The sequence below is a fragment of the Lepeophtheirus salmonis genome, chromosome 3 (genome assembly GCF_016086655.4).
Source record: "Lepeophtheirus salmonis chromosome 3, UVic_Lsal_1.4, whole genome shotgun sequence".
Classification (NCBI taxonomy): Eukaryota; Metazoa; Arthropoda; class Copepoda; order Siphonostomatoida; family Caligidae; genus Lepeophtheirus; species Lepeophtheirus salmonis.
In genome coordinates, this window is record NC_052133.2 from 3641119 (window position 1) to 3745244 (window position 104126).

Genomic DNA, 104126 nt, shown 5'->3' on the forward strand with positions numbered 1-104126 from the left:
TCACCTCTACGTGTGGAGCGCTTTTTAAAGAGACTCCAACAATGTCGAGTCGTTGAGAGCCACCTCCATTGCGTCAGCAGTGGCCAATATGAGTTGGAAGGCGGAGGTGGTTGTATGAGTGAGCAAGTTAAAAAAGGATGTAGCAACAAAGCTATATGGCAAAGATTTTAATTGTTTAAGCAGTTGTTGAAATATAGTTCTATTAAAAATATGGATGGTAGCCTTGTACCAATTTGTATAGTTATAAAGAAAGTTCGATTGTCTTTAGGTATCGAAAGTTCATATCAATCATATTTAAGTATTAAAAACATTTAGACATACACCTGGAAAAATGGTGGTACAAACTTATTGGTAAATAAATAAATAATCCTTTACTATGTATTTCGAAATTTATTCAATCAACAAAAAAAGAAGACGGATAACAACTAGTGAGAGTATATATTATTTTGTATTTTGTTTTCGACCTTCATTAAATAATAATAAATAAAAGAGAGGCATTCCAAGGCGTTTATGACAAATCAAAGGACTTTCCAATGAATTTATTTGTGGTAGACATTTTTTTTAGTGTATGGATTCTATACTTATTTTACATCCTTACAGGGAAGAACGTCCTATGATTTCATCCTTTCACAAAGAAATATAAACTTATTCGTCATGTATATTATATGTATATCACATATGTAAAATCCATGCAAAAAGTTCATCTTTGAGGTTTCTTAAGAAATGATTGCCTTGAACCTTTTACTCCCTCCTCAATTATGTGTGTGTATAAATTTTTAAAGAAACCAATAAAAAATGCACAACGGTAGACAACTCCACATCTATTTTTGACTCATAGTATAGTTTGGATTGGTGTAGGAGAATCCCTTAAATTGAAGTTGATTTACAGACTGAAGAAAATCATCATCCACTGGTGTAAGTTTTGCAACTTCCTCCGTAAAAGCACAGTCAAAATAGCTCACATCCATGGGATGTCGCTGCAAGAAAGAAAATTGATGTGTTAATAAGTCTATATATTTGAATGAATCAAATATATTCATTTACCAATTTGGGCTTGAATGGTGGAACAACCTCTTTCCTTTCCAATTGTTCGAAGTTGATACTCCTGAAAAATGGTTGCTCACAAATGTCGAGCTGTGTTTCGTTTATTTCACCAAGTCTTTTGGAGGGATCCTTTTCGAAAAGCTACTCATATAGAAGAGATACAAATTATCATTATTCATATAGGTGGGTGGATAGATAATTATTATATTCCTTACCAATTGAAGTATATGCTTTGCCTCACGACTCAGGAAACGAGGAAAATAGGCTTGCTCATTACAAATTGACCAAAAGAGTTCATCTTCATCACATCCGTTGAATGGAGACTGTCCGATGAGCATTTCGTATAAGAGAACACCAAAAGACCACCAATCCACACTATACGTGTATTTGAGTCCCTTTATTATCTAAAATGAAGAAATAGAAAAAAATCAAATCAATTAGTACCTTGATAAAAATAAGCCGGAAATATGCCGGTATGTGTACCTCAGGTGCCATGTAGTCGGGTGTACCACAAAATGTATCCGTTGTACGATCCAAATATATTTGAAGTTTGCACATTCCGAAATCTGCAATTCGTATGTGACCCTCATGATCCAAAAGGAGATTGTCTAACTTTAAGTCCCTAATGGATTAAAGTACATAACATTATAATTAGGTGAGTGCCCAAATGAGGAGGAATCAAAGTTAATTAATTAGGAATTACCTATAGACAATTCCCTTTCTGTGCATAAACTTAAGAGCTAAAACAATTTCTGCAGCGTAGAAACGAGCTCGATCTGTTTCAAAGCGACCAGTTTGTTGAATATGAAACATGAGATCTCCGCCATTAAGGTATTCCATTACAAAGAACAAGTGCGACTGGAGTGAATCAAAGAAGTTGTCAGTAAATATTACATTTACATATCATGTTCTCTCATAAGATGAGAATCACTTACATTTGTTTGAAAAGTGCAAAAGAGATGGCAGAGAAAAGGATGCTTACAGCCAAGAGCAAGCACCTTTCTCTCAATCATGGTGCACTCAATGTCATCATCCTCAAGAACAACGTCCTTCTTAAGACATTTAATGGCGTAGTATGCTCCTGGAGCCTCCTTGAGCTCAGCAAGAATGACTTTTCCAAAAGAACCTTTACCAAGAACTTTACGAAAAGCGTAGTCATCAATACTGTATTTCCGAAATGGAGGCTTGAAGTGTGATAAAGATCCTGCTTTTCGTCGACCAACGATTTGATAGTCTTCTTCATCTTCCATTGGATGAGAAGGAGGAGAACTGGGTAACCGCTCAGGCGTTGAGGATCTTCGATGATCTGAGGCCTCAACTGAGCCTTGGAAAATAAATTATTACTTAATAATCAACATATATATTTTCTTTATCTATTCATGGACATTTGATTATTAATAACAAGAGTCATGCTTGGCCAATATCAATTAACCTTGAAATTTTACGTTACCTGACATAAATTACAAATATCAATTATTAATAATTTTGAGACTCGGTCCAAGACCGAATTTTTATTTCGGTTAGGTCTTAAGTGATTTATTTTTTTGCCCATTTAGTTTAGACCGTTCTAAGATTTTCAAACCGAACCTCAACACTACTTTTATCATGATATATAGATTTCAATAAAGATTAATTAATGAGCTTTGCAAAATACCTTGAACGATGGCTCCTTTGCTTCTCTCCCACTTCAGAGAGTAAAGTGTCTCAGCCAGTTCCTTTTGATCAATCCCACAAAGATTGGGCATGTATTTCTCACATTTTTTATGGCAACTTATATTGCAAGCTATAATAGGAAAAATAAATGATTTTGTGCTTGCTCCCCATTGCATCAAAAAATCTCTCATTTAAAGTTATTAAAAGTTATAATTGAATGAGTATTTCATTATTACGTTACTCTACATAAGTCATGTTTAAACTTAATTAGTTATTATTATTGTTATTTTCTCGGGACGTTGGTTCAATGATAAACTTTCATTTAATTACACTATGTATTGTACAATGTACATTCTGGTATCAAGGTTTACGAGTGTGTGTAATTTATTTCCTATTTTATAAACAGTTAGCCAAATTAGAAAGCATTTAAATGCTACAACTTTATAAGATATTGAGCATCTTAAAAAAGAAGTAAAATGGATAATATTTTAATGATAGATAATGGCCAGTCGTCGACTCGTTATTAATACTACTAACATTCGTTTCAAAAAAGATAAAATAAAAAAAAGGTAAAATAAAATGACTCACTAGAGCTATTTCTCTGACTCTCAATCCCTGAATCCCTCTCAGGTCTCTTTTTAAGCATATTTTTCAAGAGTCTCTTTGGTGTATTCTGAAGGAATCCTCCAGGGAACTGAATGCCCCCAAATAGTTTAATCACAGCCATATTCTCTTCAGGAGTGCGTCTCTGATCCTCAGGTCTATGATGATCAGAAGGCCGAATTTCAAATTCCTTTAATCGATCCTTCATATCCTCGTCTTCGTCGTCATACCAAGGCTCCTCAGGCGCCCCAGCCTGAGAAGAAAGAATGGCTGCTTGTTCTTCTTTGAGCTTGGCAGCTTGTTTTGCAGTCTCAGATTTCATTTGTGACATTTCAAAAAATGCGTTTCGTTCCTCAGGCTGAACAGGCGGGGGCTTATTATCCCAGTATTTGGGCTTTTCTAACGGCATTTCGGGTTTGTACTCTTCTCCTGCAGCCACCTTGGACTTAATTTCAAAAAATTTCCTAATATGAGTTGGAACTCGGTCTAATTGTCCTGTCATCATTGCGTCTCCAGAGCTGATAGAACTGATGGATCCTCTTCTGGTCTCATTGTCTTTTAGTTTATCAACAGCCTTTGAAATGAGTTTTTGTTCCTTTATTTTATCCTTTAACTTTTTCTTCTTGAATTGAGGTTGCTTTTTAGGTTCACCTGAAACAATGAGTTCTGACTTTTTGACGGGTTGAATTTTTTGAGATATTTCGGAGACAGGTTTACGACTCTTTGACTTTCGCACAGAAACGACCTCAAAAGAGGACTTCTTGACTTTTTTCCTTTTTTTCTGTAGGGATTTTTGTGATGTTGTTAGGGGAATGGGAATGGGCAGAGGGGCTGTGCTACATTGAGGTTGACAATGAAGAACTTTTATCACTTTAGCTCTGACGGGTTCTACTATTTCCATTTCTACATCATGTCGCTTGAGTTCAAGTTCGCTCTCTAATTCATGCTGAGGGTTATACGGAGGTAAGAGGAGTTCTCCATGGATTTCCTCAAACTCCACAGGGGGAACCACTTCAATTTCCCCCATACCAGTTATTATTAACTGGATTTCTTTCTTGATGGGCTTCAATTCCGCCACGTGAGTCTCTGGTGGCAATGAAATCTGTGCGACGTCTTTGTACTCTGTAGACACAATTTGAACTTTGGTTAAATTTTCAAAAGGTATTTCCTGTGATGGAAGAGTAGACACTGCAATGTTGTGTTCAATGTTGATATAACTCTCAGATGCTCTTTTAGTTTCACTTAATTGTCTTTGTCGTGCTGGAGGAGGGAGGGAATTCTTTTTGGCGGTTACCGGGAGAGAAATGGGTTTCTCACGAACAGAATACCTTTTCTGCAAGGGTTTCTTACTCACTAATTTAACTATAACATCACTTCGAGGAGGCTGTCCTTTTCTCCAACCATAACTAAAAGTGCTACCATCATCCTCATCACTCTCAGAACCAGAAATAGATTGTTTAACACTAATAATGCTCTTAAATGTTCTTTTTAAATGGGGCGAACAAGAGGATGAAGAAGAGTGAGAATCTTTCCTGGCTAGTAAAGTCGTTCCCGGCGGTAGAGGAGGCTTTTCTTTAAGGAGTTTCCTATTTGGCGTATCCACTTGGAGTGGCAGATCGTCAGGTGTAAATGTTTGAATTCGCTTGGAAGGAATAGAGGGTATCTCAGATACTGAAGGAATGGGTAACTCTCTTGTGTGAATTATTTTTGGAGAGACACTCTGTTTTTTCTGTAAAATACGTGGTAAATTAGAGTTATCAGGAGGAGAGGTAGATGGAGACTTGGAAGAAGATACTTCTAGGGAAACAAAGGAAGAGCTTCTTTTGAAACTAGAACATCCTGTTCTTGTAGCAAATTTATTGATGGTGGTATCAAAGGTTCGCATCCATCGGTTAATTGAACTATTTGAGGAATTAATGGGCGTACGCCGAGAGGATGTAGATAAGGATTTATAGTCCTCTGAAGAGACAAGGGTAGCAGTTTTTGATTTTCCCTTATATGGTATCACTTTCCTAGGAAACTTTGGAGGTGTGGAAGATGACGGAGGGGGTGTGGGTGTTTTTGGAATTCCTAAAGGATCTGAGTCAGAACAGGTCTCCCATGTATAGTCACTGGAATCACTTGATGCAATGCTACTCGTACTACAACTTTCATCCTCACTCTCCTCCTCACTTTGTATGATGTCCTTAAGCTTAGGATCCATGATATAATGCTTCATGGCTAATTTTTGTCCCATCGTGAGTTCTGACTCTTTTTTCCCTCCTTTTTTCTCTCCATTGCGAACAAAATTGAAGGGATTCGACTTGAGTTTTGTTGTAACGAGACGAATGACCTGTTTTCCACCTGGGATATTGGATGACGTTGTATCTCGGGTAATATTACCAGGAGTGGCGATTCGTGAGGGTGAAGTGACTTCCTCCTTACTTTTCTTATCCAACTGAAGGTCTTCAGTCTTGATGGTTTTGAGTTCACGCTTACTTTTGACGCTGATGGGAGGGGGTTCGTAGTAATCAGCGCGAGAGAAATAGCGATAAGCTGCGGGTGGAGACACATTTGAAACTTTGGCTTTATCTTCGTTGGAATTAAGGTAGGATCGACTCGGAGTAGAGGAACGAGAAAAAGGAGAATAGACACTGTTATAGGAGGTGGCGGCTGACGTATAGTAGGAATAGCCACCATAACCTCTTTGAACTGGCATTATATGTAATATATATAAATATAGCTATAACGAATCTTTTTCTTAAATCACTATTTTAAATTATAGCCTAACGTAATAACTTCTTTTTTATCGTATTTTTCACTCTTATGTGATTAAATGGTATTCACACCACATATTCGCACTTAATGTTATTTTTATAGAGTAACTGATTCTCTAGATCATACGAATATGACATCACCTCTGTTACTTTTCGCAGTAAGAAATGCTTCTTACACACACATATAGAAAAAAAGAAGTTTAGAATAATAATAATGGTGAAAGTCATGGGTCTGTACGGACGTACATATGTATATTAAGTACGCGTCTTAAACTACATAGGTGCTCCTCGGTCGTGCGATATGTTTACATTACTCTCACTAACAACAAAAGCTTATAGTAATAATTTTAGCCAAGGGGCTTATTCAAAGTGAAACAGGGGGAAATGAAGAAAGGAGTTGGAATATGGCCTCTTTTCCCTTTTCTCTCCAATCCTCCTAAAAAAGAATGATTTATTCTTCACTTTTGTAGCTTAATAATATGTCAAAAAGACACAACTAAAGTTCAAAATGATGAAAAAAAACATCTTATTAGGCAAAAAAAAAAATAATAAATATATATTTATACGAAACATACGTTTCTCCTTGCCAAGAAAAATTGGCCCTAGAACGAAATCGTTTATTGAGACACTATCAAAGAAATTGTATTTTATTTGCAATTTAGCTATTTAAAATACATATATATTAATATATTTAAAAAATTATGTTTGTTTACTTTTAAAAACGTATAACTATATAGAATGAGTTTGGAGATATAGTTTTTGTTTGCTTATCATTAATTCTTCCTTGTTTGTTCAAACAAACAAACAAAAAAAAAAAAAAAAAGAAGCTCTCCGGAAGAAGCAAAATACACCTACATAGGTAAATAAAACTTTTTATGTACGTTCTATTCACTTATACTCATAATTAACTTTCGTCATTCATAACTACAATGTACATGTGTAGAAAGTGATCATTAAAGTTAATAAAGGCAATTTGAAAAGCCAATTACGTCAAAGGGTGATCGATAGGTAATTAATATGTACCGGGTAGTCTATTAAAATCTCAACACTTTGAATTTTTAAATTTCAACAAGATATAATTTATTAATCAACTATAGAATTTCAACAAAATTAATACTCTAAATATATGTTTGTCTGAGCTCTATTAATAATTAATGTAGCAATCCTTAGCGCCAATGATGGCTTCCAGTGTTGTCTAAAAGTGGCTTTGAGGACCTTAGTGTCTGGATGACAGACACTTCAGGCCTTCCATTCGACATGCACCTGAAAGGTGTAGTCGAGGTGGTTGGCATCAGGGCTGTAGGGGGGCCAAAAGAGGTAAAAAAAAAAAAAAAGAGTTCAAAAGAACTCAAAAGGCGTATTCAAAAAAGTCTTGCAAGGGAGAAGATGGGTCTTCGTTGCTGGTGTCAAAAGTGGCGTCTCCACCCTCACAAAACTCTTTCTACATACTTTTTTGAACACTCTCAAGACAGTAAAGCATGAAACCCCGAATATCTTGCATTGGCCCTCATGTACTTGAGAGGATTGGCCTGGGGTGTTTTCTTTAACTCCTTGGGATCCAGTTTAGCTTTTTTTTAAACAGAGCTCTTCTTCCTCTCCGACGTTTCAGACTTACTGACTAAGTAAACGGTGGTCCTGGAGACGCCTAGCGTCAAGGAGTGCACGAATGGAAAGTCTTCGATCACTTTTAAGAGTCATTTTCTCGACATGTACGTAAACTTGATAACTCCGATTTTTTTTGTGTTTTTAACTAATTGTTTGTGCTTTAATATATCAAATAATGAATAAATTGCAATAACTAAACCTTCTTTTATAATAGCATTTTTAATTCTTCAGATTTCAATGGACCACCCGGTAGGAAACGGAGATTTCAATGAAAGAACAGCATGTGTTAATGATCATAAAAAAAGAAACTTTTTTTAAAGGTGCATTCAAAGGTCAAACTTTTCTTTACTATACAAAAAAAAATATTACAACTATTTCTCAGAACTGCTTGTCTCAAAAGATGTATGTAGTAACTCAGAGCTTGCTACATTGATTTATCCTCATACGATCTTACTTAGATAAAAAAAAGAAGATAGAAACAAGGGATTAAGCGATTTAGGATGCGTCTATCTGTAGAAAATATATTGTATAATAGCTTGCTTTAAAAATATAATAATCGAAAATGGAAAATGAACAAAGAAAGGCAACGCAACAACGACGAATTGGCCTTGAAAACTTCGAAGATAATAGATATTATTCTATAGATACGTATAATATGTATAAAAAGCAGGGAGTCTCTGATATTTAGAAATGAATTACGGCTTTTGAATGTTATAGGTATCAATTCAGTACACACGCAGGTAAGAAAGTTGCGTCAATTTTTGAGTTATGTGAAATGGATCATTTGTATGACGGAGCATAAAAAAAAGAAGAGTTGAATGACCTAATGAAGTTATGATAAATGCCTAATGATATGAAATACATCCACTCCCGTAACTATTATTGTTATTTGGTTAGTATAATTACATTTTTAAGAAAAAAAATCCAAAATACACAGATATTCACAAAAAATCATTTTTTTTATTTTTAAAAAGTCATATTTTTTTAATTTAAATTACAAAAATTTTTGGAAGCAATTTCAAAAATCCACAATAAAAAAATTTAATTTGTATTCACAAGACATTAAATTTTGATGCCCCTGTATATCCAGGGGTTAAAAAAATAAAACAATTTTTAAAATTGCCCTCTTTTTGTAATTTCTACCTGAAAAGAATTTGATATCCAACAAAGTTGTCATCATTATTCTTCAATTCTTGAAGAGAGAACAAGAAGTATGCAATAATTAATAATTCGTGAAAGACGAAGCGTAACTCTGAGGATTTTTTGTAGAGTTATTAGTGGAAGTCTTTGTTGTACTTGGAGTAGAATTGAGGATCAAATTGTCAAAGTATCTTCATTTTTTTTAGAACATACATGCGTTTCATATTATTTGAATCTCTGCCTATATCCAAGGAGGAACACTCCAAAATTTATGAGAGGCCTAGGATAAAAACATTTCTTACGGGGTTGACTAGCGTAAGATGAAATTTTCAATTATTTACTCTTGCAATTTTTGAATTACCCTTTATTTTAATTTTAGAAGAACTCAAAGTTTGAAATTATATTTAAAAAAAATAGTAATAGAATAATGTATTTAATATTTGGTGTGCGTCCCCATAAAAACATTATTGAACAAAAATAAAAAAAAAGGAGAAAATCCCATTTTTTTACTTCATATACATACAGCCATATTTAAGTCAATAATAGGTTTTTTAATCAAACTTCTGGGATGAGTTAAGATCCATAAGAAATATTGCTATATTTTAAAATCTTTATTTGATTTAAGATACTTAATATAACTCTGATATGGCCTTTCAATTAAAATTCGACAATTTTTTTCTTTTATTATGACATTCAATTTTGACTACTTTAAGTGCAATCTGCAGGTCCGCCAAAGCTCTAATAAGAATAATTTGTTCATAGAAATGAAAGATGATTTGTTGAAGAATATAAATGTAGCCCACACCCCATTCTGAGAAAAATCATTCGAGCTTGCCTTTGTATTGACGGGTCACATAAATAATATTATATCTCTTAGTAATCACAGGCTTGAATCAGATATAAAAATATACGATTATTAAGTAAAATAATTTAGAATGAAGTCATAAGTCTTTACATTTCAATTAAGGGAGGCCTCTAATAACCCCGAATGAGCCTCTTTAATTTGAAACGATTCTTGATTCCAGATTTTGAGCTAATTCTACGGCGATTTTAAACTAATGTTTTTAATACAATAATGAAAACTATGTTATAATAGTCTAGATAGGTAGAGTTGAAAAATGTGCCCTCCAAATATGTAAAAAAACCCGAAAGATAACAAGGTAATCCCGACAGTTTGAACAATATATTAAAAGGTGAGGAGATTACCTGTCGTGACCTTTTATTAGATTAGCTGCGAACACCTACAAGAGAAAGGAAAATAACACAAATCCCTCTACGTGTTTAGCAAGTACATAAGCAGGAATCCTCAATTGAACTCTTAGTAGAGGAACACTTATAACTTCCCAACAAATCATTCATGAGCACACACAGTATATGCTTGGATGTTCTCTTCTCAAGAATGAAAGAATAATGATAAGAGCTTAAGAAAATAAAATAAATTGTTCAGGTTGCAAATACAAAAAGTCTTGTGCTTGTCTACGGTCCTATTTTTAACAACTCTGAAGAATAAGAGTATACAACTTACGGTCCTCACTCTACATGTAACTCTTTTTTCTACTAGTATTTGTAAATAGATTAGCTATAGTGTAACCGATCTTTCTCAATATGTAGTATGAAAGTGTACCATATTTCTTAACTTGTGGCCCTTGGGGAAAAAGTTTGCACACACCTGATATATACAAAAATGGCTCTTGTTGATTAATTTCATAGAATGAAAATTTGACTATTTGTTAATTCAGTATAGATTGGTCCCCAAGAAAAATCGCTCTTGATCGATTTACTTTCATATATGAATTGTGGATGATGTCATCTGTGTTTCTAAGTTATGAACATCAGTACAATAATGTCATATAAAGTTTAAAGTGTTTCCTTTACATACACCTCCCAATAACTGTAATGGACAGAAAATCCTTCAATTGATTGAGACCGAAAAAATCGATCCACAATTTGAAAACGGTTAAATATCGATCCACCGTATGTGATCGAAATATCGGTCCAAATCACTCCAGATAAAAAAGACAGAAGTGTAAAAAACTCGTCTCAACCCGAGTCTCAACACTATTTGAAAATGAATAGCCATTTGATAATATTTAAATGTAAAGTAATCTCTTATGTGTGTGCTCATGAAAGGCAGAGAGTAACACAGAGTATTTGAAGGGAAGTTGTAAGTCCTTTTTGGACTCAGAGTAGAATTGAGGATCGACAACAGAGTATGTCCTTACTACATACGTAGTTGGATGGTGTTTATATCCTTCAGTCCAGTGCTAATTTAATGAAACGTCATGACTGCTAAGCTGCTCTCCTCTCAGAAACTCTTCAAATTGTTAGGGTTACCAGTTAATTTTTGTTTTGTTTTACCTTTACGTATTGACAGTTCGTATTTTATGCAACTCTAGCAATTCCCAATTTTCCGGAATTTGCCTTTCTTTCTTTATTTTTCTATCTTTCAGTCACTCACTCATTCCCTACTCAAATTTGAGAGACTGACAAATATATATATAAATGTGAGATTCACCGATCATGAGGATGATAAATCATCATCTAAAACAACAACAACAGTCCTCAAAAAACTCAAAAACAAGGGATAGAAATAGGAACTAGGAAGGGGAATAACATACTATTCATGTGAGTGAATCAGTTTCAACCCCTCTTTTGAGTAGAGTATCCCCCCCTCCCCATTCCTTCCCCTTCCTCAAAAACAAATATTTATTTTTTTTATTGCTCGTTATAGTTTTTGTAGGCTTGAAGACAGGCAGGTGAACAATTTTGACAACTAATTCCCAGGGCACTGACTTTTCAGGTAAAAAGGAAAATCTACATACATACTACTGTTAGTGATATACATATTAGTTTTAGAGATCAGTGGGCAATCGATAGAGTTGTATATATTATGATATGAACGCGTGTGACATTTTTTCTAGCTGACAGTCTGAAAATGTTTTTGTTTCTTTCGAAAGCTGCTATCATTATCCTTTAATTCTTGAAGATAGTGCTGCGGAGGCGGAGTGCTAAAATTTGTACTGAATCCGACTCCGACCACAAAAATTATTATAATTTATGTAATTAAAACTTATTTATAATCTAAGGCTTACACTGACTGTCCGAAAGTGTTTTCTAAATGTTTATACATACCTAATAGATATTAAGTATGATTAATTTATTAAACTTAAAATTTAGCTTATTTATAAGTTTACTTCAAAAATTTCAAATATGCTCTATAGTCTATACAATCAAAATTCTTGAAGATCTTTAAATTCTAAATTATTATGTTAGGTAGAGCATAGGCACTAGTCATACTAATTCATTACTTAGTCTTGTGAATTAGTCAATGTCATGAGAGTAAAGCGTAACGTTGGAGTGATAAGTTGTTTGTATTGTTTTTCTTCGGTTACGAGCGCATAAATTATATTAAGACCTTATAAATGTATTAGCAAAAGATAGATTTGGATCCATTTCATTGTTCTTCAGTCGGGCATTTGATTTACCGACTCCTGCAGCTCCGCTTGAGGAGGAAAAATCGAAGTATAAATTGCTTAATTCATGGATAATTATTAATGGAGAGTAACACTGAGGATGGAATGGGGAGTAATTCCTTGTCGGACTCAGAACAGAATGAAATATCAATATCAGATAAATCCCTAACAATAAGTTCTTTCTATATACAGAGTGTGATTTGTGTTTATTTCCTTACTCTCATAGCTGCTTGCAGCTAATCCAATAAAAGCTCAGGACAGCTAATCTGCTCTTCTTCTAAGGATTAATCCAATTCGCTGTGTTAATTTTCGGTTTTTTTATTTTTGAATACCTGCAGGTCGTATTTTATACATCTCATACCTTAACAAGAGCTAATTTCAATTCAACCAATCAATATTTAGAACGTTACTAAGGAAAAAATAAACAGATAGAAGGGCCACTAACTAGAAAATATAGTGTAAATTGATATGTAATTAAGTTATCGCCGAGGTTAAGATTAATTTTTCCTTGATCTTGTCCAAGTCTCAGCCATGGTGCATTGTGGGAGTTCCGGTGGAGAGGGGAGGGAAAAATTAAATGAATCCTTCCTTGTTCTCATTTCAAACTCCACCTATACAAAAGTTGGTCTTGAATAACATTATTAAGCTTACTACTATTTATATAAATATCGGAATGTTTCCTACATAGTACATAAGGAAAATATACCAATAAAAGGGATGAGTCTTTATTTCCCCATGACAAAAATATTCCAGATATACCCTCCTCATGCCTTCATTTCTTCTTATTATTATTTTCTTCTCTTACATTTTCATGCATGTACAGTATCTGTATCTATGTACGCCACGCTGCATGAATAGTACTTATCTACAGCGTGTGGTGCGGAAAGGCAGTTATGCGCGTATTGATGTAATTAATAGGAAGGGGGTCTAAGGGAAAGAGGAAATGACTTACAGAAATATGCAATATGTTTTTGGGGAAATAATGAAAATTAAAGCGCTGCTGATTCATCGTGTTGAAACGTAAAGCATTATTTACTTTTTTTAAATAGGTTAATTGAAAGAAAAAGTTAAAGGTAGATTGAAAAGTAAAAGAATATTTCAACTCAATTTTGCCCTCAGTACTCAACTTTAGAATCTCTATAAAACAGATATTCAGATTGAGACCTTTTTTTAATAAAAGTCAACTAAAGGGAAATAAAAAGGTCATTATAATTATTATAACTTTTTTTTTTTGGAAAACAATATAAGTCTCTTTTTATTACAAAGATGGCTTCTTATAAAGCGATTCAAATACCCAACAAAGGGGGATCTTTCAGTTAAGACCCACTAATCTAAAGGAACCCTTTCCAAAAAGTACAAAATATTAAGGGACAATTAGAATGTGTCTTTTTCTCGAGCGTCAAAAAAGCTATTCACAGTCACTAGTGATGTGTCGTTCATGAACAATTCATTAAAAATGTCGACTCTTTCAGTTTTTTCCTTCAAAAATTGAAGAAATTTAATGATTTGACGTAAATATTTTATTTGATTTTCTTTATCAAATTAAATTTCGAATTATTAAGTATATTGAATCAATTTCATTATATTCTTGAGTTATAATAGTAGACTTAATATAGTGCTACTGAAAAGTTTGTTACTGACTTATTAAAAAGAAGGATTGAACGAATCATGCTGAGTTATTTTTTTTTTTTTTTTTTTTTTTTATTTGTAAACGAGAGTAAAAGAATAGATTTTGTAAAACAAAGTTGATTTTCCACCACTAGTAGCCAGAAAATTTACAACTTCTATACTGTTTTACTATTAACATTCTGGATGAAAAAATATGGAACTGGAAATCTGGTAGAGATCTTATAAATTTTCACTTTTCCCTCTCAGCCAGATATTTGATGGTTTTGTATAAAATTATTTGCAATTTTAAAAACTTAGATAATTTGAATACAAATTAATCTTTTTTTAATATCCTCTTTTCATGTCATGTCAATTGGTGTTTTTACTTCAAGTATTTAGATACAATAACAACTTTGTAATTTAATGCGGATTATTGAGAAAAAGTGAATAATTTTTGTCACTTTTCATTGAGATATTGGGTAAAAAAAGATCTGGGATTTTTCAAAAATATTGTTAAAAACAATATTTTTGTGATAATGTAGTTTTTACTTTCCATTGTATTCAATGTAACCTATGTAATTTGAGCAATTAATTGTATTGCTATCAGTTGATATAACTAATCAAAATTCAAAACAAGCTAATTGAATATATTTTTGACATATTGTAACATTCGGTAGAAAGGGGTCAGTTTGACCATTTGAAGGTTGCATTTAAACATAGATTGTTTTTATGCCAACTGTTTTCTGACTAATAGTATAATTAAATAATTTAAATACGTTTTTGTACCTCTCAAAGATTTTATATACAACAGTTTTGCAAATTCTAAGGTTTCTGAATATTTCCTTCAAGGTCTTAAGATGGGGATGACATTTCCATTATTTATCCTTGACAGTATACTATAAAAGGCAAAAAAAAAAATATATATTTAATTAAAAGTCAATATGCTGATATGAACGCATGAGAAAACAAAACACCTTCATGTAAAACTTCATTATTTTTTATGCATTCAAATGTAATTTTCGTGGAAAATTCACTCATTGCAAACTACTCTAAATAGATTTAACCAACAAATGTGGCCCGTCAACACAAAAGCAAGCTAGAATGATTTGTATCCAAATTGAGGCAGGATTACATTTGTATTTTACGACGAATTATTCTTATTAATCCTTTGGAGGGTACGCAAATTGAACTTACAGTTATATATTTTAGTTAAAAAACCATATCAGAGCTAAATTAAGTATCATAACTCAAATTCAAATGGTTTTAAACTATAGTTGATGTTTTAGGGTATCTCAACTTGTTACATAAATTTGAGCCCATAGTCTATAATTGGCCAAAATTTGTCTATGTCATAAAGAGAGGTATGTTCACCCTCTTGTCAGATTTATCCCGATCTTATTTTTTGGGCATTTTGACTTATTCCAAATAAAGGGATCGATTGGAAAAAGGAAGCAAGATATAAATACATAATTATGTACAGAGATATTTATATATTCAAGGAATACTTTGGAGTATTCAAAGTTAAGATACTGCATATCAAATTCAAATGTCAGAAAAATCAATTTTAAATTCTCCGATACTTCCCCCGCTTTTAACTATCTATGAAGTAAAAAAATAAACTAGGAATTTCTTTTTTTTTCTGAATTTTTGTTCTTGATTGTTTTTATGTTGACACAAGAAAAATGATAGTTTTTAATATGTAAAATTTTCGTCTTTTTAAGTCAAACGTATTCCAAGTAGTTGAGCAAAACGCAAAAAAGTATTAAAACTATCACAAATCTTCCATACACATAAATAATCACTTCTATATTTATTTATGAAGCTATGTGTGATTCGATAAATGTGGTACGTCAATATAAAAACAATCTTGAGAAGAATCAAGAAAATTAAAAATATTTTTTATTTCATATAAAAATACAGCCCAATATTTCATTGTTATATTTAAATCAAGAGTTGAGTTAAGATACACTATAATTTTAGCCATATTTTAAAACCGTTATTTAATTTAAGAGACTTATGTTGCCCCCGATAAGTCTTTTCAAAGAAAATTTATCATTTTAATTATCTTTTATTGTGATAATTTATTTTGGTTACTTCTATAGGGGCGCCTGCAGGGGCTGGGAAGAAAGGGCTGTAACACCCTCCAAAATTAAGGATTTTTTGCTTTTTATTAGAAACTTTTTCGCCATTCGGTCATATTATCCAGCAGAGCAAGAAAATTTATATTAGAATTTTTTGTTTCAAAAAATTTAATTTTTTGTGAATAGATATGCATTTTTGAATTTTTTTCCTAACAATATAATTTTTTGTGCATAGTTGTGGATTTTGGATTTTTATTTCAGGCAATAACATATTTAAAGTTTCATTTATTTCCAAAAACAACTCTATTTTATACGTATAGCTATGGATTTTTGAAAAATTTTTCTAAAAAATTTAACGTTGAAATTTTCGAATTGTATTTTTTTCAAAAAAGTTAATTTTTGGATTTTTTCCCAAAAAAAAAATCCAAAAACCAATCTCCTCCCCCCCCAAAAAAAAACCCCCAAACAAACTACATATATATAATCCTGTGGACGGGTCTGTTCTAATGCAATTGGCTGTTTTTTTAGATAGTCAAAAATATTAATTTTTTTTAGAGATTGAGGATAATTCGTCGAAGCATATAAATGTAATCCACAGTGTATTTTGAGAAAAATCATTCATGCTGACTTTTGTGTTGAGAGGCTACAAATGTACATTGTATATGGTACGTATTAGAGATCCCTTTCTTCCGAGCCTCCTCTTTCCTTTCATTCTCAAACAATAGTTAGCTCCTTCTCTCCTTTTTCTCACACACAACTACTACTCTCTTATCATCAACCAACAGACATTTTTTTTATCCAATATAAAAAATGAGGTTTTAACTGCCGTTATAATCCTCTAAATATATATTCAATTATATGATCTATCTATCTATATATAGCGTCAACTTACTTACTCTCTCTCATTCAATAATAATCTTTATCCTACCACCACCAAATAATAAAAAGTAGGTGGAATTGATTAATTGGATTTAACCATAGAAAACATAGGAGAGTCGTGAGTCAGTCACACGACTCCCTCTAATTGATAGCTAAAAATTCAATGAATAATTTATAAGGCGATAAAAAATATGAAGAAAAATAATATCAAACTCAATTTACTTCCTATTAAAATCCCAATATTATTCTAATAATAAAATGCGATGAAAACAAAATAAATTTATCTATATGTAGCTTCTCACTAACTAAAGCTTTAAAATATGGTAGCGAAACAAAGACCAGGTGATCTCTATTTATACCATGTATTTGTCTTAGCAACAACTTTTTTTTTGTCCACTAGGAGCGTTGAATATTATTCCAAAACTAGGGATGAACATTTCGCAAAAAACGAGGAAAAGGCGGGATCGATACTTATGTTACTAATCAATTAATACCCTTGCTAATATCTGTTGATTGTTATAAGATCTTGAAGGGAGAAAATGTATTATAGCTATAAAGAGGAGAACCTTTAATATTTAAAATATCACTGGTGCATGGACAATATTGTAAAATTATGTCGTAATATAATCTCAAAGTGGTTATTTTTCTCTACGTTTTGTCCAATTGAACTATCTACACATCCTCCATGAATTTGCCCATTAAACTGAATGAACAAGTTAAATTCTGTAAAGGGCACAAAAGTTACATACAACATGAAGGGAAATGACAAAAAATTATTTACAGCGTGAGCCACCAAAAATGCATCATGTATTAAAACTGAAATTAATTCCAAATAAATTAACGATGGGCAAGGAAGCATTCATTGTTTGAAAGATCAGTCTTGAGACCTTTCTTTTTACGTCATAGATTTTTTTTTTTTTAAACAAAGTCAGCTTCGTGATGTCGAATAAATGTAGAGTGCTTGATTTGCTGCACGAGGGAGTTCCTTTTTATGAGGTGGTCAAGATTTTGGTAGTGAATAGGTCCACTTTTTTGAGGATGACGAAGGCGTTTGAGGGCAACAACTGCTATGAATGGAAGCCTGGGAGTAGGGACCACAACATAAAGGGATCGGAAGAGTTTATGAGTGACTTGGAATACAGTATTGAGGCAAATCCTCAAACTTTGATGCGCATGCCCCTCAAAAAAGTACGTTTGTGAAGGGACGATTAGAAATGTCGTAAAAGACATGGGTGCCAAAAGCTACGTCTAACGATACGCTAGCCCATAACACCAACGGTAAAGGCCACCAGATTGACGAAGTCCAAAAAAACTCATAAATTGGATGAAGGGGGATTTCTGATCATGGACATTGTTGCCTCCTTCCTCACCAGATCTGAACGAAATTGACTATGGAATTTAAGGCACCATTGAGTCCAAGGCCTGTGCTGTCCCATATAAATACTGTTGAACTGAAGGTCCCTATTGAGCGGGAGTGAATGGCTTGTCTGATGAGTATTTCATCAGTGTTCAGGGCCTTCTGACTTTATGTAGAGGCTACAATGGAAGCTATAGGTTGATATTTTGAATTTTAAGGAACGAATATGTTATATTTTCACTAGATAATAAATTTTAAATTGCTAACCATAACCCCGTTTGAGCTCTTGATGATTTTGTTAATGTTGTCAGCAATTATGCATTTTTGCTTACGCGCACTGTATGTAGTAGTTTAATAAAAAACAACATCTTGCATGGGAACAATATATCACTACGATCATGTATCTCCTCAAACTAACAGGCGTGATTCACTACTTTCTTTTCAAGCTTTAATACTCAGTAGTTCGAGTAGTTACTTATTCATGTTCATAATAATTTGTATTATTTATGCTTTGATAGAGCAATGAAATAATGTTTCCGTTTGATGATATATTTACGATTATTTTTCTTTATGCAAGTAAATGAGAGATTTTCAAGCAATGGGTAAATTAGGTATTGTATATGATATCAAAATTAATAGGTAAATGTAAACATTGAATAAGAGGTACCAGGAACTTTGGATTAAAATGTTTTGAGAAAATCATAGGCATTTTTGAAAAGAGGATTTAATTAATTAATCTAATAAATAATTTATACATGAAAAATGCTCTCCTTCCTTCGCCCCCCTTTAAAAAGAAAAAAGACCAACTACAGGCAATTTTTTTTCTATTAGAAGAATAGTTATGAAATGAAAGAGGTAATTGAATTAAAATAATCGTGTAATGAATGTCTTACCCTCCGTTACTTCCCTGGGATGTTAATCCTTTATAAACGTAATTAATTATTAATTCTTCTTTTGATAACATAAAATAAATCTATCAAACAATAAATCCTGCTTGACGTGATTAGAAGCTCTCTTAACTGTCCGAGAGAGCCTCTTTTAATCAATATATGATCAACTCAGAATAAATTTCTCTTTAAGGTAATGAAATTTTGGAATAGTCTTCCCCCTCCATATTAGAAATAATGAAAATGAAAAGTGTTGGAAGGAAGAAATAAAAAAATATATTTAAAAAAATTCGAATTTTAGACCTGCATTTCTATTTTGCTTTAATTATTAGTAGCCCTAACTCTCGATCATTTATTTGATAGCTTTTTATACTTGTTGTAGATAGCTTATATGTTTTATTCAGTTTTTGAATTTTATATGTCGATTTAGCTCACTCTAGCTGTACTTCCCCAAATTTATTTTTATACATTCAAATTTTATTAGTCATAGTCGACAAGCACTGGCATTTATTGCCGCTAGTCGAATAAATTTAGTATAAAATTTTAAATCTTAAGATGCTCAGTACACGATTCTTATATCTTGATTCCATATTTCATTTCATAACTATTCCACTTTCCTCTAAAAATCTTGTTTCATAAAGAAAGAATGAGGCATATTAATTAATCCTATCATGTATTTATTCATAAGATTTGATACAAAAAGATGTAGATTTTAAGTGACTAGATGCATGTTGCATACATATAAGTATAGCCATACAATTCATATCTCATAGGGTTGTATCGGTTATTAATATGAGGGTTAAAATCGTTTCCGTCCCACATATTATCTGTCCTTACAAACATGCCAAATTTTAGAACACCCTATATCAAGCATAATTTTCATTCATACAATATAACTTGGTATGACAATTTAATTAATTTAGTAAAACTTTCGTATACGAGAATATTTTGCTATTCTTCCTAATTAAAGTATTTATTAAAATACTGAAGATTGTTTAATGATGACGTGAATAGATAAATAATTTTCTATAGAACAGCTTTTTGGGTCCGATTCGGACGTGTCCGTAAGACGTCAAAATTTTGGGACCACTACATTTATATGTATAATGAATACGCCCATTAGTTGACGTGACAAAATATATATCTACTATATGTACAAAAAAAAAAAAAAAAAAAATATCTCTCTTTGTTACTAAGATGAGAGGATAAACTCTATTTGTTGTCTTAAAATATCCACAAATATTTCGGAGTTAATAGATGTTTTTTTTTCTTTCTAAAAACAGCTTTATGACTTCATTTTGAAATGCTTGCATTTGATTTGTATATTTATGTATGTATACGTTATACAGTGATGACCTGGCTCAGTTTTAACAAGGTTTGTAAAAATATTAGCTCCACCCCCGTCAGATTGATATTTCTCAAAACATGGACCCCGGAAAATAGTCAGATACTTAACAAAATTGATGGTCATAAATGTAGAGTACAAGTTGCAATACAAAAATGTGATAAAACATTTCATATGACGATTTTTCAGTACTTTTGACTGATAAAGTATAGTGAATGTTCTTTCAATTGATGGTTGATATGTTAAAATAGTAATATTTGACTTTTGATGAAAAATACTATTTGACAAAGAATCTCCTCATATATACATGCTATATAATTACCATAATATGTCAAAAAAAAAATGATACCAAAAAATAATATTTGCTAATTAAATGGCTGATGTAATAACTAAATCAAGATTTTTAGAATAAATTAATTACAACTTGTACAATCGAGGAGTTCAAAATCGCAACTTTTACACTATGTATGTCTAATTTTGTTTCCTTTTTTAGGTCAAATCTTTTTTGGATCGACCTATCGTCCTTTTTTATAAAAGGGATCATGAAAATTCTATAAAATTTCAGGTCTATCATGCTATCTTTTGCACTTAAATCATGAATTTTTAAAAAAATCATATGAGCTTTTTCCAGATATCTTATACCAGCCCTATTTTAGAGCAAGGGGCCAAATATGATGATGATATTGTTACGGGGATATTAATCTAAAAATAAATAAAAAACTATGGAATACAAATACTTTAAACGCTTTTCAAGGTACTATAAAGGGGTTCAAAACTGTCTAACTGCTTATTTAATGGGTCAGTTTTGCCCTAACGATATCATAACCTTATTATATACTTATTGTATATGTCACTTGGTAATATTTTTTTAATCTCTAAAAAGTCAATACGCAAAAGAACGAAAAATAAATGCTTCAGATTTATAAAACTTATAAAGACATCAAATTCACTATAATCATACATTAATTAAGTTATTAGTTAAAATCCCTTCAAAACCCCTAAATAATAGTCTCAAAACGTAAAAATAAGTGAACAAACAATCCAAAGAGGAGCCTAATACTTTTTGTTAGTTTTTATCAGATATATAAAACAAGTGGCGAAACGAAGACCACGTGAACAGTATTTTTACTACGTGATAATTTCTTTTGTCAACAAGGGGCTTTGAGTTTTTTTTAAATATTTCTACATAACTAACTTTGCAACTTCTATGAATTCATCCATCTAATTGAATTAACAAGGTGAATTATATAAAGAGAACAAATAGTTACATATTCTGCATGAAGGAAAATGATAAAGTGACGTTATCGGTGGTATCATAAAAAGCGACATCTAGTGGAGGGGAAAATATATCGCATAGATTATGAATTAACTGAAGTTACAGACGCGTTTTGCCATTTGGTTTATAGCTATGGTTATTATGAATTTAGAAGATATAATAATAAGACTGATATCGATGTAAAATATTACAAAATTGATAGAAGACTTTTATGTGTGTTTTGAATGAAATTTGAGAACGTAATATAAATATATATAAATAAATATTGACTCTTTGACCCTTCATTTTGTTCCTATATAGGAATGTTGCAACTATGCATGAACCTCTCCAGAACTTTTTTTACTGCTGCTCTGTTACTTTAAGTTTCAAATTATTTTTTAAGTCTATCAATTTCTTTGTATTTCTTGAGCGAAATTATAATTGTAAAATAGTTCATATTAAAATAAGAAAATAACTTGTGATCAAAATTGATTATAATGTGTAGAATATAAAATTAGACTGTTTTTGAATTTACCAATATAAGTTTTTAAGGAATCAATAAATGCCAGATTAAAATATTTAGGGACATTATTCAATTGAAAGCTTTTCATCTTTTAATGGACTTTTGAGGCTTTGCCATTAAAGTTAAATTTCATAAAAAATGATGGCAGTTTATCACATCTATCATGCGTGTACAGTATAAACCTATACGTAAAGCTGTAAATTATAAGCATTTTCTGTATGTAAATAAACCCCTGAACATTGATATGGTAACCCTGAAAATTAAATAATATTTGGCGGAGAGTAGATAAGATGTAATGACACTTCCTTTTTTTAGATTGGATGTGAGCAGTTAGGAAGGAAATAAACACAAGTTCTACTCCCCATCAAGCAAGGACATAGGTAGGAATTCCTCCGTTTTCCATCCTCAATTCGACTTTGAGTCCAACAAGGACTTAAACTTATAAGGCTTTACATTATTTTTTTTCTAACCTGTCCTGTAGAACAGGTTAGAAAAATTGTTTACGGGTTTTACAGTTTCAAAAATTGTGTTTTATGCATGCAAGAGAGCTATAAGCAGAAAATAAAACAGAATCCAATGATTGTACGATAATATAACTATGTCACATGTCAAAACGAACTAAGTTTGTATGAGTTGGGAGCTCCTGTCCGTTCCGACAGTATAAACACTGTACTAACCTGTACGACAGAAGAATTTGCATATCCAGGACGGTCGAACAAGTGTTAATATAAAGCCCTGCTTATAACTTATTAATATTACTCGTCGTCATTCATGAGCACACACACTCATGCTAACAGTTTATCCTTAAATGTTCTTTATAGAATGAATGAATAATGACATCTGCTTTAAAAAAATGACAAAACTTTTCAGGTTCACAAAACACAACTAAAAAGTCCTTAGGATGTACAGTCCCACTTATTTTGTGGAAAATAAAAATTTATTTAAAAAAAAAACAAAAAAAAACTTGAAATAATTTTAATTTTTAACCTTTACAACTCTCCCCCCATTGAAATGAAAAGGTTCTGTTATTTAAATTATTCATCGAGTGAAAATACCATTATAAATTATATTTTAGAAGCAAGAAAATTACAAACGTGCCATTTTCTCTCTCCCAGCAAGACACATTATAATTTAAAGAACCCTTTATTTTGAAAGGAAGAGTTGTTTAGGCAGGCTTGAAGATTCTAAAATTCAAAGTTCTTAGAAATAAATAGATTGCAGATGCATGATAGATGTGGTAACTCGCCTTAAAATAGAAGTTTCAAGATCAGAATAAATAACTAGACGTGATTAATGGTCAATTATAGATTAAATCATAACAAAGTATTTGCTCTCATTATGAAGGGGTCATTGTTGAGAGAGAAAAAATGCTTAATTATCACTAATATCCTACAACTTGAAAGGCAAAAAAAAAAAAATTGTTGCATTCACAAATTCTAACAACGCATTTGTTAGAAAGAATTGTAGAGGCCTAAGACTACAGATTTTTTAAATTTCAAATTGAGGTCATTGAAAAGTAAGTTCAAACTGAAATAAAGAATCTAATTTGTTTAGACCTGAACAAAAAATTGTATAATAATAATAACAAATCATCATTTCCAGTCAAATCAGTCTCATTTCAAAAGTAGAACACACATATATATATATATATATAATTACATCTTTTTCAGTCTTACCATTAGTATGAATTCAAATAGAAAAATAGTATGAATAAGGATATGACCTTGACATTGAAGCCCCTCCTGAAAAAATGCGTATATCATTGACCCGCAATGTCCACAAAATGTTGGTGATGAAAAAGATGTTGCTTTAAAAAGATGAGGAACATCCAATTTGAATCTTTCTCGCATTAACTATATTTTAAGGTATAAAAAGAAATATTGTATAGGTTGCGTGAAATAAATTTGAGAATTAGGTTCCGAAATACTTACAATTGTACTTTGTGTTTGCTCAACATTTCCTTCACATTTGACAAGGATTTTACTATGACATCTTTTATGTACAGCGACTGAACAGTCTGAAAATATTGATAGGTACCATTAAAATTCTACATATTTCTGATTATAGATTGCATTAAATTACCTATACATTGAAAGCTCTGTTTACCAAATCCCCTGTAAATATATTTCAAACGTTAATAAATATCTTCTTTATCTTGTCAGTATTGTTAATAATAGATAATTAAATATTTAAAGTAGGCGAGTTAATCAAGATTGATTGTTCTAAATCAATCTGAAAACAAAATTTGGGAATGTGAACAATGGAATCTTTAAAAGTAAATAACATATGTAAATCTCTTTAAATACTATCTAATGGATAATTTTTATAATTCTATTCTATGTATTAAGAGAATGAGATAATAACAATTCTTAAAATTGATTGTCTTTGTATTAAAACCCTAATTCCTATTCCAGAAATCAATAAATTGTAGAATAGTACAAAGAAATATTTTAACGATCTCCTTAAGGAATTTAACAATAATAAATAATTTTATATTAGAGATGTTTTTGAAATAAATACAAGACAATACAAAATTTTAATTAGTTCATAAATTACCAAAGAAACCCCTGACATATAGAACAAAAAGATGGATTCCGAAAAAATTTTGCAACAAATTTGTGCCCTTGAACCTCAGTGTATTTGAACTGTTTGATAGCACCTCTACGTTTGGCTGGTCCTCCTCGAACCAGTTTGAGTTCTTCTTCATCACAGCAAGGTGGTGCTAAGGGAAGAAATAAATATTAATATTTAATAAATTGTATGTATAAGCATCATTAGTTATTCTATGCACTTTCGGTATTTCGGTAAAGAAATCAAAATTGGCATGGCAACCCTGACAGTTTGAACAATGTATTGTTGGGAGAATATCAACAGTTATGACTTATAACATTTTTTTAAATTAGCTGCAAACAGCTATGGGAGCATGTCTTTATCCAGAGGGCCTTTGGTAGGGCAAGGCCTTTAAACTATATAGAAGATAAGAAGGAATCCCGAACAGTTGATCTTCAACTCTTTTCTGACACCTTACAAGGACTTATACTTATATTTCCTACGTCTTACTCTCCGACCATTACGAGTAGACGCACTAGAGATCACTTTATACATGGATACTATCTCCTCAAAAATTAATTCGTAACACAAGTAAACATAAAAAAGTACTTTCAGATTCCATATACAATCATGCTAGTACTTGAATCACGAATATATTAATCATTTTTTCTTTTCAAATCTGGTTTTGAGAATTTTCTATTTGAATTATTAAATTGTTTTAAACCTTTTTTTAGGTTTCAGCCAACTATTGAGGAAGAAAAAAGTCAATAATATTGTTAATAATTAGTTATTTTCTCTGCAAAATGTTATGATTAATTTCAAATATGTGCTTAAACTATAATTTCGATCATCCAATTCTAAGGCAATACAATTTAAAGGCTATAAAGCCACCTTCTTCTAAAGGTTATGTTTGAAAAGGAATATCACTTCATTTTTCAAATTCTTTTTATATCAAAGGAACTTGAATGAATAATTAGGGTTTCATTCACAACCGAGTATTTGGGTCTAGAAAGGCTAATTCAGGAGGAATTTCGATTTGAATTTAATTTTGTTGAGGAAAGATTCAATAAAAATTTGATAACATAATATATAAAGACAACATTTTTTTCCCCTATCTAAATTTATATTTATTTAATTTCTTTTTATATATAACAGTTCATTATCACGGAATTATAATAATTTCAAGAGTTAACCTCTACAAATTTCTACCTAGAAAATCAAATTGATACTGCAGATGAACTAGAATTATTAAAACAATACTCTTTCGTAAATGAAACTTATTTTTTAATGATTAAAATTAGATTTCTTTGGCGTAAAGACAATTTAAAAACCTAGGCGTTGTTCTTTTTCAAACATAAATCTTTTAAATTAGATAATTTTTTGCAACCTTTAAGTTGCATTGCCTTAGGAATGGATAATTGCATATAAAGTCATCCATGCATATCGAAAATTGAGGGGGGATGCAAGATTATATATATATATATATATATATTTTTAGGGGGGGGGCTTCTTTTTTTTAAATCCAAAAATTAAATTTTACCTGGATTCAATATTTATCTTTATATTTATGTCTTTATTTTTATTCTTAGAAATTAGTTCAAACCTATGAAAAGTGTTAAAATACTCAAAAATTCAAATTTAAAATTCTCGAAAACCAGATCTGAAATGATTTTTTTTTTTACAAGATTCGTGATAAACTGGTCAAGTACTATTAATAGGATCGAATACATAATTCAAAAGATTTTTGAAAAAATTATACTTTATTGACTTGTGTATCGAAAGTAGTTTTGGAAAATAAAAAAATACAATGTTCAGATTGCCAAGTCCAAAATGTATCGCACGTGATAAAATACATTGAATGTAAAATTTCCTGAGTTGATCATTAAAAAAATAGCAAATATAATTACAGAGTCTAGATTCCAAATTCGATCCGTTACCATTACTTCCTCTTCGTTTGTCATCCTCACTCCCGAATCCATTATTGTCATGAAAAATTTTAATAGGAGAATTTTCCTTTGAAGGCTTGTTACTTCCGTGATTGTTTCTTTCAGAGGAGGCAAGCTGCTGAATCCTTTGTATTTCTTTGTCTTTTGCTCGTATCTCTTTTTCAAGCTCACGCGTAATTCTGTCATAACCAGAGCGGGAATATTCTCTATAACGATTCTGAGAGAAAAAAAAAAGAAAAAAGAATCAATCTGAGTTAAATTTTTTAATAATGCAATTTCAAGGAAAGACCTCCAAAAAAATTTGGTCATCATATTATGAGCGAATAAAGATTTTCATTCCAAAATGAGATGAATGGAACTCGTAAGAAGTCAATTAAATGGTCCTTGATGGACAGTTTTAGTCACACTAGGTTAGGCCTGATTCGACTAAAAGGTATTTTAGGTCAAATGGGGTTGTAGGCAGTTATTAACGTATTACATTTTGAATCTGTAACTACTAGTTATGGATAGGTATAATATTTTAGAACGCTTCTTTTGAACTTTTTAATCCGACCCGACTCACATCATTTTATCTAATTTAACTTATATAGAGAATTTGACAAAAACTCGTATGTTATAAGCATTTTTTTGCCATACCTTTCTACTATACATTTTAATTCTATGTATTGAAATTGATAAATAGAAATTTATTAACAAAATTGCCCATAAATCTTTTCTCTAGCTTTTTAGGATATTCCATGATAACTATAATTTCAATATTCTTTTTTAACTTATTATGTACGTCAGTTTTTGGCAGATTTTGACTCTCCCATGTTTGTATTTGATATACATATTGTACATACTATATCATAACTTGTATTTGCAATTCCCAAAACCCTCCCCTCCATACCTGCGCACGTACATTGTACATAGTTCCTGACAACTTGTCATAGATATGAATACAAAACCCGCTACCCTCAACCATTACATACATTGTGAAGGGTTCTAGGGCTATTCACTGAAGAACAGTTTGTCAAACAGACATTTTGCTGAAGGACAATTGGGACGTTTGGCGGAAAAATGATATTTAATATATTAATATATACGTTTCCATATTTTAATTTCCTTTTAAAATGATATTATGATAAATTGGGATTGTTGATATGGTAAATACCTACATATGTCAAATAGGTAAATTAACAAGTATTCTTTTGGATAATAATATTTTTATTAATTATTGATCATTATATAAATACAACACTGTAACATGTCGTTAGAATGTAGTTCGAATGCTTTACAGTTGTAGTACTTAATATAGATTTATCTCCACGGCGACCCTATTTATTTTCAATTACTAACCTCTCCTTTTTTAAAGAACAATATTTTATATTTGTGGTGCCAGAACCACGGGGCCATGGGAAGATGGATACCCACCTGTTTAGACTAAGAGACAATTTAATATAATAAAATTGTAAGATTGCGTGACTATGACGTCACTTTTTAATTATTTGTCCCCTGCAACTAGACCCTGATCAAGTTAAGGAGTAAATAAGAGAATGAAAAGTGATAATCCTGGTAGATAACTTTTTTATTCTCCCACCTACCCCAAAAATTACTCAAGTAACCATAGGAATCAAACCCCATACATCTCTTTATTGTGTTTATTTAATAATCTTTAATCAATATAATAAAAAAATATATTATTCTACATAAGAATGCTAATTAATTTACATATTATATAGCATATGAACACTATCTATTTACCACACTATCATTTTAAATTGAATTAAATTATGTAGTATCAATATATATTAAATATTATTTTGACTAAATATCCCAAATCGCCATTCGGCGAAATGTATGTTCACTAAATTGGTGATTCGGCAAATAGTCCACTCACAATTGAGATTCTTTAATACTCCATTATAGATATTATTCCCGAATATTACTTGTTTCCACAAACCAGATATACTAAGGAATTGTTGGTCTCTCAAGTTTTGAAGTTAGTTCAGGATGATTTGAAAACATATTACTAATTGAATGTTGCTTTTCAAATAAAAGGTCATATATTCAAATTCAATATTACAAGTCTTTTTTTCTTTCTAATAATTGCTTCAAATTTAATGTCATATATTTCTTCTATGGAGAGACAGACTTGGCATGAGTTTTCAGCCTAATGTGTAAGACTTAATCAGGATTTTTTTTAAAGTTAAAATTTTTGCCCTACGCCGGAATTTGATCAAATAACCTGGGGCACCCTACAGCCCCCTCAGATTCCCCTGGACTTGAGAGCCATAGAATGATATAATAAATATGCCAATTAGTTTACAACTTAACCATTAAGTGTAAAACGAGATGGTTTTTGTAGGAACTGCGGGATATGTAACTGTAAAATACAAAAACCCATCCGAGTTGAGACTTACTAGTATACATAGAATTATAGATAGGCTTGTTGATAATCCAAAAGTGCTAATTGTTAAAAAAAACCGTTCATGAGCGATAAACTATGAATCATAAAAATATACTTTTTAATTGTTTTAATTGTAAATCCATCAATATCATCTATAATCCAATTGTTTATTATTTTTTTCATTGAGTATTCATGACTTTATTTGAGATGTTTGGGAGTACTTTACACATCTGAATACTTAAATAATTTGTATATTGTACGGATCTGGTGCCAACTATGTATACGAGTAAAAAGAACGCATTTGAATAAAGAAAAGGGAGAACGATGAGAATATATTAATTCGAAATTGCAAGGAATGTCATCTCAATCTTACCTCTGTATAAAAACATAGGTATATTTTATGAGATGAAATAAATTAGCTACACTCATTTGTTCAATACAAAATAAATTTTTATAGTCCATAATTTCCCAAAGGTCTGGTTTATGCAGTAAGAGGTGCTGGACAACCATTAAAAAGGGTATTTTGGGCTGTGTGTGGTCCATTGGCTCTTTATTAAAGGATATTACAAATTTGTTGATTTATTATGATTGCGTTTTATTTTTCTGAAATTGGTTAAAAAGAAACGAAAATTTGTTTAAAAAGTGAATGATGAATGATTAAAAGTAAACAATTTAGTTAACTAAAGGAATTTGAAAAAATAAATCTGATTATAGGTATGTAAATATGAAGTCCACAAGATTATAGAGATAATTTTCCTAAGTATTCAATAAGTTGTTCTTCTGCAAATATACCTACAAAGATAAAATATGTTACCAGGGCTGGGACAAATTGTCATGTTATCTTAAATAAATTAAATATTTATCTGTAATATAGTATCTAAATTATCAGCATTAAGTTGAAGGCACAAATTTCCTCACAAGCACATTTTTAAACCCAGTCTGTGTACATATCACAAATGGGCTGTAAAGTTCCGGCTTTAACAAAGAAAACACTTTTTTCCCCGTTCAAATTTTGTTTTTTTTTAATTATTATTTTTTTATTGGCTTTATAAAGGAGAGTCCCCTTAACACTTTTCAAGACATTTCTTAGCTTAAACGGTATTTTTTCCCATTAAGAAGCGATGTAAAATTAAAACCCAAAAATTGTGTTTTACCCATTGTCTTAGAAATAACAAAAGTAGCGTCACACTTTGCTAAATGACTAATAGACTAAAGAACAGATTGTTATGAATCTTTGGCAACTGTCTTTGGAAGGTTGGTACTAAACGAAATTAGTTGAATTAAAGATAAATAATAGTGCCATCTATATATGAAGCCTAGGAATTTTCAGCTCATGTGTTACATATATTTACTAAGATGTTCCACAAAAATAAATGTACCCAATCTAATTTTTTTTGTTCTATTTGATCTCAGCTGTACAAATATGACTTCCTTCTCTAAAGCAAGTATAAAAGGGGCCAACTTGAGCTTGAATGTACCTATTTAATTGTGCCTTTTGAGCCCAACTCAAGTCAAAAATCTTTAATTTCGAACTCAAATCTAGTGTCAAGTCTTCAAAATACAAAATCGTGTTCGAGTCAGAGACGAGGAGCACTTCTAGCTTATAGGGTCACCATATATCTCATTATTAAATGAAGTATGTCATTTAGTATTTTTTAAACATCTCCTTCATAGGAGATGATGTATAATCCGAGTACATCAAAAATCATAGCGCAATGACATTTACAAATGATCCTATTTATTGCTAAGTTATTTTTTGACGTTTTTTCATTTATTTATTTTTAAAGTATATATTTCATTTGTTTCTTGTTTGTGGAGAACGGCAAGACACATAAAAATGCTTCCTTGCAAAAATATATAAATATGTAATGGCCTAATAATGTATGAGGTAATAACTGAAATGATCAATTACAAATAAATAATCAGAAAGTCAGCTTGGCATGTACGTACACAAAATATTTTATGTACGTATATTAGGATGCTAGTTTATATTTAGTGAGTATATATAATTTTAAATTTTGAAGGTCTTGCAAACCGTACGTGGACACTTTGCCGAACCGACAATTTGTCGAAAAAAAGAAGATAAAAATATTTAATGATGATTCTTGCTGCAATTCATGATAACTATAATCTAAAAATATCGAAATATTTAATTATTTGCCACGAATTTTAATCATTCAGTGTTCAAAAATTAATAATTAGTTGATTTACTTCATTATGAGGACCCTCCAACCCACTATTAGAGCTGTTGTAACAAAACTCGTGATAATCCCTCAATAAATCACGGTGTTACTTTTTTAACATACGAGTATAGAGTGTGTATTTTGTTGTACGTTGTGAATGTTTATATTTTCCGGGTGAATATTTTTCAAATTGTGTTTAGCAGGGACTTGTGCTCTTAGTGTAGTGTAAGTTTATAGACCAATGACGAAACCATCATGAGAATGATAAAGTCAGAGACGATAATATATTAATTAAACCTTATTATTTCAGCAGTTTGTGGTAAATAACAGGGCCGTCCGCTTTTTTTTTGAGCTTTTATTTTCAAAAAAATTCAAAAATCCTATTCACAAAAAAAAAAATTTTGGGGGAAAAAAATTTGAAAAATCCAAAGCTATTCACAGAAAAATAAGTTTTTAGAAAAAACAATTAAAATTAGTTAGCTAAATTGAATTCAAAATATTAATTTTTCTAGAAGATTTCTTGTAAAAAACAAAAATTCCTTAAGGTACAAGCCCTCCAGCCCTCCCCTTGCAGACAACCCTGCGCATTTAAAACAGTAGTATAATAACTTATATTACAACCGATATTTGGAGCTCCACTAGGTTAAACAAAGTCGATGACGTAACCTCTCAAATTTTTGAAAAAATAATTATAAAAATTTAATGACTAAATACCAAATGGAGCATTGATTCATTGATAATGCGCTCAGGAGAAGTTATGTATGTATGTTCGATTCACGGTCACTAATAGAAAAGGAAATATAAATTACGTAGCTAAATGTAAGGATTGGCAAAACTTAAAGAAAAATGACAATTTTTAAGATTAGAATAGGAAACATAGTTGGTGCTATGTTTTTTTTTCTTTTTTGTTCATTCTTTATTAGAATGTCGTGGTTAACATTTCGCTCTGAATGCCTACTTTTGGTTTAATTAAAAAAAACAAAAAACATTTTAAAATAATAGATATAAATTTTAAATACCTTTGCTACAATAATGCCATTTTAAATATTGAATGTTCTCCTCTTTATAGCATTAATAATTTTTATTTCCCTAAAATCATACAACATGCAGCTGATGTTAACAAGGGTCTGAATTCATTATTAGCATAACTCTTGCTCCTGCCTTCTCCCAGCGGTCTTCCTAATGTCCATTCCTAAGTATATGGACTTCAAAGACAACTCGTAGGTGAGAAAGATTTATTTTGATAGTATAATCTTTACTTGTACTTAATCAGTGCAACTCCATCTTAAGAATTAAAAGAACACTAAAAATGACTATTTAGAAAATTCATCAAGTTTCTGAGGTATCCCATCCCAAACAAATGTTGTGCGAACTTAATTGCCCTTAACTATATTTTTTTAAATATTTTTAATTGAAAAAGTACTAAAAAATAGATACCTATATTAGTACCGAAACACTTATGAAAATACTGGTATAGTGATATCACTACAAATAGTTTTTTATGTTTTATAAATTTTTGTTGAACTAAAGTTGAAATTACTTGGTTAAATGAAAACAGTAAGGAGAAAAGAATACACGTTATACATGGGGCATATTAACGTTATATCTTTAAATTATCTTTTCATTTCAATATTAAGATTGCATTTTACAAGAAAATTGTAAAAATAATTTATTAGGTTTGCTTGTTCAACTAAAAAATGTTTGAAGATCCTTTCAAAAAATCCTTAATTTTCTTAACTTTTTTATTTTTTTATTTCTACACTAATTTGCAAAAAAAAAAAAAAAAAAAAAAAAAATTGGGGGGGGGGTACAAACTTTCAAAAAGTTTAAAATTTAATGTTCACAACATATGGACTGTCATTCTAATGTACACTTACATAGGTAATAGGTGTACAACACATAAATATATCAATGACAAAGAAGTGCGTTAAAAAATACGTATATAAAGATGAATGTTGATCAAATTTAAATATGTCGAAATATTATGTTGTTTATTACTTAATATGTTACTTACTAATTGCCAAACATTTGACATTCAAATCAATTTTTAAAGGCGTTTTACTTAGTGTTGTGTTGACTAAGTCGAGTATTTAAGGATTAACTCTAGTATATATATTAGAGTGGTAAAAAAGAAAGATAAATAACTAGTAGCTACAATTTATTTATGACAACTTTGCATACCTTAACAATTCTCTATTTCAAAATATAATAGAGGTTCTGTGATTTAAAATGTGTCTTGTTTGTAGGAGTGAAAATATTGTAATAAATTAAATTTTGGAAGCAAGAAAATTAAAAACATGTCATTTTCTCTCCCACAAACAAAAAAACATTTTAAACCACATAAACTCTTTATTTGAAAGGGAGAACTATAGTATGTAGTAGATAAGTAAGTATACTCCTCAGAAATTAAATAATTCCGAGAGCCGCTTGGCAAACTTAAAATGTTCCTTGCCCACTAAAGATAATTCATATTTGCTCTTATCAATATAAACTTTTTTTAATTTTATGCATAGGCCAATTCATCCAAAATCATTTCTACTGGAAACCCACCTTAAAGGTTAGATAATTGGACGGCAAATAAAATGAAAAGAATTTGTGTCTTGTTTGGAGGAGAAGTTACAATATCTTATAAATGACATCATAGGGTGAATAAAGGAACCCTATAAGCTACAACTTTACCAACACGTTTATTAGTTTGAATCCTTATAAACTGCTACAAAATGTTTTATATATCTTTTATAAAAATATGGCATACAATTTGAGTCTATAAATTGTGATTGATAAGAAAATCACTTAGGAAAAGTAGCAGCACGAAACTCAAAACGTTTGATGAGATTTAGTGATAAAAACAAATAAGCCGACTCAATTAAAATTGAAGTCAACTCAGATTTGTCAAATTTGAAAATTGACTCACCTTTGAGTCAAGTTGAAAATAATGAACTCAAGTCGAGTCTAACCGAGTCAAAAACTATTTGTTAAAGTCGACACAATTCTAGATTCATTTCATTCTTCTAGATAATATGTATATCCTACAGTTAGCGCTCAAAATGGGTATGAAAAAAGTGTTAGAGCCAAATACAACAGCTTTGTAACTTTTATTCCAAACAAGAAACAGAAAAAATGCTAAAAATTGTAGTTAGCCAGTTCTTGTCATTTCTGGAATTCTTATTCAATAATTATTAGGGAATTAATCAATGCACCATAACAAAAGAGAACTCAAAGTCAATCAATCAACTTGCAGACCACTTCTATAGGGGAAAAATAGAGAAAAATCAACAGATGACCACGAAATACAGTTTCAATTTTTCTGTTAGTGAGTTAAGGCAATGGGTAAGATACTACTGACTTGGCAAAAAGATGTTTATTAACATTAGCTAGCTGGTAAATGATTTTGGAAGTAGAATTAGATACACTGAATGGTGGTTCCTTATATGACATGGTTTGAGATTCAACCCCGGTTTCACTGCCAAAATATCAAGTTTCGAATTCTTTTAAGTAGTACATGTTTTTTAAATCTAAAATTTAATGTTAAATTTAAATCTGAAGTCAGAAATACAAAATATGCAATGGCTTTTGAGATGTAATTATTTTTTAAAGTTAAGTCTAATTTGACGGAAATAAAAATATCTCTTCAGCATTTTTACTTTCTACAAATGAATAAATTAGTCAAACATCTGTAGTTTTGAGAACCTGCCGTTGTTTTGTGACAAATTGGAATTTGAGTTAGTCAATATAAAATAGATGCTGGTAATGTGATTGTGCCATATCACGTGTTCTGAAACATGGATCATTTGCTCAAAAATTGAATTTATGTTGCTTCGTAAAAAAAAAATATATATATATTATGTACCTTAACTCAAATGAGTATTATTTTCATCAAGAAGTATATCCTGGGCATACTCGATTAACTTTTCACGAATATCGATCTTTCCATATTTTTGTCACGGCCTCTCGTAATGCGAAATTTTGCATAATATTTTAAATGAGTAGAAAAAAAAATCGAAAATATTACACCTCCTTAGAGAAAATTAAACACACCACCCATAATATTTCAGGTACAAATCAATAAATTTTGAAGATTATAGCTCTCAACGATTTTATTTACCATCCATTTTAAAGACGTACCGTAATTTTTTCACACTTCAATAACATTAGGGAGTAGGGGTAATATTTTGTTAATTTTTAATGTCCATGTACAATAAATACTATAAATTATGTGTCAATTTAAAGCTTATTAAATTACCAATAAAATAATAGGTAAATCAAGCCTGTAGGCCTTTCTTATTAGTAGATATGGCTACCTAAAGCCAGGCATTTATATAAAAGTGTGAACTTTTTATTTCTGTTTGTCCCTTGTTCGGCAATTGTACAAAAATTTATGGGAGAAACAACTGAACAGACAGTTTTTCTTAAAGTCCTGGCCACTATCTATCATTTGAACATAAATAATATAATAATGGTGTCTGAAATGTACATAATAGATTCAATAGGTCTACAAAATTGGGATTTCAAATTCATAAATTATGTTTACTGGCTAAGCGACACAAAGTACAGGATTGAAACTTAAAACATCATAATCTACCGACCTTTTTACCCTTGATAATACCTATTAAGCAATTCTCAATGCTTATTTTCTACTCTAAATATTTTTTTCACACTTTTGGCAGTGAAACTAGCGTCAAATCTTCAACCATGTCATCTGGAAAATGTAAGCAACCGCCAAGGACGGTATTCGTTGAAGGCCAATATGAGCACCAGCAAAAAATAAAGTATGAGATTGCATTCATTCCTCTTGTTTTTCTATTGCTCATTAACGTAATTTTCAAACTTTAAAAATAAGTTAATTTGATTTTTTCTCAAAATTTTATTGATTTCAGGAGGTGAGGCTCACACAGAGCATCATAACAGCTATGATTTATTAACCCTTTGGAGGATCCACAAATTGTACTTAAAGTAGCCAAAATTGATCAACACAATAACATAATTATATTTTATTTGAAAGGCTATACTATGGGCCAAATTAAGTCTCCGAAAACAAATAAAGGTTTTAAACTATAGTTATAATTCTAGAGTATCTTAAATCATTATACAAATTTGTATGCAAAGCACATACTTGACTCAAAAACCCTTGTGAAAAATTGGGATATAAGTATATGTTTAGTAAAAAAAACAAAAGTTTTGTCCTTTTCTTAATTAGTTTTCAGGATTGTTTTTGTGTTGACGCACTACATATACAAGCACATAAATAGAAATACAGCAATACTTAGTTACTTCAATCCGAAGAAAATAATTTGTTCATTGTACTTATATAATATGTACCTATGAATGTGCTCTTTTTTTAATATTCAGAGTCACGTTGCTTTCTATTCGTTTTTTTTTTGTGAATAGAATATTGGGGTTAAACAAATATAAGTGTGTCACAATAGTATGGAAATAATCAGCAGTGATTTAGTTACTACTAGAAGAAGAAAAAGTATTCACCATTTAATAATAATACAGTGTGTCTGCTGACACTCTTATGCCCTAATATTGACTCTCAAATAAATTCGTAATGTTACCATGTGAATTTGCACATCACTTTTCGCTTAGTAATGTATACATAGTATGTACAAGGAACAATCTAAGAAACAAAATATAAACACGCAACTTTTACTTAAATATATTAGGCTAACTACATTTTGATTTGCAAAAAAATAGGATATTTTGGCTCTATAAAGTTTTACTGAGGAGGGCGTTAGTATTTCGAAAATAAAATATTCATTATCCTTCATTTTTTTAAATATTTTATTTTTTCTATTTTAAATTTTGATTTTTGGTCTTTCTTCCTATATTTTTTAAGTCGAGTTTCAATTTTTAAAAAAAATGAAATTTTGTGAATTGATAAAAAAGTAACCGGACAAGGTGGGGTACATTGTATAAGTTTCCGCAGGTCATACTTTCTCTTTCTATCTTGAAATTAAAGAAGGCGACAGCGGATAGTCTTAAATCAATTATTACAGTCTTTTAATAATAAGGAAACAACTTCGCAAAGCGAATAATATATTATTTGAGTAGGAGAAGAAGGATTGTGACTACATCCATCACAATTTCTCGAATAAATTTCGACGTAGGATTAGAAAATCACTGGAGTTTGTACGGTATATTTATTTATGTTTATTGCAATTTGCTGTTTCTGAAATTAATGGATTTGATGGCATAGAAGTTCCTCTGTATGATACCTATTACGTTCATCCTGTAATGGTTCATAGCAGATACCTACAAGAAAAAGTCGTAATGATTTACTTAATTAGATATGATCTCCTCCGCCTTCATCGCCAAGTCCATGGATCGACTCCGAGCCCCTCTCCCTTCCAGAATACTTCATAAGAGAATAACTCACAACCTCTTCCATATAATGAGACCTTCCATTTACTTTCATTTTTCTCAAAAGTGTTAATTGTCAGAATATTTTGACTAAGTAAGTCGAGTTCCCTCTCCTCCTAATTCAGTAATATATTCTTTGCTTATTATTAAAAGGTTGCAATAATTGAAATTCATCTATCCGCTATCGTTGTTCATCCTGTCGTAGTATTAGGATATTCCGATATATGTGTAACTTTATGTCTGGATTAAATATATTTCTTTGTTTAAATAATTGTAGGATTGTATCATTTGTTAGTATAAGATTCAAAATCTACCACTTCCTGTCTAATGCTGTCTCTGTTATTGAGCCTTAAAAAATGTTCCAAATTTTAGAACCCTTCTACAAGGCATCGTTTGAATTAATATTATAATAAAGTAACTCTGTTTACCAATTAAATTAATTATGGAGTTTTGGATAAATTAAAGTCTATCTACGTCTTTTTTTTCTTCCTTTCTTGTCCACTTGAGTCATAGATCCTTTTTTTTATGTATACAGACTGCCCCAGGGAAAGTTTTTCGCGATCAAGAATCAACACCAATACCTTAATAACTTTTTATCAGAAAAGTATAATGAAAAAGGTTAGTGAAAAAACTTTTAGCAATCAATATTGGCAAGAATTAATCAATATGGCCGCCTCTAGCCTCTATCACAGCCTCCACAGGAGCTCGGAACTTGGCAAAGGTTGCCACAATGTGTGTCCCATTTCTTCTTGATGATGGCCATGCCCTCTTGCACATTTCTGCGTGATGTCTTCCCAAACTTTCTATCTAAGACGCCCCGCCCCACACAATGAAGTCAAGAGGATTGGCAGAAGGTATTGTTCCAGAAGTCAGCAAAGTGCTTCTTACAGAAAATCTGTGTCTTAAAGGCTGTATGGCTAGGGCACCTTTCTTGGGTTCACACAGTTGTTCTCAGTATATTTGGTCTTCAGCAAGGCAAGATTTTCTACCTCAGGACCTTATAGTAGGCCTCAGCCCCGATTTTCTCATTAGGCTTGAAAAAGAAGGGATCTATTTTCTTCCCATCAGAGGCCACGACTCCCAAACACATTATTTAGGCCGAATGTTTTGTCCTGAAGGTGTTCTGGACTTCCTCAGGTGATAATGCTATAAATTTGTCGTTTTTATAGTTCGAAACCTGGTCGACTGTGTAAGATCTTTACAATCGACAGATGACTTTTCAAGTCATTCAGGACTTTTTTTGGATCTCTCAAGCCTTAAGGCCTGCATCCTGTCGGTAAAGAGATGTCTTGGAGCCCTGACAAAGCTCTTAAAGACGAGGTCATAAAGAAATTCCCTCCTACTGGTGATCTCGTCCACGTTAAGCTTAACACCCAAGAGGTGCATTGACTCTGTTGGATCTTCCTTGATCGTAGCCTCCAGGACTTGAGAAATGTTTCATTTAGTTTCAAACCATTTCCTTCACTTCCTGCCTTCCTTTTGACTATTTTTCTAATCGCCTTAGCCACCCATATATTCTGGACTGCTCACACGGTCTCGCCAACAATTTGTAAAATTCTTTTTGGATCAACATCCGTGTCGAGAAGATCCGAAATCTTTTGACTTTTTTATTCCTGTTCACACATTTTTCGTCCGATTTTGATCAAATCAAAAAATGCGGGAAGAAAGACAACACGTGTATCGGAGCATTGCTTGAGATGTCACATGAAAACCTAATTATCACAAAAAAAAAAAAAATTGATGACCCGGAAAATTTACCTGATTAACTCTATACTTTGTGCTCATAGTGCCTATTTAGATAGATTTTCGTTTGTAGTAATTCTACGAAAATAAACAAATATCTGTTTATTTTTTATGTAAAATTAAAAAATATATATATATATTTGGTCATAAAGAATTGTTCAAATTCAAATTTGTAATTTAAAAAATGTGAAACAGACCAATCTTTGCCGAGATTGGTAGTTTTGGATTTCAAAAAGGTTAAAAACAATACAAGGGCGTCCGTTAGGTGTGGCCAGGAGGGTCGGTAGCTCCCCCTCCCCAATATTAGTTAAGTTAAGTTAAGTTATAAATATATTTCATATAAAATAATAGTTTACTATTATTCTTAATTTAGGCTTTATTAAAGTATTCATTATTCACTTACAAAATTGGTAAATAGTCATTGATGGTGTCGTACTTGATATATATGATGATGTCATTTATTAAAAATCGTTCTTTGAGACGACTTTAATGTCCAACACGGACGTGTCCCTAAGATTTAGAACAGGTTATATACATCCCCGAATAATAATTGAATTCGACATACCTAAAAATACTCAAATGAAAGAAGTGACAAGAAATTTGAAATAATAATAGAATAAAAACATCTTAATTCACCCATACACGAGGCCTCGCTAAAAATACTACAGCTGTGACTAGAGATGGGAATTTTGAAGAGAGAAAGGATAATATAGTTGTAATTTTTCGGGGCGGGTTTTTCATCCCTAACATTGAGGCGAGGTAAAAGATAACCTTTGTGTAGTTACTCCCCTTTTTTTATAGGAATTACTTCAGTAGAAAGAAAAATAGAATCGACGTTGCTCATGGACAACGAACTCTTGAACTCAATGAGCGTAGGTTAGATCCCCAGTCATTCCTAGAGAAAGAAATATACTCTATGTATATGGACTTCACATAAGATTTCTATGTTCGATGGAGTAAATTTAGTACTATAATGTTTACTTATACTTAATCAGTACAACTGCATCTAACCAATTAAAGAAACATTAAAAAAATCAAGACCAAGCTTTTTGGAGGGAAGTCGTTGAAAGAATCTTAATATGAAAGAAAAAGAAATCAGTCCGAAAACAATTCACGTAAACCTCTTTACTATGTGGTTAAAGAAGAGTTTTCAGTACATGTTGGGCATATCCTCGATATACACCAACAAGTCGAATAATGCGATTTTTGTATGTTTCCCTACAAGGAAGCTGTGGAATCTTCATATCTTTATTCCACTTGTTTTATTACTATGATTGAGTGATACCTCTAATATCAATGGTGGAGAGTATCATAGCCGATAGATTTGGCATAAGTCTCGAGGCGTCGGATTGGCTTGTTTCTCTTACAATGAGGGGAAAAAACGACTTCAAAGTGGGGGAAATATTATCAAAAACGCTCTCGATATACCTGTAGATTAAGAAGGACTCATCTTTCTATACATAGGCATGAATAAAACAATCGTGAGATGCATGGAGTCAATGGATTTTGTATGCAATCACTTGAGAAAATTCCATTTTTTTTTACTTATTTTGTATAATTTTAAGCAAATGTACATTTCAACTAGCTGATTTCAGTATGTGAATGGAAAGTAATGATAACATAGTATCATTCCTCGAAGTCTCTTTAGACATACATAAATCCCTTAACCAAAGTGGCGAGAAGAAAACTACGTGATCTATATTTGTCAAAATATAATAGCCTACGTGACTACTTTTTTGTCTGCTATAGGTGTCGACTATACTTTAATATTACTCTATAAATAACTATGGAGCCATCATGAATTTACTCTATTAAATTAATTAACAATTTCCGTAATAAGGAAAAATGGTAAAATGACGTCATTAGTTGTATCATAAAAAGCTACATCTTACGTAATAATATAGAGACTAATAAGAATGGAATCTACTCAAGCTAACAAGTGCGTGTCGCTCCTTTGTTTGACAGCTTTGGACATACGAGAACCTATATATATATACGAATAAGTCAAGAACGTCCGTAAGGGATGAGCTGGAGGGGCTGCAGCTCCCCCAAATTAATGAATTTTTGAAATAATTGCCAGAATGGAAAAAATTCTAGAATAAAGGTTACTCGGGTTAATTATGCAGCAGAACAAAAAAATTTATAATCGAAAATTAGATTTTCTGTAAATAGCTATTGATTTTTGAAATTTTTGAAAAAATTTAAATATGAAAAAAATAAAATAAATATATATATTATATAAACCTGTGGACAGCCTTGTATATAGATAACATTGTATCTACTCATTACTAAGGAGTTGAACACATTTAATATCTTCATTTACTTTTGTAGGGATAAATATTTAACATTTATTTCGTGAAATGAATATACAAAATAATATGTAAACATTCAAATACTACACGGGAGATGAAAGTAATGGGTGGATGAGCTACGATGATGAAAGATATTCAATACTGCATTTTATCATATGTACGAGTATGTATAAAGTTTACATACTCAAATCATATGATATGCATTTTAAATGTAATAACAATAAAATTGAGTAATGAAGGAATTTGTAAATTCTAAATACATTCATATACCTAGGTAAATCAAATACTAATTTGCAAATACTGCAATTAAATTTAAAGTAATCATTGAAGCATAACTTTTACCTCTTATTTGTTTGGATTAAGACCTTAATCCAGTAAATCATTACTGTTTCAATTCTATGGTTTTTAAATATGGGGATTTTGGAGAGGAAGACATCTGTTACAACTGATAAAGCTCCTTGTTAACATCCACTGCCTTTATAAGATTTTGCTTGAAGGAAATGAATTGCTGACATGTAGAAGATAATCTTTTATAGTTAAATTAGCTTTAGTGCAGGGAAAATATTGTGGTTATATTTAAATACATATATATATATATACAGAGCGAGAGCCTAAAACTTGGAGTAGAATTTAATACGAGTTTCATTACGCAACCAAACGACAGTTGAAATAATAAAAAAAAAACAGTTTTGTTTTTATCCCATATCTCTAAGTGTAAAAATGTCGGAGGAACAAAAAAAAAAAAAAAAAAAAAAAAGGGAACCCGTTTGCGATCTCCTCTCCTCCGGTATCAGTTCCAAAAAGGCTGAAAATACTGTTGGCATCTCCATCCAGGCTGCCTACAATATCTATAAATCCATGACAGCCAAGAAGGACCAAAACTTCTGGAGCAACAATATGGTGACTTCAACTGCCTCCATGAGATCCTCCTCCACCCTTTACATAAGTCCCCTGGACTTTGCAGTTTTAATAGTCTTGGAGAAGAATGTCTACCGCACCTCTCATCCAAATTTGGATTCACTCCGAGGTAACTAAATGAAAACTTGGTAGGCCATGGGCACAACCTTCAACAGCAAGAGCTGCCAATCGGTTCGCCGGTGTGTCATGAATATTTAAAAGGAGGACATATAAAATAACAAATATGTTAGATATAGTATTTAAGTACATATATTAGAAATCAGTTGTATTTTCTTGATTCCTTTAGAAATCACGTTATTCGTAATTTGGAATTCGTTTTGGGTCCCCACTCTGTATTTTTTTAAGTGCATCATAATATTTGCGAAATCTTCCTACAGAAACATATGTCAACACCACGATGATTTATTAAAAAATAAACAAAGAAAAAAAAAAAAGATAAAGAACGAACGCAAAAGACGTTTTTCCTTGTTATAATCTTAATACTGTTATTTTTCTTTATATTTTACCAATCTCTCTCACTCCAATCATTTCAAAAAGACAATAAAAATATATTTAATTTTGAATTATAATAAAACACCAGTGTTTTTACACTCATTTAAAAAAAAATCTATTTTAATTTCCCAAATTGAGTGTCACTCACACCTTAAATCAAAAACCATATTAGAAAGCTTTAGAATATGTAGATTATGTAATTTTGAAATCTATACCAATATTTTTGTGCAAGTTTTTGTTTCCGAAATAGGTAGCAATATTTGTGCACCTCTATACTTTTTAAAATAAAAGTATGAAACTTAAAACCTTCTATAGATACATACTTCCTTGGGGGGTGTTTATTCTGGATTTGAACTGATAATTGAGGACTGCGTCATGATCAAGTCATTTTCTTATCACGTGGGACATCATTTTCCAATTTTTTGATTATAATTAATAACATGATCGTTATAAAATATGGCCTGAAAAGTCCAGTTTACACACATAAATGGCGCTGTTTTTATAAAATTCAATTCATTTTAAATTAGTAACCCCTTCAAAAGATAAAAATGAAACTTTCATGACAATCTGTTCTTTATTTTGTGAGTTATTGTACTAACTATGACGCTAGTTTGATTCTTTACAGGAAAATAAATGAAAAACAATTTCGTCTTTTTATTTTACACTGCTCCTTGATGGGGAAAAAATACCATTTAAGTAAAGCAATGGCTTGAAAAGGGTTATGGTGACTCTACTCTATACTGCAAATAAAATCTAATCTTAAAAAACAATTTTGAATGAAAAAAAGTGTGTTCTTTATGATGGCCGGAACTTTTTACCCCATGTGTTACTCTCATTACCCTTAAAAACTAATGTTATGTTCAAGACTGAGAAAATTATAATACTCCAAATGACTTTAAATATGGATGAGAAGAAACACATACTTCGGAAGAGTGCATGATCGGCTCATGAGAATTCGGAATGTTGTAGAAGGAAGAGGTGGTGGGTGAGGGATGGAGGTAGTTGTGGGAAGAGCTGTTGGATGATGGAGAGAGCTGAAGAGAGGTGATTCCCCTACGTAGAAACCTCCGGGTTGTTCCACTGAGTCCATCCTCTGCAGGACTGGAATAGCTATAATAGGATGAAGGATCACTAGATCGAACTAAATGTCCATTACGGCTTGTAGGCTCGTTGAGACCACGTCGTTGTTGGAGCCGAGCGGTGACTCTGGAATAAATGACAACAAATTTACACGAGTCTTAATATAATATAAATTAAATCTTTTATGAAAATCAAACCCCTCATATGCAAAAGGGTTAGAATTAGCTAAATATGTCAAACAATGTATGTACATTATAATATTTATATATGAAAATTCTGAAAATTTGAGATAATTTGATTGATTATTCCAAAGTTTTGAGTGTTTAAAGAAAGGAAAAAAAAATATTATATTTCCACTTCGTCAAACAGGACACTAAAATTAAACTGCGCTTTTACTTAAACAACCATAGCTCCCTGAATTTAAATTAATTTATTCTCGAAATTCATATAATTCTAGGTTAATTTAAGCATATTAGTTCAAAAAACTTTAACTAAAGTCCCCGTGAATTAGATTTCCCAGCTTTTTTTTTTACCTTGATGTAGCTAACTTATAATTTCTACACTGCTCTATAATAGACATAAAACTGACCTTAACAATTTGTGCAGAAAATGAACTGTTATACCTCTGGACTTGAGGTATTAATCAAAATAAAGAATATTGGAAAACAGAGCTTTCCGTAGATTGGGAATGTTATATTTTGAATAATTTCATATAAAAGGATTCGTGAAAGAAAATTGTTATTTGAAGTTACTGGTGTAATATGAGACATTTTTTAAATATCATCTACATTTTTTAACTATTATGAGAGTACAATTAAATAAAATGCGAAACGAGGTAATTATAATAAAAACATACCTTTTCCACAGAGTTGACACAATTAGCTTGAATGAAATATGGCTGAAAGATTAACTGTCACATATCAAAACAAAGTAACGCTAGAAGAGTATATTTGGGAGTCTCATATTGTCCCAGGTACCCTATTAACACAGTTACCTATTGATATTTCGTAGCGATGCCTCTCAGAAAATTATGGAACGCTCTCAATTGTTTTATTTACAATCCTTCTTCTGCTTCGGATGGCTTCACTAACAAAAAATTTACACTGTATTTTAGGCTTTAGAGGTGTTCTCAGGGGTGGGCTGGAGGCGCTGTAGCCCCTTCCCTCCAAAAACATTAAGAAATTTTTCCTTTTTAATAGAAAATTTAATATATGAATTTTTTTTCCAAGAAATTTAATTTTTTCTTTTAAAAACATTTTTCTGCTATATTTTCTTCAATCAATGTGCTAAACATTGATTTGTTGAATTAGAATTAGCTCTTGGAAAGATATGAACAATCCCCAACATTTGTTGCATAGTAGTTCAATAGTTTGGAAGAATTGGCTAACTATCTACTGATTCTAAGACTTTTTCTATTTCTTTTTGGAGGAAAATTTGCGAGATACAATAAAAGGAATGACGTGGAAGAACTCCATTACGATACTTTTTAATTCTCTTACATTCTGCTGTAAATCAGAAATTAACTTTCATAAGTATTGTAGTCTATAGGTTAGACTGGCCCAATTCGCAATTTTTTTGGAAATATTGAGACGACATAGGCATAAAATATGCATTTGGGTAAAAATAGATGAATGACAAATTTTGAATAATTTAAAAGAAGTTTTAGAGGTCGAGCAACGAACTTAAAGTTTTGAAAATTGACCTTTTTTCGAATATTTTATCTTCTTCTTTTATTATCTTTCAACCATTTGCAGATATGATTAAATCTTTTTTATAATTTGTTTTACATAATGAAATAACCTTTATAAAAAATTTATACTATTTTGTTCTTAAATTAGTTTTTTTTGGATTTTAAACAGAATAGTAGTGAAGGAGTTTTTTTTAACCTATTACTCAGAGCGCGCATTGTCGATCTTTATTTTTTTTTTAACTAAACGGCAATATTGTCAATCATTTGTAACAGAAAGTGTTAAAAATGAACAATATTATCAGCGGGACATTGAACCTTCATTAAAGGTTTGTTCAATAAGCTCTTTTGTTGCAGAAAGTAATCGAGTTCGTTTAAAGTATGCAAAAATGTATTTTCTTAAATAATCTCCTATTTTTTTTGTGAACAATCAAGATAAAAAATTGACAAATCTAAATATTATGTACATACAATGAGTATTGTTGATATTAAAAAAAATTAATAATCCTTCCTACTTAATGTACTTTTTTTTCGAATCGGGAAATCTTGGACAACTTGTAATAAATATTACTTCTGCTCTTCATCAGTAGTTATTAAAGAGTTGAATTCTTTAATGAGAGAAACTCCTCTTTCAGCCAAATCATTAACACCTATTAAGTTGTTAATGATTGAACACGCAGCCTTATAATCTTCTTTGGAATTCCAAGTTTTAGGGTCAGTTTGCAGGAAATTATTTGTTATATCCAAACATGTAAAGAAGTTTATGGTGTTTTTTGAAATAAAATTTGATAAGGATAATTGCCCAATATTTTTCATGTTTATTATTGCTCGCTTTGGTGTATTTCATGAATTAATGGGCCTTTCCGAAAATTATTAATTGCTTTGGCCATATTTTTTTTTTCTTGAGAGGACACTTTTGGGTCAAAAAATGCCAAAGCTATATTATGATCGTTTAAATACCACAGATGCCTTGAAAATGTTTTTGTTGAAGCTTCTGAAATTTCTGGATATTTATTTTAAAAAAATTCAAGCTCAAGATAAATTCAAGATCATGCCGTGGAGCAGATATAACTTCAGGAGCTGTGAACCAAGCTCTGATATATATTTTCACGATAAAAATAGAAATATTGCGAATTTCCCTAATTTCCTTAGCAGTGAGCTTGAATTGATCTCGAAACAAATAAATCTTTTGAGCGTACAATGCCTTGCTCATCCAATGAACATGATGCATAGCTCCTGGTGCAATAAAGTGTATACTTCGAGGAGGAATACCTCCAAGAAAAATGATAGCAAGTTCTAACAACTTTTTATAGTCATTTCTTATTTGAAAACTATGGAGTTGTCTCTTAGCAAAGTCAATTATACTTAAATTACTTTACAATCTTTAGTCATGCCCGTCTTAAAGTCTGTTTTGCCAATTTTTCCCACTCCTTCTGAAACCTTTTAAAAACTTGAATATCAGACCCAGATGAGGGGACCATACAAATGGAGAAAACACTTGCTAAAACCAATTCAAATACATGATGTCGCCAGGTAAGTATACAAGATTTCTTTTCAATTTTGATTCAAGTAATGCACATACACCATTGATTTTCCCAGTGTTGCTTGCTGTTGTATCAAAATATAGAGCTCTCGCCAAATGTTTGACATTCCAATCCTCTAGTAACTGATAAATAGCTTTTGCCTGGGCCTCTCCAGTTCCAGATGTCAACTTAGGAACACCCAGAAGTTGACTAGTACCGAATCCAGATAAAATTACAGGTACACGATCGACCATTTTTCTCTTTGTTAGGTCCTTCAATAATTTGCCATCCCAATGCAAAGTTAAAGGAGATTTAGGACAAAAATTGTCTTTCAAGTTACTGTCTATTTTATCTCTCTCATGTACCTTGCCCTCCGTATCGATGATCTGCTGATATTGATATCCTAAATTATTTTGCCAATACTTTTAACTGTTGATACAAGTAAAAAGGTTGCATTTCGATCAGATAGATTTGCTCTGTCTATCGATCCAGCCAATTCAGGACTTACAATACTTTTGACTTTTTTATGTGATCTGTGATGGACTTCATAATCTTTATCACTATCTACCAATGTACTTTCTTCGTCAATAACATGTTAAACAATAAATTCTTTTTTGAGTAGATTTTATCGTTTTTTTTTAGCCTTTTGGATTCTATATCTCGCCTCTTTGCTGTTTTCAGTACTTTTTTAGAATGGGCTTTATCTTCTACGCCTATATATCTGCGACGCCCTTTCTCTCTCTGCGTCAAAAGAAATTCTTTATTTTCTGGATTCTTGATGAGAATGAGTACATTTTTTGTGCAATGTCAAACCAATCTTCTAGTTTACTCCCAAATGTAATTATATACGATTGATGAGTTTTAAATGTACGATTTTTACCCTTTTTAAGCTTCTGCCACTCTCAATGATGCTTTTTGAGTTGTATAATAGCATGAGGGTTAGGACGAACAGGAATTCCAGCTTTTTCCCAAAAAAATAAAACATCCAACATCACTTTTGAAGCACTATCATAATGATTTTTTTCAATGTTATATGGTGATACAAAAAAAACAAGCAAAACCTGTCTTCTTGAAGGTAACTTTGCACCAGTTATTTGGGCTTCTTCGTGTCCAATTAACCAGAAATCTTTGGTTTGACTTCTTGTTGATTCTGCAATTACTTTAGTATTCTTTATTTAAATTGAATTGCTATTAATATTTTAAGTTGTAATATGCCACATAAAAAATTAAATAGTTGTGTGATTAACAGGATAATATGCAAAAGTACTCTTACAGCCAATTATATAGTTATTTGTTAATAATCCTATGCAAATTTTAATGAAGGCTCAAAGTCCCTCTGGTAATATTGTTCATTTTTAACAGTAAAGATTCGACAATATTGCCGTTTAATTAAAAAAAAAAAGAAGATCGACAATAAGCGCTCTGAGTAATAGGTTTAAAAAAACTCCTTCACTACTATTCTCTTTAAAATCCAAAAAAACTAATTTAAGAACAAAATAGTATAAAAATTTTATAGAGGTTATTTCATTATGTAAAACAAATTATAAAAAAGATTTACAAAGAAGAAGACAAAATATTAAAAAAAAAACGTAAATTCTCAAAACTTTAAAATTCGTTGCGCGACCTCTAAAACTTCTTTTAAATTGTTCAAAATTTGTCATTAATCTATTTTTACCCAAATGCATATTTTAAGCCTATGACGTCTCAACATTTCCATAAAAAGTGCAAATTGAACCAGTCTACTATAGATATTTCACATTAGATACGTTTAGATATTTGTAAGATATGAATCAATAGAGGAAATACATGGAGACATGAGATTTAATGTATGGCACCATTTTCTTCAGCTCAAAGATAAGAGAAAGGCTAAATGTTCTAAATGTAATAAAACTTTACATCGGTGGAAGAACATTTTTTTTGTTGAATTTAAGTTAAAATTTACCTGCTTTGTAAAAGTATTAACATACACAGAGAAATCGAAAATGGTTCGATTATCGATCGTTTCATTTCCCCCCAAGATAGTTAAACATTATTTAATCTGTCTTTGGCTTAAATTTGGCGTAAATATTTTTGTAGCAAATTATTGTAATTTAAATTTTTTGCTCTAAATAACCTTTAAACAGTCTATATACTAATTTTGGGAAGAATTATAAAAAAAAAAAAAAATGAACGAGTTATTAATGTCTAAGTAAGAGAATAGTTTTATTTCATTGGCTTTTTTAGGAGAAAATATATGTCATTTTGATAACTTTTAACGCACATATCTCTACAACTAATGTCAAATTTTCAGAGTTTTTCATACGTAATAGGGAGTCGATTATTTCACTATTTGTGAAAAGTAAAGTTATAGAGGTTTAAATGTATTTTTGTATAAATACAAAAATAGTACTAACATAGTTCAAATCATTTATATAAATATTAATGGCCCTTAAGTTTTTAAAATGTGATTTGGTTTTAATTATGCCTTAATAAGACTTTTTGAATATCGCGAGTTAAAGTGTTTAGAGTTGAAAGGAGATTATGTTGACATATACATATTTTTCTCCCCAAACTTTTTTCCATTTTCTTTGTTGGGACGGATACTTCTGGTACCAACGTCGTATATTTACTCTTCATTTTGCTAAAAATAATTTAAACTCAAATTCATTCCTTTTTGTATGATTTTTTTTAATATGACGCATTGAGCTATAGCTACACAGGCTCGTTGATAAAAAATGAGTCCTGCATAGACAAAAACATACACATTTTGCTCAAACTATATGTGTTGATATATATTTTTTCAAATTTGATGCAAAATGATCCAAAGGCAAATGCCCATTTGTTGATTTAAATTATATTTAAAAAATCCCCTATAGAAAAACAACGTTACCTTAATGTTATAGGATCCACAATATCCGCATATTGCCTCCGATGTGCTGCTCCAGTTGCGAGTGAAGAGGATAAAGAAGATGATGAAGCCTGATTTGGGACACGACGCCGATTGTGACTATTCCCTGTGAACATCATATTGATTTACTCTTTCTTTACTTGAGCTTCAACTCGAAGAGAAGAACAGCTGGTAAAAAAGAGATTTAGAAATTAGGAAATGAATAATTAGTCATATTATTTAGGCTACATTATTTTTTACCCATTTCATAGATAGTTACTTAATGTTTCAATTAAATCCCACTAGTACATAATATTTATGCATTCATTATGCGTATTTAAGACAGAACGATGCTTCTGTTATTTGTATGTGTGAATGTTATATGTCTTGAAATGTTATTATCAAAGATGGAGTTATTTCTTCATCGCTTTTTGTATTTATATTTTTTTCTATTCCTATACTTTGATTGGCGCCTAATTTAACATTACTTTCAAAATGCTACAGGGTAAATCCGTATTTACATTTTTTTTACATAGCTTCAAAGTAACTCATATTGTATAGAGCCTCATCATAAACAAAATCTTGAAAACAATTCAAGAAAAGGAGAAAATCCCCCCATGTATTTTTCTCGATATATACATACACATATTTAAGTGAGTTATAGCCTTTGTATTGTAAATTTGTGTGATGAATTCAGATGCCCAAAAGTTTTATCTATAGTTTAAAACCTTTTTTTGACTTAAAATACTAGCATTGGCTCCGATAGGGCCTTTCAAATAAATCTATTAATTTCTCATTATTTGATTGTGACAATCAATTTTGTCTATTTCAAGTGCAATTTGAGGTGCTTCCAAAGGATAAAATAATTTATCTATAGAACTCGTCAAAGAATACGAATGTATTTTTTCACAATCAATTTGGAGAAAAATTATCATTGTTTGCTTTTTGTGTTGACAAGACAAATAATATTTGATCAATTTGTAATTTTCATCAAAATAGTAAAAAATTACATATTAATTAAAGAAGAATTTTTTTTTTAAATCTCCTCATTACAGATAAACAATAATAGACAGTTTAAGCCGGATCTTAAGGGAACGACAGAATATGTACCCTATAAAAAATATGCTTTATTGCATTAATTATATATTTATATACTAAATTATAACTAATTTAGCACTTCCAAAAATGACACCTGAGTCGGATTCAACACAAAATTATTCATTTCATTTTTTTTGGTTACAACTTGTTCAATTTGCTTTCATAAGTTACTACTTATAAACAACATATTTATACTAAAAAAATTTTTTTTATATACTACGGTAAATGAAGGCCTTTGTACTCAAACTTCTGGAATGCATGCAAGGTTATTTTAGGCGAGTTTATTCTTAGCAACAACCATTTGAGCTTGGATTTATTTGCAAGAGCTTTTTTTCAGTGAGGTAGATTTCAACTATGTTTTCATATAGTAAACATTACAAGATTCATGAACCAAAGGTTTACGTTTATAGCAAGAAAGATCAGAGAATGTGCAACATTTTTTGAAGATTAACTCTGTGGAGATCCATCGATCAAAGCATTTGAACACCCTCTCACTCAATTAGTTTTTTTTAAATCTTACCTTCACAAAAATTAACTGTGTTTATACGAAATCGGACAGGACCCTCAGTTGCTTCTGCTACACTGTTCTCATTTGATTTTAAAAATCAAGACTTCACTCATGTCGTAATCGTTATTTTATGAAAATGTTTCTGAAATTAACCTCGCTCAAATAAGTTGTAGCTCAAATAAATGTCGGTAAGATGAAATTTATGAAAATAACCTCACTCAAATAAGCAGATACGATATAATCAATGTATGTACATACAGGGTTAAGTAAAATCTGGTTAAGCATTTAACGTCTTACTTCCAAAATAGTTGATACTCTACTAATCCAATGGCATCATTGTATTCCTTCGATTTCAAGTTTTGAAAAGAGGTGTGACAGTTGCCCTAAAGATATCGAAGTAACAACACAAAAGACAACAAACTGTTGATCGACTCTACGTCGATGTGGGTTTATCTTACACGAAATCGCATAAATTGTCAGAGTGATTAAAAAGATTGTCCAAGACGTTTTGAGAATGGGTAGTAAAAACCTTGGACAGAGCCATAGTACGGAACAACCTTCTAGATTTAGTAATGGTTTTTTTGGGACATCTCAGGAGATGGTAAAATCATGGAACTCCACCTTTTTCCTCTCAATGAACCAAGGATTGACCCGAATGCCTACATCTATGTGATCCATAACGTCAATGTCAATCTCTGGATTCACAAAAATTATCCAAATGAAGCATATGTTTCGTAACAAGATGACGGATGCTCTTTACCATACCTCCAAAAAATCTAAAAAGCTCTGCTCTGAACAATTAGGAAATTATGAGACAAAGCACTCAATGACTTCATAATCTGGGAATGTGCGTTTATAGACTCAGAATAAATATGTCAGGCATGTTGGAGTTTTGCCCATGTCTCCAAAAATGGATGGCAACTGAGGGCCCAAATTTTGTGCTTTAACTTTCTTATGTATATAATTTAAATTATATTAAAAAATTAAATAAATATTTTTATTTATTCATTAGCTATATTAAATTATTTATTAAATTTCCTAAACCGGATTTTTTTTCCTAACCACCCTGTATCTATAATTATATAATTTATCTTAGATAATAAGATAATATCTATTTTTATTGATTTTATTTAAACTACATAATATTATATTAAATATTTATTTAAAATAAAAATAAAAACATTACACCTTCATTTTTTTCCCCGAATTGAATGATGTACTCAGTATTTGTGTATCCTTGAAAGATGAATATTTCCCTATTATAAACAAATTGAAGTATTATTCAAGTTGTAATCAGATAATGTGAGATGGAATATTTTAGTATTTTATATTTCCAGTATTTGTGACTACAAACACATAATATGTAATCCTTTTAGGCCATTGATTACCAAGTGGGGATCCACTGTGTATTGTCTAGAACTCTGAGAGCTAAAAAAGTAGCCATATAAATTATAAGAAATGTATTTCTTAAAAAAAAAAGTCAATAAAAAAACTATTAAAAAATCTGTACCCAAATGTTGGATAAAATTAGCTACTCTCATAAGTGATGAAAAGGTTAGGAATCATTGCCTTAGACGAAAGAAGCAGAGTGATCACTGACCAGGGTGGGAAATTCGTCCTCCCCGCCCATTTCTTATAAATTGACATGCAATGCAAGTATAAAATTCTTTTTTAAACATAAATCCATTTGAGGGAGTTTAATCAATATTTATCGGAAATGTGTCCATTTATATAGTAAAGATGGTGTTTCACTCAATTATGATGAAATTTATGACGTCAGTGAAATTGCTGTATACAAATAGATATCTCAATCTATCATATTTTTCAAGTTATACGTAAATTAAGAAAAATATCAGTGTAACATATTTAATCATTAGTTTTTTGCGAAGTATAAAAAAAAATTCCTCATAACTCAAGGGAAATATCTTTAAAGTATATTAGACGTAGATATAATCTAATCATGCAATAATTTTGTTAATTTATGAAGATGAAATAATAATTTTTTTTATACAAAATATTGATCAAACTATATAATATTTAGATGAAAAAAATATATAAGCTTTAAGGTTATATTCAAGATATGTGGTTTGTCAACACAAAATCAAGCTAGAATGATTTTTCTCAAAATTGAGTGTGAATTACATTTGTATTCTTCAATGAATTATCGTTAATTTCTATGAATAAATTATTATGAGTATTCCTTTGATGGCACCGCAAATTGCAATTAAAGACGTTTAAATTTATCGTCTATTACTTTCTGTTTGACATTCGTTTGAATCGAGGAAGTTGAGTGATTTAAAAAAAAAAATGGGGAAAAAATATTTTGGTGTGTTGATTAAACATTACTTTAGGGAGGACAAGACGCCCCAGGAGACTAAAATGTAGCTAGATAAACATTATAAAGGACTCTGCACCTTCAATTAGAACAGTTTACGAGTGGTTTTTAAATTTTGCAGTGGCCACCTGGGCACAAGTGACTCTGAACGTTCTGGACGCCCTGTTGAGGTTATTACTCCAGAAATCATGGATAAATCCATGATATGGCAATGGATGACAGAAGAGTGAAGGTGCATGAGATTGCAACTGCTGCAAGCATCTCGAGTTGGAACCCTAATTCCATTAATTTTGCAACCACAAATGCTGAAGTGTTAGCTGATGCATTAACCTGATGGAAAATGACTTTTTTGTATGCCAATCCTGGGCGTTTTTCTTTTGCTCGGTTTTAAAAAGTTTCAAAACGGTGAACAATATGCATTTGTAATAGTTTTCTTCTTTAGACAATGATGATTGTTCCTTGCGAATACAAAAGACAGTGCCCATAATCTTTCCGGCCGATTCCTCGATTCAAACGAATGCCAAACAGAAAAAAATGGACCAATCAGGCTGAAAGTTGGTGTGTTCTCTTGCAAGGGGTGCTACTAACTAAGCTTAACTTTGATACACGCCACTAGTTCCATCTCTTGGACTTTGCAGGACCTTTCAAACAAACTTAGTAATATTGCCCCTGTATATTATATAATATATATTATTATGATTTAAAAAAAAAAGTTGTTATGAACTTCAAATAACATAGAAACATAAATGCATGAAAAAATTTCTCTAGATGAGAGGTCCCTCTTTTATTAAGTGAAAAAATTGTTAAATCGAAATTGACGAAGAAAATTGCAAAATACTTTTTTTGCACTAATTATTCTAAAAAAAGTAGGAAATTGGATTTATCGACATTGTAAGGAGGAAAAAAAGCCTAACAAGATTTTTTTCGTACTTGCTAAGCCAAAAATTCTGGAGAATAATTTCGTACATAAAACCCACGATAACTGGGTCATTTTTGCCATTGTTGCAGAAACTATGTAATTAAATTTGACGAAAATTAAAAATACCCTATTTCTTGTGATGGTTTATATTTTTATCTCCAAAATGCATCGTTTTGTGGAATTTCTTCTTAAAAATTGCAAATTACATTTGTTGAAAAAAAAAAAAAAATTTGAATACATCAATTCTTATATGTCAAATTTGTAGGCAAACAAATCTTCATACAAATTTCAACAAACTGTTCTTATCTAAGAATCCGATATTCTAATGGAAATTGATTTTGTTGAAAAAAAATGAAAGTATAATTTTCACCAATTTCGTTTTTTTTGCACATAACTTTTTTGATTTTGAATAAATTTAAGAAACGTGTTTATTCATATAGTTGTTTTTTGAGACGCTAGTTACTTTTTGATTTAAAACTCAACCCTCTATCTACTCAAAATAAGGTCAAAGCTATGGTCATTGTTTACTTTTTTTTCATAACGAAAATCTCAAAATATATAACCTAAGTTTCATTCAAATTACTAATAGCTTTTTAATGATGTATTATAATTGAATATGATACCTTGGTATAACAAATATCGCTAATCAAATATTCATCAAAATACTAATTTCTTCGTCTTTAAGCCCTCAAAGCTCAAAGTTAGATTAATTTATAGATCCCAAATTTCATTTCCGAGCTGGTTTATTGTTAATAATATGAAATAGTAAATTTGAGTCAAATCTGTCTCCTTCTGAAAATTTATCATGGAATGACCTTATTGGTAAAATAATGTTCTATGGTCATCCAATTAATTTTCTACAAATGAAAAAAAAAAATCAAAAAATCAACAAATTATATTTTTTTAAAAAATCAAGTGACCATCTTTTGGTTCATAATTAAAATAACTTTTTCGCAAATTTGTAATACATTATTTCCTAGGCCTTTTACTGTCCATAATTTCATTTTAAATTGCTCCTCTCTTAAATTATAATCAAGGATGTCAGGATTTTTCTTTGGAGAGGTTAAAAACTTAGCGGGTAGTAGCATTTCTATTATTGCAAGCTTTTGATAATAAGGAAACAACTTCGCAAAGCGAAGAATATATTATTGGAGTAGGAGACGAGGGATTGTGACTACATCCATCACAATTTCTCGAATAAATTTCTACGTAGGATTAGAAAATCACTGGAGTTTGTACGGTATATTTATTTATGTTTATTGCAATTTACTGTTTGAGAAGTTAATGGATTTGATGACATAGAAGTTCCTCTGTATGATACCTATTACGTTCATCCTGTAATGGTTCATAGCAGATACCTACAAGAAAAAGTCGTAATGCTTTACTTAATGAGATATGATCTCCTCCGCCTTCATCGCCAAGTCCATGGATCGACTCCGAGCCCCTCTCCCTTCCAGAATACTTCATAAGAGAATAACTCACAACCTCTTCCATATAATGAGACCTTCCATTTACTTTCATTTTTCTCAAAAGTGTTAATTGTCAGAATATTTTGACTAAGTAAGTCGAGTTCCCGCTCCTCCTAATTCAATAATATATTCTTTGCTTATTATTAAAAGGTTGCAATAATTGAAATTCAACTATCCGCTATCGTTGTTCATCCTGTCGTAGTATTAGGATATTCCGATATATGTGTAATTTTATGTCTGGATTAAATATATTTCTTTGTTTAAATAATTGTAGGATTGTATCATTTGTTAGTATAAGATTCAAAATCTACCACTTCATGTCTAATGCTGTCTCTATTATTGAGCCTTAAAATTTTTTCCAAATTTTAGAACCATTCTAGAAGGCATCGTTTGAATTAATATTATAATAAAGTAACTCTGTTTACCAATTATATTAATTATGGAGTTTTAGATAAATTAAAGTCTATCTACGTCTTTTTTTTCTTCATTTCTTGTCCACTTGAGTCATAGATCCTTTTTCTTATGTATACAGACTGCCCCAGGGAAAGTTTTTCGTGATCAAGAATCAACACCAATACCTTAATAACTTTTTATCAGAAAAGTATAATGAAAAAGGTTAGTGAAAAAACTTTTAGCAGTCAATCTTGGCAAGAATTATTCAATATGGCCGCCTCTAGCCTCTATCACAGCCAACAGTCAATAGTGATAAATATTTGAAAAATACCTGCGTAAAATCATGTACCAACTAAATAAAGATCTAAATACTTATTTAAGATTATACTCACCCTAACATTCAAATCCTCTAATGATTGACTCAATTTGCATTTTACATTTGGTTAGGCGGAAATTCCAAGGCTCAAAAAGAACAAGAATTGCAATGAATGCAGTTTTGATGAATATGGGACTAAATTATGTTTAAATATGCTCATAAATTAGAACAATAAATCTGAATGTCAATCCAAGTGAAGAAATCAATAGCTTTTTTGCCATTTTTTTTTCATATTTTGAGTTTGAAAAGTGATGAGAGACTAACAAGCGAATTAAGAATAAAAATATTCAGAATGATTTATGCCGTGCGAACATAGTTTAACCGAATCATAAGATGGGAAGTAGGACTAAATTTACATTGTGCAGCATATTAGGTATTTATAAAGAACTTATAAATCTTAATATTTGTGTCGAGAAAATTAGGTCAAAAGAGTCAGAATTGAGCAAAAATAAATATCATACTCAAAAGAAAACGACGTTAAAAACTTATGAACTTCTAGAAGGTCGTCGATAGTTTATTTATGTATGTATTAAATAATAATTAGGTGTACAACACAAAAGTAATTCATCAAATAACCTATAATTTGAGCACATTTAAACGCTTGTCTTGCCGCTATTAATATATTTTTGTTCGAGTAAATAACTGAAAATATGTACTATTCAAACAAAGGAAAAGGAGAAAATCCCAATTATAATAATTACAATATAATATTTCATACGAATATTTGAGTGAATTTGTATTCAAATTTGTGGTATATGTCAAGGTTAATGGAAAACCAAGATTTTATCATTATGCATTTACGACTGATGTTTGACTTCCACCACGCTTTTAATATTGACGTCATAGTAGGTGAGTGTTTGCGGGTTTTGTCAAAAGCTGTTTTTCTTGCCCATCAGTCCGTACGATACATTAAATTGAAAATTCTAGCCATAGTGACGTCAAAAACTATGAGCAGTTGCGTGTTTTGTCAAAATCTGCTTGTCTTGCTCAGCAATCGGTACAATACATCAGATTAGATATTCTAACAAGCTCAATTACATGATGGTCTAACCTTGGTATATGTTAATATACCCAAAGGCTTTAACTTAAGTTAAAAACTTTATTTGATTTAATAAACTTATATTGACCCCGATAAGACCTTTTTAAATAAAATCTATAAATTTTTTCCTTTCTACCCCTGCCCGCAACGAATTGGAACAGAGGTTATAGTTTTGCCTCTGTTGGATTATTAGTCATCAGGATTAGTGGCAAATTAAAGATCGATTTTGAGCAGAATTTGTACGAATATTATAAATCACAGATCATACAATTTTGAGAGGTCAAAGTAACACAAAGAGTAAAAAAATCATAATCCACCATAACTTTGGAACAAATTAAGATACATAACTCAATTTGATTTTAGGTGGAGGTTTTGGGGTTTACCAAGAGGCCATTTAGTTTTTATTGTCACAATCAATTTTGGATACTTTAAGTGCAATTTAAGGCCCACACCCTAAGGTTTTATAAAAATATCTTGTTTTATAGACTCATGAAAATTCGTTGAATAATTCAAATGTAATCCACACTCAATTTAAAGAAAACTTGTTCTAGTTTTCTTATGTGTTGACGTGCAGATATATAAAAAAAACATCTTAACATTTTACCAAATTTACGTATGCTATAAACTCTTTATTTTTTATGATGCACTAGTGCAAATGTCCGCAGCTGTTTCATTCAATATGTTACAAAATTACAATATTAATATATTTATACATAGTTATTCAATCGTTTATATACAAAATTGGAGCTTATACGAATTGAAAACATTCAAATAAGGACAAAGTTTTCTACGAATGAGTAATATTAGTTATTTTGGAAAAAAACGTCCCGAATCTACTGTTTGATGTAGTAATAAGAAATGAATTATTTTCCAAATAGACGGCTTTAGTAACGTATATCTCGCATTGTATATGTTCAATCGGTGAACGCTAGATTGCGTTAGAAAGATAAGATTTCGTTCTAAAAACACTGTTTTGTGATTGTTTGAATTAGTATTTTTTTAGTGCACGTCACAGGTGGATAACAACTTGGAAAAAATACGCTAAAAAGTTTTTCATTTTGATGTCAAAGATGAAAAGCTAATCCTCAAAATGTGGAAAAAGTAATGGAAATTGTCGAACCGGACCGTCATGTTAGCACTATTTTGATTCCCAAAGAGATATACGTTAATAGAATAAAAAGAAAAAAACCATTAAAATTCATTTATTTTACTAAACCTAATATTTATGGATGAGCATAGGTATTCATATTTATATGAATATGCAAATTGTAGATTGACTTAGAGATAATGAAACAAAACAAAAATTACAGAGAAGTAAGTTTAAATTGATGAAATCCAAAAATAACCACAAGGTGCCTTACGAATATTTACAAAATAATTTAAACTGTATTTTATTGCTAGTTGTTTTTATTTATCCACCCCATCCCTCTCCTAACACGTTGATTTGCTAAATTATGATTAGGTCTTTTAATTAAGCTGTCAACAATTCCCCACAAATATTGAATAATAGTTATATAGCTGTGAATAATTGGCTAACTACTACCAAATGATTACCAAATGATTTGTTTGTTTGTTTTTGGATGAATGGTTGCAAGATACAATAGAGTTATCGACGTGGATCCCAGCATTTAATGACAAAAGATGCATTAAAAATATTTGTGATTCAGAGAAAAAATCAAACCATCGCAAATATCTACATATAAATTTAAGAAACACATTTCCTTATCTATTGAGTGGATTGAATTATAAATAACCTAACTATAGACTTGGACTCAATTTTGTATTTTGTAAATTTGAAGATTAGCCTGAGCTCTAAATCATAGACTCAACACTTGAAATAGACTAAAAAATCATAAGATTTAAGACTTGACGTGACTTGAGAACATTTTTTAACTAATTTTCTTACAATCTATCACTGTCTTTAAAGTATTTTTCAGAGTATCTGTAAAGGCTAGAGGGAAAAACTCATTTGGTTCAAAATAAGTAGCAACATATATACTTTAACAATTTAGTTATTGATATTTAATTGTGGCCGTTCATTTATCTACATAACTCATCAAAAACCTTCTGATACATCAACAAATAAATAATTATGGATTTGGAATGAGGAAATCTGTGGACTCAAAATGGATATGAAAAGATATTTAAGGCATTGAAGTTGTAACCACATATTTTATACTTGATAATAAAGATTCTTAAATCCATAGGTTTTCATTCATAAGATTTATATAGAATTAAACTCAAATGATTGCCATTATGAACATGTGTTAAATTTCCCATCAGAATCATCAAACTAATGGGATAAATATTTTTTTCAATTTAAAAAATTTAATGACTTTAGAAACAAAAGTGGGTTGCGTGATTATTATATATCAGAATAGTATTGTATCATATATGTATATGTAACTATATAATAAGTTTGTACCATAGATATGAGCATACATAAGTTTGTACTAAATAAACACATATCTTACTCCAAAAGCCCTAATAATTATAGAACAGTTTTTTATTAACCAAAGCTGTCATAATTATTTTTTTATTCTTGAAGAGAGAACAATAAATTTAAAATAATCACCATTGCGTGAAAGACGAAGAGATACTCTGATGATTTGTTGTGGAGTCATATGTGTAAGTCCTTGTTGGACTCGGAGTAAAAATTATGATCGAGATTGTTGTCATTTCTGTCTATATCATTGCTAGAGTTGGGCTTTTGTTTATTCCTTCATCTCATAGCTGCTTGTAGCTAACTTAATCAAACTTAATGACAGCTAAGCTTCTCTCCTCCAAAATATTCTTCAAATTGTATTAGGTTCATTAGGACATCGGAAAGGAAGGATCGTACAAGGATTTGAGTAATTAACTTTTCATTACTTTCCTTTAAAATCAAACAAGGATACCTAGCCACCCCGACATTATTTGCCCTTAGTATTTGATACGTATGACACGTGCAGTAAGTATCAATGAACAAATTGAATACTTTTTTACCATACATCTTATATCTGCAAACTTGTAATCTAAAATAATAGCTGGAGAAAATAGTATTAAGTTTTGTAGACTATAGAGTGTAGAGGATAAATAATTTCTAAATTAATAAGTTATAATAATTTAACAAGACATGTTTTGTACAGAATAGAAGACATTTTCTACTCTCCTTCCATCTCACTTTTTCAAATTCATCTTTGGAGTAGAACAAGGATAAGAACACGTATAAAACATTCTTTGAAACATTGATAATTCATTCCAAAATTTCTTAATTACACCGAAACGAATAAAGTTCAATCGCCAAAAAATGGGATACAGTAAGATTAGGATAAATTAGGAACTTACATATAAGATGGATCAAAAATCAAATATATTACATAGATATTTCAGTCCTTGGGGTGGATAAGCACCCCAGCGAGATAATAAATTGCCTTTATCATAATCTATCAGAAAGGGATTCATAAATACATATATACATCAAGAAAGGAAAAATCAGACAAGTATTTAAAAAATTAATTATACATCATAATTGAGCTTTTTGAACGAATGTTCCAGTGTCCAAGTGTCTCATTGGAATATATTTATAATTATATTGTAATTAACTATAGATTCTGCAAGTGGAATTAAAATAATTTTCTTACATATTTGAAGGATTTTTGCCTGAGTTTACTCTTGCTTCAATTTGTTTCATCTAGAGTATCAATTTAACAATCCATATGGAACCTAGATCCTTTGAATGGAGTGAGTATTAATTCCAAAGTATTAGACTAATGCTGTTGATAATATATTTATTGAACAACACCACAAAACACGAAACTGAGAATCTACTAAATAGTTAAAAGTAAAAAAAAATTATAAAAAAAACGACTCAAAGTAGATATGAATGTATGTATGCAGCCGTCTAAATATTGTTAAAGCAGCAAACATTTGGGATAGGCTTGCTTTTAAAATGAAGATTCAATCTATGTATATGTAAAAATATTAGAAAGCAAAGTTACTTTACAACATTGACTAATTTATTTTAAAATAAAACACTGTCTACATATTGTGTAAAGGTGAATTCCACAGAATTCCAAATGAGTATGACTATATTCATTTCTAGAAAAAAAAACCATTATATTTGAGCTAATACATGAGCAAAATATTTTATTTTTAAAGTACCAAAAAAGAGTAGGTCTTAGGAATGTATTTCCATCAATTTTTGTATGCATAATAATTATTGTATTTCCTTCAAATTCAAACTCTATTCTAGGATAACACATCTCTACAACAATTATAGAAGGGGGAATCCTCGCCCGCAATTTTAGCTATTAGCCAAAAAAGTAACATAAGTGCTGTCAAAAAAATATGTATGTTTCTCTCTCGGGATCCCGGGATTCCTTGGGCTTTTGTACATACGGCAAAATTCCATAAAAATTATGCATTTAATTATTTCATGATATAAGCTTAATTTAATTATAAATATTCCTCCAAATATTAACTAGTTTATCACTTATCATTTTTTTTTTTTGTCGGATTGGGTTACGAAATTCCGAAAAACTGAACCTGATGGCTCTGAAAAACAAAATGCGCAATGTTAGTAATAATTATAAAAATGAAGAACATGACTAGGGATGTGAATATTAGCTAAATTGAGGTGAACATATAAGAAATGTCATAAAAATATGGTAACTTTGAGATTTTTGAGATCACAATGCATTATAGTTCTCCATCCTTGATGGTACGTTATGATTTTCAAAATAGAGAGGGATAATTAAAAAGACTCGTCGTTACCTATATTGTATCCCGCAACTTTTCCTCCGAAAAGAAACAGAAAAAAGACACAAAATCAGTTGGTAGTTCTTCCTAACTCTGGTGTTATTATTCAATACTCGTTGAGAAATGTTCAAAACTTAAAAGGAGTTCATTCTAATTAAACCAACCAAGATTCAAGAATCATGGTTCAGAGTACTGCTTAGAGAAAAGAGGAAAAATAACTCCATAGCTGACAATAAAATACAGAGTAATTTTTTGTATTAGTTAGGTAACGCAGAAAAGAGCATTCATATTTTGATCATACCAACATATTATGTATCTTTTTCTCAATTAACGCTCACCTCAATTTAGCCAATATTCACATCCCCAAACATGAACATTGAGAATATATGGATACATCTAGAAAGGACAATTTCCCGGGAAATGAGAAACCGGAGTATATACAAGCATAATATAAAAGCAAGTTTTTCTTCTATTCATTTTATTTTTATTTTTTTGAGGAAAGTGCTTTTACTTCTCCTAAGACATATACTAACAGAATATTCTCTAAGACGTCGAGTGCGTAATATTTAAGTTACCTGAAAGTTAATATTATTATTACTTGTAGAATAATACTTATAACATATTATTCCTTCAAGTCGAGATGGTGGTAAAAAAAAAGAGAGATAAATCCGTATGATGTAGATTAGATGTTATGCCCACAGGGGGTAAAAAAATGTATCGTGGCTTTTGAATTTAAGTGTAGAGTGCTCAAAATACGAAATTTTGAGAAGTTGATATTATATTTATGTGTCGTTGCATCCCTACAAGTGTAGCTGAAAAAAAAAAAAAATATGCGCGTAAAATAATAATAAAAACTTCAACTACAAACTGAACCGTGACTACATGTGTCTGGAGGGAGAGTTTAACTAAAGATGTATGAACATGCTGCTATACTAAAAAAAATAAACAGAAAAATGACATGATAAACATAGTACTGACAGTATGAAGAACATTTTGGAGGAGAACAGCTAAGCTGTCATGAGATTTTATTATAGCATGGAAGGCGATGAAGAAGAATTAAAGGCGTCTGTAAAATTATATTTTTGGGTTGGGGACTTGGTTTTTTGATTTTTTTTTCACTGCATAATTGACATTTATTTGAGAAAAGATATCCTTAAAAAAAGTTTACCACATTTTCAGATTAAAATTTTTTCTCCCTGAGCAATAATCTTCCAAAAACTTAAATTCCCTCAAGCCCACTCCCTGCTGTCAGCCGCTGTCATTCCGCTCCGTATCTAGCAAGGACATAGGCAGGGATTACTCCGTTTTCGATCTCAATTTTAGTCTGATTCCAAAAAGGACATACAACAATTATTACCCAACAAATCCTTTGTGTTACACTCTGTCGTTCATGAGCACACACCCTCGTGGTCATACTTTATGCTTAGATATTATCTTCTTATGAATAAAGATAAAACCTTAAGGAAATATAGAAAAATACTGTTCAATATCGCTCTTGTTTAATGCAATATTTTCTTCAACTCTATTATAACTACCCCCCCCCCTTTAAATTTTATTTTTTAATTCCAAAATATTTTGGTTAAAAACAATAAATTTGTAATTTATTTATTTTTAATATTAAACAATAGTAAAAAAAACTTTTTTCAAAAACAATAATCCCACTACTTTTATTTAATGCAAAGGTCTTTGTTTGTATGTTGGTGTGTTTGTTCAAGAATTACGGCCAAACAAATAAATGGATTTTGTTGAAATTTTCATGTAGTTTCTTAGGGCTCGAGAAACAGTTCTGGTAACAATTTTTTTTTGTGTATGATGTCATGGCGGCCTTTTTCTAAAAAAAACCAAAACAATTTCTTTACTATCAACCGACTATTTCATATTGAACAATAATGAATTTTTTAGTTATTCTTGCTGCATGTTTGTATGTGCCTGTGCACACTTTTTTTTAAAAGAAATTTATAATTTCCTTTAAGAAGAAAAAAAAAAAAAAAAAAAGAAGAAGAAGACAAAGGATTTTTGAGAATAAAATAAGAAAAACTAAAACTAAACTAAAGAAACTAAAAAAGAAAGAAGAGACAAGATGGTTTTAATAAAAAGTAAACAAAAACTATGTATATGAATTATGTTCAGGATTTACGTAACCTCGATCAAAAAATATAAAATATGAAATACCCTCCGTAGATGATTAGGGTTATGAATTTTTAAAATAACTTATAATTTTTTTAGAGCATAATTATGATTCAGATGCTATGAACTATGGTTTTAATTAATAGTTTATATTTCTGGTTTATTGGACAGAAAAATACAGAATTCTGTCCAAAACGTTGACTTCTATTAAATTAAATTAGGTAAATCTTAGTCAAAAGACGTGATAACAATGAACTGCACTAGAGTTGAATATAATAGCGATGTGTCGTTTACGTAACGGCTCTGTGAGCCGCCTCTTTGAAGGGAATGCCAGGAACCAGCCTTTTGTAGTGAATGACAGGAGCTGGTTCCCAATCAATGCTGGTCAAAACCCCAAATGCTGGATTTGTGATTTTTTTAGGAGGAGACACACACATACAAAAAAAATAAGAATTTATTTTCTAAAAGAAAGGTCATTTGGGAAAATTATACACCAGAGTAACAATGTCAAGTTTTTCTAAAAAAATTTCAAAAACCAAGCCACATCCCCCAAAAAAAAAAATATGATCCTACGTATGCCAAATAAAAAAATCAAAGAACCGTTTGGGAGCAGAAAAAATAGGCACTTTTTAGTGAGTCAAGCCGAAAGAGCCAGTTCTCTTAAAAAAGCCGAAATTCCCATAACTAGAAAATAGTGCATATACAGAATTTTAGACAAATCAGAATTAGGGATAAGAAAACACATTTTTGATTGATAAATATGACGCCTCTTTCCCTTATAACTTCTTTAGAGGAAACGACAATTGAACTTCAATATTTTTTCTGCTCTAAACCTTATAATCTCCTTTAAGAAAAGTGTGCAAAGATACACGCCAAATACACCAAGAATAAAGGATCAACTCTTTATTATATGAAGCAGAGGAGTTCAGAATTAATTTTTAATTTCTTAATGTCCCGGGCAACGCCAGGTAAACTTACTCTAGTAATCATTAAATTATGTTTTTCAAAGAAACACGTCTTTCTGGATTTTTTGCCTATGGAATCCCATTAGAGTGATTCTAAAGAAGTATATTTCCTTTTAAATATATAAAATATGTATCGACGATGCAGCACTTACAATGAATTATATATTTCGGACGAGGAGTTGATCTTAAAGAAATATTTTAATAATTATCCTCCTAAATCAACAACTCAGTATCCATAAGGAATAATACGTTTTGGGGGGTTCTGCAAATAGCGAACTCCCTTTTCGAAATGTTCTGCCAATTAGGAGTATATAATTTTATTTTTGAATTGATATTTATAGTTTAAAAAATATTGATGTATCCTCCGGCCCATTCAACAGTTGGACATGTCCCTCCTTCTTGAAAATTTACAATTATTGTATTGCAGCAAATAAAAAAATCTCTTTTTTATTTAAGTTATTGACCCCCCCACTTTCAAAAATAGTGCACAGACCCTAATCTTATTTAGGGGTATTAAATGTAAATTTTTAAAATATAAGTCTTATTATATGGAAGTATTTTGTTTTTAATATTATAAAAATTTGAAAAATACTGAGTTACAATAAGCAATTAGAAAGAGTTTACATTAAACATTTTTTACTTTATGAATTAAAGGGATAAGTTATTTATTTAACTTCTTTTTTTTTTTTTTTTTTTTTTTTTTGAGGGGAATTACGGTAGCAAGGCCGTTTCATGATACTTCATCAACCACAGGCTGTATTAATAGTAATTATACTAATATATAAATAATGCATAATTTAATTTAATTGATTGCCAAGATAACATTTTAATTTTATCCGAAATTTCATACAAAAAATCCTAATGAGACATTCTTAGACGTTTTCCGGTGCATTGGGAGTTAATAACAAATGTCACATAAGGAACAAGAGCTGATCCGGAATTTTGTCTGTAATAGTAAAAAATATCTATAAGTACTATCTTTTTTGCTCAAAGGACTCTGAAAGAAACGAAAAAGTTGGAACTTTTTATATATAGTTAACAAATTTTACTTGGTGGTAGTCTTTCAAGTGGTATATACTTCAAACGTTCATGAGCAATGCACCATCCAAGAAATTTGATCAAAGGATTATTCTTTTTGGAAACATGGATATTCTGTAGTCAATTTGAGCTTTAAGACAGAAAAAGTAGATTATGAAAAATAACTAAATTCATATAAATAGTTTTAGTAAAATAATAGGTGTAGTAAAAATAAATCAATTATTTTTCCAATCGATGTATTCAGTAATGTGTATCTCGCGTTGTATAAATGTAATCGGTTTACTATATATTTTATACTAAAAACGTTTCAGACAATTTTATGGTTATTTGACTTAATATTGTTTGTCCTGATATTGTAATAGCCAACTACACGCAAAATTGGTTTGGTCGATTCTGCTCTGGTAATTCTGATGACAAATATGCACTACGCTCTGGAAGCCTAATTGTCGAAAATGTGGATAAAATAATCGAAATTGTCAAGTCTGTCCCCCATGTAAGCACTGTATTGATTTGCAGTGTTGGGCAAGTTACTTCTAAAGTGTAATGTATTACTAGTTACTTGTATTGGAAAGTAATACGATTTTTTTACAATATTACCTTCTGTGTAGAGTAATAAGTAATAACTTACTTATTATCAGGCTTCCCACCAGCACATAAATTGCACCTTACTCTGAGGTTCTTGTCTATTTCTCTGATAAATTGAAAATAGTGCGAGTATAACTACTTAGAAAATGTTGAATTGTCCTTCGTTGTTTCCATCTTGAAATGTCCAATCCAAATCATCTCCCTCTTATGTTGATTTAAACCCGTCTTCTTCTCCTCTTTATTTACGGTTTATTTGCGCTTGTGTTGTTTTTTCGAAAACACCTCGCCTGTGAGACAGCTCATGTATATCAGGGGTTCCCAAACTTTTCAGCCTGCGACCCCCAAAATAACGGTGCCAGAGACTGGCGACCCCCAACAACACTGGAGGTGGATTATAATGTTGCGCACAGCCACGCGCACATGCACTATGCGTGCGTGCGTGCTTGTGCGTGTCTGTTCTCCCAGACAGCGCGCGCACACACAGGCCACGGGGCCCCGCTCACTCGACCAGAGAGACGCACACAGTGAGATCAGAGCTCGTTCACGTGAAGCAGCCGATCAGTGACTGACTGCTTCTTAACAGTTGAAACAGTGAAAACACAGAGTCTCTCTGGTCACAGCTGCTCAGAGATCAGCGCCGCAGCTTCTTGAACAGAGCAGAAGCTACTGGTGGTTTGTACCGAGTTTCTGTGTCCGCCTCCAGTCCGACCTGCTCTCACGTTTAGTTCTAATATTTCGTCAGCTAAAATATATCTTTTTAAGCTATTAGGCTGCAGCTATATAATATTATTTATTTCAAAATAGAGTGCTTCTTATTTTATACATTTCATACATATACACACATATATGGGTAGCAATTTATTTCAAAATAGGCCTATACTTGCAGGTGTATTTTTTTCTCCTCTTCAGACGAGTTTGGTATTTTCCTTTGTTGTCACAGGTAAAAATAGCTAAAAAAAATTCAACAGTTGTCGTTCTATACTTTAATCATTGCAACAAACTATAGTTTTAATATATATAGTATAACTATATATAAAACTTTATAAGCTGTGTTATCAAATATGATTTGCGGCTCCAGACAAATTTGATTTGGGGGAAGAGGGGGCAAAACGGCTCTTTCGATAGTAAAGGTTGCTTACCCCTGGCCTATGCAAAACGGGCATTAATACAACACAAAATAACAACAGCCTTACAGAGATGAAATTATTTTATAGTAATTTGCTCCGCTGGCATCTCAAGCTCCGCTGGCCTCTCCTTCTCCGCTAGCTTCTCAAGCTCAGGTAGCCTCTCCTTCTCCGCTAGCCTGTCCTGTTCCTGTGGCCTCCTCGATTTGGTTGGTATTAACCAACGTTTCATTGTGACTGTCAATAATTTTCAGCTGCTTTCCAAAAGAGTTTTGGCCAGCTACCGTGTGACTGGTGCTGCTGTAAATGTAACTGTCGCTAACCTGTGTCATAAGATAAAAAAAGGAAATGTTCTTTTGTGGAGGAAAAAAGGGGAGAAAAAGAAAAAAACTGATGGGAAATGTGTAAGCTATTTTATTTAGTGACTCTTATTTTGAAGAGGGGGTTTACCGGAAGGATGTGCTGTACTAAACGGCTGCTATGTCTCCTGTGTCTTCTTTAGGCTGAGGCCTTATTCAATACAACAACTAAACGCTCGGCTACAATTGCATGGTTTAACTCTAATATCAACTCATATGTATATGTTATACAAAAAAAAAAAATTGTATTTGTTTTTTGGAATGCATTTCGCGACCCCGCATCTGTGTCTCGCGACCCCCACTTTGGGAACCCCTGATGTATATGACGGAATCAGGGGTATGATTACATGATTGAATATGTGAGGGAGTCAGATTCCGACAGTAACTAATGAGAGGAAGGGGAAATTTGTCGTAAAATTACTGTTGAATAATACCCTTTGAATCTTTTAACAAATTAGTAATATTTTTGCGAAAAAATTTTCCTAACTTTGATTGGACGTTGAGCCATATAAGAAATACTCATGTATGATTCTCTGAATATACTTTTTTTAAGCCGAATACAAGATTAAAACAAAATCTTGAAAAAAGGGGAAATCCTTACGAGAAAAATATCTTCTTTCATTCACAGAAATCCTGATCTTCCATTTATACAAAAGATTGAGCCTATTGTCAGTGATGATGATGATGAGATGCCTCCGTCTAACTAGAATCCTGAGGAACTCCTCACTTTTAAATTTGTTCCAACTACTAATGGGGACGTTGAACGGTCTTTAGGTATATTTAAAACTACCAATAATGATTGAATGAAAAAAAAAATCTTTCTAAAATCTTGGTATGTCGATATAATTTTAGCAAAATTGATCAATAATTTTTTTTATATATAAAACAACACTAAATACTTTAAAGTATCCTTTTAAAACTGTATTTTTCTTTAAATACAAATTGCTCAATTTTGATATTTTTGGTGCTTATTTTTAAAATTTTAGCACTCTTTTTTACTCATTTTATCCCAAAAAATCGCTCAAAAACCTTAGTATAGTCATTAGCATCATTTTTTTAATCAGAAAGACACCGAAATGTTAAATAATTTCCTTCCAAAAATATCAATTAATTATTATTATTTGGATGTTATTTTTTAAAATATTATAATAACATTAATTTTTCTTGTGTTATTTTGACCTATTAAATAATAAAATTTTTTATATCAAAATATGTAACTTAAAAATAAAAAAAAACACCAAATTCTAGTTTGAATCCTGCTCTTTTGATCTATTAAATTATTAAAAGTAATACATAAATAATTATATAGCAATAAAAAAAACTTAATAAAAAAATATGCATAGTCTAATTGTTTATTTCATCTTGTGAAATATTTGAAATCACAACATGAGTCAATACTACTCATAAAAAATATGTAATAATATTCATACATAACATTTAGAATGAGTTATGTGCAAAACATAAAAAATAGTCCTTTTAGTCGGAAATAGGTTGTAAACCCCCAATTAAAAAGGATATAAAAAGTGGATAGATCCACTCCTCAAATATCGTGTATTAACCTTTAAAAGAAATATATAGAAAGTGGAATGTACCTAATTAATTTAATTTTCCCTCAACGTTGTATACATTGAGTCTAAGCTTTCATAGTATGTAAATCCTTGACAACAGTTGATATAGTTTATATTATAAAAGCAAGTTGATACAAATTATATTATCGCTAAAAAGTTAAACTAAAAAGAATTAAATATCTCAAATGTTAACTATTGACTCATGGAATCTTTTTTTCTCAAAGTCTTGTAACTTAAATCTCTCTTCTTTAAACCTTTGTTGAATTGTTTTTTCTAAAATTTGATATTACTAAGAAGTACACTTGTACATAATATATTTGTTAGTGCTGAGAGTTGGGACTATGTTAAATACATAATTTCTTTTTTAGTTCGCTCTTATGTAATTTTTTCTAGACTAATATTTCGGCCCAGAACGCGGTCTGAAATTAAATAGTAGACCAAAGTCAAAGTCGTGGACTTGGGGGGACCTCAAAAAATTACTTTTCTATAGTAAAGGTCATTTATAACAATAGATATTTTGTGGTATCGATCAATACCAAACTTGATCCAAATTAGTTCAGTCTAAGAGTTCCTGACTGAAATCCAACGCTAATATTAATCTGCTTTGACAATAGGTTAATTATGAAACCATGTAAGTACGTGTAATGTATTTCCTTCCCCCTTGTTCTTCTTCTTATTGTCTTGTATTTTCTTTTATGTATATATATGTATTAAAGTACTGTCTTTAATACGTAGTATAAATATTCATGTATTTTGTATATTAATTAGAGTAGGTTCTTGTATTATAAAGAATACTGATGTTCCTTTAATAAGTATTGTATTATTTCCTCCACGCCATTCCTTCTTCTCATTTGTCTCTCAGTCATCTTGGATCTATCCACCTATAAATAAGTTTGTGTCTCCTCTCCCTCGTCAAGACACAACAGTACGTCAGTGCTTCTCAAACTTTGGTATTTTCTCATCAATTTCAAATTGATGCTTATGATAGATTTATTGGCTCTACAGGTTTTGAAAATATATGGTTGCCCTATTATTGACGTAGAGTCGCTATATCTATTCACCGTGGAATTGTATAAATGAAATTAGGAATTACTTCATTTGAGTGGAGAAAATATTGTATTCTTTATTTAAAAAAAAAAAGATTAGCTAGATACATATCCTTACAATTCAGTCAATTCTTAAATATTTGTAGTTTCCTCTACATAGATAAGACTATATTATATCATATAATATGATTGATTTTGTTAAATATATTGAAAATATCTTACTATTGAATTTACAATAAAAAATAAGATGATATTAAGATATTTCGACAAATCCTTATCCATTCCTATGAAAAGGTGTCAGAATAATTTATTACAGATATTATCATGTACAAGCATTGGATGAATTCTTATACATATTAGTAAACTGCAAATATGTAATTAGTTATTTGCTACTAATATAATGTATAAGAATTTATGCGTAATAAATTATTCCGACACTACATTTTTGTGATCACCTATCTATGAACACTAAAATTATGCTTCAAACGCCCATTCTTGTTCCATTTATACAAAATGGTTTGGCAAAAGTTGATATTAATTATGCCAATAAGTTGCAGAATGAATCAAATTGCCACCTTAAAATCCAGCAGAGACCCTAAAAAAATACTTATGAAAGACCAACTTAACCATCTTAATAGATTAATATATTCTTATAAAATGTACAAAAACAAATTTAAATAGTCATAATGAGACTTTATCAAAACATAATATGAAAAAAAAATATTAACGCAATTTTAAATCAAACTCAACTCCTTGAATCGAAACTTTCATCATATTTTGTTTATTTTCCCTGAAAGTATCAAGCGCAAGATTACGAGTTTTATCCCATGCAAATAAGTCTCTGTAGAGAGGACGGGTAAATTTCATTCGACCCTGTTCTTTAATCATACCAATAGCCATTTCTATAGCCTTTTCCCAGCGACATTTGAGGCCTAATCTAATCCAAATAAATTTAATTTCAGAATTCCGTGTGTCGTTTAATTTATATATTTTTTTGCATTGTTTCTAATGTTTCCACTGGAAGAGCTGTACTTTCATCCATTAATAAGGATAAAAATCCGATTTTTTGTCCAACATTTAAATTATCAAAGTCATTTGTAACATTCCCTTGAATAATTTTATTTTTCAGTTCTTCGCATGCCTTGGACAATGTTGTGTCATAATTTGGCTTATAAATAGGCATACCAGCCTTATAAAACCAATCATTCCATTCAACCTTGCTCTCTAATTCAGGAAAATGTTTGATAACAAATTTTTTAAATGTATTTGAATCAATAGACTGATGTTTATAGGTTTCTATGTAGTCCTTGAGAAACGGGTCAAAAACGCTCGAACCTCCAACAAGTTCTTCTAAGTACCATAGAAATGCAAACCCTTTCTCATAAGGAACAACTGAAAAAGCATCGTCAGGATCAACACCAGATAAATTGGGTACAAGTCGTGTTTTAGGATTATCTTCACCAAGAACTTCAATTCCATATTCCAGTTTTTTCCAACCACCAATACCTTCAAAATGCCGAAGTGACTCGCTATTAGCCATCTTTGCTTTTATCTTACGCTCAATAAACATTGTAAATCCCTCATTCAACCAAAAGTGTTCAAAATTGCTATTGGTAACTAAATTTCCACTCCAAGAATGGGCAATTTCATGTGCAATGACATCTGTCAATGATTTATCTCCAGTGAGGATTGTGGGCGTTACAAATGTCAAACATGGATTTTCCATCCCACCAAAAGGGAAACTTGGAGGGAGAACCAGTATATCGTATACACCCCATATGTAAGGCCCACAAATGCTTTCAGCTGTTGTGATCATAGTTTCAGTTTCACTGAAGTCTGATGCGGCACATTCGATGTATTCTTTTTCGCACCAAACTTTGGATCTGGGGCCGATATCACGAGACTCCAGCTTTCCTACAACAATAGCGATGAGATAAGACTGAATGGGGATTTTTTGGAGAAATGATGTGACTTTAAGAGTTCCATCCATGATGAGACGCTCCTCTTGTCGAACAGCACTCATGAGAACAGTTAAATCTGCAGGTGCTGTGATTTGAGCAGAATATTTGGACTTGACACTTGGTGTATCCTGACAAGGTACAATGGATCTGCAGTGAATGGCTTGGCACTGCGAAAACATGTAGGGATGCGTTTTACCCGCCGTTTGTTGCGGTGAAAGCCATTGAAGAGCCGAACAATCCTTTTCCGTCTTATATGACACTTTGATCTCGAGTTTGGCCAATTGTCCCCTCTTGGACTTTGGCAACTGAATCTGCAGCATGGAGCCCATTTCGCAAGGATTCCCCAAGCTAAATACAAGCTCACTTCCCTCACAACTTACTTGAGAAATGTCCAAATTTCGAGAGTCCAAGATCAAAGTGGAAGCAAAGGCAAGAACCTTCTCAACCGTCAGGGTTGCAGATCCCTCAAGAACATGATCCTCGAAATTCACATCCAGCTCAAGGAACGTCTCCAAAACCTTGACCTCGTCTGGGCGAGAGTAGGAGCTAGGATCTCCGGGGCTGAGTCGCTTGCCTTCCTCCTTCGTTTCCATCTTCATTGGGATTAAAGTGGAAAGAGAAATTATTGATTTAACGATTATCAATTCCTATTAAAATTAGAATCAATATTTAAAGATCCAGATGAAAATGATAATTGTCAAAAGATAATAAATACAAATACTAAGACACTGACACAAATTTCTTTCTCTACACTAACAAGTAGCAACTTAGAAAGGATAAGTTAGCCCATAGCCTCATAGGCTATTAGCTATTTAGCCTAATGGCTAGTAAATATATAGAAATTATAGCTAGAAGAGAAATGCAAGCATTTATCATTTTCTAGTGAGTTAAATAGCTCAAATCCAGTTCAACAACTGAATATAAATTAATAATTAAGCAATGTTTCTAGTAACATTGAAATTAACTAAGTATATTAATTTTTTATCTTTTTTGGTTTCTTGATCCTTTTAAAGTATGGAGCTCCTTTCGGGGGGCATTAGTGCTTCTACAATGAGTTTTGCTAATATTTGGAGTGGACCAAGGCTCAATCACATATCCTTATTTAGGGGAAAGTGATTATGATTCTATGATTAAAAATCAAATAGCAAAACCTAATTAAGTTTGTACAATATTACTCCTTTTTATTTCATCAGCGTCTATCAGAAAATCTATGTGAAGTCACGTAGTACAACTAATATCTCTTCCACGAAGACAACATTTTTGAACTGAAATAAAAAAGTTTTTAATTTAAAAAAAACTTGCGTAGAATGAGTTATTATATATATTATAAAGTAAATCTTCAATACACAATTAAGAAAGAGAAAAAGTTGAAGGGATGAATGATGATTAAAAATATTAATATTATATTAGACAGTATTGAGTCCGTGTCATTTTCATTTCATCACTGAGTATTATTAATTTATATCCTAATAACATAATTACTATGTATCTTTGAAGGGCTGATTCTAAGTTAGTCCTAATTTCAAGTATTTTTTAGTATACACATCATTACAATATTTTTCATTAGATCAAGGAAGTCTATTTCCTTGATTATGTATATTTTAAGAATAAATGCTTCTGGAAGATATATTAATTGTTGCACGTGGTTTACAAAGATTCTCTTGATGCTGATGTATTAAATAGGTAGTTATATTGTACAAAGTCAATTAGGGTTTGCCATTTGATTTTTAAAACCATAAATAAAAATACACTTCTTCCTACATGAGAAAGTTTAGTGATTGAGCCCTAGTCCACTCCAGATATTACTTGAACTCATTGGATTCTACTACTTTATAGTTTAAATATTTTCACTTAGTAATTATATTTTCTTTGCCCAGGGAAGACTGAAATGATGAATATTGTCGGAACGTCATCTTTCTTTTACAGAGGAATTAAACAGTTCATATCTTACACATTTCTAAAAATAATTATTTTTTTAAAATAGAATGTTAAACCATTAAACAATTATGATTGCAATAACACATAATATATATTATGTACACGCATGATTAATTGAAATAAATGATATAATTTATATTGCTAGCACATATAAATGTAATAAGGAAAAATAAAGTAGGTAGAATTATAATAATGTATTTATAGTTTTACTTTAAAAAAATTATCCAAAATACATTTTAGATTATAGTAATACCTAACATTTGACAAGGATATACAACCGGGGTGAATCATTTTCAAGTATCACAATAAACATTTAAAATTACTAAAAAAAACAAGATAATATTAAAATAATGATTATGCGAAACTAAAAACATGTAAAGTTTATCGATGCTTCAATGAAAGATGCAAATAAAGACACTGTGTACAGTTTATATTGCCATTAATTTAATTTGAACATTCCTGGATTTTGGTCTTATAATGTAATCATTTTCTGTACACTCTAAAGCGACTTTAAACCAATTCTCAATTCTTCTTCTATCCCAGGGAGGAGATTTTTTATCAATCAAGTCTAAATATGAAGCATGCTCTTGAATATGAGTGGCCAAATCTCTGTCTTCTCTATTTTCGTCAAAAGCTTTGAGTCCCGTAATCAATTCAATTAAAATCTGTTATATAAAAAAAAGAATAGATAATTTTTTTGAAGAATTAAAACAAATGAGAACATACAACACCAAAGCTAAACACGTCTAATTTTGCATGGACTATGTTGTATATGACTTCTGGTGCCATATAAGCACTAGTTCCTCTTTGTGCTAGGGTTTGTGAGTTATCATCAGGAGATTCCGAATCCCCATTTCGTGACTTTGAGTACAAAAATCCAAAATCAATTATCTAAAAAATTAGGCGATCATCATCAAATAACAAAAGTCTGTCATAGAAATAAATACCTTCGGACGAAGATTAATATCAATTAAAACATTGGCTGTCTTAATGTCTCGATGAATGAGTTCCTTTTGGGCCCCTTCATGAAGAAACACAATTCCTGAAATGATTCCCTGTGAAATATTGAGTTTTTCTGGCCATGTTAGAGGAGGATTCAGTTCCAATCTACATTCTAAAGACCCATTCTCCATAAAAGGATATATCAAACATAAATGATCCACTGATTCATTACAATAACCCAGAATTTTAATTATATTTGGATGGAATAAATTGGGAATGGTCTCAATTTCGTTATTGAATTGATACTCTTTTCTTTCTGTGTTTTTTAACCTTTTCACGGCCACCACACGCATTTGTCCAGTCAATCCCTTGAAAACTTCGGAATATCCGCCAGAGCCAATTTTGAAAGATGGATCCAAACGGCCAAAGTCCTTAGTTATTTTTAAAATGTATTTGAGGGGGAAACTATGAACTTTCAAATCATTCACGGGTATAAAGGGACCTGAGTTCGATAAATGAACAGATTGTGTAGAGTTGATCTCAAAGAGGGAGGAGGAGTCGGATGACATATCTTCTGATATCAAATTATCCCATCTTATTAAGTCCTCTTGGTTCCCTTCATCTTCCTCATAGCAAACCTCTTCTACAGAATTCAATATTGAGTCATCGCATCCAAAGATTCGTTCTCCACCTAAAACAAAATGATTGAGATAATCTGCAGCACGGATGAAGCCTCCTTTTAAACACAAGTTTCGGACATATCCTATCGTAGCCCTTTTACTCTTTGAACCTATCGACATATCAGCCCATTCATGAATTAAAAGTTCCATTCCTGTGTCAAAGTGTGAGGTTGGAAAAACTCTGTTCAATGTGCTAAAAAAGAAAATTAATGTTACATAACTCATTCAGGATTTATTTACTTACTTAATATTTTCAGTGGTAAATTTTGGGATATCCGGCTCTTGATGACTTTTGGGCACAAGAGACATGAACTTTTGCCAATCTTCATTGATGGCCATGATTTCACCCAGTTTCCTAAGATCCGTCATGGGAAGTAACCGTATTTCCGTATCCTCACTAAGAGCGTTACGATTCATTTCGTAATAAATATATAATTTTAAATCATTTAGAATCTAAATTAATTATAGTAGAAACTTAAACTTCATTTATAAAATATAAATTTTGATATTTTTTACAGTTTGTTTATCATTTGTTAAAGTGACGTAAAAAAAATAAATATTGAATATATAATATATGACTATGGTTTTCTCTTACAATTTTGACATGCAACCTTTTATTCAATATTTTACATATATTGATATGTAACCATTAATTTGAGGACTCGAATAGTTGTAAAATTAAGTTCTTAAATAAATCTAAAAAATCATTGTTTTTGTTTTATCTTTGTATATATATAAATATTATGTATTTATATATGTATATTTTTTTACTGTTGAGGTTGCGTGCTATTAATATAATTCAATCGTTCCTTAGAAATAAGTATTCATGTTGCCTTCATATAATCGAATGAAAACTTTGAATTTATTAATATCAAATAAGCATATTATTATTTCATATTTGATAGAATTTTTTTTAGGTATTACAATTAAATATTTCACGTCCTATTAACAGTGTAACATGTGATGAGTATAGTAATAAAGATAGACCATATTCTGTTTATCCAGATTTTAAGCTCCGGTGTCCGATATTTCTGTCTGTAAACATTTTTTTATTCCCTGGTAAAAACTTTCATTTTTTGAAGAGCGTTTAAGACGACGGTGTACTCGATCCTGCATCATGGCAATGAACTCCTTATAGCTAAGGAGACCGTCTCCATCAGTATCAAATAAAAGAAATATTATTTTAGTAATGTAGTCGCTGATGACTTGTCCTGTGCAAATATATACAGTTCTTGTGAATTCGTCTTCGGTAATCGCTTTGTCTGCCAATGTGTACATTCTCATTGCAATCTGAAATATTATGAAATTCTTATAATCCATTAAAGCTTTTTTTAGTTAGAGTCAAATTACCTGAAAGTCATCCATTTGATTTAAAAACCTACTAAACTCACGGAACTCTTTAAATGTGATTCCTTGCACTTTTAAGTTTTGAAGGCGAAGACAAAAACGCTCGAGTGTTTTTTGATACTCCTCTTGTTCAAGCCTTGTATATCTCAAAAGTGTTCGAGCAAAGTCCAATTCATTTATACATTCAGCGCCTTTAGAATATTCAAAAAAATTCCATTTGAAGTACTTCTGTCTGTATGTTGTCCATAAATAGATTAAAATCATCAAGTCGAAGCTCCCTATCACCAGACTTTCCAAAAAAATATGTTTCAAGAAGTGTGGAAACATCCTCGTGACTTGAAAATATATTGTCCTCAATCTTTTCAGAATTTATTGTCTCCTTTTTATTAACACTTGAGAATACATTTTCCATGATTTTAAACTCTTCTTTATCAATCCTTTTATTTCCGTCTTGATCCAACATCGCAAATGCAAGTTTAAACCCGGACTGGGATTTGAGCAAAATTGTGAGTAGAAATAAGTATTCACTAATAAAATCATAAGATGAACAATAGAATGATGGAAATTGTCATCATAGAGAGCTTTTCTTACCTATATGATATTAAGCCTTTTGTTCCCATAGTTCGAAACAGATTTTCCCTATATTTATTGAGCTTTGGAACTTTTTTTAAATCTTCTTCAACTTCTGCCAAGGTAAAACTGAAAATTACCATTCAAACTATTACAACTGTTAGTCATTAATTCATAATATGTATTACAAAAAGCAAGGAAGGATGAACATCCCAAATTATTTTTTTACTTCAAATATACAAAACATTCAGAACAATGTTTCATAGACATATTTGGCTCAATTATAGTCAAATGTATTCAAATTTGTGGGATGAGTTGAGATAATGAAGAATTTTAAGTATACTATTTGCCACGATATGGCCCATTTCAAATAAAATATGTCACTTTCTCATCTTTTAATTGTGCGATCAAGTTTGATTTCTTAAAGTGCAGTTTACGACACAGCCAAAGTGTTAATGTGAATAATTTGTTGATAGAAATTGACAATAATTCGTCAAAGGGTACAAATATAATACACTCTCAATTTTGAGAAAAATTATTATATCTTGCTTTTGTGCTTAGGAGCCACATATGTAATTGTCTTACTTCTTCCTTTTAAGTCGGGCCCTTGCTTCAGTTTCAACAATGGATTCCAGAAAGTCTTGAGGAGTCATATATATCCTACCACAATATTCAACAGATGAAAATTGCAAAAACCTTTTCTCTCTTGCAGTAAATTTATGACTAAATAATAAAATAGGATTAAATTACGAGTATTATTATGTAATTAATTAATTTACTTTTTGGTGGGAATGGTTCTTGCAGTTGATGCGATTTCAATATTTTCAACGCCGATTTTAGCTCTTCGTTTCTTATCCTGCCACATGAAATACCCAGCTCCACACGATACAATTCCCGCAATTCCCATACTCACCCTTTAAGATTGAATTATATGAAAATTTATAATATGAATCTCAATAAAACAAATATCTCCGGATTTAATCTCTTAAATAACCTTACTTAAGATAATGTAAATATTCTCTTTGTCTTTTTTTCCAATGTTCTCGAAGGATACTTTCCCGGGACGGAAGAATGTACGAGCTTCCATATCGTTGTACGTAATTAGATGTAATTGAGTAAAAACTTTGTAAGGGTTTTTTCAAAGACATGATGATAACTCTTGAGTCTTACTTAGATATCTGCAATACGCTGTTCAAACATTAAGAGAGACATTTTTATAAGGTTGAGCTTTCTCAAACTAAAAGAAACATCAAGGCAGGGAAACCCTCTATAGCGCATACTATATTAAAGGATTTGTTATGATGCATATGGATAAACTAATCATTTAAATATACAAACATGTGTTGATGATTTCGTTTGCATGATCCTATACTACATACTCAACATTCCAATTTTCTTCCGAGGTTTCCCTGCATTTCATTATGAGCTCTGAAGAAACATTTATATTTATAAACCGAAGTTTGTCTGGATGTTTAGATGTTTGTAGATACATCCTTTTTAAGTGTGCGTAAAATATCTTAAAAACTGCGTCACTACTTGATCCAATAAATATCAAAGTAACAAGTAGCGTGTGTAGCAAAGTCTCAGAGCATCATATTAAAAAGAAAAAGTTGAAAAAATACTCATGTATTGAGGCGTTACCTCGCTAACATAAACATCTAATGTTTTTTGTTTTCATCTGACGATATTTCTGCTTCTTTACTCCTAATCTGTGTCCTGAACTCGAATTTTGAATGATATCTTGTCAAGCTGTGAACAATTATTAAATAAAAATGCTATAGTTAGGAAGAATTGGCTCATTACCTAATGATTTCGCCCATTATTGTATCAGACAAAAAAAAAGAAGACCAAAATCAGTTGGTAATTAGCCAATTCTTCCAAACAGTGGAATTATCATTCAATAATTGTTCACAGATTAACTGGAGCTTATCTTTTTATTCAACTAACCAACGTTCAGAACACTGACTAAGGGAAAATAAGCAGAAGCATCGACAGTTGGACAGGAGGTAGCAAGGTATCGCCTTAATCCGTTGAATGCTAAAGTATATTAAACTAAAATGGGCATTCTGTAGAGCGCAAAAACTAAAAATCAAACGGTTTCATTGAGGATGTACCGATTTATCTTGTCCAATTCCAAGTATTCCATATCCCCACACAAATAGCTCATGATTATCATTTAATACATAACAGACAGAGCCCCTGAAGCAACCTCAATAATCCATCCTCAAGTTCCTTATTGAGAGGTAATAAAGTAGGTCTATTAATTTTTGCTCATCCGAAACGAAATTAAACTGTCTGTACTCTGCAATTTCCCCAGCCAAAGACTTCCGCCTTATCATTTAAGGCAAGACAACAGTCAGCTGCATATGCCAACTTAACAATCCTTTCGTTTTTTATATCTCCTTTCACAAGTGAAACAGATCCTTGATTGTTGTAATTATTAAAATTTTTAGAAACTCTTGATATTATTATATTATCTGATACAAGGTGCAGTTTAGAGAATCATTTTTGCTTGCTAGAATGCTACTCTTCATTTTCCACATTTGATAGGTCCCTCTTACATCCAAAAAGGGGGTGTTTCACTATTGATTAAAAAAACTACAACCAAAAATCGTATACCGTTGTTCTGATGGAAATCTAATCAAGGTCCGATGTAGGGTATTATGCTCTCTGTTTGATGTTATGGGGGTATACGGGCCAAATTGTGACGATCCAATTTTTTTTTAACGAAAAACTTTCACTGTTATTTCACGAGTACCAACCATGATGAGTGGAGATTTTAATAGATTATAGTCATACTTTTTTTTCTGTGGATAGATTTTCCAGATCTGCGTCCTCGACAATATATCTTTTTCTCTTTAAAGGCTATCCAACAGACACATTAAAGTCGTACAAAGTGATATATACTAAAATATCTGACCATCGTGGTTTATTTATTGAAATGAGCCCCGTCTCAAGGAAAGCAAGAATTAGAGGTCTTTGTAAGCTTAATTCTTTACTACTGGAGGAGATTGATGTGAATGATGGAATAATTGATAAAATTGAAAATGCAAAATCAAGTGTTAAGCATGGTAGTGATGTTTTCACTGCATTGGAAGAAATGTTTATCAAATAATAGGTGTTTGTCGACAAGTAGGTGCAAGACATGCCGAGAAAATAAGCAGACAACTGAATGAAGTAGAAAATGTAAACAAAAAATGAATATCTAAAAATGTTAAAAAATATGTGCTTGGCCAACTTGCTTCAGAAGCAAACCTTTTTCATAGAGTTAAATTAAAAATAACGAGCATCGATGATTTAAAAATCAAGATTACAATTTTTAAAGATTGAAAAGAAAAATAACCTTTACAATAACTTATCAATCAGACTTTAAAATGTCATTGAATTGAATGATCCTGAATTAGTTTGCAAGGAGATGTGGTCTTTTTACTCCAATATGTATAATTATATCGACTGCCAACATACATCAAAATGTGTGAGATGCAATTTAAAAAATGCTTTATTCTGTGAAGACCTCAAATGCAGGTCTCATAAAGAACTTTAACTATCCAATAAAGATAACAACATGGTTGAGGGTCACCTTTCAATAGAAGAAATTATATGTGCTATTAATAAAAATGCCAAATTATATAAAGGTCTTGGTCCTTTGGATTTTACCTTTGAATTTTATGAGAAATGTATCTCCTATTTACTCTTGTATTATGAAAAGGTTCTTAGTGTTGGTTTTTCCCTGACTTCACTTCAGACCTCTTGTCATGCAAAATTGCTTGAACAAATTTTTTCATTCAATATCTCTAATCGTATCAAAAAAGTTTTAATCAAATTCTTACATGGATGACAATTTGGTTTTCTAAAAAACAAGATCATGGATTGTATCCCTTTTACACTACAGACTCTTGTCGAACATAACAGTGATGGCAGTGGATTTTACCGAGGCTTTTGATACTTTTTCTCATGAGTACGTAATAAAAGCCCTGTACAGAAAACGATTTGGTGATTTTATTGTTCATATGGTTACAATTACCTTAGCGTGTACTCGTACAATGATTAAGTGTAAAAACAAATTCGAATATTTTTCGAAAAACAGAAGTGTTGGTCAGGGAAATCCTCTTTCACCAATACTTTTATTATATGCCTTGATTAGCTAATACAAGAAATTTATTATAGAGATGGAATAAAAGTTTTTCAGTTGCCACACTCAAATTTAAAATGTCTATGTTATGCAGACGTCTTAACAATGGTATTTTGCGGGAGCCCTTATAAGACAATAAAATCAAACAAAAACACGTTGGGTGGTCTTATTTTCATTCTCTAGATTATCTGGTCTGTTGTTGAATGAAGAGAAAACTGAAATCATCAGTCCTTATAACGGGCTACATGGAAAGGCTTGACCTCATTTTCAATTGAAATTGAACTCTTGGAATCTTGGATGGGCAAAGGAAGTTGCAACATGAATGGGAAAGAGATTTGTATGAGAAGTAGGAAGACGGCTTCTGATTTCTCTTCTTTCAATTGAAAAGTATTGGATAGGGTCAGGGCATGGAATATTTATATTATTCCTAAAGTAGTGCACCTCTTCCGTGTTACGCCTTTCAACAACAGTATCGTTTGGGAAACATTATGTATAGAAGATTCGTACTTGAAATTATTGACAAAAAAACCAAAAAAAAAAAAAAAAACACCAAAGAGTCCATAACCCACTGAACTTTTGGGGGCCTGGGTGTTGTGGATTTCGTTTTTCTATGAAAATATCTGAACTATTGTATTAAAAAGTTATATGAACATAACGACTATTGGAAAATTCTTTTAAATGACGTGAAATGAAGTTAAATCACGTTGTATTTCAGTTGAGCCCACATTTAGGACTTTTGGATGTTTTTAAAGTATTAACATTATACTCAAGCATTTTTAAATTTTTTTTTGTAATCATGCTACTGAAATAGTAAAAATGTTTGACCTATCTTTACAATGGGGAATGTCAACTCGAGGCTGCATTAAGAAAAATGTTGTGCGTACCATAAACTCCGATATTGCTGCGGATGTTAACGTGATAGATTGTCTAATGAATAGAATGGTTTTTCTCTTTTATTCATCTATTTTTGGAGCAAACATTTCATAAACCTCCACATGTCCCTTATAGAATGAAATCATGATCAACATGTACTTCCTATTTGAGAAAACGTATGTACACACCACACCAACTTTAACAACATTCAACGCATATTTGGAAAAACGCAACATTAAAAGACGTAGCCAAGAAACCTTTAAGGCAATCACGAATAATTTTTTTAGTTCGAATGAAAGATGATTTAAATATAGAATATTATTCTGGACTCTCGAGGTTACTGCCAAGTATTTTAATGACGAAAGGGGAATTTGCTTCTTCTATTAATGTTTAAAAGAAACAACCGATCATATTTTATAGGAATGTAAATTTTTACCTAAAGTTTATGGGGACTTTATTAAAATGGTTACCAAATTATTCGATAAACAACAGGATAAAGAAGATTTCCTATCTAATTCAAATAATGAGAGAGTTGATGCAATTATTATTAAAACGCAAGATATAGTCTATAAATTACGGACAGTATAATAAAAAAACCTCGATGGAATTTTACATATTGCTAATCTTTATTCATTTATCTTTATCTGTAAGTTTTATTGAAGATTTAAACTCTTTTATTTTATTTCTCCATCGTTTAATTGATGTTATTTCTAAATTATTTATTTTAAATTACTCTTGATAGTGCCATATTTTATAATGGTCTTTTTAATTTTCGAGTATATTGTGTTATATTATAATAAGATTGTAAATGTTTAAATGCAAGCCAATAATAATAATAAATATGCTCTTCCTTCTTTTGACAAGGATAGACTATGATCCTGTCTTGCAACTATATTCTGAATGTGATCACCATTAAAAGGATCGAGGGTATGAACGTTTCTAGTTAAAATAATCCTCGTCTTCTATAATATGTTGACTACATTGTCCATACGCATTATTTCCCAAAGTAAAGACCCGTCCATCTTTGGACAATATCAAAGAATGCGTTCTACCACAGGATCCTTTGAAAATCCTTGTATCGTCAGGGAGTTGAATTTTTGTAGGTTGAATCAAGATATCAAGTGGTTTATTTTTTTCATTTAAATGATCCCCAATTTGCCAATCCTTATTGAAACCGCATCCTAGTAATTGATATTCCTTACTTTTTGTAACAAAATGAATAAGGTGAAAAGAAAAAATCGATCCTTGCGGATACCGATGCATCGGCACACCCCTAGGAGTTATTTATCTCAATTCGTTCCAAAGGTATGGTCGATTATGCTTTTTTTTAACGATTTTTTGCTATTGTTATCTTGACCTCTCAAATATCAATATCAAATCCTAACTTTTGCCCTAATCCTGGTGACTAACAAACAAACAAGGGCAAAAACATAATATCCGTTCAACTTCATTGGCGAAGGTAAAAAGATCGAGAAAAGGGGAGAACATATCTTTATAAATAAAGGAAAGTGTGTAGTATGTCTGTCTGTTATCCACACCACATAACTCCCGCTAGTACTTCTAGTTGTATAAGTTATAAATTTATAGTTGATATTATTGTAGAGAAAAACGCGTGCAAGGAGGAGGGGGAAAAAATACATATGGTATCAATGTTTAAAATACTGATGTGATTATCATCTGCCTGCTTTATTATGATTTTTGAGGGTATAACGAATGTATTTATTAGCAAAATATTTAATGAAGATATACTACGTATAATTGACTTCGACGTTTTTTATCCGTTACAGTAGATTTGAAAAGGTCACACTCCATGAAATTGTAATTCATTATGAACCTTATTCTCAGAATAATAGCTAATGAAACGACAAAGTAGAGTATTTGAAATATATTTGAAGCTCAAAGTTTAAAAAAGAAGGCTTTAATTAAATATAATCTACATACTAAAAAATAAACAATTAAACATTTAAGTTAAATATACAAAATTAAACAATTAAAATCATATAACTATTAATAATAATAAATTATAAATACAGAATATTGAAATAATAGATTGATCCAGATAATTTTTTCTTGTTCTGACATCGGAATTCAGTTAAATATGTCATAACTTTAGGTTGCAATACACAAGCAAGACGTGGAGTTTAATCAAAAAGATAATCACCCCTCTTCTTCATGTGGAAGTTGCTATATACAATTGTGCACAGGATAGATATATCTCTATTGATGAGATCTAACTAATTATTAATAATAAAGTAAATGTCAAAATCATAAAATTAGACAATAAATATATTAATAAAAAAATGTTACAAGTAAATTTATCGTAAAGATTTAGAGCAAAAGCTAATTATGTAGTAATGTTCGGCGATATTACTCCCTATTAAGAGCATCAAAAAAGATTTCCCCCCGTTATTTAGGTATGCTTATATAACAACATACTATTATCATGAAGGATATACACAATTGTTAATTATAATGCAACACCCAATGTAACTACCCTCGTTGTTGTGACCATTTAAACAGTTGTTTTTGCCTTTTATGAGTTTTCTGAACACCATTTCTTGGAGCCCATCAACCATAGCTAAGCCTTAAGTGATAAAAAAGTAATATTTATTGACTATGTAATATTGGAAAACCTAATTATCATACCCAAGTCTTAAAGCGAAGTATGTAGTCTCAGACAAACTAGTTGCAAACCATCCAAAGCTACTCCCCCCCATTGTTGTGACCATTTAAGCAGTTGTTTTTGCCCTTTACTGAGTTGTGTATCATAATTCTTGATATGTTTAGCTAAAATAGAATCATATTTTATGGCTAGTTTAAAAAAAAAATTGAATACTTACTGTTAGATAGTACAAAATTCAGAGTTTCATTTCGAAATTAGTAAATACTTTGTACTTTTTACTGATAACTTGATCGTCATTTGGTGTGGATGACTCAAAATATTTTTATATGTATTTCTATAAATGACATCAGTACCAACATCCTCCATTAATTTAATGATGGTTCCTTGGGAAGGGATAGGTTTACCCGTGTATTTTTTCCATAAACTTTTCGAACGTAGATGATTAGCAATGGATAAGGGTATATTATATGTAATAAGCATCTTTGTGAGATCAAAGTTAAAGTCTGACTTGATGTATTCATCGTTAACTTGATTTTATAGATGAATCTTGTTATGAGATGAAGATATTGAGTGGCGTGTAATTCTAGACAGGGGACTAAAGACACATTTATATCGACAAATCCGACAAACCATCTGTTTCTCATCCGGTAAGTATTTTCCAAATTCCTAGGCCTCCATTTTCAGAAATCCAGACAGAAGGCGACGTTATTTTTTGCATTTTATTCAGTTTTATATCGACTATCCCCATCTAAAATTATTATATTAATATTGAATAATAAAGGCGGGAATGATAACGTTCATGATTGATAGAAGAAGATGTATATTATTTAATCAATGATGCCATAAGTATTTCTTCTCTTCTCCTCGCACGCTTTTCTATTCTTACCAAAATTATCACCCTTAGACTTATAATAGCACAACGCAAGAAATAGTAATATTTCAGGAGATACTACAGGGTGTGGGCCGGACCGGCTATAGCCCCCAAAAAAAAAAAAGAATTTTTGTTTTATAAAAGGAAAATATAATATTTCCATTTTTTTTTCAAATTTTTTTTCTGTGAATAGCTCTAGATTATTGAAATTTTTCCCTAAATTATTCAATATTTGAAATTTCTTATAAATTTTTTTATTTTTTGTGAAAAGCTGTGAGTTTTTGAATTTTTTTTCTAAAAATTTTATTTTTTTAAAAAGTAGTTATAGAGTTTTGAATTTTTTTTTCCAAAATATTTTTGTGAATAGCTTTAGATTTTTTAAGTTTTTTTTCCAGAAAAATTAATTTTTCAGTGAAAAGCAATAGATTTTGAGAATTTTTATTCCGAATTTTTTTTTGTTTTTAATAGCTCTAGATTTTTGAATTTTTGTTTTTGAATATAATTTTTGTGAATAGCTATGTATATTTAGAACTTTTATTCCGGAAAATTTAATTTTGTGTCAATAGCTATGGATTGTCAGAATCTTTATTACAAAAAATTCAATTTTTTGTGAATTGCTTTAGATTGTTGATTTTTTTTGTGAATAGCTATGGGTTTTTGAAATTTGTAACTAAAATTTTTGGATTTTTTAAAAGTATAAATTTTTAAATTCTTTACTTAAATACATAAATTTAACACATATTAACGTATATAAATTTCATCAAATTTATTTAAATCGTTCTACGTTTATTTTTGTAACAAATTTGTGATTAAAAATATGAATAGGAAAAATCAAACAAATGAAATTTCCTGAAACTCAAAGAAACATATAGAATGAACTTTTTATGTAGGCTCATTCAATAAAATAGTTTCATAAATAATAAAAAAATTTCCTATAAATAATAAATTACCTAATAAATCATTTTTTTGTTCGTGGGATGAAATGGGTCTAATATAAATAAAATAAATTTATAATAATTTTTATAAGCATTTACAACAAAGGATAAGTTAAATATAATTGACTTTTATAACAAAATGAAGTCCAGAGATGAATGTAAGAATATATTTTTTTGTTGTGCAAGTGCCCCATTTTCACTGGGGGGTCCCGTTTTTGTATCTTGTTGTCTTTTTTTTTTTTTTTTTTTTTTGAAAGGAAAATTTTCTGTCGATGATTTTTTGCTATTGTCACAATTGTCAAATTCATAATTTTTGGTACTCCAAATGTTGTTTCACTTTGAAAATCTTTTTTTGTCAAATTGCTCCAAAACCATTTTTCAAATTTATCATCAAAAAACTGAATATAAAAAATAATTTTTTAAAAAGAAAGTTGTCTGGGCAAAATTTTACTTGTTCTTTAGAATGTTTACCGTAAAAGTAAAGTTGTGCTATGATGAGAGTTTGGGGATTACCTTACTTTACCGGATTGATATAGTGTAATTAGTATATGTAGAACAAAATATAGTCAATTTCCCGGTCCATCGTTATTATCATAGCAAGATAATTATAATCAAGATCTTTCTCGACAACAACGAAACATTTATATTATAATTATTAGTATAATATAATAATTATGTTTATAAAATTATTTTCTGTCGAATATTTTTACTTTTGTCAATGTGATGGCCCGCTTCCTTCTTGGCCGAGCAACGCCGTTTAACCCTTTGCTAGTATATATATAATACCCAGCCCACTCATGGGACCAATTGGTTGTACTTGATTTGCTTCTGTAGGTGCAATTTTATTTCTTAACAAATTAATACTTCCTACTCAGAATTGATAGCTAAGATAAGAAAACGTGATATATTTAAAAATTTGTCCCAATTTCTTAGAAAAGCTTGTAAACACAAAATATAGTGTGACCCATAAGTCTTAGGACAACCTAAACAGTCATTAAAGTATACAGATATTTATTTCTCGAAAAAACTTTTACACCATTATAACCAACGTGAAATTTTCTTCAAAATGAGTGGCAGTTTATTCCACATGGCCACCATTTGCAGTATCTACAGTTTCCAGACGCTTTGGAACTGCTTTACACACTAATCGGATTGTCACCTCCATTCCATCGACTACATCCCGACCTAACACCCGGTAGTTGTAGCTGTTGTAAACAATCTTCACGGTAAAGACCTTCTCGTCAATCTAAATGATTGAAAAGTATTTGAGTTTGAGCAATAGCTTAAAGCTTAATTTATTTTGTCTGATATGAAGTTTCAAATAAAATTTCATTCTTTTATTGTGACGGTCAATTTAAGCTACTTAAAGTGCAATTTGCAACGTACCTAAAGGGTTCATAAGAATAATTTGATACTAGAAATTCTGGAAAATTCGTCGAAGGGTACAAATGTAATTCACGCTAAATTTTGTAAAAAATTATCCTACCTTGCTTCTGCATTGACAGCCCACATTTGTTTTTTAAATGATTAATGTTTTTTTTCTTTTCTTTTCTTTGTAAAAAAAAAGACAATATCAATGACTGATGTTCCTTCGGAAAAAAATACTATTTTTTAAGGTTTGAGACTAGTGTTGTGTCAGTCCTTATTTATTTGGTCAATTCCAGTCTTAGAACCATTAGTCTTTGGGACTGGCCATTAAGACCATCAGTCCTTGGGACCAGTACTTAACAGTCGGTCCTTGGAATTTGTTATAAAATATCGATGGTTTATTGAGCCAAATAAGAGATATGAAAAATGTATTCAGTTAAATATGAATTAAATTTAAATATGATAAACTAGTTAAGTTGCATGAATATAGATTGCAATAATGTTATGGGAATTTTTTTTGAATCGCTTAGTAATTTTTTTACTATAATAATTAAGAGGGAGGGGGGATAAAAACAAATTAATAAATGCCTTGTATTCAAAATAATTGATTAATTATACTCATTTTCCACGGATATATATGTAATTTATACTCACGTAACCTAATAAGCTTATTATATATAAATTTCAAAATAAATATTTTAAACTAAATTGACCACAAATAAATCAAAACACACCTTTTTAAAGGAAATTAATTTTTTTTTGAAATTTAAGGTTTATTCTATATTTTCAGTTAGGATATGTAGCACTTTAAGCAAAAATAAAAAAAGATATTAGATTCTAAGTAAGGTCCATCATTTTACTCGATTTTTTATGGTTATATGCATTTTTTATTAATTATAATCAAGATAAAGTAATTAATAATTCACTTTTCAAATGCAAATATGTTTGTACCAATTTATATTTACTTTTATTCTCATTTATATAGTTCTCTTCTGTCGAAACATAGCACCGAATCATAGTTATACCCTAAACACTTGACCAAAAAAAAAGCTTTAAAGGCCAAACCTGTAGCGGTTAAAAGTTTTAATGGTCATTTACGTGTTTTACTCCTGAAATAACAATAATAAATATGGGTTTCAGCCTGCATACAAACATGTTATGGATGCCATGAAAAGAAATATAAGCAGGCCCTTGATAACAAGACTGTGTTATCCTATTTTTTTTGCCAAATTTGTCTCGTATAAAAAAAATATTATTTGGCATTCATAAAAAAACATTATCTCCATATTGTCTAAGATTTCTCAAAAAAAAAGTTAAAATAAAATAAATAGGGTTCTAAATCGTAAGTAATTTAACTATGTAAAAATATATATATATCATGGTAATCTTTACAATTTGAAAAATATTTGAGAGGGAAGCAGCTTAGCTGTTATAATGTTTCATGAAATTAGTCGTGAGAAGCAGTGGAATAAAATAAATTTTTATCCAAGATCCCATTCCGTATCAAGCATGAACTACTCCATTTTCGATCTTAAATTCTAGTTATGAGTCCTAGAGGGAATTAACCATATAACTCGCGTAGAAGGCGGGAGAAAGATGTAAGGTGCATATGAATTAAGATTCTTGTTTATATCAGCTGGTTGTTTTATGATTTTGGAGGGAGAAAATGAATTACTGATAAGAAGAGGAGAACCTTCTATAATCAAAATAGCATTTGTAGAGAGAAAATATTATAATTATACTTAAATTCATAATTATATATTTTAAAATCCATTTACACCAAAGATAACCAAGTATTATTAGTGCAGAGATGGAAATTAACACAACATGAATGATTAAATAATGAACAAAAAATAATAAAGATCATAGGCAACAACCGTTTTTCCTTTTCTAATCGCTATACTAAGTTTTTTCTCAACACACATCCCCTCTTTATGTATAAGTAAACGGCGTTAACAGATTCTTCAACTCTAAGAGCTGTTTTCAAAAAATATCGTTTTAGGTGACTGGGAACGCAAGTTTCATGTCAATATAAGGCCAAAAGGAATATGTACTTTGAGCTTTTCTCGGAAAACGCTTCCGTGTGGACAGGATAAAAGTACTTTCAAAAATACACTGTTAATCTTGTCATGGTTTTCTTTAATTTGTATTATAATATATATTATAAAAGGAAAGTTTGTCAGTCTGATTTTCTGTTTGTGTGGCCGTAAACTCATTTTTCAGTGTATTTATTGTGCAAACATATCTTTTTGTTAGTACTATTACACTCTATTTCAAAGAAAATTTAGCTGAATAAGAATAATAATAGTTTTAATAACATAAAGGATGAAGATACAAGGTCAAAATTCGTATGTAAACACATCACTACATCAGTTAACCCACTTTTAGAACTGCATGACTATTTGAACTAAGAAATACAAATGTACTAATGAGCATGTAAAGCCATATCGGCCTAGTATAAGACTCTTAAATCAAATAAATCTTCTAAAATATAACTAAAATTCCTGGATATCTTGAATCATCACGGAAATTTGAATACAAGGTTTAAAAATTGTCTCAAATATGTCTATGGAATATCGGGCTATAAATATCTAACGGGTCTAACGAAAAAATTGCAACCCTTTTGTTAGCTCTAATATAAGTAGACTTCGTGATTATAAAATAAAAATTGAGACATCCGCTGAACGCTGACATCTTATACTTTGCTTAAAAAAAAAAAAAAAAGCTTATGAGATTAAAATGGACAGCAAGAGATACAATCGTGTAAAAGTAACCGCTTTAACCGACGTAGGATTGACACTAGCAGAAATTTCCATGCAGCTTTGGAATGCAAGGTTTTCGGTCTACGGGATCAAGTAGCGTGTTGATTGTGGTAACAGTCTTGATGGAAAATCCCAATACGGTGCAAGCCCAAGGACATAGAGGCCAATACAAAGAAGTCCATGCAACGCCATGCTGAATTTTCTGGCATCTCGGCCATGGCAGTTTCCAGGAACATCAAGAAGGAAGGTGGGAAGAACCTCATTATGATTGAAAAGTCAGAATGTTTATCCCGCGAGAAGTTTTGCTCTGGCTGACCTAGACGAGTAAAAGTTGGCCAGACAAAGTCGGCCGAGAGGAGAGAAGACAATAGAGTGAGAGAAAGAGAATGATTAAAAGAAACTATCTTTACCGGTGTGAAGGCTGGGTTTCTAGAATTTATTTACCAAGTTTCGGATTAAAAAAACTGGCTCATCTCATCTCCCCTTCTTCGTTCTCTTCTCTTATGAGACAGCTGATTACAGCTGAGACGTATAGAATAACCAAACATGTTCTGATAATACTTGTTGTGGGTTTGAAGTTCTTAAGAGATTGTATTTGATCGAAATAAAACCTCATTTTCCTTCTCTTATCCCTCTGTATCTTACTAAATCCCTCTCTCCGTCTCTTTTCTTCTACGATCATTCTTTGTTTCTATTCTCTTTTGCAACATAGTCACCCTCTACTAGTATACATATATCAATGTCGATAATTTTTGGGGCTAAGCAAGTAAAGGCTAAGTAAATTCAATACTTTTTTACCATTATATTTTAGTCTAAAATAGAAACTGAAATATAGGATATTAAACTTAGCAGACTCTAAATAATAGATTATTTCTAAAATAAATGTTATAATCAAAGAAGGGATGTCCTGAATAAACAACAATACTGGAAAAATTGGATACAGAAAGGACATAATAAATTAAGAATTTATAGTGATGTTGGAGAAGACATGATGATACAAACAAGGTACAAAAAGAATATCTGAGTCTCTGGGGTGGATGAAAACACCAGGAAAGTAAGAGAATGTTAATGACTCCGGTGTGTTTTAACTCACCTCATACAGTAGGATCTCACACTAACAATACAATGATGTTTTTACTCTGTTACAGAAACATACATAAAAATGAAATAACTTTTTTTTAATATATTCCCAAGAGCAATTTTCATTTAAGGACTTTTAGAACAAACACAATACAATGCAAACTTAGTCAAACAAATATAAAATATTTGTTTTTTTTTTTTTTTTTTTTTTTTTTTTTATAATTCAAAAGTTTTGTATTTTACAAATTCATAAACATTTATTCATTTTCTTTTTCAAAGAGCTTCAGGCTTCCATCTTAGTGAGTTCTTGCGTGGTCGATATACTGGTATATTGTGGTAGTAGGGTACTGACGCATTTAAAACTGGACTATACTAAACTGATACTGAAACCAGTACTTGTAGCTCCACTAAGTTATTAAAAAATTGCCCCACCGATGACTTAACGCTTTCAAATCTCGGAAGGAACAAAAATGATAGTTATCACTTATCATAAAAAAGTTATCAAATTTCTGAGCTTGCCTCCACCCCAAACAGAAGGTTAATGCAGACGGTTCAATATCATTTACCTAAATGACAATTTTGTTTTATATTTTTGTTTTAAAAAGTCTCAAATACCGACACCAATCTATACTTGTACCAGAATCTCTACTGGAACGAAGATATTAGTATTAAGGTAACACTAGTGAGTTCCCTCATCAAAGTCAAGGATTCACGTAGAAATAATAATAAATAATGTTAGATTCACTTAAAGCAGGGATTATCAATCTTGTAAAATCAAACAAGTACCCCTAACCAGCACAAAATATAGCTAGTAAAAAAACGTAAAACACTGTCTTAATACTTTCTGTTTTATTAAACTTTGTAACTGAATATAAATTGACTTTTTTATTGCGAAACGTGAGATTTTGCTTCACTAAGGATCTTGTTCAATCTTGGTGGCAGGAAGATAACTGCAGTAATCAGGCTCTTCTCCAGAGTGAGTTTGTTTCTCTGCTTTTTCTTTATCACAGTCATTGCCAAGAAGGATGCCTCACGTAAATATGTGGAGGCAAAACTGTGTGAGTGTGGAGTAGACTGCTATGACAAGAGTTCTTCTGATCTGCTAGGTAGCTGATAGGTAGCCTGTTTATGTTTTGCCTCAGACAAGAGAAATGGGTATCTGACCCATATGCAGATTTCTTCTCTAAGTCAGGAAAGTAAGAATGGAAAGAATCAAATAATGCCCCACTATAACTCTTGACTGAGCTCTGAAAGCATAAGGTGAAAAAATTCATGAGGAAAGCAGGTGAAAATTCCTTACGCACATACCCTTCTCCACAGCTCTGCTTTCTTCAGGAAGCCTCTCACCTTCCCATACAGGTTTAAAATACTGGTGTTCTTGCCCTGCAGATATGTATTCAGTTCGTTCAGTTTTCTAAATACATCTTCCAGGTAGTACAGCTTTACCAGCTAGTCTGTATCCAGGGAAAAGGTGGTATGGGATGATTTGTGCTTGGTCAGAAAAGTGGTTACACGGGTCGTAATTCCAACAACCGGGTGAGTATTTTTCCTCGAGAAAGCTAGGACACTTCTGTATGGAGCAGCAGTTGTGTGTGTTAGCTCCCATATTTTCTCAAAGGTGGCAAAAAAGGCGTGCATTAAATGGCTTCGACTTGAAAAAGTGGATCACTTTGATGGTGTTATTTAAGACGTCATGTAGCTCAAGGGTAATTTTCTTAGACGCCAATGCCTCACTGTGTATCGCACAGTCAGTCCACTTCACGTCCGGATTTTACTCTTTAATGAGCGCGATGAGTCCTCTCGTGCGGCCCGTCATTGACGCTGCTGCGTCCGTTCAGATGCTACAGCAGGATTTCCAGCTGAGACCTTTAGAAAAAGTTATTAGTAACATTAAAAATATCCTCTTCTGTTGTTCTCCCATCGAGAGTTTTGCAGAAAACAGTATCGACGTATCTGCCAGAAGCAACAAGTTGTGCGTTTCCACTGACATCTGTAGACTCATCCAGCTGGAGGGAAAAAGAGTTGCTTAGTTTTTCTAAAACTTGATTGACAGTATCTGTTCCCATATTTTCTACTCGGCGGCAAACAGAGTCATTTGACAGAGGCACAGTCTTGAATTTTTCTGCGGTGATTTGGTCAAGGATTGTCTCAGCCAGTCAAACAGCACCTGGAATTAACAGCTCCTCGCCTATAGTAAACGATTTCTTCGCTTTAACAATTAGTAAAGACATGGCATAAGCGGCATCCATTGCTTTGTCTGATATTGTGGAGGCTTTTCGGAATTGTGTCTTGAGATAACCTGAATTCTGACAGCTTTCTTTTGCAAAGCTCTGGTTCCCTACAAACATGAGATGGATGTTTTATCTTGAGATGACACAGGAGATGAGCTGGCTTCATCTCACTGTTATCCAACTTCTCCCCACAGAAAAAAAACAACACCATGGGAGGACTAGAACTTGTGGACGCAAATCCCATTAGGATGTATTCTTCCGAATACTTACAAAAAATTTGCGGAGCCTGTGTTTTTATTTTCTTGGTCAAGTGTCCCTCTTTGTTCTCAGCAGCACCACTGCCAGTTGAATCAGGACTACATTGTTTCAGTTGTCAAGGCGACAGTGATTGACACATGATACCATGCTGGGTAAAACAATTCTTGTACGAGGTCAGGGAAGACTCGTGTATTTCTTTGAACAATGAAACTGAATTGCCCACTGAATATAAAATTCAGCAAAAATATATTATGCATATTAAAACATTTTTGAGAATGACTTGATAGTAATTTGGTAGCAATAACACTTATTATGTCTAGGTTACAAGATTTTTCCCCCTATATCTCTATTTCTGTACATATATGATTCCCTCTCTCTCTCTTTTTGCGCCATCCTGGGGTCTGGAAAGTTTGAAAAATTGTATTGGGTAAGTTTTCCTTGGGATTATTTTCATTGGGAAAATTTGTTCAAACACATTAGTAACTACATAACTAAGTGAGATTATTATTTACTTCAAATAAATGAAGGCGAACCTTTTGCCCGGCTTGCTTTTTCCTATACGAATTTTCCCACTGCAAGTAACCCCAGAAGAAACTTTCCCAATACAAATTTTTGTAGGTGAGGTTTCCTAGATCCCGCCATCCTCACTCTCTCCTCTCTCATAATAATAAAACCAAGGAAGGCGATATAACTGGAATAGTTACTATTTTTCGTTTTTTCCTCTACTCTTTCTGTTTAGTAGGAGTAGAGGAAATATTCCTTCTTCTCTTCAAAAGTTGATTACATTTTAGGTTGTGTTAAAAGGTCTCAATTTAAGGGAATATTTAAAAAATACTGCTCAAATATATAATATTTGGTTATTTATAAATTTTTGATGATATTTCAGCACTATTGACTTAATTAATATTTTTGTTTTTGATACAACACTTGAACAAGAACAAAATCGGTGGCTATCCCAGTCTATAGCTACCCTTGAATAAAACAATGTTCATATAGCCTGCAATGAGCACCCTCCACTTGTAATAAATATAATTAAATTACACAAAAGTAGTGTATGATATTATTTATAAATTGCACCCTCTGATTTGTTTACGTACATACTTATTATAAATATCCATTAATTAAAATTTCAGGAAAATATGACTCTTGAATTGATACTTATGCATACATATTTTTTTGAACATTTCAAGTACCCCCTTGAGTACTTTCAAGTACCCAAAAGGGGTACGCCTACCCCCATTTGAAAACCACTGACTCAAGATAAAGAACGGCCACTAATAAGAAGGATAAGATGTTTTTCCTTCACGTTCCTTACTGTCATAAAATTGTCAGCTACCATATATTCTCATTGAAAAAGTCGTGGAGGCTTTTTATTTTGTGAGCATAACCTTTAATTTAATTAGCCATAATTTTTGAATCAATGCCATCAAACGTGGGATTAAGACTCCCATTAACTTGATTAATGATGTCATTTAGTTATAATTTATTATTAAATGTATTCTATTTATTATTTCCTAACAAACTTACTTAAGTTTATCCTACAAAATTGTGACCTAAGTGTGTATTATTTAAAAATTAATTATTTTCTTCTTTAACTTTGAATGTATTCTTAAATATTAACTTTAAGGGAATTCTTAAATAAATATAATTTAAGAGCAATTGTTTAATAAGAAAATAATAATTTAAAGTAATTAATCAAGAAAGAACGTCTTTCCGTTTGTGCAATAGGTTGCACATGAGAAACATATTTACTGCCCGTTTATTTGTGTGGTTGACGTTAATTTTTTGTCTGTTCAATCTTTCCCTTGATTCTTTTATAACCGCTTACAAATTATACAACAAAAATTTAGTTATAATATGAAATTTCCTTCCATTAGATACGCAAAAGATCAAAAACGGCGTTACCTAGCTAACACAAAAATACCCTATTTATTTTGTTGTCAACTGTCGATTCGCTCTTCTCCCTTGATACGTCCTCCTCATGGCTATTTCATAATTTATTATTTTTGATACGTACACAATTTAATAAGTTATTCAATATTTATACTCCGTTTCCAAAAGAACAGGAATACAATTTCTGCTGATCCCTTGTCGTATTTATAATATATATATTAGCCATTAATTCTATGAAGAAATTTTGTAGAAATAATAAAATAAATATTCTTTTAATCAAATATTCCTCAGCAACATTATTATACAGTATCGAATAAAATACTAGATTTTAATAATATGTAATATATTTTCAAAATGGTGAATAAATAATATAACAATGATAGTCTTCAAGTATATAAGATATAAATAGCGGTTGGTATGATTTATTTATTTGGGTAACTACCAGATGATTTCGAGCCTTTTTTTTTTGTTTCTTTTTGGAGGAAAGTTTTCATAATGTAATAAAGATAACGACGTGCAAAATGCTCCGATGCACAAAACATTTTGAAGATTTCTATAAATTGTATAAAGTCAAAAAACCATTGTTAGAAGTCAAAGTTGCTTTGAATAAGGAAGGATAAAGTATTTTAAAAACTCCATCATTTTTCAATAGAAATGGCATTGGATCATTACTTTCCCAGGAACAATGTTTGCTACTGTTCATACACCTTATAGTTTCTAGAAATCGTTGTCAGCATAGGACCTCCATTTTCTCATACCAACATTCTTCAAAATGTCTTCTTTTTTTTAACTAATCCACATAGCTTTAGGTTTACAACATCTTTAATCATAACTCCAGCTTTCTCCCCACACCCCACAAAAGCCCCATCTATATTAACGAGATTGTTGTATACACAGTTAAATATATTTATTAGAAACTTTAAAGTAGTCCGTAATTATGTGAAATATTTTAACCCGGAATTTATAGTTCTTTCTTAACTACCCCTAAGGGTACATAGTTGTAAACCAGCCTATCAGAGGCGTCTGCATGGGAGGGGCTGGAAAGATTTTAGCTCTCCTCCCCCAAAAAAAAAAAAAAAATCAAGAATAAGAATTTTCCAATTTACTGGAATTTTTTTTGGTCAGGATGAAACATTTTTGCGTGTAATAAGGGGTAAAAAATTTAAATTAAATATTTATTTTCTAAAAATAAAGTTTATTCGGACAAATAAAGCAGCAAAGTAAAAAATTATAAAATTTGAAGTAAATCCCAACCTTGTACATATCATTATTATTAATTCACTAACGGATATACACAATTTATGTACAATGTATATAATACGAGTATAAAATACAGATTATTACAACATTCTATGTAGGAAAATTGATGTTGTTACCTCAATTTTCTTTTATTGTGAAATACACCTCTCAGGAAAATAATATTGTTTCTTCCTCCCTCTAAATGCATTTTCATTGTAATCATGCATCTATTGATATAAATAATATATATTAACTTCCAGGTACCAACGTAATTGGATATCCTTATTTTTTCTTATATACTTTATTAAGTTCTATCTATATGTACATTAGAGTGATAGATAGTGTCATTGAATGCATTAAATGTGACATGTCTAAGAATATAAAAAGTAATAATATGTATAAATAAAACGGCTTTGTTTACGAGTAGAGTATTCACAGTCCAATTAGAATTAAAGCCAATGTTTCATAAGAGTGTCCCACACACTCTTCACCTCATTTTGGCAAACACTAAAACACTCTAGAAAATACCAGCTCTAATGTATATTTTATTCATTAATAAATACATATCCGATAATTTATAAGTATAATATATTCCATTTATTAATTAAAATAGATTTTCAATAAAAATAATTCTATGAGTAGATGTGTTTTTGAGCTCACTTAATCATTAATGTAGCCGCCCTAAGCAGTAATGAGGCTTCTAGGCAGTGGTTAGAGACCTGTCACCCAATGCAGATGAAGTCCTCTGCCATGACGTCCTAGTACTGGATGACTTATGTGTTTAAGTTGAGTAGCAAGTCTAGTCGAGTCTTGAGTCCAGATGTTCTGGATGTTCTGATTCTTAATACGGGAATTAAAATTGGCGGCCCTGTCCCAGTCCATTGCTTCCCTGTTGTCTGTCCTTGAAAAACGTACTAAATTTTAGAGCACCATTTATGACGCATCATTTTTATTAATATTATATTAAAATATCTCAATTTATCAATTGAATTTGTTTAGTAGTACTTAATGTACCTTTTTTGCACGAGCATAGTTTGACATTATTCTTAATTTAGACATAATTAAAGTGTTTATTATTATGATAAACACTGGTGGAAATTGATTAAGGATGTCTAGCTGATATCTATGGCGATGCCATTTACTAAAGATTGTTCTTTGGAAAATCATGGTATTTGGACTTACCTTTAACATTTCAGATGGGATGTTTTAAACTTTTTGGATCACTTTGTTCAGACTTTGTTATAACCATTTCTGATCTTTTTTTTCTATAAAACAACTTTATAATCTAAATTCATTTTATATATACAAAACCTTCGTAGTATTCGTAATTAAGAAGAATTATGGGATAGTTTTAATTGAAAATTATTACTTTAGATGAAGATTATTATGAGATAGGCAAAACAAATATCACAACGTAAACAAAAAAAAAAATTTTTTTCAATGATATCCTTTCAAATATTTTTCTAATAGCTTATATTCAAAATTTTCAATATAACATAATAAAGTTCTTTTAATTTATATTGCACAATACATATGTTTTAAATTAATAATTAAAAGAGTCTTTTTCAGGAATTGGGAAAAGGAGAAATTGGATCTGCGACTCATCAGAAGGTAGAAGACCACTATATTCTTTAATGAGACCAACTTCACGCTTAGTAAGATCATTAAGAACTTTTAAATGAATGATAGTATCACTAGCTTGTCGGTAGTCATCTTGATCCTTCCATAAGTCAGGATACTTTTGTGCAATTGAGAGTAACCGCAAGTTTAAGTATCATTATTGTTTTCTTCCTCCTGTTTTGTCTGATTTTTTTTTTCTTCATCAACATCATTATCCTCTTTAGAGTTGAATGATTGATAGTTGTTCAAGGGGCTCCTTCATGATAGATCTTGCTTCAATTTATTTAGCCTGGCCATAATTTTGTCGTTTCTGTCGGATGCTCTTTGTTCCTTAATGGAAAGATTTCTATCAATACCAGCAATAGTTCCCTTCCTTCCTTTTTCTCGCTGAGATAACAAGAAAATTTTATCCTCTTGTAATACATGGTTTCTATTAACACCATTAGCATGATATATATCAAAAAAGTTTTCGAGGGAGGAAACAAAGTAGGGTTCTTTATCGAGTTGAGTTTTTGATGTACGTGATTTGTGATCTTGTTCAAGAGTCTCCATTGTTGAAAGATCTGTTGAAGTTTGCTTTGACAGTCTTGATGATGTTTAATTGGAATCCAGGATGGTAATATTCGACGAATGTCAAATTGTCTTTTGCAAATCGATTTGATAATATAAAAATAGTCCAAGAACCATTCGTAGCGAAGATAATGTGTTGCCAGTCAATTCAGTAATAGTATCACCAATTAAATATGAATTTGTTTTAGATCTAGTGTTGCATCCATTGCTTTTGTTTTAAAATTGCAATAACTAAAACGATACTTAACAATTTAGGACAAAAAGAGAAAATGAAAATAATTTGAAAAATTATTTGTTTTAACTAGGTATATTCCAAACAGATTGGATGTCTTTTTTCCAATGTTCACGCAGATCGAAGAAATAAAAGAGTGTTGTATACGTGTGTTTTAAGCATTAAAATATTAGTTCTAAAAATGCATTAGGTAAAACAATCTTTGTTATGAACAATGGATCTACAAAAAAATTAAAAATTTGAACTAATTAGTAATGCTCAGAAATATGATTAAATATAACTTAAATATGAATACTTTTTGTATCAAATAAAGACCAGAAAAAGGCCAATGTCTTCACAATCAGTATTTCTTAAAACCTCAATTACGATTTATTAAATGGATTTAGCTTATTAAGTCTCTTTATTCGAAAAAAAGGTCAAATTTATCCTAACATAACCTTTTTTATCTATTTTAAGTAATAAATTCATCATTTCTAATAATTTGGGACACATAAATTGTAAATATGGATATGAATTTTTTACAATCAGAAAGATGGACATATAACAAAAAATGATAGTTATGGCAGCCTATGTTCTTTTTGACCAATTAAAACCAACTCTTAGCAAAAAAGATAATAAAATATTTTAGATTGCAAACTGGTTAAACTAAATTTCTTGTTTTTCAAAGTTTATTGTGATACCAAGGGCATATTTCATATTCAGGCCAAAACACTTTTTTTACAAAAATCGTAAAATTTCATAACTTTACACCCTTTGAGCTACCTCTAAATATTTTTCAGAACCGTTCAAAATTTATTTGCGATATTTTTAACTTAAAAGAAAAAATTTACGAGCCTCAGAGCTCACTATTTCTCAAATTAAAAAAAATAATTACAGTTCCAAAAAAATGGGTGAGTTAAAAATATACCAAATTTTCATCATTAATAATGAGGAAAGTTTAGAAAATATACAGGGTGGACAAGGTAAATCTGGAATAAATTTAAGGGTAAATTATGACACTTGTGTCAGAGATAGAAAGATTATTTTTTATACATTTGAAAGCCATTAATTAAATGTAGAAGGATTATTCATAATGAAAACCTTCGTTCTCGATATCGATCTGTACAGAGCGTCTGAATGCGAGGTATACCTTTGCTACCTCGTGCAGGTCGATGTCCTTCATGCTATTGACGATGAGACCTTCAATGCCTCAACTGAGGCAGGATTATTATTGCAAGCAATCCTCTCTACCCTGCCCGACAGGTAAAAATCATAGGGATTGAGATTCGGGCTGTTGGCTGGCCAATAAAAAGGAGGTAAAAAATTGGCATATTTTTTCCTAAGAACTCTTGGACAATTTTAGCCTTATGAGTAAGTCTAGTCTTTCTAAAATTTATATGGCTTCTCATCAGTGACTTCATTCACCAATGGGATGACCATGTGCATGAGAACATCCTTGTAGACCTCCTTGGTCACCTACTGGTCCTTTTGGAAGAAGTGGGGGGCATAACTTGTCCCTCCGTACTGATGACCACCAGAACCAGAACCGAAATTGGAGTCTTTGTTTTCATGCCTGGTTTGACCTCATCAGGGTCCAGACAGTTCCATCTATCGTTTTTACGTTTATGCATGGCGTCAATGGTGAAGACTTTCTCGTCCGAAAAAAACGCAAGTAACCACCTTTGCTCTTATTTTGGTTGATAAGAATCTTGCCTTTGTTAACTCTTTCTGCCTTATTCTGCTCTGGTAGCAGATGCTTTGAGCCTTGACCCTAGACCAGAAACGCAGGTCAATCCAGATGATATTTTTGATGGTTCCTTTACTCACGTTGCAGTTCTTGACAGCCTAGCAATTGGTGTTTCTAGATAAGTGTTAATTGATTGTTTCAAGCCAGCTATGAGCCTTTTCGTCTGGATTTTATCAGATCTTGTTGAATGAACTACTCTTTCAGTCTTTCTCTCCATATCAAAAGCCTTAATCACGTCATAAACTGTCGATTTTGGATATTTAAAGAAGGAAATTATCTCCGGTGCGGAGTGTCCCGCACAGCAGCATCGATGATGGAAATTCTT

General features: G+C 31.0%; 5 protein-coding genes across 7 annotated transcripts; all 5 read right to left on the reverse strand.

Moving 5' to 3' along the window:
* Positions 1 to 370: 370 nt before the first annotated feature.
* LOC121114391 (putative protein kinase C delta type homolog) lies at positions 371 to 62934 on the reverse strand. 3 transcript variants are annotated; one of them, XM_071886894.1, is made up of 15 exons: positions 62022 to 62934; positions 50265 to 50450; positions 44029 to 44311; positions 26667 to 26922; positions 24766 to 24931; positions 24292 to 24323; positions 24141 to 24226; positions 23933 to 24062; positions 2699 to 2827; positions 1980 to 2368; positions 1748 to 1902; positions 1528 to 1666; positions 1260 to 1448; positions 1045 to 1185; positions 371 to 977 (listed from the first exon to the last, which is right to left on the reverse strand). In XM_071886894.1, exons 2-15 carry the CDS (start codon positions 50399 to 50401, stop codon positions 822 to 824), a joined length of 2388 nt encoding a protein of 795 aa, XP_071742995.1. In that variant the 5' UTR covers positions 50402 to 50450; positions 62022 to 62934; the 3' UTR covers positions 371 to 821. The 3 variants fall into 3 exon arrangements, with proteins under 3 accessions (XP_071742995.1, XP_071742996.1, XP_040564275.1); XM_071886895.1 differs by lacking the exons at positions 50265 to 50450; positions 62022 to 62934 and adding an exon at positions 44775 to 44877; XM_040708341.2 differs by lacking the exons at positions 2699 to 2827; positions 23933 to 24062; positions 24141 to 24226; ... (4 more) ...; positions 50265 to 50450; positions 62022 to 62934 and adding an exon at positions 3286 to 8190.
* A 9638-nt stretch (positions 62935 to 72572) lies between these two features.
* Positions 72573 to 74659, reverse strand: LOC121114388 (leukotriene A-4 hydrolase). The gene is given in 2 exon segments (XM_040708338.2): positions 72573 to 72937; positions 72939 to 74659. Coding segments are annotated over 2 exon segments (1836 nt in total). The 5' UTR covers positions 74511 to 74659; the 3' UTR covers positions 72573 to 72673.
* A 1369-nt stretch (positions 74660 to 76028) lies between these two features.
* Positions 76029 to 78032, reverse strand: LOC121114389 (interleukin-1 receptor-associated kinase 4). Its single transcript, XM_040708339.2, has 4 exons — positions 77716 to 78032; positions 76797 to 77664; positions 76576 to 76740; positions 76029 to 76514 (listed from the first exon to the last, which is right to left on the reverse strand). The coding sequence occupies exons 1-4, from the start codon at positions 77886 to 77888 to the stop codon at positions 76278 to 76280; spliced, it is 1443 nt and encodes a 480-aa protein (XP_040564273.1). The 5' UTR covers positions 77889 to 78032; the 3' UTR covers positions 76029 to 76277.
* Positions 78033 to 78311: 279 nt separating this feature from the next.
* LOC121114387 (calcium uptake protein 3, mitochondrial-like) lies at positions 78312 to 80583 on the reverse strand. The gene is given in 7 exon segments (XM_040708337.2): positions 78312 to 78761; positions 78822 to 79028; positions 79030 to 79345; positions 79410 to 79517; positions 79974 to 80111; positions 80168 to 80302; positions 80388 to 80583. Coding segments are annotated over 7 exon segments (1335 nt in total). The 5' UTR covers positions 80537 to 80583; the 3' UTR covers positions 78312 to 78479.
* Positions 80584 to 81637: 1054 nt separating this feature from the next.
* LOC139904857 (RCC1-like G exchanging factor-like protein) lies at positions 81638 to 85656 on the reverse strand. The gene is made up of 3 exons (XM_071886842.1): positions 85649 to 85656; positions 85343 to 85594; positions 81638 to 81825 (listed from the first exon to the last, which is right to left on the reverse strand). The coding sequence occupies exons 1-3, from the start codon at positions 85654 to 85656 to the stop codon at positions 81675 to 81677; spliced, it is 411 nt and encodes a 136-aa protein (XP_071742943.1). The 3' UTR covers positions 81638 to 81674.
* Positions 85657 to 104126: the final 18470 nt, after the last annotated feature.

Excerpts from the sequence above, each read along its gene's own strand:
- LOC121114391 (XM_040708341.2), bottom strand. The coding sequence starts at position 5,998 with ATGCCAGTTCAAAGAGGTTATGGTGGCTATTCCTACTATACGTCAGCC. Across the intron at positions 2,369-3,285 it reads GAGTCAGAGAAATAGCTCTA|GCTCAGTTGAGGCCTCAGAT; the intron begins GTGAGTCATTTT and ends TTATTTTCCAAG. Across the intron at positions 1,903-1,979 it reads TTTGCACTTTTCAAACAAAT|TCGCACTTGTTCTTTGTAAT; the intron begins GTAAGTGATTCT and ends GATTCACTCCAG.
- LOC121114389 (XM_040708339.2), bottom strand. The coding sequence starts at position 77,888 with ATGAATCGTAACGCTCTTAGTGAGGATACGGAAATACGGTTACTTCCC. Across the intron at positions 76,741-76,796 it reads ATATTAATCTTCGTCCGAAG|ATAATTGATTTTGGATTTTT; the intron begins GTATTTATTTCT and ends CTAATTTTTTAG. Across the intron at positions 76,515-76,575 it reads ACGTGTTTAGCTTTGGTGTT|ATTTTAATTGAATTGATTAC; the intron begins GTATGTTCTCAT and ends TTTATATAACAG.
- LOC139904857 (XM_071886842.1), bottom strand. Across the intron at positions 81,826-85,342 it reads ATTATAGAAGACGAGGATTA|TTACAACAATCAAGGATCTG; the intron begins TTTTAACTAGAA and ends AAATTTTAATAA.